This window comes from Corella eumyota, chromosome 1 (genome assembly GCF_963082875.1).
Source record: "Corella eumyota chromosome 1, kaCorEumy4.1, whole genome shotgun sequence".
NCBI lineage: Eukaryota > Metazoa > Chordata > Ascidiacea > Phlebobranchia > Corellidae > Corella > Corella eumyota.
In genome coordinates this window covers 18,519,390-18,656,217 of record NC_137490.1, presented here as the reverse complement: position 1 = coordinate 18,656,217, position 136,828 = coordinate 18,519,390, and the positions used below count along the sequence as shown (strand labels likewise).

The window sequence follows — 136,828 nt, the reverse complement described above, 5'->3', positions numbered from 1 at the left end:
AAAATATATTCTGTAAAATAACGAAAAATTTTTACTTGTAAATAGACTTCACCGTTACGAAGTGAAGAGTTTAAAATTGAAGTGTTTCCCTGAAATTTTGGGACATCGCTGGAGCGTAAACTCTGGTCACATGACTGAATTGTGATACAAATGTTGCCTGACATTCGTTCACCAGCTTTGTTTCCATATTTATCCTAAACAAAAATTAAACTGCTTATTAAGTGAAGGTTTAAAAAAAATTTTTTTCTATCATCTATCTTTTATTATATGATTAAACTTAGTAGACATTCAATATACAAGTATCCAATTTATAAGTCTTAAAAATAAAAAATGGTATTTCTGGTGCGCAGGCACTTACTAGTTAACAAATAAACCTTGTTAAAACAAAAAATACAGCCAAAAAGGAGCCAATTAACTTATATTAAAAACTTAAAAAAAATAAATTTACAAAAAAATTTTTAAAACTTCATCTTACCTGGAGTTGTAGTTTTAATCCTCTTACAATAATTCTGTTATAAGTAACTCTTGAATTCGAAACAGTCGGAGTTCCTGGACTAGTAGTGGAGTTAAGTATTACAGGTGGTCCTAATAAAACATTTACATGTTTTTACTTAAACCAAAACAACCAAAAAGTCAAAGCTAAAAATAAATTAAAAAATTTAGAAAATATTTTATTTTTTTAAATCCTACCAGGTTTAGTTTCCAGTGTGTAAGGTTCACTTGCAATCAGAAAAGTTTTTGAACTTTTACTTCCAACAACTCCAAATAAAACTGTAAACTTTGTCGCTGTTGTAGAAGCCTTTAAATGTTCAAATTTCTGCTGACCGTTTTCTACATTATGTCTGTGCCATTCAGCCTAAAAAAAGTATTTTTTTATTAAAACATATAAATATTGTCTAAAATAAAGTCAATTTAAAATTTTTTTTTTATTAGTTAATTAGATTTTAGGTGTAGAGTTAAATAGTTGTAAAAAATTTTTGTCAAAAAAAAACTGACAATAAAACTTACAGAAGGAGAAACTGAAGCCCTATCCTTACAAGGACCTCCCTTCCATATAGCCATACATATATTTGAACTTGCTGTTATGTTACTACCTTCTTCTGACAATATATTTACTTCAAATCCTGGTAAAAAAATAAAAATTAAAAAATAATAAAAAATTGAATTAAAAAAAAAATAAAATTCACTATAAAATTTAAAATTTGCATTTTATAATATGTTTTAATAAAAAAAAATTTTCCAGTATTTACCTGGCCAAGTTGTACCAACTTCTACAGAGCTAACATCGCTCAATTTGTTGACCTGTACTGCCACTGGTGTCTCAGTATTTGGTAAAACACTGATGTTTAACTTGGGTCCTTCTATCGTGGTTCTATTGTAAACTGCCCGAGGTTGTAATGTATATTCACCACTAAAAAAAAATTTAGTTAATTAAAAACATATTTCCATAAATATCTGATTATAAAGAATTGTTAAGTAAAGATTTGTAAAATAAAAATTACGATTTAAATTTAAATGAAAAAAATTAACTTTAAAAAATCTAAACTCACCATTTTCCAGATATAGAAAAGTCAGGGAAACTAGCAGACCCCTTTTTATCAGTTTTTAGGAGGCCGGGGTTAGGGGTGAGTTTAACCCCTGTGTCCTTTGCCAACAGGACCTTTAACCCGCTTTCACATGAGGGATTTCCCCAACCATCTAAAAGTTGAACCTTAATTTTGTTTTGAAGACGAGTGCCACTTAAGACTGGAACAACCTAAAAGCAACACTTTTGAAATATAAAATTATGTTGGAAGACCAATTTTTAATAAAATATAAAGTTAGAAAGAAGGTTTATTATAACATATAATTCATTAATTATTACTTAATTAAATAAAATAAAATTTTTAACAATATTGAGACGATATAGTACTGTTCTACAACAGCTCTTCAGATGTATAAACATAATAAAACTTCCAATTCAATGTTATTTTTAATATCAATTTATTCTATTATTTAAAATAAAAAAGTGGAATTACAAAATTACCTGCTCCGTATTATCCCAACCAACTACCTCCATCATAACAGGAGATCCAGCAGTCAACTGTAAGACGGCGTACTCTATTATTTCATCTTTGTATTCTATCTTCACTTCTTTACTACCTATTTTGCCCACATTAAACTGGATCCCATTTAAGACTATTTTGTTGTCCTGTAAAAATAAACATTAGAAAATATTATAACTTTAAATTCATCACTACATCAAAAAATGTTTTTTTTCTGACAAATATCAATAAAGTATAATTAATTTATAAAATATTTTAGAAAAATCTAATAAATATTACTTACGTCAATAGATTTAGTTAGCATAGAGGTATCAAGACCCTCAGAACTAATCTTTAAAAAATCTAATTGTTCAGGTTTAATGTGAAGATGGTTTCCAAAACTGTCCAATAAAATTACTGATATTGGATCTGGTTTAATTTGACCAAGTTTTGCTGCACGATTCTCATGAATGGTTACTTTTAAACCAGCTGGATCACCAGCAACTGGTCTGAAATAGTAATTTTTGATAACAATTAAAAAAATGCTTATTTTTAAACCAGCTGGATCGTCAGCAACCAAAATGGTAATTTTGGTAAATTTAAAAAAATGGTAACTTTTCCAACAAATGGTAATTTCTGGTAATAATTAAAAAATGGTAACTGTTTAAACAAATGATAATTTTTAGTAATTATTAAAAAAATTGTAATATTTTCAACTTAAAAAAAAACAAATCCAAAAATAAAAAACAATTTTTGATTTAATTTAACTTACTTGACTTTAAACGAAAACTCGATAGTCTTTTCCCCATTATAAACTATCTGACAAAATTTAGTGTCAGACACATTTGTTGGCACGGTAACATCAGGTAACTCAGAGTTTTCTAGATTTGATCTAATATCTGTCCAATTTACCTTTAAAAATAAAAATATTTATAAAATTAAATGTTTTGGAAAAGTTAGAGCGCTTTTGTTTCTAAAAAAATTTTACTAGATTGACCTATTTATATTTTACCTTAATTTTAGAAATTAACTTTGGAGTTAACTCAACAACTCTCTTTCCTTCATCAAGTAAAATAAAACTCAACTTTCCGATTTTTTCACCTGCTTCCCAGAATATATCTTGTCCTAAAATTATCAACAATTAATATTAAAGAAAAGGAATCAATATTAAAGAAAAGGTAATAAATACAAGAATATTTTCCAAAAAGTCCTGTTTACCTTTTTCTATATTTAACTAGACACTAAACAAAATGTTTATTTGGTTAAAAACTAAAATTTGAAATATTTATAAAACCTTGTTCGAGCTTGGTAGGTTCATCATCTTCCGATAAAGTAGGATCTTCATGGAAAACCTCAATTGTCCGGATCCTCCTCGATGGTTTTACTCTTAAAATCACATCCAATGGCTGAATCTAAAAGCAAGAAAAAATAAGAAATAAAAAATTTTACCAACCTTTAAATCACATAAACAAAGATCAGAAATCCACCATTTTTATATCTTACATTTTTATTTCCAACTACTTCAATCCTGGCTTTAAGAATCGGTTCTTTTCTTGCTTTTTTTATTTTTAATTTCCCAGATAAATTCCCACATCCAGTTTTTGAACAATTACAACTTAGTGTTGGTAATCCTGGTGCACCAACAAACTAAAAACAAAAATTTTTTTACCAATCAATCTGACCTATGACCGGGATTTTATTTGTTAGTTAATGGGAGTTTTTTTTTATTTTGTAAGCCCATATAAATTTAAAATACATTTATATATATATATATATATCGTTCACTATGCTCCATTATACATAGATTAAACAAGTTTTTTAAGTTTACATTTCTATTACTTAAAGCAAAACATTGTTAATCAATTTCTACAAATTAGAACCTTTTCAAAATGTGTTAGTTAGAGAAACATTTTTTTAAAACTGAAAACAAATCTAAGTTAAATATTGAGCATTATTTACCTTGCATTGAACATTAAGTTTAGGTTGTAGAGTGATGTTTCCAGCAATGTCAACAATTTCAATTCCCAGCGTCACATCACTTCCATTTTCAAACTTAAAACTATTAACTTCATTTGAATCTTTAAAAATAAGAACATTTTCAGTTAAAAAAAAATTGGGCTAATAAAAACATTATTTTTTGTCGTTTTATATATTTTTAACTGCACAATTTAAATTTTAAATGTCATAAATACTACATTATAATATTTTTTTTTTAACATTTTTTTAGAATTATTTTTATCAACTGAAAAAATTAACCTTCATCAATTAAAACTTCTTCATCCCCATCATTAAATGAAGTGAGTCTGATTGATGTTGGTTTCCCTGGTAACAACCGGATCTTTAATGTTTGAGATTCTCTTTCTAATCCTGGCACTATAACCGTCATTTGAAAATTCTAAAAAATATTTTTTAATGAATGTTGCTTACACTAAATGCTACATCTAAAAATAAAACTTTAACTTCCAATGGATAATTTATTTAACAACTATTTAGTCTATGTAAAAATTTAATTAGTATCTTAAAGTGATTAAACTACGAGGTATAAAAGTTTAAAGAAATAAAATATTAACATACTTTTCCTTGTTGAGACATGACATTTCCAACTGCCACAACATCTTTTATAATAAGTGAATTACCCGCCACTCTACATGTAGAATATTCAAGTTCCAAACCACTTCAAAAATAAATAAAAATAAACAACAATAGTTACATACACATTTAAAAAAAAACAAACAAAATTATTTTGAAAAAAAACAAACAAAAAAAAACAATTTTAAAAACATACAAACTAAAATATTTTTAAATTTCCCTTTTAATACTTAAAATTTATTTTTTACTTTGATTCAAGAATAGGTTGTTCGTCAAATGAGGCTCTTGTAGAATGACCGAATTTATCTTGCATATCTAAAGGCATGTTAAAGGGTTCACCAACTCTAAGTGGGGACTCCAATATACCAACCATGAACCTGTAAGCACAAGTATGTAAAAATTAAACTCTTAATTTTTTTAATTAAAAAATATTTTTTTTTTTTTCTAATTTTTTTAATTAAAAAATAAATATAAATTGTTGTATACTTGTAAGCTGGTGCTTCTTTTATTCTGAACTTGATAGTAATATAAGGTAATCTTCTTCCATCAGCGTAAGAATAAGCTCCACTTTCTGTTAATGCTGTTTGAATGATGATCGAGTATTCACCAACTGATGTTAAATTTTCTGTCAAAAAAACAAGCAATTTTTTACAAAAAATGTGACTAAAAAGTTTAAAGTTCAAATGAAAAATAAAACTTTATTAATAAAATAATGCAAAATTAAAATTCTTAACTTTTACTTAAAAAATATCACATTTAATTTAAGTAAAATATATCCTCCTTATTTAAATTATAAAACAACAAAAAAGTCTCTACCGATTTTTTTGAACCAGTAAGGATATGTTTTTCCATGCGCAGTCACATGACTTGATAATTCGACCTCATCTTGACCTTCGACATCCGAGGCAAACACTAATCTCTGTTCCACAAGAAGTTTACGATTTCCATTGTTGGAAATGAGCTTCTGCATAGGTTCACCATTTTGGTTCAAAATTTCAATTTTCATGGCACCTTAAATACCCAAGTTAACTTTTTAAATTATTTTATCAAATTCAGGTAAAACAAAATAAAGTGATAATTAAATCATACCAAAAATAAAAAATATATTTTTTTTAAAAAGTACTCCTCTGTTTAAAAAAGGTACTAAAAAATTTTAGTAGTTTCTGACCTATAGTAAACCCTCCCTGGACCCTTTGACCTGGAGTAACCTTGTTACCTTCAGGCCAAGTAAGGTTTAGAGTTGCCGGTAATTTAGCTTCTTCCTCCATTACAAATTCTTGCACAAGTTTAGGGGGAACACCGCGATCTAACTTGGATAAAGGAAAGGAGCGAATTTCACCGTACAGAGATTGTGGTTCCTAAAAGAAGAAATATTTAAGAATATTTGTTGAAATTTTGAAACTAAATTACATTACTAATTTACATTACTAATTTACATAGATCTATTTTTTTAAACCTGTATAATTTCAACTTCCCCCCCGACAGCATAAACATCTCCGTCATAATCGCCGTACAACAAAAACCTTCGGATTGTTCCACAAATTATTGGCACTGTTCTCTGTGTTCTCATCTAAGTAAAAAATTAAATTGTCATAAACAAATGATTTAAAAGTGAAGGTGATTAAGAAATTTGTCTAGATAAGCCGTATATAAATGTTTTAGAACCAATTTTTATGCTAGAAGGCTAAGTAATGAAAAATAGTGGTTTGGATTTTTAAATTTTTTAAAACCAAAAATATTTGTGTTTTAAAGCTCACCAGTTGTCCCTTGCTGAATCTTTTTCCATCCCACTCAATAGATTTATAAACTGTCCATGGGGCTTGACTTTTACGAGATCCTGGTTCGCTTCGAAGGACTGAGCTTGAAAACTTCAAAAACTTAATCTGAAAAAAATAAAAACAGTAAAGTAAACACAAAGTTACCAATACTATGTATCTAGCAAACAAAATTTATTTAAAATACATTAAAAAAATACACATACAAAAGCAAAAAACATTACAAAAAAATAAAATTTATATAAATAAATTAAAAACCAAAAACTCTAAAAAGTTATATAACTCCATTTAAATGTTTAAACATAAAAATAGCCTTTTAATTTAAAAATCAAAAGTTTACCTGTTTATCATATTTTTCATGACATTCTCTTAACCAATCAACAAACTGACGTTGTATTGGAGGTCTTTGTTCTTCTCCTAAAATCATTCTCGTAAATTTCATATTCCGATCTTTCAACTTTGTGTCAAGGTCAATGAAAGTCAACTTGTTTGTACTAACCTAGATTTAAATTAAGATAAAATGTTAGTTTTAACAATCATTTAAATGGTATTTGTGTTCTATTTCCAAAAAATAAAGTAAAAACTTACCTGAAATGTATCATTACTAAATAAACATCCTGATATTCTGTAAAAACAATCTTGTGAAATGTTGTTGAATTTCTTTGTCAATCTGCACCAATCAAAACTAAACAAAAAATTTTTGAATTAAAATCATAATTTTCGATGCCATAACAATTTGAAATGTCCAGGGCACAGACAATATTTAAAAAATTGAAATATGCTAACTACTTTATTGTAACTTACTCTTCAATAAAACTGTAAGGAATAAGTCTTCCATTCCAGTAACATTCAAATATTGGTCTTCTTCCTCTTGCTGGAGGTTCAACACTTTGTTCATTATCTTCTTCTTCATCTAAAAATAAATCAACATAAATTAATTTAAAGTTTAAATAAAATAAAAAAACTTAACTATTAAATTTACATATTTTTCAATGGACTACAATTTATTTTTTTAATGAAATTTTAAAAATATTTGATCAAAAAACATATCATAAAAATCAAAACATATTTTGTAATACTATATTTTTTTTTATCAAATAAGTCGATTTTATAAAAAAATGAAACAAAAATTAACAAATTTAAAAAAAGTTTTCACCATCATGAGTAGGGAAAGTTTCTTTATCGTATAAGAAGGGATGATATCGGATGACCCCTTCAATTAATCCTCCTGGTTCACTCGGAGATCGAACCTCAAACTCAAAAGAGTCGGAGGAAGTCCGGATGTACTTGGATTCGAGGTCATCTTCAACATCCCTAAGATCAACTGTGAATAATTCTTCTTCTTCATCATAAAGCGACACCTAATAAAAAAAACATTTAAATAAAAAAAACATTTTATTTTTGCCATATATATCTGTTGAATTAATACAAATCTTAATCAAAAATTAAAAAAAAAATGTATATATCTAGATCCTAATATTATTTGTTTTTATAATTAAATAAGTTTACCTTAATATTAACATCTAGGGCTCCAATATTTTTCCTTGTTTTTGACATTGTGGTATTTCCTTCAGGCCCATGTATGTAATAATGATATATGTGCCTGACAAATTAAAAAAAAAACACAAATATTAAGAAAAACACTATTTTACCTAGGGTAATTTACACAAAGTTTTTAAACAAATATCAATTATTTAATAGGTTTTTAGATTTGGCAATATTTTAATGTTTTTTAAAGTTTTTTTATTTTAAAACTTACGCTAACTGTCGGGTCCAAACATCGAACCCATTCCTCATAAAAGAAATATGTTTGTCCCCAATCCCCCCCACTATCACCCGGGTGAACCCCTCTTCTGTCTCCATATCAATCATTTGTTTTGTTACAAAATCATCTTTATCAACATGTGAGCTATCACCTGGCTATGAAAAAAATAAAAAAATTAAAGATTTATTAAATAACAATAAAATAAACCAAAATTGACTTTTTAATCCTGCGTTTTTTAAAAAAAAAAACATTACAAAAACACAGAATAAAATGTTAAAAAAATTCAATTTGGTATATACTTTTCTATTTTTGATATAACCGGCAAAGATAGCTTCTCTTTTCATTTCTCTTCTTCTAAATTCATCCTTAGACATCGTAAACTCATGAACGTCACATGACCCACGAGGTTTTGAGATTATCTAAACATTTAAAAAAGTTAAAGTAACTATTTTAACTTGAATACAAAAATAAATTGATAATAATCTATGCCTTAAAATGATATCGCTATGGGCATATAAAACATTAAAATATTTAGAAAATTAATAAAAAAAGATTAAAAAAATTTAAGTGTGTTTTATTTCCTTAAAAGTTTACCCTTGTTGAGTTTCCAATAAAGAAGATTGCTTGTTTTCCACCAACACCAAACCACGAGATGTCGCTGTTGAGAGATTTCGGAATATTTACTTCCTGGTTTGCCTGGTTTAAAGCTGGAGATATCCCACCCAGACTATCACCTTGATTAAAAACTTTACTAAAAACATAAGAAAGAAAAAGAGGTTAAATTTGTAGGTGAAATTTTAAATATTTTTTAGATTATAAATGTCTGTAGTTGGTTTTAATGAAAACAGTTCTAAAACATGTCGGCTTATGTAGATTAACTTCGAGTAAATGTTTTTAATGACATGAAACTGCTGGCAAAAATGCAAAAAAAGTTTAAAGTTGTTGTTTACTTTCTTTTGTGTCTTTCAGTTCTGTTAAACTTGGAGAGTCGGTAAATTGCCCAGTTGTTGAGTTGTCTCGATGACATTCCCTCCCCATTATCATAAACACATAAAACATGGTTTCCTGTAGATTCACTGATGTGCTAAATAAAAAAATATAAATAAAGTTTAAAAAAAATTAATATATATATATATATACATATAATAAAACATGTTTTTAACATTTGTTTTCAATGAATAAGTCAATTTAAATATTTCAATTGGTGAAACCTCAGTAAACACATGTATCAATTAATTGAATAGCTTTAAGGGTGGGTAAAGTTAAAGAAAATCACTGATTAAATATATATATATATGAATATACCAAGCTTAATTCAATATTCCTTGGACCATCATTTTTTACTGTTGCTGCCAGAGCATTGTCAATAAGTTCAGCAAATGCAAAAGCTATGCAAAAACAAAAAGAGATAATTTAAATTACAAAAAGTACAAATTGAAAAATAATCTATAGCCTATCATAAATAAACAAGATTTAAAAAAATATATATATCAAAAGGGCTCTATACAAACTCACAAAAAAAATATTAAACAAAAATAAAAAAGTGAACTTACGGAGTGGATTAATGTGACCTTCACTGGCATAATATTCATAAATTCCACTTTTAATTAAAGTATCATAATGAGGTTGAAACTCGATTCTTTCTGATACTGGAGCATCAAGAGGTTGGTCGATGTATTGGAGCAGATATAACGTGTCTCCACTTTCAATCAAATTTTCTAAAATTGAAAAAGTCTACCATAAAAACTAATCTTGGTAACCATTTAACAGCTAATTTATTTCAAATTGTAAACTTAAAAAAATTGGTTTAAAAAATAGGGCAAGTTCACACATTTTTAAGTTTAAATATTGAATTTTTAGGCAGAATAAATGCCTAACATAATAAACTAAACTACAACCAAAATAAAAAAAAAACATACCAAAAGTATCGTCATCATTTATTAAACTTCTTCCAGTAGTGGTCACCAAAAATTTTTCTTTTTCTTTTAATTTAAATGCCTGAAAAATTTATTAATTAAAGTTTATTGATATGTGAAAATTGTATCATAACTAAAGCCGTTTATCCATTAAAACTAAAAGCTTACAAATTTAATAGCCCATAAACCTACGTAATCTGTAATAAAGAAATTGACATAAAAATAAAATATGTACCTTATAAATTTTCTCAAGAAAAAGATCAAATGAGAAAACACCTCCAATGTGAATTTTCTTTTTTTGGTCTTTTTTCGAATCCCTTCGATCGAAGACGTAAACAAAAGCATCTTCTTCCTCATCCTCCATTTTAGTTTACGTGGTAATTTAGAAAAACACTGAAAAGTTACTCTGAAAAAATTTAAAGAGTTACTTTTAAATTTATTAGTTTACCCTCAACAAGAGGTGCATTATAAATCTTTTTTGCAAGAAGCTATACAATCGCTCAGTTTATTTTGCTTTTATATATATATATAGACTATGCTATAATATTAATTACTTTCCCATAACAATAAATAACAAACTTTTTAATGTTTTATATACAGTTTGTTGGCAAAGCTAAAAACAGTTTTACTTTTTATATTTGCAAATTAAAATGCAGCAATACTTTGCAAAAGTTACAACTAAAAACAAAAATAAAAATTTGTAAAAATATAAGCACATGTTTTTGCATAACATTATTAAACATAAAACTAATTAAGTAATCAACTGACACGTGCCTAATTATATAATAAACAAAAGCATAACAATAACAAACACTAAAAAATATTAATGCACATGTAAAAATTTGCGGTGTTGTCAAATTTTTTTTAAAAACCTATTAATAAAATATCTACATATATTAGTGCAATATATAATTCTTACACTCTTTTAATTTTTTAAATATTTTGTATTTAATTTTGTCAAATATTAAACTTATATAATATTAGTGTACCTACATGGTCTATTGCGTTTAGATTTTATTGTTATGTCACCATCACGTGATCTCTATTTCAATCAACAAACAACAATAACAGCGTAATTTCCAACTTTTATTTGGTCTTATTTAAAAATGTCTGTTAAGCTATATGCATACTATAGAAGCTCGTGTAGTTGGCGAGCAAGAATAGCTTTAGCTTATAAGGGTATCGACTACAAAGTAGTTCCTATTCATTTAGTAAAAAACGAACAAAAAGAAGACGAATATCGCGAATTTAATCCAATTGGCCAAGTGCCAACTTTAGTAGACGATGGTCATGTGATTACGCAATCAATGGCCATTATGGAATATTTGGAGGAAAAGTATCCAGATAGTGGGGTTGCTCTTTTGCCGAAGGATATTTATAAGCGAGCGCAAGCCCGAGAAATTTGCGAGGTTATCAACGCTGGGATTCAACCAATACAGAACCTAAGCGTTCTTAGGAAAATCGGCGATGGTAGCCAAGAATGGGGTCATTATTGGGTTGACACCGGTTTTAAAGCTCTAGAGAAGTTACTGGAGAAATCAGCAGGGAAATATTGTGTTGGAGACACGCCCTCTATTGCTGATTGTTGTTTAGTTCCACAAGTTTTTAACGCAAATCGTTTCAAAGTGGATTTAACACAATTTCCAATTATAGCACGACTTAATGAGGATTTAAGCAAACTTGATCAGTTTATTGCCTCTCACCCAAGTAACCAAGTTGACTGTCCTGCAGAGAACAAATAGAACTGTATAGTATACACTTTTATGCATGTTATCAAGGGTCATTCTGTTACTTTATTTAGTTTTAGTTTTGATTTAGAATCATGTTTTTATGCATATTAAAAGTTCCTTCAATTAATTTTAATTTTTAGGTTCGTATTAATGAAGTTTAAATTTTTATTTGTAAGTGGTTTTAATGCAGCAAACTTCCTATGTGTTGAACTTCCTATCTTGTTTTATACATTTAAAAATTAATATTGTAGTTGTATTTATAATAAAATGAACTCTTTTCTACTGTGGTTAAGTTTTAAAATGTACAAAAATTTAGTTTTAATTGTGTCCCCAAATTTCAAAACATTGCAACTTTTAACGATACATTAAATTTATTTCACTTTTTAGATTTTTGCCACGAAAAAGTTTAAAAAAAAATGAATTTCGTTTTTTGTGTAAGTGTGGTTTGTTTAGTTCTCCATGTTTCAGTTGGAGCTGGAATGGTTGGAGGCTGGACTCAGGTTGACAAAAGTGATTTACTAGATTTACAAAAGTCAGTTGAAGAAAGTTTGGTTCAAAACTTAAAGGCATCTCCTCCGATGTTGATCCGAGATGTTAACGGAATTTACTCGATCAGAAGAATCCAGTGTGCCACTAAACAGGTTATTACTGTTCTAATATTTTTTATTTTCAAAAAAAAATCAAACAATTTTGTGTTTTAAAATTAAAAAAATTAACCATCTACAACTGTGTTTTTAGGTGGTAGCAGGTATGAAATATTCAGTCCATTACTTGGCTTCTGTTGGTGAAAATGATAACACAGTAAGTAGCTGATCATATATTTTTTATTAACAACATAAAATTTAAAACATGTTCTACTTAAGATCAATTGTTATCATTTATTTAAATGGTGTAAGAATTAACACTCTATTTTTTAAAGGATATCTATTGTACTGCAATAATATTTCAACAAGTGTGGGCAGATTTAACTGAAGTTAGTAAAGTAGAATGCAACAATACTGTATCAAATGGTGGGTGTACAATTCTCTTCTACTTTAAAAAAATGAGCTAGAATCTAACTAATACCTGAAAAATAAAACAATCATTAATTTACATAGAATGGCTTAATTGTGTCTCCGATTCTCATCGTTACAAGAAACCTAAAAGGGAGTTAACCAATGATTTTGAGAGTCCATTTTTGATAATGGGAGCACCCATGCTTAAAAAGTTGCCCAAAGTAAACATTAAATCAACAGTCGATTCTAATGACCCAATTAAACCAATATTTGATTTGTTTTTGGAAAAATACCAAAAGGAATACAGGTATGGTACACATAAAATTAAAACAAATATTAATTCTTCAAATTTAAATTAAAAAATTTTGTACCAAACTATAAGTTATTTTAGTTAATTAACTAATTGTTTTTTTCAAGTGAATTTAAAAATGTTGAAACCTACAACCAACGTTTTGACATTTTCAAAACAAATTTGAAAGTAATTGAGAAACTCAACAATGTTAGTACGGGAATTGAAACTGACTCTGCCATTTATGGAATAACGAAGTTTATGGACATTTCACGTAAGTGTTAAAACCTGTTAACAACTTGGGAGTAAGTATGTAAGAATTTTATTACATGTTTTAAACCAGTTAATAGGTTCCTGTTTTTTAAGTATGTTAGTGTAATTAAAATATTCTAAGCAAATTTATTGCTCTTGGTATACTAAAAATTAAAAAACTTATATATTTTTTGAAAATATAATTTTTTTAATTGTAAAAATGATTAAATAAAAACTTGACTTTTTGCAGAGGATGAATTTAAGGAATACATGGGTTTTAACCCTAACTTAAAGAAGTATGATTTAAAACAAGCAGATGTATCTGATCTTAACGCAAATCCCATACCCGATTCTGTAGATTGGAGAGCAATGGGTGCAGTTACTGAAGTTAAAAATCAAGTAATGAAAATAACAATTAAAACAAATTGATAAAATATATTCTGTGTTATTACTAATTTCCAAAAATAATCCCAATAAAATTAAAACTTTCTTTTAATTTCATTTAAAATTTTCACTATTTTTTTAAACAATAAAAGATATAAAATATACTTTTTGAACTTACAGGGCCAATGTGGTTCTTGCTGGGCATTTTCCACCACTGGAAATGTTGAAGGACAATGGTTCCTTAAATACAAGAAATTGGTTTCACTTTCAGAACAAGAATTGGTGGATTGTGATAAAGTGGATCAAGGTTGCGGTGGTGGTTTGCCTTCCAATGCCTACAAGAGCATTGAAAAACTTGGTAATTTATTTTTGTTGTAAAACTGTTCAGTCATAATTTAGATGCTGTTTTGTGGGTGGTAAAATTTTACCACCATTAGTAAACATGTTTACAAAACTAAATATAATTTTATTGCTGTTTATAAAACATTTGAATTTAAAAATTTATGATAGATTAAAGCATAAATAGCCAATGCATTGTGCTTATTTTACTTGTACCTTGATCTACTTTTAGGTGGGCTTGAGGGTGAAAAAGATTACCCATATGAAGCAGAAAATGAAAAATGTAATTTCCAAGCTAAAAAGGTCAAGGTTTTTATCAACGACTCTGTAAGTCTGCCACAAGATGAAACTCAACTTGCTTCATGGTTGGCCAAGAATGGACCAATCTCTATTGGAATCAATGCCAACATGATGCAGGTATAAAACTACAATGTAATTTGCAAAATTAATATATTATTAAGGCTACATTTTTTGGCACCTTAATTCAAGGCCAAAAACGATTTGTTAAATTGATAACTTCATCCTTTTTTGAAACAAAGAATTTTGTTTAGTTTTATTGGGGAGGGATTGCTCACCCATGGAAGATATTCTGTAACCCGAAGAGTTTAGATCATGGGGTGCTGATTGTAGGGTACGGGACAGGTAAGATTTTTACCCAAGAAAAGTTTTTAATTTTTGTTTTGAAATTTCCTTTTTATTTTTTGTTGCACCAGACCCTGGAATGATACAAATATATGTCCATGTGTTACACAGAAGTTACTAACAATGTTAAGCTTTATTTTTTCCTGAATAATGTGTATTTTTACAGAGAAGGGAACTCCATTCTGGATAATTAAAAACAGTTGGGGACCAGACTGGGGGGAAAAGGTATACATTTAAAAAAAAATTTTGTTTTTTAAAATAACAATTGGCTACCTACTCTGTAATTTGTGCTGATTTTGTTAATGCGTTGTTTTTTAAGTAGATCCAAAGTACACCTTTTAACTAGGTCAGCTATTGTATTTTTCTTGAATAAGATAAGCAATTTTTTGTAAACAACAAAATGTTGAATTGTTAAGCCCTTTGCTGCTTAGGTGGTAAAAATAAAATAAACAATTTAAAAATGCATGATACTTAAAGATTGAACAATTTTAACCTTTTCTTCCAGGGTTATTATCGTATATACAGAGGTGATGGGAGTTGTGGTTTAAACATGATGGCTACATCTTCTGTTGTAGACTAAAGTTTGAAGCCTAAGAATTTTAACATAAACAGGATGGATTTGTATATAAGCTTAATTTTAAATCAAATATTTTTAAATAATTACAAATTAGCAATATTTTAACGACCTTTTAAGTAAAACTGCTTTTATTGCTCTTTATATATCTTATACTTGTTTAACTTTTTTTAAGTTGACACAACTTTCTTAAAAATTTTCTGCACTTTCATATTTTAAAAAATTTAATTTTTAAACATTAAAATTGTTTTAATTTGATTTAAAACTTTAATTTTAGCAATGGTACCTATTAAACAAGCATTTAACTTTTCTTATACACACTTTTCTGCCTTTTTTATCCATATGTCATCATAAAAAATTAATAAATGTGTAGCCTATAATGTACAGTGTTCTCTATACATTTTCTTTATCCAAATTTAACTTTTAAAATTAAATTAAAAAGATCTCAAATTTTTAAAAATACCATTGTTGCTGTTCACATTTCAAATTGGATTGTAAAAATAAAGTCTTATTTAGCAGGTTTGTGTATTAACATAAAACTATCAAGAAAGAGAAGAACAGTTGAATAAAGTTTAACATATTTAATAATCTGGTAATTCATTTAATTACAGCCAAAGTGTTAATTGATTTAAATTAAGACAGCAGTAAAAAAATAACAAATATTTTTTTTAAGCAAACACTTTACCTAACTTTATAGTTTAATTAAACCCGAAAACTATTTAATGAAAATGTTTTTCGCTAGTGTAAATTAGCTTTTTGTCATAACATGACATATATTATTGACTATTACAAAATAAAACATGTTTTAAATACATGCAAAATAAGCCAGGCATTATAAATAATGTGTGAAATATTGTAAAGAATATATATATATATTTAAAGGATGTTCTACTTCAATATCCCAACATAACCTTAATATATTGTTAAGCAGGTAGTTAAAAACATTTTTTAAATAAATCACAGTTTAAATTTACTCTGTCAAAATATAAAAAAGTGTTTTTTTTTATATAACATATTATACACTGGAACATATACAACACATATTGTGCTAAAAATAAATACTATATGAATTTGATAGTTTAAGAAAAATAATGCATAGGAAAAATACAAATTTTAATTAAAATGATCTTATACAACTCGAAGCATTTCCTATATAAATTTAAAACGTGTTTTTTCTTTGTAGTCAGGTCTATTAGCAGCTGCAAATGAACATTTTGTAATGTGATTTGACATTGCTGGAACATCATTAAAAACCCATTTATTTATTCTTGTAAATGAATTAGTAAACAACCATTTTTCGTCCAAAACTTGCCACGATTTTGAACCATCTTCATATTCTCTTTTCTCCCATTCCAGCGTTACAATTCCTCGATTTTGAAGTTGGGAAAATAAACTAACTTCTCGCAAGTATTGACATGTTTCTGTAGTTTGCCCCAAGCTATAACTGTCTAAATAACTTAAAATGTGGCTTAATACCTCCCAAGGCAAATCTAATAATCCTGGAGAATTGGTATTTTTAGATGAATCTTTATTTAAACTTGATTGAGATAAAGTTATACAACTTCTAATATTGTCATATTTAATTTGTCCGTTACAGTGATTCGGACACAGCCTTTGTTGTGTAAAATCACAGCCATATTCTACGTATGGACACAGTTCTTCTAGCCAGCCATTTAAAGTGCAATAAACTTCACAGTGAACATTTTGAAAGTGATTTTGGTATTCGTCTCGTCGAAACAGTTGGTTACATATAAACGAATACAATGAGTTTTGTTTTGTCTGATACTGTGGCAGACATTCCATAATGGGATTTAAACAAAGGGTCTTATAAAGTTGTGGGTTTCTAGAATTCGCATAAAACATTAACTGATCGTTTTTATCTTTTGCGTACATTTCTTGCAGTGCACGCCCAGCTTTTTCGATTTTAGCTTCGACTAAAAATATAGGTTGTGTTTGTGTACCAATATGTGTTCTGTAAAATTCAACTTGTTTTAAAGCCGAGATGCTCTCACCAATTTGGGTTTTATATGTTCCAAGCATGGAAAATATTTGAGACACACAATCTCCTTTTACTTCTTGGACACTTGGTCTGAGTAGCTCCATACTTGACAAATGTGTATTAAATCCTTCACAGCTTGTCCCTGTCGATCGATATTTCTTAACTGAACTAAATTTTTGTTTTAAAGCTGCAATGCCAAAAAGCAGCTCAGGTTGGCGGAATACATGGTCAAAGGGAAGGGATAGTGCTTCAATTGGACTAGAAATATCACAGTTAGCATCAGAATCATTATTATCCACATTGATAATTTCTTTTGATGAATTAGAAGTATTGGTGGCCTCCAAATGGCCAGTAGATTTTTCATTTTTGTTAATATCAAGATTACCATTTTGCAACTTATCATCATTTATATTAGATTTTGTTGCTAGTTCTAAGATATTATTAGGTACAATTTCTTCAAGCAACACAGCTTGGTCTCTTAGAGCTAGCGCAGTACCGAAGTTTTTCACAGTTAATTCCTCAGCGTTAAAATTAAGATTGGAATCAACAACTTTGGGTTTTGAAATCCATCTATTCCATTCCATGGTGCACACCATAACACTAGCAGGACAATATTGTAAATGTTTTAAAATTTCATTTTGTCTTAATTTGATCGGACAACCGTATATAGCATTTATACAAAGCCGGACAGATTGAGGACATATGGTAACATGATCGTCCAGTTTGCAGCTATGGAAAAGGGCCCCGCACTCATTGGGACATTTGATCAAGTTACATAACTGGAAAAAATGATCTGAACATTGTCGCGAAAAACATTTGTTGCAATGATTTAAATGAACATTTTTATCCTCCATTGAAAATATGAATTCAACTTGAGACGTCTGAAAATTAATTATATATAAAATATTTTAATAAAATAAGTTAGATTCATAAAAATAAAAAATCTAGAAATTAATACGTATTTACCTTTTTGATTTTTAGTTGACTAAATTTCGGCTCAGTTAAAAAACAAAGAAGATATGACAAGACTTGTAATTAAACTAGTAAATTGTAGTAAATTTTTTTATTTACCCTGTACTGTATACGTAAGTATGATGAAATTAACAAAATAACGTCTGTACAATGCAAGAGATTTGACGTAACTTGTCAATCACATATGTCTGTATGTTCATTGTAAATAAATAAACGATTGCTAGGATAACTGATTTGCGAAAACACTAGAATTTTTTATAAAAATTTTAGTTATTTTAACGTTTTTATAAAAAACATGGTTTATTTTTTGCTGAATTATAAGACATTCTAAACCTAAGCTTTAAATACATAAAAAATCTCTATTTTACAATTCAAAAGTCCTTAAAAATTTCGCTGTATCTATTTAACTCGCAAATCGTTAACAACTCCTGTTCTTATCAGCTGTTTATTTGTTTATTTTTTTTGCTGCAAAGTTTCTTTAACTTTGTCGTTTTTGTTTTAACTAATTAACTATGGAACCGACCGAAAATGAAAATGTTTTTCCATGGGACAAGTTTTCTGAATGGCTGCATTGTGTCAGCGTCGTCACTTTTGATTTAGAACTTGGTCAAGCTATGGAGGTAAAAGTTACTTTTATTTATAATAATTCCATATATTTATCACTACAACTTGTTTAATGTATATTATATTTGTACTTGTGGTTTATAAAGACTGTTGTAATGCTTATGCATTGCATGTTTAATTATTTTTAGCTTTAAATTCACATGTTCAAGTAAAAAAAAGCAAAACTGATAATTAATTTTGTTTAAATATTAAAAAAATTCTTTGTTTTTTGCTAAACATTTTTACTTTCATTTTAGTTTATTTACCCAACTCACATTGAGTTAAGTGAAACAGAAAAAACAAATATTTGTTATCTCGCATTTCCTGATTCAAACTCAGGGTGTATGGGGGATACTGAATATTGTTTTCGTATCAGGAGAAGTCAATTAAAGAAAAAGAAATTAAACAACTCGGAATTTGATTGTAATAAGGACTGTCCAGTTACATTATTGGTAAACTTAAATTTCAATACATGTTGTTCTGTAAACATTTAAAAAATATAAAAACGTGTTTTTTAATCATTTTAAACTTTTTTTTCATAGTATACTGAATATTGTTTTCTGTTTTTCTTTCGTTAATTTAACCTAAATAACCCTAAATATTGCAAAAAATATCAAACAAGATCTATTTACAGAGCGACGACACACATTTCTACGGTTACGTATTCTTCCGCCAAGTTCGTGACAAAACTTTAAAGCGAGGTTATTTTCAGAAGTCGGTCGTTTTTTTGAGTTCACTTCCTTACTTTAACTTTTTCAAAGAAATTGCTGATATCATTGCACCAGAATATTTTGACAACGGAGAGCCCTGTTTAGAAGCAGGTAAAAATTAAATTTTTATTAAAAATAAAATTAAGTTTTTAAAAGAATATTATTCCATTTTTGTTGTAATAATAAATTATCTATTTAAACCTTCATTATTTTCATTAAAATTTGCAAAGTATTACCCATTATTATTTGCTAACATTTTTTGACATTTTTTGCATTTCGTTTATATATTTATTTTTTGGTTTTTAGCATGCCATGATATTGATCAGTGGCCGTGTCCGATCCCTGGTAAAACTTTAAGCCTGCCTTTAATGGGGATGGTTTTACATATAAGAATCCCTACTAAACAAGATAAACCTGGGACCAATTTGCACAAAGAGCTGGAAAATGTAAATAGATTAATCTTATTTGTATACCAACCCAGTTTTGATTACTTAACTTTGTGCAAACATAAAATTTTGACAAACATACTTAAATAATTTGCCTTTATATGTGTTTGTATGTAAATAGACTACTGTATACTGAATATGTTATAATATATTAAGTTGTGATATTAAGTTTTAGGTTTATTGATATATTTTAGTCAACATTTATATTAAAGATATATAAACTTTAATGTAATTTAGTTACTCAATAAATGCATTTAAAATTGACTACTCTTATTTTTTTAAGATTCCAATACCATCGCCCTATACATTATCGTCTATTCACGAAGTCAACTTACTAGAAAGTTTACAAGTTGTTTTACCTCATATTCACTTATTATGGGAGTTAGTTTTATTGGGAGAACCACTTGTTGTCATGGCTCCTTCGCCAACTAATTGTGCGTCCACTGTTTTGGCTTTAGTGTCAAGTATTAACCCACTGAGGTTAGTATAAATTAATAGTTTAAAATATGATTTTAAATTTCTTTTTTATGCTTGTTTTGTAATTTGGCTTACTTAAAATTTTATCTTTTTTTGTTTTTAGATATGCCTGTGATTATCGTCCTTACTTTACAATACACGACAGTGAATTTCGTGAATATACCACAAAAACCCAAGCACCGTAAGTTTTCTTATTATAATCTGTTCAATTAAACGGTATTGGTAATCAATGCTTAGCCTACAAATTTGTTATTTAACTGTACTAAACCAATATTTTAATTTAAGGCTATATTTTTTTTTGCAGACCAAATGTGATACTTGGAGTAACAAATCCTTTTTTTGCAAAATTATTTCAAAATTGGCCCCATATTGTTAGAGTAGGAGGCCCACCTGCCCCTACTAACCCTTCCATATTTAATAATGACTCTAAATTAAAGAAAACTTCAAAATTAAAAACATTGGACCCTAAAAATGGACTCTATACAAAATATAAACCATATTTAAAGAAAGATAAAAACTTTTTAAAGGGTTTTAGCAAGGTAAGTTTGGAATATTTTGTCGATAGTTTTAAAAAATACAATTAAAATCTATTTTATTTGGTTTTTAAATTGGGTAGGCGAATTCTACATCAATCCTTTTTGTGACATATTTGCAATTGAAAAGTTGACTCACTTAGTATATAGTTAAATCACCATTTACAGTATAGTGCTACATTAAAAGTGTGCTTGTGATCTATGTACCCTATGACAACTTACTTGTCATATCCTTTTAAAAATATTTTTTGTTTATTGAATTTTTTGACAATTTTATTTTTAGGATTTAATCGAGAAAAGAACTGGTAACACTCAATCGGGTTTATTAAGACGGCACTTTTTAGAATTAACCCAAAGTTTTATTATACCGTTGGAACGATATCTCGCTAGTTTAATGCCATTGCAAAAATGTATTTCACCTTTGAAGGTAAGTAACAAATATTATTGCAAGTATAAGCTATGCTACCTACAAGTTTATCTTATTAAAAAAGATTATTTAAATATTTGAAGACAGCTAAGTTATTCTAAAACCGATAACTTTTTAAAAATTAATAAAATCTTGAATTAAAACAAATATTAATTTTTAGGCACCTCCGTCACTGAAGCCATTCCGTCCTGAAGATTTTATTCAAACAGTTGAGAACAACGGCCCCCAGTTAACCTCGGGTACTCGCGGTGATTGGATTGGTTTGTATAAAAGGTTCATGAAAAGTTTAAACTTTGAAAGTTGGTTGTCACGGCGACGAGGCGAGATGGAATGCAAAGTTTTGTCTATTCATCTGGTGGCCCTCAGCGAAACAGTTAGTTCAATTTTTATGTTTAATGTTTATAATATCTAAATGTAAAAAATTGAATTTTTAAAAAAGGGTTTGAAATTTTTAATTTAATGTTGATGTATATTATCATATAAACCAAAAATGTGTTAGATGCTTCTGCATTTATAAATACCAAAAATTAACCGTTTTTTGTTTAAAAGCACGAAAAAATTTTACCCAATTAGCTGATTCAATCGTTTTTTGTTTTAAAGCACAAATAATTTTTGTTTAAAAGGACGAAAAAGGGCATCCGAAATATTTTAAACTTAGCAAATAAATTTAAATTATTTATAGGATTTAGCAGCTTGGTGCCACGACAAAAGTGAGGTAGAAGTTGTTGACATGGTTCTGAGATTACGAGAGAAAATGTCATTGGTCAAACAAAACAAACTCGATGTATCTGATATTACTGTGGATCTTATCAATAAACAACTGTCTAAAATTACTGAAACTCTGCCCTCTGATCTACAGGCTATCTTAATCAAAAATTAGCTGTATTCAATTGATGTTAGTTCCGACTAATTTTACCTTAAGTTACTTAAGTTTTTTTTATCTAAACTGTTCAATAAAAATACAAAAAATAAATGTAATTTAAACTGCCTGGTTAGATATTATTGGTGCCATTTGCTGTTTTTATTGAGCAAATTTTTAATTTTAAATCTTATAGTTTGCATCTGATATACTGAATATAATGTTGCTACTGTTTTAGATAGCACTTTCCTGTAAATGTATAAAACCTTATTGTAACAGCATGTTTTACTTTTGAACTTCGTGTCACCTTTGACCAATAATGTTTAAATCACTTTAGAACAATTTTTGTTTTTACTTTGATGTTGCACATTTATTGAAAAAAATTTTTTTTTTAAATTTTTTGTAAATATTTTTCTTATTTAAAATAATGGCATTTTTTTAATAGAAAAGTGTTTGTTTTCATATCATGGTGCCATGTTTTAAATTTCTTCAAATTTTGTATTTAAAAAAATGCTGGAAAAATAAGTAATTTTCGTAATACTTTAAAATTTATATGTTCTTCTGTATTTAGTTCCTAAAATTCATTCATCTTCAAATAAAAACTCGCTTTTCAGTACAGATATTTTAAACTAAATTACCTTTCCTGTATTTTAATGTTGTTTGTAAAGTTGCAATAAAATAGTTGCTTAAAACCAGCTTTTAATAATATTCAAGACCAAAATAAAAGAACTACTGGGCTAGTTAAAACTTACTATAAACTACCGGTCTTAATTAAACGTAATTTTACATAACATTTAAAAGCTTATTAAGTAAACTAGTCCTTTAACTTTATTCATGGTAAGCTTCTAACAGCTTTAACTGGCAGTAAATACAATTAACAAAGTTGCAAAATAAAAGTGAGAAATTTAAGCTAGAGTTACCCGGCGTTGGAATTTCTACAAGCACCTAATTATAAAATTCCACGCTTGCAACGTCTGAATGTAAACAAAAACACACTTTGGAATTTTTAATTTTCACGAAGCCTAAAACGGCATTAACAAATGGAAAGACTGTTTAAATGTTTTTAAATATGAATTTCAATGACTATTATATTAACCCCTCAGAAAAAATAACCCAATGTTATCTGATGTAAGTATGTATCTATTTGATTTAGTATATAACAAATATTTACGTTTTGAATAACGCATGGTTTATTATAAATTGCACGAAAACAGTGAAAAAGAAGAAAAACAAAATACACAAAAATATGCAAAGTTTGATACATAATTATGTAGGCATGGACCGCAAGTCATGTGAAACGATGTTCAAATTTACAGATTACTAAACAACATTTTTGAAATGTTCAATTTAAAATATGAATTTTTTCGCTCAATAAAAATATTAACACTAACTATAGCTAATAGCATAATCATGAATAATCTAAGGATGGTAACTGCATAAAAGAAAAAAAAGGCAAAAATTAGAATTAAAATTTAATAAGGTGAAGATAATATTAACATGCTAAATAGAAAATTAAAATCATTTTTAATGATATACAATACATTTAGATTAGTACAGGTAGCCAAAGCATGGCATATTAGGTATTTGTTAGTAAGATAAAATATAATCCTTTTACCCTTTTACTAAAGCATGTTAAGTGTAATTTGTCTGATTTGGTTTAGGGCAAAATTTGACATTATTATAGATAAAATAATAAGAATAACAACATAGGTTTTTTACAAGAAAGAAAAACAAGATATAATTTTAACAAACTTTCAATTTAAGAATATTTTGAATATTAAAAATATTACATAAAATATAATAAATTGGGTAATTTTTTGGCATTCCATATTGTTTTTTAAGCAAACTTTTTTAACAAAAATTCAAAACATGTCAAATAATTTGTGGTTTACCAATCTTCAGTCGAAATAAATTTCATAAGCAAAGTCTGTCGGCGTTTTTCACAAATATCCATTTGATTTTCGATCTCACCTCTCTGATAATTTTCTGTTCTCTCCAATTTCCAAGCAAGACCTTCAATTTCAACTTCAAGTTGGGCTTGTTGGTATTCAAATAAGGTTTTATCTGAGCCTTGTTCAGCATAATACACGAGAGGGTAGGTGTACTGAAGTGTATAACGACACTATAAAAAAATTAAAATCAAAAAGTTAAAATATCGAAAAAAGAAAAAAATGGCCACACACCAAAATGTAAATTATAATAACTATAATAACTTGTTTCTTTAAGAAATGGGTTGTATTTAACAAGGAATGCTAGAATGTACTTAAAGATGTATAAACAATATTTTATTTCCAAAGATAGCATTTAGAATTAAGTTTGAAATGTTAAAATTAGTTTACTTATATATATCATAAAACAAATCTCAAAACCCCGCAAATTTTTGTTAAAATTTGCACGAAAATATGACCTCACCTGAGCAAGCAACTCTCCAGCTCTTAACAAATATTGCCAATCAATCCACGTTCCATCACTTTTATTTACTTTATCCTCAATTTGTTTCTGAATTCGATCTCTCGCTTGGGCTTCCAAGTGTAGACTTTGATTATGATTTTCCCACTGAAATTAAATAAAATAATGTAAATCACACAAAAAAAAATTAAAATTTTAATAAATTATTTAAAAAAGAAGCAAAAAATAGTGGCCTTTTTATTTAGAATAATTAATAAACTAAAATTGAGTAAACAAAATAAGTGAATTTAAAATGCACTGAAAAACACATTTTAAACTATTACTTTTAACTTTATTTAGCCTATTCGAAAAATGATTAATAATATCCCAAACTTTAACTATATATACCTTTAAACTTACCCTTTGAAAATAGAAAAGATATTTCTTTAAAGCCTCTCTGGCATGGGTTTGTTTATTCTTTACAGCAATCTTTGGATCTTCTTTATATTTGCTACACTCATAATATGAATTTCCGTGATTTTTCCAACTACCCAAACACATCCAACAAAAATCTAACAAACATTTAAATTTTATCAAAAAATTTGGAATCAAGAAATCTATATTTTAAAGTTTAAAAATGATATTTATGTTTTATGTTATAAATGAAAGATATATTTAAATTTAAACATAATACAAATAAAATGTCTTGAATTTAAAATTCACTTACTATGACTGCATTTGGAACATTTCTAAAAATAAAACAAAAAATGAAAATTAGTAAATTATATTAAAAGCTTAAAAAATATTTATAACTATTACCAACGATTTAAGGATTATTTAACTAATAGCATGATCATGTGATTACTAAGTGTTTTAAAGCTATTAGGGAAGGAGAACAATTTTGTAAGTTCCTGTGTATGACTTATTGACATGTAACTGACAGTTAACAATTTGGTATTAAAGTAAAACATTGATTATATTCAGTAAACTAAGGTACTACAATGGGCTATACCATTATCCAATATAGCCAATTTTTTAAAGATTAATATAAAGGTAAAATAATTTTTTATACTTACTATGTGATTACAACCTCCATTTTTTTCAATACAAATATGACATTTCGGGCACTGAAAAACAAAAATTATTTTTGTGTTGGGTAATAGTTAATATTTGGTATTTTTTAATTGTGTTATTTTTTCCACCAATTGGAATTTTGACGCACCTCGACATTCTATTAAACCACAAAAATGTTACTTAATTGACTCAATTTTTTGGTAAATTCAAAAACAATATATAAAAATTTTTTTATATCATGATACCATATTATATGAAATATCATATTTTTTACGTTACAGAATACATTAATGGCATCATACAAAAACTTTATTATAATATAATTATTACATTAAAGTTAATCAAAAAGCTTGTATTTTAAGACTTACATCCTTAGTGTTTGCGCTTATGTAGTTTGCCGTCTCCGAATCATCAGCACATTTGTTCAACCATTTCTTTATTGATGAACAATCAGTAGGCATATGATAAGGGTTCCCACATTCAAAACTAGAAAGTAAATTTATTTTATTAAGCATGTTACTCAGAACTTTGTATATATATAATAAAAGCATATCAAAAAGACTAACATTAACAATAGTAAACAAACTTAAAATCCAAACTTAATTAATGAATTACAAACGAATTTAACAATTCTTATTGACCAATTTTTGTAAATTGTTCGATACCAACTTTGTACTAGATTTAAAAATCTCCAATGCCGCTGTTTAGTAACTGTTTATCAATAATTGATATATATATAACAGCATTAGTTAAATGCCTGAGAGCCAATAAAATATCACAACAACCTCACAATCCATCATAACAATTCCATCATTCACCATGTAATAATAACATGAGAAATGATTGATTGTAACTCCAAGTTGCATATACACATAATAATAACAATCCTTTAAAAAAGGCCCACACAACACAATATAGTGTTGACAATAACTACAGTTATGGCTGAATAAGCATTGATATATAAAATATTTACCAGTGAGATATTTGGCTATTTTTAAAATAAGGTAATCGTAACTTATTTTTATACATACACATATATTTTTTTGGTAAATTAACAACTGTTTTTTTATAAATAAATGTTTGGCAACCGAAAATTTGGTTATTTACTTAAATCCCGAGATAAATATTAAAAAATATAAATAATCCCCTTACCATGATACGGTAGCACATTGTGTACATTTAACCTTCCTCGGTTTTGGCAATTCAGCGAAAATAACAACTTCACAGTCAACACCAGGACAAAATCTCAACTGAAAATGAGTCTGAACATTGAACCGAAATAAATGAGATTGAAATGTTGAAAATATATTGGAATCACTGTTGCGATCGAGCGTGAAAAACTGACGAATGAAATCTTCTGGGCAAATTAAAGTGCAACTATTTTCCATACAACTAATACCTTTGCCTACAAACACAAAATTTTATTAATTTTTTTTTGTAAACATTTAAATAACTTATTTTTTTTCGTAAACATTTAAAAAATTAAAATAAATTTGTTTATAAATGGCAATATATACATCTTTTCTTTTTAAAAAATAGGAAGTAATGAAAAAAACATGTATACATTGCTGGTATGAAATGTACTTTTAGAATGACGACTAACACAAAAAAGCCTTACCTAAAAATAAACAATGTTTACCTGACTGCATTCCATCCTGTATAGCAAACTCGATATGCATTTTCCAACAACCATGACAAAAAAGGTGTTTACAAGCCAGGGAAACCAAGTTGCTGGCTTTAAATGTATCAAAACAAACATTGCAAGTCAGTTTTGAGCGTGGGGACAAATTTAATGACAATGAAGATTTCCTGGGTGCGGTAGCAGGGGGTAAAATGACCCCACTTTCTTGTAGGATTTTGGTACGCTCAGATGGAACACTTGCCCTAAAAAAATTGTGAATTTTAAACGCAAAATAAATTTTTTTTTAAAATGAATAAAAAAGTGTTTGTTTTCTCACCTTGTAGAGATAGCAACTGTTTTCCATTTGTTTGCTTGTAAAACCAATTGTGCGAGAGGGGAAGATAATCCTAAAGCCCGACTTGTCGTCTCACAATCTTTACTCAACTTTTCCTCAACTTTTAATTTGGTGAAACATTGAAAATCAAAATGTTCAAGTTCTTGAATTTTCTTTCGACTGAAAACAAATTAACTAATATAATAAATGATTTTAATTAATGAAATATATTTCAGTTTAATTATTTATTTAACATCATATTCTATTTACCAAGGATTAAATACAATTCTAAATTTTAACTATTAATATAGACTTAATACCAACAAAAAAGTCTTTTAGAGACTGGGTTAAGGTAACAAATATTAGTTAATATTAAAGATAAATAAATAAACAAAAAAGGAAAAAAATGACAATTTTATATTACTTGTTGGTGCACAATTTAACAAATAATTTCACAAACTTGATATTGTTGTTAGTTGGATTTCCGAGTTGATCAAAATTATCTGAGTTCCCATCTTCATCAGAATCAATAAAATCCTCATTGTTGTTGTAATAATCATTTATATCTTCATCCTCATCATAATCTTCATCCGAGTAATCATCCTCGCTTCCTTCTTCCGGAGGCGGAGTCGGAGGTTGTGATTCACTCATTTTTAATTTTTTAATAATTATATCTGTTTATTTAAGATTAAACAAAATTAGAAAAAAAAAATTGTAAGGTTTGCAATTAATCAAAACGAATTAATTAAAATGCTTGCCATTAAAAAACATAGAGCTTAACATTCTCAATTTAGTTAATTATCTTAAGTTAAGACAAATTCATAAAACGAACTATTTAACGCAATTTAGCTTTTTAAATTCTACACAAAATCTGTAATCAAGTCAATCATGTCTGCTTGTTTTATTAAATTTAAAATATACACTTGCTAAAAAATGTATTTGAAAATAATATATCTAACCTGTTTACATGCTAAGACAACCACGACGTACTTGTCCAACGCTGAGAAAACATAAAACTCAAGTTAGCTTGTTAGTTGTTTACCGAGCAGAAGTGTTTACAGTCTTCAATGACGATTGACACATTGTTACGCATGGTTGCTTTACGTCATTTCACAACAATTTTTTTTTACTAGTAAGAGTATTTTTTTTAATTTAATGTAATATTTGTAAATAAGCAATAGACTCTTATTTTTATTTAATTACACTGATCTTTTACAAATGTTCATCTATGAAGCGTTTCTAGTTGTAAATACCCATTGTAAGTGTTTTTGCGGGCGATATCAGCCTAAAATCTACATTGTCACAGATTTATAAATATTATTATAAATGACGTATTTAAAAACATTTTAGATTTTGACATGTTAAACAATTAATGACTTTAAACAGCACAGTATTTAGGCCATATGTTTCCAGGAAACAAAATATACTCTGGGGTATTTCGTACTTGACAGATATAGCAATATAGAATTTCTCTACTGCATTGTGTGGTTAAATTTTTTTAAGCACATTAATGGCCTATTCAAAGCTTTACAGTAAATTTAGAACATACTTAAGTATAGCGAAAGTTTTACGTAGCCTACACATAGATATGGTTCGTTTAACAAAAGGGTGATTTAGTTACAGCAGAGATTCGTTAAGGGAGTCATTTATGCTACTATCTAATTGGAATGTGGCCTAGTTAATGCAGCCGTAGCCTACAGGCAAATGTTTTGTACCAGAATAAGTAACCATCAAAATATAATTGCGGTTTAACATGTATTTTAGTGGTGATAGATCATATTTAAACGCATGAACAAACTTAAAATTTAAACTAATTTTTAACGTAAGGAATAGATTTAGAGCCAGAAAAGCGAACTTTTACATTCATTTTGTTATTCAGAATTTACTACAAAACAGGCACAATTTTATACTGTTAAGATAGAGTCGCAGAAATTAAAAATTTTGACAACTTTTTAAGACTATTGGTAAAAATGTCAAATGCCCATGTTCGTTACTAAAATAATTTGATTCAACTTAATATAAAAAGGAAAACGTCAGACAGCTGTTCGCTTATTTTGTCGTACAACTAGAGAATAATTTATGTGGTGTTCGTCTTTAAGAATTGTGGCTTGCAAAACATAGAAATCAAGGAAGTACTACGAAATTGGATATAGACGTTTTTGTATCAAATAAAAATTGTATGGTTGTTAAAGTGAGAAGGAAATATTATAAAAAATAATGGACATAGTGGTGTAAGACTAGGTCAAAACAAAAACATTTATACTCGTCTCAGAAAATTTGTCGTTTTATGATAATGAATATCTATAAATGTATACTGTTATTAAACTTTTACTTGGATAGAATAGGTAAATCAATTAGTGCCAAAAAGCGTTAAGAAAAATAAGTTAAAATGGCTACCGCAGCAGAAAACGATCTGTTAGATAATGAAAAAGAAGCCGAGGATCTGAGCGCTTCAACTAAGCCTTTAGTTAAGAAAACTTTATCCTCTCATTCTCAACATCACAAGAAAAAGAAACCGCAAGAGCTCATTATTCAGGTAAAAAAAATTAAAATCCAAGGTGTAACTACAAACAGGTTTAAAATAATTAACTTTTTATTTTTAGGTACTACCGCCATCACCCGAAGATTTTTGTACATGTTGTGACCCTTGCTGTCTGGATGTTTTTAAGTTATCAGTTATGACAACAATTGTGTGCTGGCTACTACTTGGTATCGCCCCAGTCATTATTGGATTGATAGGCATTTTCTACGCGTCAAAGGTAAAGTTTTGAGTACTGTTGATATTTTAAGGGTAACTAAAACATATTGTTTGAGTTGCACAAGCTAAATATACACATGAATTACCTTTTTTTTATTTTGCTAAAATTAAACAAAAAGGAAAAATTAAAGTTATATTATTTTACATTAGGCGAAAACGGCTGAAAACGAAAGATTGCGTACTATTTATACAAATCGGTCATTAACCATTTCTTGGATTGGAATGCTTCTGTTTACAACTATACTTACATGTGTTGTGATTATACTTGCTACAAGTGGAATGTTGTAGATGATAAGTTAATGAAAGACATTTTTGTATATTTTAACAATCGTGTTTTGTTTAGTTTTTATTTCAAAGTACAGCATTTTTGTAATAAAACGGTATTTTTTTTTTAATTTTTGGATTTTAAGCAAGCCCTGTCATTTCTTCGCTTAATTGATATAATTTTGAGCAAGCACTTTTGGACTTTACCATCGAATGCACCCTTTGTTCCACTTCAAAATTACCAAAGTATTTCCCGGTTACACCGTCCAGAGATGGCGACAAAGCGCAGTGTAAGATAGGCTGGCAACCGTCGAGTGGACTCTAAAAAAGAATTTACCAAATATTAGTTTTACACTTATAGAACTGTGTTAAATTAATTTTTTTTTAAAGAAAAGCGTTCAATACCCTGGCAATGATTTCCAAAAACATTCGAACTAGATATCCAAACAAACTTTTTTGTCTTATCATGCTTGTTCGAACTACTCCTGGGTGAACGCAGTTAACTGTCACTCCACTATTTTCCAGACTAAAAAAGAAATAGGAAAAGTTTATGTTTATGCAGGGTCATTATATTTAAGTAGTATATGTAAAAAACTTGGTTGTTTTTACAAATGTTTTACCGTCTAGCTATCTCAACAGTTGACATCAACAACATAAGTTTAGAATTCCAATAAAGCACATTTTCGGGCCTGCGTTTAATAAAACTTTGCTGCATATTGTCGATAAAAAATGTGGCCTTTTTAGGTTTAAGGAAATCTAAATTCAGGTCGGCTGCTGTATGGGCAATCGATCCAACATTTATTATTTTAGAACCGGGTCCAGAATCTTTTAAAATATCTGAAATAAAATGTATTATAAATACGATAACATAAAAGGCATTATAACAAACTTATTGGCGAAAAATTAATATATGTACACTGACATAACAAAATATTTAGCAAGTAGTCGGCTGTGTACTTACCCAGAAGTAGTTGTGTTAGTAAAAATGGCCCAAAATAATTGGTAGCATAAGTCAACACTAAACCATCTTGAGTGGATATCACTTTTTGGCCAGTTACGCCAGCATTGTTTATTAAAATGTCAAGCCTGCATAAAATAGGTAATCACGCCACTTGTAGTAAAAAAATAAATTTTAAATTAGTACCTTTAATTAGATTAACAACAAAATAAGATATCTTAAGAATAAAAATTAATACCGAAAAAAAAGTAATACTAAAAATAGCATAACTATCATATTTATACCGAATCCAAATAAAAAAAACGTAAATTTAATTTTCAACTTATTTTTTCGATTTTTTTATTTTGTTATGATATGGTGTTTAATAAGACGTGTGTACTATTCTAAAGACAACCCTAATCAAGTAATTCAATCTTAATCTTTTTGTGGCCGCATTGTCTGGGTGGCTCTCTACGCGCCTTTTTTTAAAAAGACAAATATCTTAACCAACTTTGTTTCACATTTAAGAAATTCCTTTGCGAAAGAGCGAACAGAATCCAGACTGCTTAGGTCCAATGACATAAGCAGAAGTTCGTAATTTGTTGCTGTACATTTTGATCGTATTTCTCTTAAAGCAAATAAACCTTTTTCCTTAGATCTACATGCCATAATTACCCTGGCATTTCTGTTAACCAATTCCAGGGCGATTTCTTTTCCTATGCCTTATAAAACACGTAAAATAAATTCAACAAAAACATGCAGCAAACAAACTTTAATTATCAAAACTTAAACAAATAAAGTTATTCAAACCTGCGTTTGCCCCTGTTACAATTACAGTTTTTCCCTTCAAATCAACATTTTCAGCAAATTTCTTGTAGGTACCGTTTACATATAACTTTATTGCATAAACGATAACTATTAGGCTTATAACTATACTAATTAAAAGCATTATATTGGCTATATTAGCTCTAACCTCGTCTTAGCCTGGAAAATTAACTGTGTACTAACATGACAAGGTATATGCTTAACAACACTTGTGTAACCCAACTATGTTAGGTAAACAAAACATAAAGCAAGTGAAGCAGGAAGTAAGCTAAGCATTTCAAGTAATTTCGTGTTTTAAAGCATGCCTAAGCTAAAGCATTGGCATGAAAGTTGCCGAGGGCAACACAAAACTATGTAATTAAGAATTAAATTGTTTTGTATTTTTAAACGAAAAGCATTCACAGCCAAAAAATCGCCAACTTTTTTTTATTAATATATATTGATTTTTTGAATAAATTAAAATATAGAAAATATCATATTAGCGTTATTTTTTATATGTTTTCACACGCCCTACAAAAAGCCATTCGATACTCTTTAAGACTTTAACGGGCTTACGAGTGTGCCCCAATAAAGGTGAAAATAGGTCGAGTTAACACCATAGCGCTAAGTTACAAAACAGTCGTATGCATAATTTAAGCAGGAAACAAAAAATTCCAAAACCACAAGTGTTGGCGGATTTATTGTTTCGATTTAAACGCAATTTAAAACAAGTTTGTTCACATTTTTAATCTGTCTAACAGCAAATAGTTTAAGACCTGTGAATTGTTCGATATCCTTGGTATAATCTAGAAGTAATTAAAGATAAAAATTCGTATTGATTTTCGTTACACGTTTCGTGCTTTTAGTCATATGGTAAACTACAGCGACATATGTATTCGTATTGGATATAAGAAAGAAATGTTATTATTGCTGCAATTTTTAGTAAGTTTATTTAATAGTTATACGTAAATATTAAAAAAGATTAAGGTTTTATTATAGCTTTTAACGTTATGCCAATGTTAATATATTTTTCTTATCGCGCTTATAGTTTTTTTGTAACTAATAAGAACGTAGAAATTAAAACTCTTGACTTTGATATTCACTTAACATAGTTATTTAAAATGCTAAGTAAGATTAATAAGCTTTAATAGATCATTTTGCTGTTGCAGAGTATTCTACATTTGCTTTCATGCAAAATCGTCAAAGGAGAAAATATGACCAGAAGAAGTCATAACATAGAAATCAAAAACAACAAACAAATTGACAGAAGTTTGCCTGCGAATTATTTATTCCTACAACATGACAATTATAACGACAAAAATATTATCGACGATTTTAATATTACTGCAACGAAAAACAGCACTAAAAACTTGGTACCATCTATGGGCAACCACGTGACAAAGCTTCACGTGTTAGACTTTTTAGCGGGAATGCTGCTGTTAACAATGTCGTATGTAGCGTTTATATTAGTTATGCAGGATTGCCATTGCAGTCGGATTTTACATTTTCAAAGTGAAGAATGGGTTTAGCATAGGATAAAAACTTTAAATATTTTACAACTTTGTATTTTAATTTATGCCAGTAAAATGCACGTTTAGTGTAAATAAATGTATTTCAATTTGATTATTTATATAATGCAATCTAGTACTTCGTGCAATAAACTTTTTTTTAAATAAAACAAAAACCCCAAATTTTAGCAAGTACTACTTAACTGTACTTTGTTTTATGACCAAATATTTGCAGAGTACATCTACTTTGAAAGCAGTAACATTACAATCTGATTACGTCACTGAATAGGTTTTAACGTCATTAAAAAAGGCATATGAATTTTGTCAAAGAAATTTATTAAAAACGATTAATAATACAAAATAAATGCAAATAACACAAAAACCATAAGTAAAAACGACAACAAAAAATAATGCAAAAACGTTATTAAGAATTACGGCAAAAAATGCAAAAACAATACGAAAAAACAAGGCTTAAATCATAAAAATGATCAGCAACAAAAAAGAATGCAAAAAGGCTAAAAAAACAATGCTAAAAATATAAATAAGATTGGGATTAAAAAGAATACGAAACAATGCAAAAAAAGGCTAAAAAATAAATTAGGGCGCCAAAAATAATGAAAAAAACAAGGCTAAAACATAAATATGATCGAGAACTAAAAAGAATACGAAACAATGCAAAAAAAGGCTAAAAAATAAATAAGAGCGACGAAAAAAAATGAAAAAAACAAGGCTAAAACATAAATATGATCGGGAACTAAAAAGAATACGAAACAATGCAAAAAAGGGCTAAAAAATAAATAAGAGCGACGAAAAAAAAAGAAAAAAACAAGGCTAAAACATATATATAAGATCGAGAACTAAAAAGAATACGAAACAATGCAAAAAAAAACTAAAAAATAAATAAAAGCGACAAAAAATAATGAAAAAACAAAGCTTCCTAAAACATATATAAAATCAAAACTAAAAAGAATACGAAAAAATGCAAAAAAAGGATTAAAAATAAATAAAAGAAAAAAAAAATAATGAAAAAAACAAGGCTAAAATATATATATGGTCGAGAACTAAAAAGAATACGAAACAATGCAAAAAAAGGCTAAAAAATAAATAAGAGCGACAAAAAAAATGAAAAAAACAAGGCTAAAACATATATATGATCGAGAACTAAAAAGAATACGAAACAATGCAAAAAAAGGCTAAAAAATAAATAAGAGCGACAAAAAATAATGAAAAAAACAAGGCTAAAACATATATATGATCGAAAACAAAAAGAATACGAAACAATGCGAAAAAATAAGGCTAAAACATAAATAAGATCAACAACAAAAAATAATGAAAAATCACAAAGCTAAAAAAAACATAAATAAATACGACAACAAAAAATATGCAAAAACAATGCAAAAACTATGCTAAAATACATAAATAAGATTAACAGCAAAAATAACGTAAAAAAATGCAAAAAATTATGCTAAAAACATAAATAGGAGCGACAACAAAAAAGAATATTAAACAATGCAAAAAAAAACAATAAAATATACTAAACAACCTTCTGTTTAGTAGGCGGTCATATATATATAATTGTAAAAAATTAAATACAAATTTAAAAATAATAATATTGGGTTTGTCACATTAAAACATCAAAACTCAATAGTAAGTGATAAAATAGGAGGGGGGGTAGCAACATCATTTGAAAGTGGTAGCAGCATCATTTGAAAGTAATAGCGACATCATTGGAAGGCATTGGCAACATCATTAGAAAGTGGTAGCGGTATCATTGTAGAGTGGTAGCAATATCGTCAAAAATAGGTGGCAACACTATCGGAAATTGGTGGCAACAACTTTGCCGAAAAGTGTAAGTAACATCATTGGAAAGTGGTAGCGGTATCATCGCAAAGTAGTAGCAACATTATCGGAAATTGGTGGCAACAACTTTGTCGAAAAGTGGAAGTAACATCATTGGAAAGTGGTAGCGGTATCATCGTAAAGTAGTAGCAACATTGTCGGAAATTGGTGGCAACAACTTTGTCGAAAAGTGGAAGTAACATCAACGTAAAGTGATAACGGTATCATCATAAAGTGGTAGCAACATCAACACCGTAGGTAAGTGGCAGCAACATTGTCGGTAAGTGGCAGCAACATTGTCGGTAAGTGGTAGCAACATGGTCGGTAAGTGGCAGCAACATCGCCGGAAATTGGTAGCGGCATCATTAGAGAGCAAAAGCATCAATATTGGAAAATATAATCATCAGAAGGCAGTAGCAACATCATTAGAAAGTGGTAGCAGTATCATCGTAAAGTGGCAGCATCGACATCAGTAAGTGGCAGCAACATTGTTGGTAGGTGGTAGTAACATCATCAGCAAGTGGCAGCAACATTATCGGAAATTGGTGGTAACATCATCGTCGGTTAGTGAAAGTGGTAGCAACGTCATCAGAAAGTGGTAGTAACATTATCAGTAGGTTGTAGCAACATTATCGGTAGGTGGAAGTAACATCTTCAAAAAGTGGTGGCAACATCATTGGAAAGCGTTAGCGTTATCATTGTAAGGTGAAAGTGGTAGTCGTATCAGAAGAAAGTGGTAGCAACATTGTCGGTAGGTGGTAGCAACATCGTCAGTAAGTGGCAGCAACATGATTAGAAATTGCTAGCAACATCATCGTCGGAAAGTGGTAACGGAAATTGGTGGCAACATTATAGTTGGAAATTAGTAACAACATTATTGGAAAGTGTTAGCGGTATCATCGGAGAGTGGTAGCGGTATCATCAGAAAGTGGGAGCAACATTGTCGGTAGGTGGTAGCAACATCGTCGGTAGGTGGTAGCAACATCGTCGGTAGGTGGTAGCAACATCGTCGGTAGGTGGTAGCAACATCGTCGGTAGGCGGTAGCAACATCGTCGATAGGTGGTAGCAACATCATCGGTAAGTGGCAGCAACATGATCAGAAATTGGGTGCAGCCTCATCGTCAGAAAGTGGTAGCGGAAATTGGTAGCGGTATCATCAGAAAGTGGTAGCGGTAGCAAAAATTGGTGGCAACATCATAGTTGGAAGTTGGTAGCAACATCATTGGAAAGTGTTGGCGGTATCATCGTAAAGCAGTATCGGTATCATTGTAAAGTGGCAGCAACATCGTCGGTAAGTGGTAGCAACATCGTCGGTAGGTGGTAGCAACATCGTCGGTAGGTGGTAGCAACATCGTCGGTAGGTGGTAGCAACATCGTCGGTAAGTGGTAGCAACATCGTTGGTAGGTGGTAGCAACATCATCAGTAAGTGGCAGCAATGTAAAGTGGTAGTGGTATCATCGTAAAGTGGCTGGAACATCGTCAATAAGTGGCAGCAACATCGTCTGAAAGTGAAAGTGGTGGCAACATCATTGGAGTGTGTTAGCAGTATCATCGTAAAGTGGCAGCAACATGGTCGGTAAGTGGTAGCAACATGGTCGGTAGGTGGTAGCAACATCATCGGCAGGTGGTAGCAACATCATCGGTAAGTGACAGCAACATGATCAGAAATTGGTTGCAACATCATCGTCAGAAAGTGGTAGCGGTAATTGGTAGCGGAAATTGGTGGCAACATCATAATTGAAAATTGGTAGCAACATCATTGGAAAGTGTTTGCGGTATCATCAGAAAGTGGTAGCAGTATCATCAAAAAGTGGTAGCAGTATCATCAGAAAGTGGTAGCAACATCATCGGTAAGTGGAAGCAACATGATCAAAAATTGGAGGCAACATCATCGGAAAGTTGCAGCAACATCATCGGAAAGTGGCAGCAACATCATCGGAAAGTGGCAGCAACATCATCAAAAAGTGGTAGCGGTATCATCAGAAAGTGGTAGCAACATCAACGGTAGGAGGTAGCAACATCGCAGTAAGTGGCAGCAACATCATCAGAAATTGGTGGCAACATCATCGTTGGAAAGTGGTAGTAACATCATTGAAAAGAGGTAGCGGTATCATCATAAAGTGGCAGCAACAACATCAGTAAGTGGCAGCAACATCGTCAGTAAGTGGCAGCAACATTGTCAATAAGTGGCAGCAACATTGTCAATAAGTGGCAGCAACATTGTTAATAAGTGGCAGCAACATTGTTAATAAGTGGCAGCAACATTGTCAATAAGTGGTAGCGGTATCATCAGAAAGTGGTAGCAACATCAACGGTAGGTGGTAGCAACATCAACGGTAGGTGGTAGCAACATCATCACTAAGTGGCAGCAACATGATCAGAAATTGGTGGCAACATCATCGTTGGAAAGTGGAAGTAACATCATTGAAAAGAGGTAGCGGTGTCAAGTGGTAGCGGTATTATCATAAGTGGCAGCAACATTATCAGTAAGTGGTTGCAACATCGTCAATAAGTGGCAGCAACATCGTCGGTAGATGGCAGCAACATGATCAAAAATTGAAGGCAACATCATCGTCGAAAAGTGGTGGCAACATCATTGGAAACTGTTAGCGGTATCATCGTAAAGCGGAGCGGTATCATCGTAATGTGGTAGTGGTATCATCATTAAGTGGCAGCAACATTATCGTCGGTAAAGTGGTGGCAACATCATTGGAAAGTGTTAGCGGTATCATCGTAAAGTGGTAGCGGTATCATCGGAAATTGTAGCGGTATCATCAGAAAGAGGCAGCAAAATGATTAGAAATTGGTGGCAACATTATCGGAAAGTGGTAGTGGTATCATCGTAAAGTGGTAGCGGTATCTTCAGAAAGTGGTAGCAATATCATAAAGTGGAAGCAACATCGTCGGTAAGTGGCAGCAACATTATCGTTGGTAAAGTGGTGGCAACATCATTGGAAAGTGTTAGCGGTATCATCGTAAAGTGAAAGTGGTAGCGGTATCATCGGAAATTGTAGCGGTATCATCAGAAAGAGGCAGCAAAATGATTAGAAATTGGTGGCAACATTATCGGAAAGTGGTAGTGGAAATTGGTAGTGGTATCATCGTAAAGTGGTAGCGGTATCTTCAGAAAGTGGTAGCAACATCATTGATAGGTGGTAGCAACATCATCAGTAAGTGGCAGCAACATCATCGGAAAGTGGCAGCAACATCATCGGAAAGTGGCAGCAACATCATCGGAAAGTGGCAGCAACATCATCGGAAAGTGGCAGCAACATCATCGGAAAGTGGCAGCAACATCATCGGAAAGTGGCAGCAACATCATCGGAAAGTGGTAGCGGTATCATCAAAAAGTGGTAGCGGTATCATCAGAAAGTGGTAGCGGTATCATCAGAAAGTGGTAGCAACATCATCGGTAGTTGGTAGCAACATCATCTGTAGGTGGTAGCAACATCGTCGGTAAGTGGTAGCAACATCGTCGGTAAGTGGTAGCAACATCGTCGGTAAGTGGTAGCAACATCGTCGGTAAGTGGTAGCAACATCGTCAATAAGTAGTAGCAACATCGTCAATAAGTGGCAGCAACATCGTTAATAAGTGGCAGCAACATCGTCGGTAAATGGCAGAAACATCATCGTCGGAAAGTGGTGGCAACATCATTGAAAAGTGGTAGCGGTAGCGGTATTATCGTAAAGTGGTTGCAGTATTATCGTAAAGTGGTAGTGATATCATCAGAAATTGGTAGCAACATCGTCGGTAGGTGTGGCAGCAACATCGTCGATAAGTGGCAGCAACATCATCTGAAAGTGGTAGCGGTATCATCAGAAATTAAATTGGTAACAACAATGGAAAATGTAGGCATTACCAAAAAGTGGCATTATCGTAAGGTGGTAGAAACATTGTTGAGGGTAGCAAAATCATAGGGGGGGAGGACGATTTTAAAGAGAGTGTTGTAGTTCCGATGGTAGTTTAACGTAACTACCAAATGTATGGGTATTGTTAAGGATAAAAAAAACAAACGTTCATATAGGCAATAAAATTGGGTTTGCCACGTTGAGACATCATAAGTCAGTAGTATGTGACATTATCGTGGGTCAACGACATTATCGCGAAGGGGGGGGGGGGTAACATTTTTGCAGGGGGTTAACATTAGGGCTTGGGGGTAACGAAATCATCAGAAATGTTTTAATTAAGATGGTAGTAGTTTAAAGTTTACCACCAAATGTAATGTTGTTGTTGAGGATAAAACAACAAACATTCATTTGTACAACAATATTGGATTTGCTATATTAAAACATCAAGTCAATGGTAAGCGATATTATCAAATAGTGACACTATTAGAGTGTACCATCATCAGAGGGTGACATCATCAAAGTGTAATCTTGTCCGCAACACTGGATTGCATTAAACACAATGTATACAAAATGACCTCGAAAAAATTAAAAAGAATTTAATATGTTATTTGGTACAGTTGTTTAATTTAATTAAAATTATATTAAATTAATTATTTAGTTATACCTATTTCATGAATACGAAACTTTTATTAAAAAGGGAGATTATTAAAACACAGATGAATTAAATTAATTAAATAATAACTAAATATTTAATCAAACAAATTGTAAGGTAATTAAATTAAATTAAAACGCTAACCAAAAAGTTATTAAACAAATACAAAATAAAAATAGTAGCCTACTTATTAATAGTAGGTAACTAATAATTAGTGGTTAAATAATTATTAGCCAACTGACAATTAGCTAACAAACCCACTAGCAAGGGTGTAGATTTGTAAATCCCACCTGATCGCACTCTAGTGCGCCAACTAGCGGTTGACTTTGACGTCTATAGAGCTCCATCTATTCTAGCGGATGGTAATATAGCTACGGTAACTAAAGTGACACAAACTGACGTAACTACTAAAGCGACGCAAACTGGCGTTACAACTGAAGCAAAACAACCTAAACTAAGGTAGACGATCGCCAAAAGCGAAGAACGACGAATGCAAAGAACGACGAATGCGAATAACGACGAATGCGAAGAACGACGAACGGGACGAAAGCGACGGAAACTAAAGCGACGAACGAAGCGATGTGTTGCAACACGCGCACGAATTAAATGCAAGACTTACGACCTGCCTAATCCAACTAGGCTGACAAGCTTGGGCCATTGCCTTTAGGGTTAGGTTGTAGCCCTTTATTAGAGGAAAAGCACATAAAAAAGGTGTACAGTCCAAAAATTATAAACAAATCTATTATCCATTTAATATATATATATTTATTGAAAAACAAATATCCCACCTGTATGTTAAAGGTATTACCTTTTTAATCTTCTTCTCACAGCTTTATAAAACCTCAATTAACAACTACCTGAGAGCACATCCAATTCTTCATTTTCTCCTCAAATCACCGTACAGTCGCCTTATTAATTTCTGTAACAATGACAGTTAAAATTAATAAATCTAGATTAATTTGAAAATAAAATATGGGTCGAATCGCTTGATTGTTGTTAACATGAATTTTAAAAGCTTAATTAACTAAAGCATAAATTTGGCTTGTTTAAAAATTTTAAATAAATTAATAAATAAAAAGTTGCATTTTAATTATTAGACTAAACAGTTGGACATTTACCTCCCTTTTAATTGTAAATTAACAACAATGTTAAAACAAAATAAATTTTTTATATAATATCATTTCTTTAATTTATTAATTAATTAGGAATCTAATTGTAATAAACAAAAAATAATAAAAGTTTAACTTATTTTTATCTTATTGGTATTACATACACATTAGACAAACTTTTAAATTAAATGCTTAAAAATGGTCTGTGATTTTTAATAAATAAACAAGATTTTAAATATAATAAACAAACGAAGAATAATTTTTTAACCCAATTTTGAATTGTTTATATCTAAAAATAAATTATACTAAACTTTTAATGCTTAAAATTATAATTTTTATATTTTATAAATAAACAAGCATTTCAATATAATAAACAAACAAAAATATAAATATTTAAAAAAAAAAAAAATATTTTAACCCATTTTTAAGCAAAGTTAATGATATCATATTATACATTAGACTAAATTTTTAATGCTTTATATTAATTTTTGATTTTTTATAAACAAAAAAGCATTTAAATATTCTAACAAGCAAAAATTAATTTTTAAGCCCGTTTTCAAGTTATTAATATCAAAATTCACAAGCAACCAAAATTTAAAAACTCAATGACGACCGTTGAATTTTATTAAACAAACACCTACCAATAACTACTTACTAATAATTAATTTTTTTTAATAAAAAAATTGAAACACAGTCTAATAATAAACAACATTAAACTTTTAAAACTGTAAATATTAAAAAACAAAGGTTATTTTAACTCCAAATTTAAAACTTATTAAGTACTGAAATAAATTAAAAATTAGAATAATAATAATGACAATAACATTATAGTTAAAAATCCTTGATTATAAATATACGGACAACAAGATTCGAAATCTAAAATTTTGATTCATAAAAATTTCGTTTTATTTTTATAAAAATAATTTAGTTACCTCCATTTCTCCATTACGTATCATTAGATTCTCCACTTCTTGCAACTTAATGCTAAAAGAAATATTTTGTTAGTAGTTGTTCTACTTCACAAACATTAATTTAAAAGTAGTTATTTAAATAAAAATTGTTAACCTTATAATAAAAATCAAAATATAATTAAAATCATAAAAAAATACATTACAAAAATCATAATAAAAATATAATAAAAATCTTTAAAAAAAATCTTTAAAAAAAATTTAAACTGTTCTTCCCTGCTTGTGTTGATTTTAAGATATTTTAACGACTTTGACATCAGTTCCTCAATTTTCCGTGACGTAATTGTTGTTGTTTCTCCATTCCATGCGAGATCACCATCAGAATCACCATCAACATCACCAAGATCGCCATTTGAAACCTTAAAAAGAAAAACAGGGTGCAAATATCTTTGTCTAAAAAAAAAAAACTATTAAAAAGAGTTATCTAAGTCTAATTGGAAAAATATTTAGTTAATATTTTACCTCGTTGATCAGATAGCTATACAATACCATTGCTTCTCCATTCTTCAACAGATCATCATCAGATCATCATCAGATCATCATCAGATTCTCCGGCTTCACGACGTTGACATCTGAAATCTAAAAAGATAGCTTGGGAGCAGTTATCTATGTCTAAATAGAAAAAAAGATATTTAGTTAACATTTTACCTTGTTTTTTGGGAGGGCTATACAATACCTTTTTCTCGTCATTCTTTGTCAGATCATCATCAGATCCTCCACCTTCATGTCGATGTCATCTAAAAAGAAAGCTATGGAGCAGTTATCTATGTCTGATTATGAAAAAAAAAGATACTTTAAGTTAACAATTTACCTTGACTTCTGGAAAACTATATGTTACCTATGTTTTTCCATTCTTCATTTTTCATCAGATTCTCCTGCTCCATGACGTTTTCATCTGAAATCTAAAAAGAAAGCTGAAGAACAGTTAACTATGTCTTATTAGAAAAAAAAATATTTAGTTAATATTTTACCTTGTTGATCGAAAGGCTATACAATACCTTTGCTTCTCCATTTATTATCAGATCATCATCAAATCCTCCGGTTTCACGACGTTGACATCTGAAATCTAAAAAGAAAGCTAGGGAGCAGTTATTTATGTCTAAATAAAAAAAAGATATTTAGTTAATATTTTACCTTGTTGATCGAAAGGCAATACAAAACCTTTGCTTCTCCATTCTTCAACAGAACATCATCAGATCCTACGGCTTCACAACGTTGACATTTAAAATCTAAAAAGAAAGCTAGGGAGCAGTTACCTATGTCTAAATAGAAAAAAAGATATTTAGTTAATATTTTACCTTGTTGATCGAAAGGCAATACAAAATCTTTGCTTCTCCATTCTTCAACAGAACATCATCAGATCCTCCGGCTTCACAACGTTGACATCAGAAATCTAAAAAGAAAGCTGAAGAACAGTTATCTATTTATTATTAGAAAAAAATATATTTAGTTAATATTTTACCTTGTTGATCGAAAGGCTATACAATACCTTTGCATCTCCATTTATCATCAGATCATCATCAAATCCTCCGGATTCACGACGTTGACATCTGAAATCTAAAAGATAGCTAGGGAGCAGTTATTTATGTCTAAATAGAAAAAAATTTATTCAGTTAATGTTTTACCTTGGTCTTTGGGAGGGCTATATAATACCTTTTACTCTTTATTCTTCGTCAGATCATCATCAGTTCCTCTAGCTCTATGACGGTGTCATCTAAAATCTAAAAAAAAAGCTAGGGAGCAGTTACCTATGTCTAAATAGAAAAAAAGATATTTAGATAATATTTTACCTTGTTGATCGAAAGGCAATACAAAACCTTTGCTTCTTCATTCTTCAACAGAACATCATCAGATCCTCCGGCTTTTCGACGTTGACATCTAAAATCTAAAAGATAGCTATGGAGCAGTTATCAATGTCTAAATAAAAAAAAATTATTTAGTTAATGTTTTACCTTGTTGTTTGGGAGGACTATATGTTACCTATGTTTTTCTATTCTTTATTTTTCATCAGATCCTCCTGCTCCATGATGTTTTCATCTGAAATCTAAAAAGAAAACTGAAGAACAGTTATCTATTTTTTATTAGAAAAAAAGATATTTAGTTAATATTTTACCTCGTCGATCAGAAGGCTATACAATACCTTTGCTTCTCCATTTATTATTAAATCCTCCAACTTCACAACGTTGACATCTGAAATCTAAAAAGATAGCTTGGGAGCAGTTATCTATGTCTAAATAAAAAAATATATATATTTAGTTAACATTTTACCTTGACGTCTGGACAACTATATGTTACCCCTATGTTTTTCCATTCTTCATTTTTCATCAGATCCTCCTGCTCCATTATGTTTTCATCTGAAATCTAAAAAGAAAGCTGGAGAACAGTTATTTCTGTCTAATTACAAAAAAAGATATTTAGTTAATATTTTACCTTGTTGATCAGAAGGCTATACAATACCTTTGCTTCTCCATTTCTCAACAGATCATCATCAGATCCTCCGGCTCTACAATGTTGACATCTAAAATCTAAAAAGATAGCTTGGGAGCAGTTATCTATGCCTAAATAGAAAAAATATATTTAGTTAACATTTAACCTTGTTCTTTGGCAGAGCTAAACAATACCTGTTTCTCTTCATTCTTCGTCAGATCATCATCACATTCAACAGCTCCATGACGGTGTCATCTAAAATCTAAAAAAAAAGCTTGGGAGCAGTTATCAATGTCTAAATAAAAAAAAATTATTTAGTTAACATTTTACCTTGACGTCTGGAAGACTATATGTTACCTATGTTTTTCCATTTTTCATATTTCATCAGATCCTCCTGCTCCATGTCGTTTTTATCTAAAATCTAAAAAGGAAGCTGGAGAACAGTTATTAATGTCTAACTACAAAAAAAGATAATTAGTTAATATTTTACCTTGTTGGTCTGAAGGCTATACAATACCTTTGATTCTCCATTCCCCAACAGATCATCATCAGATTCTCCGGCTTCACAACATTGACATCTGAAATCTAAAAAGATAGCTTGGGAGCAGTTATATATGTCTTAATAGAAAAAAAAATATTTAGTAAACGTTTTACCTTGTTCTTTGTGAGGGCTAAACAATACCTTTTTCTTTTCATTCTTCGTCAGATCATCACCAGATCCATCAGCTCCATGACAGTGTCATCTGAAATCTAAAAAGAAAGCTATAGAGCAGTTATTTATGTCTAATTAGAAAAAAAGATATTTAGTTAACATTTTACCTTGTTCTTTGAGAGGGCTAAACAATACCTTTTTCTCTTTATTCTTCGTCAGATCATTATCAGATTATCATCATCAGATCCACCGGCTTCTCGACGTTGACATCTAAAATCTAAAAGATAGCTAGGGAGCAGTTAGCTATGTCTAAATAGAAAAAGGGATATTTAGTAAACCTTTTTACCTTGTTCTCTGGGATGGTTATACAATACCTTTTTCTCTTCATTCTTCGTCAGATCATCATCAGATCCTTCAGCTCCATGACGGTGTCATCTAAAATCTAAAAAGAAAGCTAGGGAGCAGTTATCTATGTCTGATTAGAAAAAAATATTTTTAGTTAACAATTTACCTTGACGTCTGGAAGACTATATGTTACCTATGTTTTTCCATTCTTCATTTTTCATCAGATTCTCCTGCTCCATGACGTTTTCATCTAAAATCTAAAAAGAAAGCTAGGGAGCAGTTATCCATTTATTATTAGAAAAAAATATATTTAGTTAATATTTTACCTTGTTGATCAAAAGGCTATACAATACCTTTGCTTCTCCATTCATCATCAGATCATTATCAGATCCTCCGGCTTCACAACATTGACATCTGAAATCTAAAAAGATAGCTTGGGAGCAGTTATATATGTCTTAATAGAAAAAAATATATTTAGGTAACGTTTTACCTTGTTCTTTGGGAGGGCTAAACAATACCTTTTTCTCTTCATTCTTTGTCAGATCATCACCAGATCCATCAGCTCCATGACGGTGTCATCTGAAATCTAAAAAGAAAGCTATAGAGCAGTTACTTATGTCTAATTAGAAAAAAAAAGATATTTAGTTAACATTTTACCTTGTTCTTTGAGAGGGCTAAACAATACCCTTTTCCCTTCATTCTTCGTCAGATCATTATCAGATCATCATCAGATCCACCGGCTTCTGGGCGTTGACATCTAAAATTTAAAAGATAGCTAGGGAACAGTTAGCTATGTCTAAATAAAAAAAGGGATATTTAGTAAACGTTTAACCTTGTTTTTTGGGATGGCTATACAATACCTTTTTCTCTTCATTCTTCGTCAGATCATCATCAGATCCTTCAGCTCCATGACGGTGTCATCTAAAATCTAAAAAGAAAGCTAGGGAGCAGTTATCAATGTCTAAATAAAAAAAAAATTATTTAGTTAACAATTTACCTTGTTGTTTGGGAGGGCTATATGTTACCTATGTTTTTTAATTCTTTATTTTTCATCAGATCCTCCTGCTCCATAATGTTTTCATCTGAAATCTAAAAAGAAAGCTGAAGAACAGTTATCTATTTATTATTACAAAAAAAGATATTTAGTTTATATTTTACCTTGTTAATCAGAAGGCTATACAATACCTTTGCTTCTCCATTCATCATCAGATCTTCATCAAATCCTCCAGGTTCACGACGTTGACATCTGAAATCTAAAAGATAGCTAGGGAGCAGTTATTTATGTCTAAATAGAAAAAAAAATATTTAGTTAACGTTTTACCTTGTTCTTTGGGAGGGCTAAACAATACCTGTTTCTCTTCATTCTTCTTCAGATCATCATCAGATTCTTCAGCTCCATGACGGTGTCATCTAAAATCTAAAAAAAAAGCTTAGGAGCAGTTATCTATATCTGATTAGAAAAAAAATATTTTTAGTTAACAATTTACCCTTGACGTCTGGACGACTATATGTTACCTATGTTTTTCCATTCTTCATTTTTCATCAGATCCTTTTGCTCCATGATGTTTTTATCTAAAATCTAAAAAGAAAGCTGGAGAACAGTTATTTATGTCTAACTACAAAAAAGATAATTAGTTAATATTTTACCTTGTTGGTCTGAAGGCTATACAATACCTTTGCTTCTCCATTCCTCAACAGATCATCATCAGATTCTCCGGCTTCACAACGTTGACATCTGAAATCTAAAAAGATAGCTTGGGAGCAGTTATCTATGTCTGAATAGAAAAAAATATATATTTAGTTAACGTTTTACCTTGTTCTTTGGGAGGGCTAAACAATACCTTTTTCTTTCATTCTTCGTCAGATCATCATCAGATCCATCAGCTCCATGACAGTGTCATCTGAAATCTAAAAAGAAAGCTATAGAGCAGTTATTTATGTCTAATTAGAAAAAAAAAGATATTTAGTTAACATTTTACCTTGTTCTTTGAGAGGGCTAAACAATACCTTTTTCTCTTCATTCTTTGTCAGATCATTATCAGATCATCATCAGATCCACCGGCTTCTTGACGTTGACATCTAAAATCTAAAAGATAGCTAGTGAGCAGTTAGCTATGTCTAAATGGAAAAAAGGATATTTAGTAAACGTTTTACCTTGTTCTCTGAGAGGGATATACAATACCTTTTTCTCTTCATTCTTCGTCAGATCATCATCAGATCCTTCAGCTCCATGATGGTGTCATCTAAAATCTAAAAAGAAAGCTAGGGAGCAGTTATCAATGTCTAAATAAAAAAAAATATTTAGTTAACGTTTTACCTTGTTGTTTGGAAGGGCTATATGTTACCTATTGTTTTTCCATTCTTTATTTTTCATCAGATCCTCCTGCTCCATGATGTTTTCATCTGAAATCTAAAAAGAAAGCTGAAGAACAGTTAATATTTATTATTAGATAAAAAGAAATTTAGTTAATATTTTACCTTGTTGATCAGAAGGCTATACAATACCTTTGCTTCTCCATTCATCATCAGATCATCATCAAATCCACCAGGTTCACGACATTAACATCTGAAATCTAAAAGATAGCTAGGGAGCAGTTATTTATGTCTAAATAGAAAAAAAATATTTAGTTAACGTTTTACCTTGTTCTTTGGGAGGGCTAAACAATACCTGTTTCTCTTCATTCTTCTTCAGATCATCATCAGATTCTTCAGCTCCATGACGGTGTCATCTAAAATCTAAAAAAAAAGCTTGGGAGCAGTTATCTATGTCTGATTAGAAAAAAAATATTTTTAGTTAACAATTTATCTTGACGTCTGGACGACTATATGTTACCTATGTTTTTCCATTCTTCATTTTTCATCAGATCCTTCTGCTCCATGACGTTTTTATCTAAAATCTAAAAAGAAAGCTGGAGAACAGTTATTTATAGAGCTCAATCTAGCGGATGGCAATATAGCTACGGTAACTAAAGCGACACAAACTGACGTAACTACTTAAGCGACGTAAACTGACGTTACAACTGAAGCAAACCGACCCAAACTAAAGTGGACGATCGACGAACGACGAATGCGAAGAACAACGAGTGCGAAGAACGACGAATGCGACGAAAGCGACGGAAACTAAAGCGACGAACGAAGCGATGTGTTGCAACACGCGCACGAATTAAATGCAAGACTGACGACCTGCCTAATCCAACTAGGCTGACAAGCTTGGGCCATTGCCTTTCGGGTTAGGATATAGGCATTTTATTAGGGTAAAAGCACATAAAAAAGATGTACACTCAAAAATTATAAATCAATTTATTATCCATTTAATATATATATATACATTTATCGAAAAACAAATGTATGTTAATTAACCTTTTACCTTGTTCATTGAGAGGGCTATACAATAACTTTTTCTTTTCATTCTTCGTCAGATCATCACCAGATCCATCAGCTCCATGACAGTGTCATCTGAAATCTAAAAAGAAAGCCATAAAGCAATTATTTATGTCTAATTAGAAAAAAAAAGATATTTAGTTAACATTTTACCTTGTTTTTTGAGAGGGCTAAACAATACCTTTTTCTCTTCATTCTTCGTCAGATCATTATCAGATCATCATCAGATCCACCGGCTTCTCGACGTTGACATCTAAAATCTAAAAGATAGCTAGGGAGCAGTTAGCTATGTCTAAATAGAAAAAAGGATATTTAGTAAACGTTTTACCTTGTTCTCTGGGATGGCTATACAATACCTTTTTCTCTTCATTTTTCGTCAGATCATCATCAGATCCTTCAGCTCCATGACGGTGTCATCTAAAATCTAAAAAGAAAGCTAGGGAGCAGTTATCAATGTCTAAATAAAAAAAAATTATTTAGTTAACGTTTTCATCTTGTTGTTTGGGAGGGCTATATGTTTACCTATGTTTTTTCATTCTTTATTTTTCATCAGATCCTCCTGCTCCATGATGTTTTCATCTGAAATCTAAAAAGAAAGCTAAAGAACAGTTATCTATTTATTATTAGAAAAAAATATATTTAGTTAATATTTTACCTTGTTGATGGAAAGGCTATACAATACCTTTGCTTCTCCATTCATCATCAGATCTTCATCAAATCCTCCGACTTCACAACGATGACATTTGAAATCTAAAAAGATAGCTTGGGAGCAGTTATCTATGTCTAAATAGAAAAAATATATTTAGTTAACATTTTACCTTGTTCTTTGGCAGGGCTAAACAATACCTGTTTCTCTTCATTCTTCTTCAGATCATCATCAGATTCTTCAGCTCCATGACGGTGTCATCTAAAATCTAAAAAGAAAGCTTGGAAGCAGTTATCAATGTCTGATTACAAAAAAAATATTTTTAGTTAACAATTTACCTTGACGTCTGGAAGACTATATGTTACCTATGTTTTTCCATTCTTCATTTTTCATCAGATCCTTTTGCTCCATGACGTTTTTATCTTAAATCTAAAAAGAAAGCTGGAAAACAGTTATTTATGTCTAACTACAAAAAAGATAATTAGTTAATATTTTACCTTGTTGGTCTGAAGGCTATACAATACCTTTGGTTCTCCATTCCTCAACAGATCATCATCAGATTCTCCGGCTTTACAACGTTAACATCTGAAATCTAAAAAGATAGCTTGGGAGCAGTTATCTATGTCTGAATAGAAAAAAATATATATTTAGTTAACGTTTTACCTTGTTCTTTGGGAGGGCTAAACAATACCTTTTTCTTTTCATTCTTCGTCAGATCATCATCAGATCCATCAGCTCCATGACAGTGTCATCTGAAATCTAAAAAGAAAGCTATAGAGCAGTTATTTATGTCTAATTAGAAAAAAAAAGATATTTAGTTAACATTTTACCTTGTTTTGTGAGAGGGCTAAACAATACCTTTTTCTCTTCATTCTTCGTCAGATCATTATCAGATCATCATCAGATCCACCGGCTTCTCGACGTTGACATCTAAAATCTGAAAGATAGCTAGGGAGCAGTTAGCTATGTCTAAATAGAAAAAAGGATATTTAGTAATCGTTTTACCTTGTTCTCTGGGATGGCTATACAATACCTTTTTCTCTTCATTTTTCGTCAGATCATCATCAGATCCTTCAGCTCCATGACGGTGTCATCTAAAATCTAAAAAGAAAGCTAGGGAGCAGTTATCAATGTCTAAATAAAAAAAATTTATTTAGTTAACGTTTTCATCTTGTTGTTTGGGAGGGCTATATGTTACCTATGTTTTTCCATTCTTTATTTTTCATCAGATCCTCCTGCTCCATGATGTTTTCATCTGAAATCTAAAAAGAAAGCTAAAGAACAGTTATCTATTTATTATTACAAAAAAATATATTTAGTTAATATTTTACCTTGTTGATCGAAAGGCTATACAATACCTTTGCTTCTCCATTCATCATCAGATCTTCATCAAATCCTCCGACTTCACAACGATGACATTTGAAATCTAAAAAGATAGCTTGGGAGCAGTTATCTATGTCTAAATAGAAAAAATATATTTAGTTAACATTTTACCTTGTTCTTTTGCAGGGCTAAACAACACCTGTTTCTCTTCATTCTTCTTCAGATCATCATCAGATTCTTCAGCTCCATGTCGGTGTCATCTAAAATCTAAAAAGAAAGCTTGGGAGCAGTTATCTATATCTGATTAGAAAAAAAATATTTTTAGTTAACAATTTACCCTTGACGTCTGGACGACTATATGTTACCTATGTTTTTCCATTCTTCATTTTTCATCAGATCCTTTTGCTCCATGACGTTTTTATCTAAAATCTAAAAAGAAAGCTGGAGAACAGTTATTTATGTCTAACTACAAAAAAGATAATTAGTTAATATTTTACCTTGTTGGTCTGAAGGCTATACAATACCTTTGCTTCTCCATTCCTCAACAGATCATCATCAGATTCTCCGGCTTCACAACGTTGACATCTGAAATCTAAAAAGATAGCTTGGGAGCAGTTATCTATGTCTGAATAGAAAAAAATATATATTTAGTTAACGTTTTACCTTGTTCTTTGGGAGGGCTAAACAATACCTTTTTCTTTCATTCTTCGTCAGATCATCATCAGATCCATCAGCTCCATGACAGTGTCATCTGAAATCTAAAAAGAAAGCTATAGAGCAGTTATTTATGTCTAATTAGAAAAAAAAAGATATTTAGTTAACATTTTACCTTGTTCTTTGAGAGGGCTAAACACTACCTTTTTCTCTTCATTCTTTGTCAGATCATTATCAGATCATCATCAGATCCACCGGCTTCTTGACGTTGACATCTAAAATCTAAAAGATAGCTAGGGAGCAGTTAGGTATGTCTAAATGGAAAAAAGGATATTTAGAAAACGTTTTACCTTGTTCTCTGAGAGGGATATACAATACCTTTTTCTCTTCATTCTTCGTCAGATCATCATCAGATCCTTCAGCTCCATGACGGTGTCATCTAAAATCTAAAAAGAAAGCTAGGGAGCAGTTATCAATGTCTAAATAAAAAAAAATATTTAGTTAACGTTTTACCTTGTTGTTTGGAAGGGCTATATGTTACCTATTGTTTTTCCATTCTTTATTTTTCATCAGATCCTCCTGCTCCATGATGTTTTCATCTGAAATCTAAAAAGAAAGATGAAGAACAGTTAATATTTATTATTAGAAAAAAAGATATTTAGTTAATATTTTACCTTGTTGATCGAAAGGCTATACAATACCTTTGCTTCTCCATTCATCATCAGATCATCATCAAATCCACCAGGTTCACGACATTAACATCTGAAATCTAAAAGATAGCTAGGGAGCAGTTATTTATGTCTAAATAGAAAAAAAAATATTTAGTTAACGTTTTACCTTGTTCTTTGGGAGGGCTAAACAATACCTGTTTCTCTTCATTCTTCTTCAGATCATCATCAGATTCTTCAGCTCCATGACGGTGTCATCTAAAATCTAAAACGAAAGCTTGGGAGCAGTTATCAATGTCTGATTAGAAAAAAATATTTTTAATTAACAATTTACCTTGACGTCTGGACGACTATATGTTACCCCTATGTTTTTCCATTCTTCATTTTTCATCAGATCCTTCTGCTCCATGAAGTTTTTTTCTAAAATCTAAAAAGAAAGCTGGAGAACAGTTATTTATGTCTAACTACAAAAAAGATAATTAGTTAATATTTTACCTTGTTGGTCTGAAAGCTATACAATACCTTTGCTTCTCCATTCCTCAACAGATCATCTTCAGATTCTGCGGCTTCACAACATTGACATCTGAAATCTAAAAAGATAGCTAGGAAGCAGTTATCTATGTCTGAATAGAAAAAAACATATTTAGTTAACGCTTTACCTTGTTCTTTGGGAGAGCTAAATAATAACTTTTTCTTTTCATTCTTCGTCAGATCATCATCAGATCCATTAGCTCCATGACAGTGTCATCTGAAATCTAAAAAAAAAGCTATAGAGTAGTTATTTATGTCTAATTAGAAAAAAAAAGATATTTAGTTAACATTTTACCTTGTTCTTTGAGAGGGCTAAACAATATCTTTTTCTCTTCATTCTTTGTCAGATCATTATCAGATCATCATCAGATCCACCGGCTTCTTGACGTTGACATCTAAAATCTAAAAGATAGCTAGTGAGCAGTTAGCTATGTCTAAATGAAAAAAAGGATATTTAGTAAACGTTTTACCTTGTTCTTTGAGATGGCTATACAATACCTTTTTCTCTTCATTCTTTGTCAGATCATCATCAGATCCTTCAGCTCCATGACGGTGTCATCTAAAATCTAAAAAGAAAGCTAGGGAGCAGTTATCAATGTTTAAATAAAAAAAAAATTATTTAGTTAACAATTTACCTTGACGTCTGGACGACTATATGTTACCTATGTTTTTCCATTCTTCATTTTTCATCAGATCCTTCTGCTCCATGACGTTTTTATCTAAAATCTAAAAAGAAAGCTGGAGAACAGTTATTTATAGAGCTCAATCTAGCGGATGGCAATATAGCTACGGTAACTAAAGCGACACAAACTGACGTAACTACTTAAGCGACGTAAACTGACGTTACAACTGAAGCAAACCGACCCAAACTAAAGTGGACGATCGACGAACGACGAATGCGAAGAACAACGAGTGCGAAGAACGACGAATGCGACGAAAGCGACGGAAACTAAAGCGACGAACGAAGCGATGTGTTGCAACACGCGCACGAATTAAATGCAAGACTGACGACCTGCCTAATCCAACTAGGCTGACAAGCTTGGGCCATTGCCTTTCGGGTTAGGATATAGGCATTTTATTAGGGTAAAAGCACATAAAAAAGATGTACACTCAAAAATTATAAATCAATTTATTATCCATTTAATATATATATATACATTTATCGAAAAACAAATGTATGTTAATTAACCTTTTACCTTGTTCATTGAGAGGGCTATACAATAACTTTTTCTTTTCATTCTTCGTCAGATCATCACCAGATCCATCAGCTCCATGACAGTGTCATCTGAAATCTAAAAAGAAAGCCATAAAGCAATTATTTATGTCTAATTAGAAAAAAAAAGATATTTAGTTAACATTTTACCTTGTTTTTTGGGAGGGCTAAACAATACCTTTTTCTCTTCATTCTTCGTCAGATCATTATCAGATCATCATCAGATCCACCGGCTTCTCGACGTTGACATCTAAAAGATAGCTAGGGAGCAGTTAGCTATGTCTAAATAGAAAAAAGGATATTTAGTAAACGTTTTACCTTGTTCTCTGGGATGGCTATACAATACCTTTTTCTCTTCATTCTTCGTCAGATCATCATCAGATCCTTCAGCTCCATGACGGTGTCATCTAAAATCTAAAGAGAAAGCTAGGGAGCAGTTATCAATGTCTAAATAAAAAAAAATTATTTAGTTAACGTTTTCATCTTGTTGTTTGGGAGGGCTATATGTTTACCTATGTTTTTTCATTCTTTATTTTTCATCAGATCCTCCTGCTCCATGATGTTTTCATCTGAAATCTAAAAAGAAAGCTAAAGAACAGTTATCTATTTATTATTAGAAAAAAATATATTTAGTTAATATTTTACCTTGTTGATGGAAAGGCTATACAATACCTTTGCTTCTCCATTCATCATCAGATCTTCATCAAATCCTCCGACTTCACAACGATGACATTTGAAATCTAAAAAGATAGCTTGGGAGCAGTTATCTATGTCTAAATAGAAAAAATATATTTAGTTAACATTTTACCTTGTTCTTTGGCAGGGCTAAACAATACCTGTTTCTCTTCATTCTTCTTCAGATCATCATCAGATTCTTCAGCTCCATGACGGTGTCATCTAAAATCTAAAAAGAAAGCTTGGAAGCAGTTATCAATGTCTGATTACAAAAAAAATATTTTTAGTTAACAATTTACCTTGACGTCTGGAAGACTATATGTTACCTATGTTTTTCCATTCTACATTTTTCATCAGATCCTTTTGCTCCATGACGTTTTTATCTTAAATCTAAAAAGAAAGCTGGAAAACAGTTATTTATGTCTAACTACAAAAAAGATAATTAGTTAATATTTTACCTTGTTGGTCTGAAGGCTATACAATACCTTTGGTTCTCCATTCCTCAACAGATCATCATCAGATTCTCCGGCTTCACAACGTTGACATCTGAAATCTAAAAAGATAGCTTGGGAGCAGTTATCTATGTCTGAATAGAAAAAAATATATATTTAGTTAACGTTTTACCTTGTTCTTTGGGAGGGCTAAACAATACCTTTTTCTTTTCATTCTTCGTCAGATCATCATCAGATCCATCAGCTCTATGACAGTGTCATCTGAAATCTAAAAAGAAAGCTATAGAGCAGTTATTTATGTCTAATTAGAAAAAAAAAGATATTTAGTTAACATTTTACCTTGTTTTGTGAGAGGGCTAAACAATACCTTTTTCTCTTCATTCTTCGTCAGATCATTATCAGATCATCATCAGATCCACCGGCTTCTCGACGTTGACATCTAAAATCTGAAAGCTAGCTAGGGAGCAGTTAGCTATGTCTAAATAGAAAAAAGGATATTTAGTAAACGTTTTACCTTGTTCTCTGGGATGGCTATACAATACCTTTTTCTCTTCATTTTTTGTCAGATCATCATCAGATCCTTCAGCTCCATGACGGTGTCATCTAAAATCTAAAAAGAAAGCTAGGGAGCAGTTATCAATGTCTAAATAAAAAAAATTTATTTAGTTAACGTTTTCATCTTGTTGTTTGGGAGGGCTATATGTTACCTATGTTTTTCCATTCTCTATTTTTCATCAGATCCTCCTGCTCCATGATGTTTTCATCTGAAATCTAAAAAGAAAGCTAAAGAACAGTTATCTATTTATTATTACAAAAAAATATATTTAGTTAATATTTTACCTTGTTGATCGAAAGGCTATACAATACCTTTGCTTCTCCATTCATCATCAGATCTTCATCAAATCCTCCGACTTCACAACGATGACATTTGAAATCTAAAAAGATAGCTTGGGAGCAGTTATCTATGTCTAAATAGAAAAAATATATTTAGTTAACATTTTACCTTGTTCTTTGGGAGGGCTAAACAATACCTTTTTCTCTTCATTCTTCTTCAGATCATCATCAGATTCTTCAGCTCCATGACGGTGTCATCTAAAATCTAAAAAGAAAGCTTGGAAGCAGTTATCAATGTCTGATTACAAAAAAAATATTTTTAGTTAACAATTTACCTTGACGTCTGGACGACTATATGTTACCTATGTTTTTCCATTCTTCATTTTTCATCAGATCTTTTTGCTCCATGACGTTTTTATCTAAAATCTAAAAAGAAAGCTGGAGAACAGTTATTTATGTCTAACTACAAAAAAGATAATTAGTTAATATTTTACCTTGTTGGTCTGAAGGCTATACAATACCTTTGGTTCTCCATTCCTCAACAGATCATCGTCAGATTCTCCGGCTTCACAACGTTGACATCTGAAATCTAAAAAGATAGCTTGGGAGCAGTTATCTATGTCTGAATAGAAAAAAATATATATTTAGTTAACGTTTTACCTTGTTCTTTGGGAGGGCTAAACAATACCTTTTTCTTTTCATTTTTCGTCAGATCATATCAGATCCATCAGCTCCATGACAGTGTCATCTGAAATCTAAAAAGAAAGCTATAGAGCAGTTATTTATGTCTAATTAGAAAAAAAAGATATTTAGTTAACATTTTACCTTGTTTTGTGAGAGGGCTAAACAATACCTTTTTTTCTTCATTCTTTGTCAGATCATTATCAGATCATCATCAGATCCACCGGCTTCTCGACGTTGACATCTAAAATCTGAAAGATAGCTAGGGAGCAGTTAGCTATGTCTAAATAGAAAAAAGGATATTTAGTAAACGTTTTACCTTGTTCTCTGGAATGGCTATACAATACCTTTTTCTCTTCATTTTTCGTCAGATCATCATCAGATCCTTCAGCTCCATGACGGTGTCATCTAAAATCTAAAAAGAAAGCTAGGGAGCAGTTATCAATGTCTAAATAAAAAAAATTTATTTAGTTAACGTTTTCATCTTGTTGTTTGGGAGGGCTATATGTTACCTATGTTTTTCCATTCTTTATTTTTCATCAGATCCTCCTGCTCCATGATGTTTTCATCTGAAATCTAAAAAGAAAGCTAAAGAACAGTTATCTATTTATTATTACAAAAAAATATATTTAGTTAATATTTTACCTTGTTGATCGAAAGGCTATACAATATTTGCTTCTCCATTCATCATCAGATCTTCATCAAATCCTCCGACTTCACAACGATGACATTTGAAATCTAAAAAGATAGCTTGGGAGCAGTTATCTATGTCTAAATAGAAAAAATATATTTAGTTAACATTTTACCTTGTTCTTTGGCAGGGCTAAACAATACCTGTTTCTCTTCATTCTTTTTCAGATCATCATCAGATTCTTCAGCTCCATGACGGTGTCATCTAAAATCTAAAAAGAAAGTTTGGGAGCAGTTATCAATGTCTGATTACAAAAAAAATATTTTTAGTTAACAATTTACCTTGACGTCTGGACGACTATATGTTACCTATGTTTTTCCATTCTTCATTTTTCATCAGATCCTTTTGCTCCATGACGTTTTTATCTTAAATCTAAAAAGAAAGCTGGAGAACAGTTATTTATGTCTAACTACAAAAAAGATAGTTAGTTAATATTTTACCTTGTTGGTCTGAAGGCTATACAATACCTTTGCTTCTCCATTCCTCAACAGATCATCGTCAGATTCTCCGGCTTCACAACGTTGACATCTGAAATCTAAAAAGATAGCTTGGGAGCAGTTATCTATGTCTGAATAGAAAAAAATATATATTTAGTTAACGTTTTACCTTGTTCTTTGGGAGGGCTAAACAACACTTTTTTCTTTTCATTCTTCGTCAGATCATATCAGATCCATCAGCTCCATGACAGTGTCATCTGAAATCTAAAAAGAAAGCTATAGAGCAGTTATTTATGTCTAATTAGAAAAAAAAAGATATTTAGTTAACATTTTACCTTGTTCTTTGAGAGGGCTAAACAATACCTTTTTCTCTTCATTCTTTGTCAGATCATTATCAGATCATCATCAGATCCACCGGCTTCTTGACGTTGACATCTAAAATCTAAAAGATAGCTTGGGAGCAGTTAGCTATGTCTAAATGAAAAAAAGATATTTAGTAAACGTTTTACCTTGTTCTCTGGGAGGGCTATACAATACCTTTTTTTCTTCATTCTTCGTCAGATCATCATCAGATCCTTCAGCTCCATGACGGTGTCATCTAAAATCTAAAAAGAAAGCTAGGGAGCAGTTATCAATGATGTCTAAATAAAAAAAAAATATTTAGTTAACGTTTTACCTTGTTGTTTGGAAGGGCTATATGTTACCTATGTTTTTCCATTCTTTATTTTTCATCAGATCCTCCTGCTCCATAATGTTTTCATCTGAAATCTAAAAAGAAAGCTGAAGAACAGTTAATATTTATTATTAGAAAAAAAGATATTTAGTTAATATTTTACCTTGTTGATCGAAAGGCTATACAATACCTTTGCTTCTCCATTCCTCAACAGATCATCATCAGATTCTCCGGCTTCACAACGTTGACATCTGAAATCTAAAAAGATAGCTTGGGAGCAGTTATCTATGTCTGAATAGAAAAAAATATATATTTAGTTAACGTTTTACCTTGTTCTTTGGGAGGGCTAAACAATACCTTTTTCTTTTCATTCTTCGTCAGATCATTATCAGATCATCATCAGATCCACCGGCTTCTTGACGTTGACATCTAAAATCTAAAAGATAGCTAGGGAGCAGTTAGCTATGTCTAAATGAAAAAAAGATATTTAGTAAACGTTTTACCTTGTTCTCTGGGGGGGTTATACAATACCTTTTTTTCTTCATTCTTCGTCAGATCATCATCAGATCCTTCAGCTCCATGACGGTGTCATCTAAAATTTAAAAAGAAAGCTAGGGAGCAGTTATCAATGATGTCTAAATAAAAAAAAAATATTTAAAAAAAAAATATATTTAGTTAACGTTTTTCCTTGTTCTTTGGGAGAGCTAAGCAATACCTTTTTCTTTTCATTCTTCGTCAGATCATCATCAGATCCATCAGCTCCATGACAGTTTCATCTGAAATCTAAAAAGAAAGCTATAGAGCAGTTATTAATGTCTAATTAGAAAAAAAAAGATATTTAGTTAATATTTTACCTTGTTCTTTGAGAGGGCTAAACAATACCTTTTTCTCTTCATTCTTTGTCAGATCATTATCAGATCATCATCAGATCCACCGGCTTCTTGACGTTGACATCTAAAATCTAAAAGATAGCTAGGGAGCAGTTAGCTATGTCTAAATGAAAAAAAGGATATTTAGTAAACGTTTTACCTTGTTCTCTGGGGGGGCTATACAATACCTTTTTCTCTTCATTTTTCGTCAGATCATCATCAGATCCTTCAGCTCCATGACGGTGTCATCTAAAATTTAAAAAGAAAGCTAGGGAGCAGTTATCAATGTCTAAATAAAAAAATATATATTTAGTTAACGTTTTACCTTGTTGTTTGGAAGGGCTATATGTTACCTATGTTTTTCCATTCTTTATTTTTCATCAGATCCTCCTGCTCCATGATGTTTTCATCTGAAATCTAAAAAGAAAGCTGAAGAACAGTTAATATTTATTATTAGAAAAAAAGATATTTAGTTAATATTTTACCTTGTTGATCGAAAGGCTATACAATACCTTTGCTTCTCCATTCCTCAACAGATCATCATCAGATTCTCCGGCTTCACAACATTGACATCTGAAATCTAAAAAGATAGCTTGGAAGCAGTTATCTATGTCTGAATAGAAAAAAAATATATTTAGTTAACGTTTTACCTTGTTCTTTGGGAGAGCTAAGCAATACCTGTTTCTCTTCATTCTTCATCAGATCATCATCAGATTCATCAGCTCCATGACAGTGTCATCTGAAATCTAAAAAGAAAGCTATAGAGCAGTTATTTATGTCTAATTAGAAAAAAAAGATATTTAGTTAACATTTTACCTTGTTCTTTGAGAGGGCTAAACAATACCTTTTTCTCTTCATTCTTTGTCAGATCATTATCAGATCATCATCAGATCCACCGGCTTCTTGACATTGACATCTAAAATCTAAAAGATAGCTAGGGAGCTGTTAGCTATGTCTAAATAAAAAAAAAAATTATTTAGTTAACAATTTACCTTGTTGTTTGGAAGGACTATATGTTACCTATGTTTTTCCATTCTTCATTTTTCATCAGATCCTTCTGCTCCATGATGTTTTCATCTGAAATCTAAAAAGAAAGCTGAAGAATGGTTATCTATTTATTATTACAAAAAAATATATATTTAGTTAATATTTTACCTTGTTGAATTGAAGGCTATACAATACCTTTGCTTCTCCATTCATCATCAGATCATCATCAAATCCTCCAGGTTCACCACGTTGACATCTGAAATCTTAAAGATAGCTAGGGAGCAGTTATTTATGTTTAAATAGAAAAAAAAATATTTAGTTAACGTTTACCTTGTTCTTTGGGAAGGCTAAACAATACCTGTTTCTCTTCATTCTTCTTCAGATCATCATCAGATTCTTCAGCTTCATGACGGTGTCATCTAACATCTAAAAAGAAAGCTTGGGAGCAGTTATCTATGTCTGAATAGAAAAAAATATATATTTAGTTAACGTTTTACCTTGTTCTTTGGGAGGGCTAAACAACACTTTTTTCTTTTCATTCTTCGTCAGATCATATTAGATCCATCAGCTCCATGACAGTGTCATCTGAAATCTAAAAAGAAAGCTATAGAGCAGTTATTTATGTCTAATTAGAAAAAAAAAGATATTTAGTTAACATTTTACCTTGTTCTTTGAGAGGGCTAAACAATACCTTTTTCTCTTCATTCTTTGTCAGATCATTATCAGATCATCATCAGATCCACCGGCTTCTTGACGTTGACATCTAAAATCTAAAAGATAGCTAGGGAGCAGTTAGCTATGTCTAAATGAAAAAAAGATATTTAGTAAACGTTTTACCTTGTTCTCTGGGAGGGCTATACAATACCTTTTTTTCTTCATTCTTCGTCAGATCATCATCAGATCCTTCAGCTCCATGACGGTGTCATCTAAAATCTAAAAAGAAAGCTAGGGAGCAGTTATCAATGATGTCTAAATAAAAAAAAAATATTTAAAAAAAAAATATATTTAGTTAACGTTTTTCCTTGTTCTTTGGGAGAGCTAAGCAATACCTTTTTCTTTTCATTCTTTGTCAGATCATCATCAGATCCATCAGCTCCATGACAGTGTCATCTGAAATCTAAAAAGAAAGCTATAGAGCAGTTATTAATGTCTAATTAGAAAAAAAAAGATATTTAGTTAATATTTTACCTTGTTCTTTGAGAGGGCTAAACAATACCTTTTTCTCTTCATTCTTTGTCAGATCATTATCAGATCATCATCAGATCCACCGGCTTCTTGACGTTGACATCTAAAATCTAAAAGATAGCTAGGGAGCAGTTAGCTATGTCTAAATGAAAAAAAGGATATTTAGTAAACGTTTTACCTTGTTCTCTGGGAGGGCTATACAATACCTTTTTCTCTTCATTCTTCGTCAGATCATCATCAGATCCTTCAGCTCCATGACGGTGTCATCTAAAATCTAAAAAGAAAGCTAGGGAGCAGTTATCAATGTCTAAATAAAAAAAAATATATTTAGTTAACGTTTTACCTTGTTGTTTGGAAGGGCTATATGTTACCTATGTTTTTCCATTCTTTATTTTTCATCAGATCCTCCTGCTCCATAATGTTTTCATCTGAAATCTAAAAAGAAAGCTGAAGAACAGTTAATATTTATTATTAGAAAAAAAGATATTTAGTTAATATTTTACCTTGTTGATCGAAAGGCTATACAATACCTTTGCTTCTCCATTCCTCAACAGATCATCATCAGATTCTCCGGCTTCACAACGTTGACATCTGAAATCTAAAAAGATAGCTTGGGAGCAGTTATCTATGTCTGAATAGAAAAAAATATATATTTAGTTAACGTTTTACCTTGTTCTTTGGGAGGGCTAAACAATACCTTTTTCTTTTCATTCTTCGTCAGATCATATCAGATCCATCAGCTCCATGACAGTGTCATCTGAAATCTAAAAAGAAAGCTATAGAGCAGTTATTTATGTCTAATTAGAAAAAAAAAGATATTTAGTTAACATTTTACCTTGTTCTTTGAGAGGGCTAAACAATACCTTTTTCTCTTCATTCTTTGTCAGATCATTATCAGATCATCATCAGATCCACCGGCTTCTTGACGTTGACATCTAAAATCTAAAAGATAGCTAGGGAGCAGTTAGCTATGTCTAAATGAAAAAAAGATATTTAGTAAACGTTTTACCTTGTTCTCTGGGAGGGCTATACAATACCTTTTTTTCTTCATTCTTTGTCAGATCATCATCAGATCCTTCAGCTCCATGACGGTGTCATCTAAAATCTAAAAAGAAAGCTAGGGAGCAGTTATCAATGATGTCTAAATAAAAAAAAAATATTTAAAAAAAAAATATATTTAGTTAACGTTTTTCCTTGTTCTTTGGGAGAGCTAAGCAATACCTTTTTCTTTTCATTCTTCGTCAGATCATCATCAGATCCATCAGCTCCATGACAGTGTCATCTGAAATCTAAAAAGAAAGCTATAGAGCAGTTATTAATGTCTAATTAGAAAAAAAAAGATATTTAGTTAATATTTTACCTTGTTCTTTGAGAGGGCTAAACAATACCTTTTTCTCTTCATTCTTTGTCAGATCATTATCAGATCATCATCAGATCCACCGGCTTCTTGACGTTGACATCTAAAATCTAAAAGATAGCTAGGGAGCAGTTAGCTATGTCTAAATGAAAAAAAGGATATTTAGTAAACGTTTTACCTTGTTCTCTGGGAGGGCTATACAATACCTTTTTCTCTTCATTCTTCGTCAGATCATCATCAGATCCTTCAGCTCCATGACGGTGTCATCTAAAATCTAAAAAGAAAGCTAGGGAGCAGTTATCAATGTCTAAATAAAAAAAAATATATTTAGTTAACGTTTTACCTTGTTGTTTGGAAGGGCTATATGTTACCTATGTTTTTCCATTCTTTATTTTTCATCAGATCCTCCTGCTCCATAATGTTTTCATCTGAAATCTAAAAAGAAAGCTGAAGAACAGTTAATATTTATTATTAGAAAAAAAGATATTTAGTTAATATTTTACCTTGTTGATCGAAAGGCTATACAATACCTTTGCTTCTCCATTCCTCAACAGATCATCATCAGATTCTCCGGCTTCACAACGTTGACATCTGAAATCTAAAAAGATAGCTTGGGAGCAGTTATCTATGTCTGAATAGAAAAAAATATATATTTAGTTAACGTTTTACCTTGTTCTTTGGGAGGGCTAAACAATACCTTTTTCTTTTCATTCTTCGTCAGATCATATCAGATCCATCAGCTCCATGACAGTGTCATCTGAAATCTAAAAAGAAAGCTATAGAGCAGTTATTTATGTCTAATTAGAAAAAAAAAGATATTTAGTTAACATTTTACCTTGTTCTTTGAGAGGGCTAAACAATACCTTTTTCTCTTCATTCTTTGTCAGATCATTATCAGATCATCATCAGATCCACCGGCTTCTTGACGTTGACATCTAAAATCTAAAAGATAGCTAGGGAGCAGTTAGCTATGTCTAAATGAAAAAAAGATATTTAGTAAACGTTTTACCTTGTTCTCTGGGAGGGCTATACAATACCTTTTTTTCTTCATTCTTCGTCAGATCATCATCAGATCCTTCAGCTCCATGACGGTGTCATCTAAAATCTAAAAAGAAAGCTAGGGAGCAGTTATCAATGATGTCTAAATAAAAAAAAAATATTTAAAAAAAATATATATTTAGTTAACGTTTTTCCTTGTTCTTTGGGAGAGCTAAGCAATACCTTTTTCTTTTCATTCTTCGTCAGATCATCATCAGATCCATCAGCTCCATGACAGTGTCATCTGAAATCTAAAAAGAAAGCTATAGAGCAGTTATTAATGTCTAATTAGAAAAAAAAAGATATTTAGTTAATATTTTACCTTGTTCTTTGAGAGGGCTAAACAATACCTTTTTCTCTTCATTCTTTGTCAGATCATTATCAGATCATCATCAGATCCACCGGCTTCTTGACGTTGACATCTAAAATCTAAAAGATAGCTAGGGAGCAGTTAGCTATGTCTAAATGAAAAAAAGGATATTTAGTAAACGTTTTACCTTGTTCTCTGGGAGGGCTATACAATACCTTTTTCTCTTCATTCTTCGTCAGATCATCATCAGATCCTTCAGCTCCATGACGGTGTCATCTAAAATCTAAAAAGAAAGCTAGGGAGCAGTTATCAATGTCTAAATAAAAAAAAAATATATTTAGTTAACGTTTTACCTTGTTGTTTGGAAGGGCTATATGTTACCTATGTTTTTCCATTCTTTATTTTTCATCAGATCCTCCTGCTCCATAATGTTTTCATCTGAAATCTAAAAAGAAAGCTGAAGAACAGTTAATATTTATTATTAGAAAAAAAGATATTTAGTTAATATTTTACCTTGTTGATCGAAAGGCTATACAATACCTTTGCTTCTCCATTCCTCAACAGATCATCATCAGATTCTCCGGCTTCACAACGTTGACATCTGAAATCTAAAAAGATAGCTTGGGAGCAGTTATCTATGTCTGAATAGAAAAAAATATATATTTAGTTAACGTTTTACCTTGTTCTTTGGGAGGGCTAAACAATACCTTTTTCTTTTCATTCTTCGTCAGATCATATCAGATCCATCAGCTCCATGACAGTGTCATCTGAAATCTAAAAAGAAAGCTATAGAGCAGTTATTTATGTCTAATTAGAAAAAAAAAGATATTTAGTTAACATTTTACCTTGTTCTTTGAGAGGGCTAAACAATACCTTTTTCTCTTCATTCTTTGTCAGATCATTATCAGATCATCATCAGATCCACCGGCTTCTTGACGTTGACATCTAAAATCTAAAAGATAGCTAGGGAGCAGTTAGCTATGTCTAAATGAAAAAAAGATATTTAGTAAACGTTTTACCTTGTTCTCTGGGAGGGCTATACAATACCTTTTTTTCTTCATTCTTCGTCAGATCATCATCAGATCCTTCAGCTCCATGACGGTGTCATCTAAAATCTAAAAAGAAAGCTAGGGAGCAGTTATCAATGATGTCTAAATAAAAAAAAAATATTTAAAAAAAAAATATATTTAGTTAACGTTTTTCCTTGTTCTTTGGGAGAGCTAAGCAATACCTTTTTCTTTTCATTCTTCGTCAGATCATCATCAGATCCATCAGCTCCATGACAGTGTCATCTGAAATCTAAAAAGAAAGCTATAGAGCAGTTATTAATGTCTAATTAGAAAAAAAAAGATATTTAGTTAATATTTTACCTTGTTCTTTGAGAGGGCTAAACAATACCTTTTTCTCTTCATTCTTTGTCAGATCATTATCAGATCATCATCAGATCCACCGGCTTCTTGACGTTGACATCTAAAATCTAAAAGATAGCTAGGGAGCAGTTAGCTATGTCTAAATGAAAAAAAGGATATTTAGTAAACGTTTTACCTTGTTTTCTGGGAGGGCTATACAATACCTTTTTCTCTTCATTCTTCGTCAGATCATCATCAGATCCTTCAGCTCCATGACGGTGTCATCTAAAATCTAAAAAGAAAGCTAGGGAGCAGTTATCAATGTCTAAATAAAAAAAAATATATTTAGTTAACGTTTTACCTTGTTGTTTGGAAGGGCTATATGTTACCTATGTTTTTCCATTCTTTATTTTTCATCAGATCCTCCTGCTCCATGATGTTTTCATCTGAAATCTAAAAAGAAAGCTGAAGAACAGTTAATATTTATTATTAGAAAAAAAGATATTTAGTTAATATTTTACCTTGTTGATCGAAAGGCTATACAATACCTTTGCTTCTCCATTCCTCAACAGATCATCATCAGATTCTCCGGCTTCACAACATTGACATCTGAAATCTAAAAAGATAGCTTGGAAGCAGTTATCTATGTCTGAATAGAAAAAAAATATATTTAGTTAACGTTTTACCTTGTTCTTTGGGAGAGCTAAGCAATACCTGTTTCTCTTCATTCTTCATCAGATCATCATCAGATTCATCAGCTCCATGACAGTGTCATCTGAAATCTAAAAAGAAAGCTATAGAGCAGTTATTTATGTCTAATTAGAAAAAAAAAGATATTTAGTTAACATTTTACCTTGTTCTTTGAGAGGGCTAAACAATACCTTTTTCTCTTTATTCTTTGTCAGATCATTATCAGATCATCATCAGATCCACCGGCTTCTTGACATTGACATCTAAAATCTAAAAGATAGCTAGGGAGCTGTTAGCTATGTCTAAATAAAAAAAAAAAATTATTTAGTTAACAATTTACCTTGTTGTTTGGAAGGACTATATGTTACCTATGTTTTTCCATTCTTCATTTTTCATCAGATCCTTCTGCTCCATGATGTTTTCATCTGAAATCTAAAAAGAAAGCTGAAGAATGGTTATCTATTTATTATTACAAAAAAATATATTTAGTTAATATTTTACCTTGTTGAATTGAAGGCTATACAATACCTTTGCTTCTCCATTCATCATCAGATCATCATCAAATCCTCCAGGTTCACCACGTTGACATCTGAAATCTTAAAGATAGCTAGGGAGCAGTTATTTATGTTTAAATAGAAAAAAAAATATTTAGTTAACGTTTACCTTGTTCTTTGGGAAGGCTAAACAATACCTGTTTCTCTTCATTCTTCTTCAGATCATCATCAGATTCTTCAGCTTCATGACGGTGTCATCTAACATCTAAAAAGAAAGCTTGGGAGCAGTTATCTATGTCTGATTAGAAAAAAAAGATATTTAGTTAACAATTTACCTTGACGTCTGGACGACTATATGTTACCTATGTTTTTCCATTCTTCATTTTTCATCAGATCCTTCTGCTCCATGACGTTTTTATCTAAAATCTAAAAAAAAAGCTGGAGAACAGTTATTTATGTCTAACTACAAAAAAGATAGTTAGTTAATATTTTATCTTGTTGGTCTGAAGGCTATACAATACTTTTGCTTCTCTATTCCTCAACAGATCATCATCAGATTCTCCGGCTTCACAACGTTGACATCTGAAATCTAAAAAGATAGCTTGGGAGCAGTTATCTATGTCTAAATAGAAAAAATATATTTAGTTAACATTTTACCTTGTTCTTTGGCAGGGCTAAACAATACCTTTTTCTCTTCATTCTTCGTCAGATCATCATCAGATCCTTCAGCTCCATGACGGTGTCATCTAAAATCTAAAAAGAAAGCTAGGGAGCAGTTATCAATGTCTAAATTAAAAAAAAAAATATTTAGTTAACGTTTTACCTTGTTGTTTGGGAGGGTTAAACAATATCTTTTTCTCTTTATTCTTTGTCAGATCATCATCAGATCCTCCGGCTTCACGACGTTGACATCTGAAATCTAAAAGATAGCTAGGGAGCAGTTATCTATGTCTAAATAGAAAAAAAGATATTTAGTTAACACTTTACCTTGTTCTTTGGGAGGGCTATACAATACCTTTCTCTCTTCATTCTTCGTCGGATCATAGTCAGTTCTTCCAGCTTCATGACGTTTTCATCTGAAATCTAAAAAGAAAGCTGGAGAGCAGTTATTTATGTCTAATTAGAAAAACAAATTTAGTTAACATTTTACCTTGCTGTTTGTGGAACTATACAATACCTTTGCCTTTCCATTTATCATCAGATTCTTCGGCCCCACAAGGTAGTCAAATATAACCTTAAAAAGAAACATCCAAAGCGACGCAAACTGTCAACGTTACAACTAAAGCGACGCAAACTGACGCACGCAAAAGCAACCGATAAAATCGACACAAACTAACATAACAACTAAAGCGACCGACGAAAACGACGCAAAATAAAGCGACGAAAACAAGAGCGACGAAAACGAAACCGACGAACAACGAAAGCGACGCAAACTAAACCGACGAACGGAGTGATGTGTTGCAACACGCGCACGAATTCAATCTAACGCAAGACTGACGACCAGCCTAATTGAACTAGGCTAATTCTAACATGTTAAAGTTGTACAATTATAAATAAATTCATTATCTATTCAATACATACTTTTATTAAAAAACAAATATCTCACCGATACGATAAAGAAATCACCTTTTTGATATTTTCCTTACAGCTCATTAAAGCCTAAATTTACAACTACTTGAGACCCACATCCAAACCTTCAATTTCTCTTTAAATCACCGTAGAATCGCCTAATTAGTACCTATTCCTCGTCAGATCATCATCGACACTTCTTTCCTGCGAGATCGTCATCTAAAACTGCAAATAAAAGCTGGGGGCAGTTAATATGTCAAGTTAGGTATTATTTATTTATATGCTTTAAAATAGTGTTGTTTACTAAATACGCGGACTGTTAAACGCAATTCGCCAGACTTTAAAACAACGAATGTATCGATACGCGCACGATCCTACCCCTAACGCATTGCATAATCAGTTCAACAACACTATATATACACTATAAAAAATTTAAATAACAATAAAATAATATACTTAACTCGATTCGTTAAAGATAAAGATGGCTTCGTCCTAAAGACGCTTTGGCTTAAACTCTCCACTTAGCTAAAACTTAAACTTAATGGCGGACAAGCCGATCCAAGACGGGTCAAGTTGTGACGTCAGTTGTATTCATCCGCCACGCATAATTCTGAAGGCGTATAAAAATAGTTCCTTAACTGCTAAAGTTTATAAAACACTAACAGTGTCATTATCTTACAAAACAGTTTAAACAAAACATTTTATTAATTTTTAACATCTGAACTTAATGCCGCCTTTATAAAACTTGCTACGTTATAATACTAAAACTAAAGCGTTTCTCTTAATTCCTTCTCCGTTTTGCTCTTAAGTAAGAGCAAAAAAAAAAGTAAGAGCAAAAACTGGTTGCCTGAAACAAATTACGCCTTGCTCTTTAGTAAGAATTTAAACTTCCACTGCCAGAACTTTTGTATTTAAGAATAATTTTTTTTGAAATATGATTTACTATTTATTTTCATGATTTTTATTTCACGTAATTGAATTGATGAACAATAATCGTTGTTGGCAGTGACATCATATATTGCTTTGTTTCATGACGTCATTATTTCTCTATGCGCCATGTTTTTACATTAAACGTTAATCAATAAGTTTGTAATTTATTTTAGAACGGAATAATTGCAAAGTATATATTTCTTAAAAGCTTTAACGTTACAACCCGGTTACGTCACTTAATAGGTTTTGACGTCATTAAAGTACAGAATTTAAGCTTTGGTTAAACAAGGTTTATTAAAAATGTTCAATAATATAAAAAAGAATCAAAATAATAGTAAATAATTAATAAAAAACAAGATATATTTAACCTAAATTTAAAAGCAAAATATCGATCTTGATTTTTAAATAATCAAACGAATATCAAAGTATAATTAACAAACAAAAAGTAAATTTTTTACCCATTTTTAGAGTTTTCATGTTACTTATGATCAGTGGCGGCTCGTGGGGCAAATAAAAGAGGGGGCTAATTTAATAAAATCACAGCACCACTAGGGGGATCCAAAATTTTTTTGATATTGATGGCCGTAAATCGGCTATTTTAGATACAAAACGGTCTTTTTTATATTACCTAAGATTAAAAAAGGAATGCTGGAACTAATCCAAAATTTCTGCGCGACTTAAGCGTGCCCTTATTGACAATTACGCGCCGACCTTTTTAACTAGAATTTTCTAGAAGATTCAACTGATTATAATTTTTATTCGTTATATTTATAATATTTTTAAGCCTTATTACCTTTCTAAAATATAATAAAATACCTAACTTGAGTTTTATTTATTTTATTAATATTTAAGTTACAGTTTAAATTTAAATATACACTAAGATTCAAATTGCCAAAATATTTGAGAACTCTGTGGTAGTTTTAGCCCCACTTTTCGCCTAAAGTTCTCAACCTTTTTTCAAAATTTCAAATTCTGACGGCAACAATGCCTTTAGTTTTTTTTTAATTTGACAACCCGTGGCGCTAATCTGAGATTAGCCTCACATGTTTACGCTAAATTTTTCAAAAATTTTTGGAAATTTTGGCACATTTTGTTGTCAAAATAGACACTATTTTTTTATATTTTTTTTAATTTTAGCGAAAAAAAATTGCCAAAAATCAAAAACTTTGTAAAAAATTTATTATTTACCAAAAAAAAATATTTATATTAAATATTAAATTTAATTTTAAGAAAGTGTGTTAAAAAGTTGGTGGTTTTAGCCCCATTAGCCCCATAGACGAGCCGCCAATGCTTATGATATGCAAATAAGCAAAATGTGAAAGCATAAATTAATATTTAATTTTTAATAAATTAACAAGTGCTCAAATGTAATTATTAACAACTAAAAATTATTTCTTTTTACTTTACCAATATTATTAACTTTAACACGGACAGCGAACAAAACCATATTAAATGTTATTAATTTATACAAGCGTAAGAAAGCGTTAAATTATTTTTTCGACCCATTTAAAGTTATTAATATCATTAATAATACTGACAATAACAATGTGTTTCGAAACCATAAAATTCGAGTTATAATTACTCTTTAAAAATGAAAGATTTTTAAAAAACTAATGTTTGCCAAAACTTTATTGACGTAGTATATTTCCAATACAACAATGCATGCGCTATGTATTAAATTTATAAATACCATTTATGCCATAATCATCAGCCATTAAGTCTAGGGTTAGTGTGCGAACTTATGATCTTTAAACTTCAAGGTAAAATGGCTATGAAGTCATATATGCTTTAATATGTAACCATACCGCAAAGACAATGCAAATAGACTTAACATTGAGTAGTAAAAATTTTGTAGAAAAATCGTTAAACCTCAACTAAAAATTGGAAAGGGTTAAATAAATGACAATTTAGGTCAAGCTAGGTTAACATCTTTTAAAATGTTTATAGCACCTTTTTTTAATAAACAACTTTACTTTTTATGTATAATTTACGTATTAAACCGGGGTAGTTATATTTTATTATCCGCTCAACCCAAAAATTACTGACTTTGGTTTAAGCGAAAAACTATTTAAAGTTTTGCTTGGGTGCGTTTGTTAGGCTATGCTGTGGTTATCGTCCCTTTTTCAGGTTAATTTTATTTTTAAGGCATATAAGTAAAAACTAGTTAAAGGTCATCTACATAAAACGAGGAATAAAAAGGATATTTGTTCTATTATAAAATGTTGCGCCGATGAAAGTTCTAGGGATACAATAACTTACCCAATAAGTTCTAACTCTTTTTTAATTTATAAGTACAGTATTAGTTACTTGTCTTTTAATTGGTTTTAGGTTTCATAAATTCATTGCCAAAAATTGGGAAATATCGTTATTTAGGGTAAATAGCGTCTTTCAATAAAGGAAGTGCAGATAATGTAATCTATTATTAAAAAAAACGCATCTACTTGTTTTGCGTAATTCCGCCACGCGACTATATGTCATAACATATTTTAAGTCGACGCGACTATAACCTCGTGCTGTTATTTTAGCTTGGTCATTAGTAATAAGGAAATTGTAGAGTAAGCATATGCATTAAAATTGAACCGGATTTATTGCAGAAGTATACAGTTATGTCGTGCCCGTATTTTGCAAATAACACAGAAGGGTAAGTTTATGTTGTTTACGTAATTAGATTTTTTTGCAGCAAGTTAGATTCGATATTTTAATTCATAAAAATTAGAAAATAAATACGCTCTACTAAAAAATATCAGGAATTTATATTCCTATGCGTGCAAAAATTGTTTGGTGATTTGATTAGGAAAAGCCTACATGCTATTAATTAAAATTTAAATTATTAAAAACAAATATAGTAAATTGCTTCATTTAATTATTTAGTAATGACGTCACAAACAATGGCTCAAAACCGGAAGAAGAGATGACGTATACTAGTTATCTAAAAGTGAGTAATTACTATTTTTTTTTAAATAACAAAAACACTCGCAAAATCTAATTAAAAAAATAACAATGAAATTTTGCTTCTTATTCAATAAATGAAATACAAAAATATTTTAAATCTTAACTATTTCTACAGAACTTTTATTCATTTTTTGTAAGATACAATATTTGTTTAAGTACTTAATTTTCACCGAATCAAGCCCCGTTGCAATTTTATTTTGCGAAAACGGTTCAACAAATTTTAATATAACCCAATTTAACATTTTAGTTGGATCGTATTTTAAATTCACACGAACCAGAAAGCTATAAAAATGGAAACACACCAGTTCATGATGAGCATTTATTTATAACTGTACATCAATGTAGGTTTTTAAACAATACTTTCAGTTACATAACACAATATTGCCGTTTTTGCATTAAAACTGTTATAATTACGTTACTCTTATGTTTTTTTTGTTTTCTCACATGTAACGTGTGGTTTTTAAAACGTAAGCACCAATTTTCTAATGTTTTAGCTTTTGAGATTTGGTTTCAACAAATCCTGCGTGAGATAGATTCTGTTCGAAAGTTATTCAGCACATCGTATTTGGAAGAACGAAACATGCTTGTTATTATATCAAGACTTAACAGAGTTTACGAAATAACAAAGGTAACTGTAATTCAAAATACAAACATAATATTTTACTTAAATTTTATAGTATTGTAGAAAGTGATATACAAAAATTAAATAAAATTAACTGGAAAAATTTGTTGATCTCAGCTTTTCGCTCAACATTTTACTATAATTGAAACAATGACACCCCAGTGCTTCTTAGATTTCAGGTAAATGTTTGTTTAAAAAGTTACACCAAAAAAAAATTCGCAAAATACGATGTTTTTATTTTTAGAGACCATCTTCAAACTTCTTCTGGATTTCAAAGCTTTCAATTCAGGATGATAGAAATAAGATTGGGGGTACAAGAGGTAAATAATAAGTAATAATAAGTATAAATCATAGGAAACGAAATCACGAGACAATAATTGCTGGTAAAGCAAAATTAAGTTTTAACATCACGCTTACTTAAATGTCACTTAAATCTATCTTGTGATTGGTTGAAATTTAGAGGGCGTAGTCGGTCGTAAAATTTTAAAAGAGTAGCCAGCGTGACGACAATATTTGGCGGTAAATCTACTTATGCCTTTAAACATTTTGTTTGCTCTTTTTGTTCTTTGTTGTAATAAAATTGTTTTATTTTGTAATATTAGGGTAGTTCTACTGACAACGTGGTTTTTGATTCATTTATTACACATATTGGTTTATTTATTACTTCCTAGGCGCACTTTTATGATTTTAAATTGTTGGTATAACAATTGCAGCATGTTTATTTTAAGTTGCAGTTAAAGTACTTAACTAAAACTACATCATAAAGCGTTTTACCATGCAAATATTCAGACGCCATTATGTTTATATAACTACCCCAATATATTCAGATATATGCCAATTAACTCAATATGTCACAATAGAAAATAGTAACTAATTATCATTTTATTTTTTAAGGATTTAAGAATTAGTTACAACAAAGAAAACTACAAAAAAGCTTTAAATGAAGAGCAACGTGATCTCGTAAGCCAAGCAATTGCAGAAAAGTCTTTATTCGAACTTGTCAACGATTGGCTGGAAAGAACACCTGGTTTGGAAAAAGATGGTTTCGATTTTTTTACCAAGTTTAAACATAGTGTTGATGCTTGGCTACAAGAAATGCTAGCTGAACGAGATGTGAGTAAATAAAATAATTTTTTTTGTTAATCCTTGGGCTCTAGTTATAATGTTTACAATAAGTCTTAAACGAAATATGACATTTTAAATCTTTTAAAACATGGCCCGTTTTTTTAAAATAACCTACCAAAAGGTGGGTAAAGCTTTTAAAGTTTTGTTTAAAAAAATAAATTTGTACAATATATCAGTTATTCTGATGTTTGTTTAAGGAAATTGAAGACGAAAAAACAAAGGAATTTTTTGATGTGCAATACAACAAAACTTCAGATACATTCAAGAGTTTGTTTACTGAAGAAGAGCACATTGAACTTATGAAAAGCGGGGAAAGAAGATTTTCGCATAAAGCACTACAGGTAAAACAACCAACAAAAAGCACTATCGAAAAATATTTGCATTCCTATTTCTTTTTAAAAGTTTATATATTTATTTTGCTTTTTATTTCAGGGAGCGTTAATGATATTTATGTATCACGACGAGCCTAGATTTCACCTTCCCTTTCAGCTATTGCACCAACTTATGGACCTTGATGGGCAGATGACTAAATGGAGATGTAAGTCATAAGAATTTAAATATAATAAGCCTCATGTAAGTGTTTAAATTTTTCACCATCTTGGATATTTTGTAAAAATGGTTCTTGTTAAATTGCAAATAAAAGAAAATTTTTTTTAAACAGATAACCACGCATGTATGGTACAACGAATGGTTGGTTCTAAACTTGGAACTGGTAGATCATCTGGGTATCGATATTTAAGGTCTACTTGCAGGTAATTCAATTAAGGTTTAAATGTAAATTGTTACCTCCATATTATGAATACTCGACGACATTAAAACATAAGTAATTTTTTCAAAACCACGAATGGTTATAGGTTTATATAGACTTAAATTTACAAAGGGTTTTATTAGCAAAAACTTTGTCAAACAATGGTATAATATTAATAAATACAGTAACAATAGGATTTTATTATTTTATGTGTACGTAGTGATCGATATAAAGTGTTTCTGGATTTGTTGAATCTTGCTTCTTTTCTTGTACCGAACGACCGAATTCCACCGCTAAACAGTCCAATGAAAAAATCACTCTCCATTCACGATTGGAGCATAGCTGATGAGTTAAGTAGTAAAATGAGCATTAAGGAAGATTGGGAAAAAGATTCTGGAACAGTTAGCGAAAGATCAAGCAGTTGTGTATAGGTTTTAAATATATGGTTGCTGTAATAAACTACATTGTAAATAACTTATATGTTTAGCTAGTTGTTTTCGTACCGGGTATAGAAGTTAGTTTTTTTCTAGGTTGTGTTGTGGTATTTTACAAGCTTCACTGATATTTAATTGCTTTAATTGACATATGCAAACAATTACATAATTTACTAACTCGCTTTGCCTATCTTTAGCGCCTGATAAAAATTGATTTTGTTACGTCATTTTCTAATAACTGCGGTATTACAAGTTTATGCAAATTATTTTTTACATTTCATTTAAAATTTGTAATTGCATCATTTATAAGTTCAATTTTTTATACATAACGTTTTTTGGGACATTTGCATTGTGTAAGTTTAATTTTTGGGGGGTGAAATAGCTTGTTTCAAATTAAAGGATTATTTTTTTTGACCTTTCCATTATTCTGATAAATAATTTTTTTTCAAACATGGTTATTTTTTAAAAGATTTTAATTTAAATTCAAAACAAATATAAATAAGAAATAAGCAAAACTTAAGGACTGGCTTGTGATAATTGTTGAATCGTTGAAATAATTTCATCGGGTGAACTATTTGTCATATCAACACTTCGTTCAATTCCTCTACCTGTACACAATAATAAAATTAACATCATATTTCTTTTTGTTTTTTATAATTTTAGGTATTTTTTTAAGTAAAATTAATTTAATTATTTTTTTAAAGGCTTTTAAATGGCAAAAAAGATTTGGTAAAGATCACACTACAATCAAATCAATATTTTTTCTCATATAAATCTATAGGTTTATATTAAATATAATCCATTTAAGTATAATTTTTTTTTACCATATCTGGCATAAATAGTTGGTTCTACTTGACTACATTCTCGTATAAGGATAGGAAAAGTTGGGTTGGCTTGCTTCACCGTTACGTAATGATTTTCAATAAAATCTCTAAAAATAAATAAATAAATTTTATGTTAAAAAGCACAATATAAGTTTAAATTCATTTGTTAACTATCTTACCTCATGCCTTTACTTGCTGCAGAAGTTTGACACAAATGAAGTCTTAATTCCCTTAAATTTTTAGACAAATTAATTAAATGTTTTGCAGCCATTTTGCCTGGTTATCTAAACAAAGAAATAATGGGTTATGCACATGATATTTTACAACAGAAAATAATATTTCGCAATGCTCAGAAAAGGCAGTTTGTAAAAATTTGTAAAAAAAAATCGTAATTTGATATTCAAGAACTTAAACGTCAAATAAAAAAAAAAAGATTGCAAAAAACTTAAGTAAAACTAGTAAACATTCGTTACAATTCCAGCAACTCGTTAAGCTATCAACAAAACAATGTTTTTGGTTTACGAAAAATTTTAAGGATTTTCTACTGTTGTAAATTAATTTTTTTAAATGGTGGGGAGGGACATCCCACATCAATCAGTTCTGAAGCAGATTCAGATTTTACATTTGAACCATCACTGTCACTTATTTGTTGTTTTTTAATGTCCATAATCGAGGTAAAAATGCCTTGATCTTCGACAGGAGGTAATTTTCCTGGAGCAAGTGCATCCCAGCGGTAACGCAAAGTTTGTAATTCCATTTCATAATTTGCATAAGCAACTTTAAGATCGTATAAATACACCATGTCGCTTCGAAGGCGGTTAAAATTTTGCACAACCGCCTCAGTTGGCATTGGTTCTGGGTCCATTTTTAGCTCGCTGAGTAAAAATTCTAGAGATTTGATCTTTTTCTGACCAACTGAGGCAGGGAGCTTCATCATTTGTGATCGCAGCATAACGCCAGCAGATTTATAGTCAGGAAACTTGATTCCGTAAGTAGTTTCGGAGATTTTCTCATCGACACCTTTGCTTCCTGTAATCGTGGATTTCTTTTTTGTTTTTCGCTCTGTTCTTCTTGTACCATCTGCTGCGTCGAACATGATTAATTTCTGTAAATCTTGGGATTTCCTTTCTCGTTCTTTCTTTCTTGCTTCGATTCTCTTTAATTCTTGGATTAACATCTGTTCTTCCTCTACCTGCTCCTCAGTGCGTGCAAAGAGCCTGGACAGTTGCTGTCTTCGTCTTCTTTCGTGATCTGCATCAAACACAAATTCATCAAAATCTTCACCAGATTGCTTTCGTGCTTTACCTAAAGAGTTACAAATCGAGTAATATCGCTCCTTGATGTCTTCTAACGTTCTTGGCTCTTCTCTCGGAAACCTTTCATGATCAAATCTATCAAAAATAACATGCCAGCGTAGGTTGAACCTCTGACAAAGATCAGTGAGATGACTTGTTTCATCCTGTGACCAGTCATCATGTGATAAAAACTGATGGTACTCCTGTTCAGAATAAACTGGGACATCAACTTTTTTGTTAAATTTTCCAAATGTGTAATCTTTGCCTTCATCCTCCTGACGCCTCCAGTGGTAAAAAGTTACGCCGTCAGAACGAGCAGGATTAGTAAATGGCATCCACCTCCAAGGCCTTACAGTTTTACAACCCAATTTTGCTTTTGTTGTTTGATAAGAAGGTATTGTATCAGTAGGTAATAGTGGAGGCTTATCCATGTTATCATGATACAATAACGCGTATAGTTCTCTGTGCATTCCTGTCGGCCTTTTAAATACATTTTTCTGTGGTATTGGTTTTTTCTTTTGACCAGCGTTAATAATACTTGCTTTCGTGATAGTCTTTGTCTCGTCACCTTTAAGATCTAGAATGTCGCAAACATCTGCAGATGCCATGTTTAATTATTAATATTTACAAATCTATAACAACTTACAAACTGGAATCTACGAAAAAAATAAACAACTCAACGTTATTTTTGTCTTTCCAGCAAAAGGTAATAGCAACAACAGTTGTTATTAAACGTGGTATGGCAGTACACGTCATGGCGAAGATCCTGTTCTAGAGGTTTTCTCTCATATATAATACGAGAGAGACAGAAATCCTTGAAACAAAAAAGGTAGCCAAAAAAGATTAAAAACATGGCGCGCGTTATAAATTTAATACGATTTTGTATTTCAGCAGCAACGTGTTCTATTAGAAAATATTAAAAAGATAAATTGATGTAGCGTATGGTTTTAAATTACATTTTTGACCAAATCTGGTTTGGTATATTTTGTATATTTTTACATATTTTGTATATTTTATCATCGGTAACGTGGTGTAGTGGTCAGAACAATTGGCGTCACTACACAGCTACATGCAGTTGCAGACGTAAGGTCCTGGGTTTGATACTGATTTTATGCCGTAACCTCCTTGGGTAACGCGGGTCAGGGTAACTAATGTTACTTTGTGTTAAGGCTGTAAAGTTGACCTTCCCGCATCACAAATGAATAAATAAATTAAAAAAATAGGTTTAAAATCAAAACTTGAAGAATAAATTAAAGTGTGATTGTAAATTGTAAAATAAATCATAATTAAAATGTTTTATTAGACAAATATGACAGAAATTCCAGAAAACATCAGCAGCCTTAATAACGAGGAATTAAAAAAGAAACTAAATGAAGCTGGAATATCTTCCGGACCTTTGACTCCCACGACCAAAAAACTTTATCAAAGAAGACTTGCACAACAATTGGGAACCATTATTGTTGTTAAAAATTTTGCTGACAAATTAAAAGAAGCCGCTGTAAGTTTAAACATTTCAAAATAATGTCAGCCTTTATTGACAAGTTAAATATTGCCATTAGGTTTATATTTCAAGATTATTGATTTTTGCAGAAAGATTCAAAGAATGAAAATAAATCTACATCACCGAACAAGTTAACCAATGAAGAAGGTAAACAACTTTTTTCTAGGTATTAAACTGACTTTAAATTTTCTAATATTTTTTTTTAGCAATTTCTCCAAAGAAAAATGATGGATTTTATGGGATCCTTCTTCCAGCTGATCAAGCAACTTCTACTGGTAAATAAATTAATTTTTAGATATGTTATGCTATGTTTCCTTTTTTACACAATTTCAATAAATAATTAAAACAATTTTTTAAAATATTATTATCCAAATTTAGAGACAAATGTTTTTACTACGAGAGAAGATGCTTTAAAGTTTTTGACCAAAAACAAAGGTGGAAGACTGAAACATTTTTCCACTCGATCTGAAGCAGAACAATTCTGTCGAACCAAAACACCAGAGTAAAAAAAATAAAATTTTAATAATCTACATAGAATAAAGTGCTACCTAATTTTTTTTACAATTAATGCAGAAATTTGTCATCTTTTAAATTTGTAATTTAATTATTTATATAGAACCTCGAGATCTTCTACAACAACAGAGTACGAAAATTTAGAGAAAGTAAATGAGTTTAAAACTCCTAAACAGTATGAGTTAAGTCAACTTATGTTAGCCATTGAACAAAATGATTTTGAAACTTTTCGTAAACTGGTTTGGAGCAATCCTAGGTTTCTAATTAACTCTGGTGACGGCCCAGTTCAACTTAAACCAAGTGCAAGGTAAATATTATTCTGCAGTTAATGTAATTTTGGTGTTTAAACCACTGCACAAAGTGTGGGCACCAATTAAAAATTTGTACATAAAAATTCAATAAAATTCTGCTAAATTTTGTTGTTAATACCACTAGAACTACTATGGTTTATTGTTTAGAAGTGGAGGCTAACATAAGAAAATAAAGTTCTGCTACACTTTTAAAATTGTGCTACACAATTACTATCAAATAACTTTTTTTTTGTAATTTATTTAGATACAATGCATTACATATTGCAGCAAGATCCAATCGTCCTGAAATGGTTCAAGAAATAATATCAACTCTTGAAAATCCAGATTTTCTATCGTTAATGTATCCAAACACAACTCATAAAAACAATGAACGTTTATCTCATATACTTGATCTTTATTTTAATACTCCTGAAAAGGGGGTATATGAAACCCCTCTCCATTTTGCAAGTAAATTGGGCTTTATAGGTAAGTTTTGTTGCTTGATTAAAAAAATTTTAGCTTCACCCATAATTAAATTAATATGGATTTGAAAAATTCAAAATTATGTAACCGATTAGAGCCATAGGATTTAACCTAAAATTATAAAAAAATTAAAAACATGTATGTATACTTCCTTTATTGGTTACAATTGTTTTAGACGTTGTGTTGGAGTTGGTATCTCATGAAAAGTGCAGCATTTCAATGAAAAACAAATATGATCAAACACCTTTCGATGTTTGCTGTTCTAGGATGAAAAATATTTCTCCTGAAACTAAGTAAGCAAAAAAATATGTTTAATTAAAATCTAAAAAAATGGTGATGTCTGGTTTAAATCTCATAAAAACAAAATTTTGTTTTAAGAATCCTAATTCAGTCTTTACTGAACGACCAATTCTACGTTCCACTCTTGCGTTGTCATGACAACTCTCAATTACCAGTAATTGGTGCACCACAGACCACCCCGAACACCATACCATCAAAAGCAAACCAACCACACCCAATGGACCCAGTAATAGTAGTAAGTGCCTTGGCAGGACCCATGACATCAAGAGAGGCAAGTAAAATAAGACAATCTTGGATGACACCAGATAAAAGGGGAATGGAAGGTATGTTTAGTTTTTTTTTTTTATTCTACATTTATTTATCCTCGATGTGGGAAGGTCGAATGTGCGACCTAAACATAGAGTAACATAAGTTACTCCGACCCAGTCTCGAGTTGCCTATGGCAGTTTGGGATATTATAGAGATTATAAGTGCCTGGTAATTATGTTATGCTGCTGATTAGGTGCTGGCTCAGCAGGAGTTCATACTGTTTATAGCCCCTTACTCAAGGGCGCTACAGCATGAGAGCAGTGGGGATTGAACCCACGACCTCATAGTGGTGAAGCAAGTGTTCTTACCACTACACCACGCTGCTGGTTAGTTAAAAATAAGTTTTTAGTTTTTGTTTTAAAAATTTTTTAAAAAAAATATTGTTATGAGGATTAAAGAAGTGGATAATTTTTGTTAATTATTTGGAATGGCACTTGATTATTAGTTGATGTTAAGATGAGATTCATCTTGAGATAAGGTATTTTAAAATGGAAACATAATTTTTTGTAAAATTCTTGATTTTGTTATTTAAGGTAAGAGAATGCTTCATATTAGGAGGTCAGACGTGGACAGAGGAGACGAAAGAATTGGAAGAGAACTTGCGAAAAAGGCAGAAGTTCCTTGGATGGAATACTGGGATTTTTTACAAAATTATGCTGATTTTTCGACATTTGCTGGCCTTGAACTACTCAATAATTTTCTCAAATCAAGGTAGTGTAGTATATTTGTCTTTTAGGTTCTGTGTATTGTAACTAAGTTCCATAAGCATTGATATAAACTACTTGGGTGCGTAATGTAAATAAATGTAATAAAAATAATTCAAAATGTTTAGGTTTAAATTAGGTTACTCATACTTTAACTTTAAATTTATTACTTATTTTATAAAAAAAATTACAAATTTTGTATTTATTAGATACAATCAAGATTATGTGTCAGCTATTCCTACTCCAACAGAGAGCAAATCAGTTCTTGATATTTGTTCACAACTAAGTGAACTTAAAGTTGACGATTCCGCTTTTGTGAGCTCTCCTAAACCGAACATAGCTGAAAGTTACAACATTGAAGCATCCACCCCTGCTCACAACAGCATTGGTAACCCATACTTTGGATCACCTCCGAATATAATTGATTCAAATATATTAGAAGTGCCTAAAACTCCACGGGAAAAACGATTGGACTCTGTTCGTGGAAGTTTGTTACGTACCAGAGAAAGACAATTAAGTCGAGTTTCAGAAATAACTAATAATTCGATGTTAGATAATTCACATACTACTGCATTTGGTAGTCCTGTTTTACAATCAAAATCGAGGACATTTAGCAGAATTCAAAGCTCTCTTAAAGATGGGAATAATGTAGGTGAGTTATCCGATACATTAAACAATGTAAGTTTGGATGCTAATGACTCCATATTCGAAAGTCCGATGGAAATTGGTTCAACAACAAGTTGCATACTGCAAAGTTTTTTAACAGGGTAAGTTTGTGTGTAAAAAAAAACATTTATGTATAATGAGGTACTATATTATATATGAATATTCAAAGCCTTAAATGCTCTGCCTTAAAGATGGTATTTTTTAGTTTACAGCCAACTAAGTTGGATCGGGATGTTATTCTAGCTATTGGAAATACTGGAGTTAATCAAACTAAATATCCTTACATATGGAAGTGGATGAAAGCCGTTCTCTCTTATTCTGAAGATGATAGATCTCAGTAAGTATAAGTTACAACATTGCTTTAATATATTACTCGTGTTTTTGTCTACAAATACACAATATAATACTTTTTCAAAATGGCAAAAAAATGCCCCCATATTCTTATGTTAATGTTATGTATAAAAATTTTTTATGTTATCTATGTGGGTTTATTGTTAATTTTAAATTTTGTTTATTCAACCAGATGGTGCACACCCAAGAAATCTATATCACAATCAAGTAGTTTGTTTAACAACATTAGAAAACAACCTCTTCCCTTTGTATGGCCTGCCAGTCCTATGGCAAAAACACAAAACATGTCACATATTGACATGACAAACGAACCCAGAATATCTGTAAATGATCCTAATACAACTAAATAGTGATTCCATAAGATTCAATGTATTATGGAAAATAATTTGCCCGTTTAAAGTGTTGGTGAATAAATATGTTTTTTTTTAATTAATAGGGTTATTTTTGTAATTTAAATTGCCATTTTCATATTAACATTGCTTTAAAAAAGGTGGGGAGCTTATACTTTTTATTTCAAATTACTGCTATGATCATATAAGTGTTAAGTAAGCCATATAGTTCTTTCTTATTCTTTATTTTCTAAAATAAAAACAAGAAAATTGCACCTAGAACTGTTAACTTGTACGACACAAATTTGCAAGTGGTTTTGTAAAAATAAAACTCAGTAATTCATCAATTAACATTAAAAAAATCATTCGATCTGTGAATAAAATTTGTCATTTGTGCAAACACGGCACAATTCACCCATAAATAAAAATAAAATTTACAAAAAAATCATGTCAACAATGTCCAACTCTATCTCTTGGAATTAATCTCAGTTCCGATCCATGTTTAAGAAAAACACTTCCAGCTTGTTGTTGGGGATTAATACCAACTCCATCTAAAAATTAAGTTTAAACTAACTTTTATAACATGTCGGTTTATCAAGATAAACATTGTGTTAAGATACTTATAAAAAATTTTACACACTAATTTAAGTTACAATATAAGAGACACAATAATTAACAAAATGGCAGTTTATTGATAAAAAAACTAAAACAAGTATTTTATAGTTTAACACACATCAAAAAAAACTTTCTGTTATATAAATACCAGCTTACCATTAGTTATAATAGCGCTTGTTGCTGCAGGGACCTTAAACTGTTCCGCAGCAAATTTTAAGACAGCTGTGAATGGTGTCGTTTCAGGAACATTAAGTCTGTATATATTTTTTTAATTAGAATACTTTAAAATATACACAGTTATATAGTCACAGTTAAGCTTTTAATAAAAAGAAACTAAAAATATTTACTATAGAAACAAATAACTAACACTTTGTAAGGAAGTTTTGGGTCCGATGTTAACGTAATCTTGAACGATACCTTCGGTTGTTTTGTAGCCCTAAAACGTAATTATTATTTTTTCTTTTTGTAATATTTTACCCAACTTTAATACAAGCAAATATGTAATTTATTATTAAAGTTCTAGGTAGATTACACTACGACAAAATTAAGTCAACAACTTAACAAAATTACTTACATTATTGTTTAAGTCAAGCAAAATCTATAACAAAAATTAAAAAGTAAACAAAACGTTTGTACTTCGCTGTTTTTATTTCAACACATTTTCAGAATGACGTCATCAAGGAGCCCTCATGCGTAACTGCTATGTTAATTTCAAGCTTAATTTTTTCTAATTTGATTAAATTTTTGTTAATGGCCAGTAAATCTTGTAATACAAGACTAATTTATGGATAAGTTTTTTTTATGTGAAACTGGAAAATTTGTTTGTTAACCTTACCAGTAGCAAATACACATTTGTAAAATGTAAAAAAAAATCTAGCACAAAAAATTAAGAAATGCAAAAATTATTAGAAAAGGCTAAGCAAATATTATCTTTTGCAAAGTAGGTACCAAAATTACACTATTTTAGAATCGAATCTGACTTAATCTACCTGACGAAAATATATATTTGACGGATCAACGGATCGAACGGATTAATGGATCAAGTTTTATTAACTGAATCGAATATATATTAAATAGATATTACATAATTCAAATGCATATTTGACGGATATTTAATTAAACAAAAAGTTTTCATAAATTAAACCCTTACCCTAACCCTCACCTATTCAGATTACCCATTAACACATCCGACCCATTCGATCCTTCTATCCATGTAATAGTCAATCAATCCATACGATCCGAAAATATATTCTCGTCAGGTGGATTAAGTTACAATCTTTAGAATCACTATCAGCCTTAAAATAGCGCCATTGGTGTTGATCGCGCTGGAAACAGAGGACGCTTTTAAGTAGCTTGCCTGTGGGAAGAAAATACAAAACGCCTTTCTTCCCCTGTCAAGATTTCTTGCCAGGTCTTTATCTTATATACAATATGTCGACACTGTGATAACGCACATGACTAAATAACAAAGCCAAGAATAGGTAGTGAGTAGGTAATATTAAAAAGGTAAGTTGTTATATTTTTTGTTTGTCCTCACATGGGGTGAGACTGTAGAAAGTAAAAATCTATGTAAGTTTTTTAATAATAATATTTTATGATTGTAGGCAATTAATTTTAAAATTTTTAGTAAATAAATTCTAAAAAGTTAAATTTTGTTTATCGAAAATAGTTTAAAGCATAATTTTTTTTTAGAAAAAAATGATTCGGGCTACAACAGGTCATCCGGCTCCTGGATTAAGATCCAAAGACATGCCGGTCATCAGACCTTCTTCAGCACATGCTAAAATGGAGTCTGGGGCATACAGAAATATTTTACTCGATAACAGACCCCAGACTTCATCAGTAATCAGGACTAGCTCTGTTTATCCGGGTCAAAAAGTACAAATTAGTGAAAACATCCCAAAACCAAATCTAGGTAATTAAAAATGATTTCTGTTTATTTTTGCAACTAATTAAATATTAATTTTTTATAATAAAATGCTGTTGATGTTAACTTAACTCATCATAATTATTATCAAGGAAATTTGTATAACAAATACCTATTCATTAATTTGTAAAAATTATATATTTTTATAAGTTTACAATCTAAATGATTTAGATCGAAGGTTAACTCTTTGTTTGGTTGATGGAATTGGTGAAAATGCAAAAGTTCTAACCAGATTAAATACACCTGCTAGTTCTAAGAAAAAAATCAAGGTGAATTATAATTTGCAATTAGGTTTAGTTTCTTTGTAACTAAAAATCTATTTCAATTTCTAAATTATTCCAATTTAAATTATATACAATTTAGATTGAAGAAAGAATTACACTTGAACAACTACATAAGATTAAAACTGCCTTTCAGGTTTGTAAATTTGAAATAATTGTTAGATAACACAACAAACTAACTAATCAAAACCATATATTCTTTACTACACTAAAAGTTACAATAATAATTAAAACCCGGATATATTTAAAATAATATTATAAGTGGCATCATTTCAAGTGTTTTTGAAGTATTTTAAACAAGTGTTAAATAAATTAAAGGGACAAGCTATCTATTAGTACGGTAAAATCAATAGATATTTTTAATTTTGAAAGTTAAACAATATTTCAAAATCAAGTTTTTATTTTTAAGTATTATTTAATTTTTTTGCAATAATGTCACTTTTGGATTATTTTGTTTGTGTGAAGGAAGCAGATACAGATGGGAGCGGGACTCTTGACATAGATGAGTTCAAAACTGTTGTCAAAACATGTCTTGGAGTTCGTGGCAGGGTAAGAAAATAAAACTGTTTTTTTAAAGAATCTTTTATTTGAAATATCTAATTCTATGTTTCCATTAAAAACTGAACAGACTTGGCTATTCTTTTTTATAAAATTAGAAAGTTTTTTAAGTATATTCTTTTGTTTTACCTAAGAATGAAGAACAAATTGTTGCATTATTTATGAAAATTGACTCTTCTTCAGATGGGGAAATTGACTGGGTAATTTTACTTTTTTATTAGTGGATTTAAACTTTTTAGTAGTAGAACCTTAACTTGTGTATATTTAAAAATATTTAATCCAAAAAAAATTTCAAGGATGAATTTTGTACGTACATGCAACTTGAGTATGCTGAAAAAGAAGAAGCATCACTAAGGTCAAAAAGATTAAGATTTTTACTCCCAGCACTTACAACATCAACTCCTCATCATAAAGCTCCAATATTAAGAGTTCATTGTATAGGTGATTCATCTTACATGTGTGCTGGACAGGTATTTTGTTTAAAATATTTTTAAGGGAAATATTTAAGTTTTAGTAGTAAAAAATTAATTTAAAAAATATGCGATAAATAATAATTTTTTGTTTATTAACTTCAAAAATTTTTGTTCTTTTTTAATTTAATAAAATTGATCATTTATAACAAAATTTTTTTAATTAATTTTTTAGTGTTTTCATAGTCCAGTAAATGTTGATTCTAGTGGGTTAGCTTTAAATTTTAAATAATTAAACCTCGCGGGGGTTAATTGTGTTTTTGTTGTTAAATTTGATCCCTTTGTATTATCTGAATAAAAGGGTTTTGTTTAACATAAAAGATTCTTTTCACTTAGAATGTATTTTTGTTGTGTATTGGTAACCTTATATATTTTGGTTTTTAGTTTATAAATATTTGAAATTGTAGCTTCGTTGTATCTGTTTTTTGTGTATCGATTTTTGTAATTATTTATAGTTTAATTATAAACAATGCTTTGGTAGTTTAATATCCATAACTTTTACTGCATTTTGCAAAAAAATTACAACTTGACACAAATATTTATCACATACTACTTGTTGTAAATTGAAATTGCATGATTTATTATTTTAAAAATATTTTATTAAACATACTTATTTTTTAGGATGGTTTACTTTCTTTTTGGTCAACTGATTTAAAATTACGAAAAACAAGATCTATTATTGATAGTCAAGCTGCTGATAGACAAAGCTATGTCACTAAACATTCAATGGTAAACTAAAAATAAAATAAAAAATATCAACACACTTCTACTGTTGTGTCATTTTTTAAATGCTTTTGCTTTTTATACTTGTACCCGAAAATTTTGTTAATTTTCTGGTTTCTACCAACCCAGAGTTTAAATGCGAGTGTTTAGAACAACTAAAATTAATTTTGTTTTATATTTTAGTGGGTAGCAGACGTTGCCATATTATCAAACCATGGCAAGTTAGTTGTTGGTACTGGGGAGAGGGAACTTCAATTTTACGAACTTCTTACTTTTGAGTTTTATTGTCAAATTATTGGACTTGATGCTGTTCCTCTAAGAATGGATTTGTGTCAAATTGATGAAGATAAATGTTTGATTGTTTATGGAGATGACCAGGTATAATATATCGGGGAATGTGCCATTTACTTTTAAAGTAATATATAGTAAAAGGTTAAAAAATTGGGCCACGTATGTTGTCCGGTTCTAGACAAAACATAATTACACTACGGTCCTCCTAAATTCTTTACTACGGTATACAATTCTCCTAAATTCTTTTCTACAGTATACGGTCCTTCTAAATTCTCTCATACGGTAAACGAAACGTTGTTTTGTTTAGAGCCAGACAACATATGTAATCCAAAAAAGTTACCAAAAAGTTATAAGAAGCATTTTATTTTCTTTTTATTTGGATTTTTTTATTGTCTTTTTATTTAAAGTTTATATTTATTGAAGGAATTTTGACTTAAAGTTAGCAAAACTTGTACCTAAAGTTATTAAAAATCATTGAAACACAAATTTAAAACAAGAACCATTTAACTTGAAATACACAGGGTTGTGTGAGTATAATCAAGTTTGAAACTGTCGGAGAAACGCTTCGTATGTGGAAGAAGGTGGCGAAGGTTAATGGGGTTCCTACGGTAACCATGCACGATGTTGCTAATGGTAACGCTACCTCATTTGTGAAGTGGAAAGTTCATGAAGATTGGGTTACCGAGGTCAAAAATTTAAAATATTGCGAATTCATTTTTAATCCTATATTATGTTTTACTACTATGCAATACTATGAATTATGTTTAACTTCAAAATGTTATAGAATTACTAATTTTTTTGGTCAAAATTATATTTATTTTTTTTACAGCTTCGATATTTCCATGAGTTAAGATCAGTAATTTCAACTTCAAACCATGCTGCAACTGCATTAGTAAGAGGTAGCATTTTCCAAAATAAAATAACAAAATTATCAATTGTCTATGTTAAACTTAAACACTGATAAAAATATAATTTCACTTAGTTAGTGTTATATTTAAATTTTTTGGTTAAGGTTGTACTACTGCCAGCACCATTCTTGAAAATTTAAATAGTGTCACTCCAGCTAATATATCAGTTACACCATCCCAATCTCAGGCTAGTGTAACAACACAACAACCTCAGAAGAATGAGAAAGTAAGACGAAGTCAAACTTTTGCTGCACAAAGGAGACAGAAGAGTGACCAGTCTGTGTTTTATGTTTACAAAGGAGTTAAGACTTTTGATTTCAGTAAAGAAAATAACATTTTAGCAACTGGAGGTAAATAAAATTACATTTTTTGTTAGATTTTTTTAAATTAAATATTATTTAAAACATAATTTTTTATGTATGTTTATAGTTCGACATTTAACTTAATTTTGTTGTGCACAAAAAATTGCATTGCAAAATTTATGTATCAAATATTGAGTAAAATGTATTTTAAATTTAACATTTCTAATTTAGGAATGGACAGGATAGTGAGATTATGGAATCCATATGTACCACAAAAACCAACAGGTTTACTAAAAGGTCACAATTCCCCAATTCTCTCAATTTCTATTGCTGGCGAAGATGGAAGATTGTTTAGTATTTCTGCTGATAAATGTGTCAGGGTAAATTTTTTTTGATTTTTTTATATTTAAAATTCTTGCTCTATTGAGTATACTAAGGTTGAAATGCTAGTTTTGTAATTTAAATTTTGCTGTTAATATTTATTGAAGCCTTTTAATTTTTTTCCCTTTCTAGGTTTGGGATTTAGTTGATCAAAACTGTCTAGTCACAGTTAACCCAAAACTTCATAAAATAAAAGGGGAAATTATGACATGTTGTTACACTCAACAACTCCGTACCATCGCCATAGCATCGGATCATCTCTCACTACTAAGAATACACCAAAAGTAAGAACTAGTTTATTTTTTTAATAGCTATAAAAAAAAATTTGTATCAACAATTTTTTTAGTTATATTTTTTGAACAACATTTTTAACTTTAAAAAATAGGTAAAAAAATGTTTATTTTTTTATTCAAAGTTAATTATTTTAATTGTTATTTATTATAAATTAAACATCATTATAGTGCATCTGGTCCAATGAATTTAAGATCAAGAGTAAGGCAGTAAGTTGAGAAGTGATAGTGTTTGTTGGTTTTGAGATTGTTGGTTTTTAGTTGCAGTTTAAATTAAAAATGGCTTTTTTAAAGTTTATTTTTTTGATATTTAAGGCTTGTTTTTTTGTGTATTTTGTATCTGGAATTTATAGCTTCTTTTAAACAAGATCATATGCACTTTATTAAAGAGTTGTCTTATTTTTTGTTAATTTTAATGTTTTTTAAAATATAAGATTCTCAAATTGACATTTTTTGTTGAATTTAATTTAGACCCAAGATAGCAGAAGGTGTCACTCACACGGAAGGAGTTACTTGTTGCACTTTTAATCCACATTTTGGTCACATTATAACTTGTTCAGAAGGATCTGTAAGTTTAAATAAAAAATCATTTTAGTCAAAATTTCTTTTTAAAATTGTTTTGTTTTGTATTTTTTGGTAGATTAAAAAAAAAGTTTTTATTATATGTTAATATAAACAATTATTTTAAATAATATATAAATTTTAAATTAATTAAGTTTAACTTAGTAAATCTTTATTTTGATTAGTTATTTAACACTCACCGGCAGCATGGTGTAGTGGTTAGAACACTTGCTACACCATGAGGTCATGGGTTCAATCCCCACTGCTCTCATGCTGTAGCGCACTTAAGTAAGGCGCTATAAACGGTATAACCTCCTGCTGAGCCAGCACTTAATCAGCAGCATAATAACCCGACAAATATATTTCTATAATATCCCAAACTGCCAAAGACTCCCAACTCGAGACCGGTTGGGAGTAACTAATGTTACTCTATGTTTAGGTTGTGCATTTGACCTTCCCACATCGAGGATAAAAGTATATACAAAAAAAACACAATATAATTTTTTTTGTAAATGTTTTTAATATTGCAGGCTGTAAAATTGTGGGATTTTGAAAGTGGAACATTCATGTTTGAGTTTAACAAGGCTCATGGCAAAAGTGCGATCACTTGTGCCACGTTTGACTCCAGCGGTCGTCGATTAATCACAGCAGGAAGAGATGGAGCAGTCAGATTGTGGAATTATAATAATGGACATTGTTTAAGATCACTTGAAAGAAGTAAGAAATTTCTGTTGATTTTAATTATTTAAATCAAGTCTATTTTTTAGTTTCTTTTTTAAATTTTGACTCAGATAATAAAATTTTACATTAATTACTCTACACCAGTTGATAGTACACTCTACAGGCTGCATTTTAATCCTTACAATATGGTTGGGCTGCTTTTATTTTTTTGTAATAACTTACAACTAAAAATGTTATAGCATTTACTTCTGCATTATACATAGTATAGGCATATAAATTATACACACACATATATATATATATATATATATATATATATATATATATAAATATACATTCTCACTAAGCCTAATTATATATGGATTACCAATAAGTCTAAATAAAAATTATAAGTTTGCCCATTTGGGTAATTTCAATTTTTCTCACTATCCTTTACAAAACCATCACTAGCAAAAGTTAACCAAAAAATAAATAATAAAATCATTAATTTATTGCAGTTGATTCGAATAAAGAAGTAGCTGATTGTGTTTATGTTGAGATCAATAAGAATAGTTACATCATAGCAGTTGGATGGGATCAGAGGGTGAATATATTCTCTGATGAAACCGACAACTTTCATCAGATTCAAAGACCTTATCCCTACTGGCCTGATGATGTAGTAAGTATAAAATATTAATAATGCGCAACTTTTTAAATATATGTTTGGGATAACCAGAAATTTTTTGTAGTAAATAGTTTTTTTTGAACTGTTTTGTACTAAACTTTGTATATTTAGTTATGCTATAGTTATGGGGTTGTTATTGACATACTATTACATTAAAAACAAAGTAGTTTGCTTGTAATAATTGTAATTTACAATGCTGAGTATATTTTATTTACAAATCTCAGCTTTTTATGATAATCCAGTAACAAAATCATTTTTAAATAATCTCTTGATACAGAAAAGAGGTCATAGTGAAGATATAGTTTCTGTTGCATTTGGTCGACCGAATATGTTGGCTACGGTGGCGTATGATGGTCTTATTATAGTTTGGAATATTGTGTCTGGTCACAGTATTGCTAGAATTCCCTTTCCTGAAGAATGGTGAGTATTTATTTTAAATAAATTGGCTAAAGTAGAAAGTATAAAAAAACTCTCTAAAAATTTTAAATACTTTGTTTTTAGTTTACCAGAAGATTCAACTTCATCTTCGGACGAGGAATCAACTAATGATAAAATTCCAGGTTAATATTTGTTGTTATAATACATGCAGTAGTTACACTATAAAAACATGTTATTACTATGATAATTTCACTCATTTTTGTACCAGTTTATGTGTATCAGTAAATGTTTTTACATATAACAAGATCAACTCTTTACCATTTTCTTTTCTTAACTTCTCGGATTTAGTTATTTTAAACCTTTATATTTTTTTCTTGGTTATTTTTACTTACACATATAAAAATCCCATCCAACTTAACCTAACTTAAACTTTTTTACTTTATATTTTAGATACTCACGAAGGTCACCGGGCTGTGAACCGACTGAGTTTTCTTTCTGATCGTTTACTTGACAAAACAAATGCTTGTCTTGTAGCAGGTTGTTCAGATGGTCACATAATAATGTGGAATATAAACACTAAAAAGGCTCATGCAAGATGGAGTGTAACTAGTAGAAAATCAGACCTGAGTGCAATGAAAGTTAGCGAGGATGGGGGAGAATTATTTGTGGGTGATGCAATAGGTAAACATTTGAGTGTTAAAATATTTATATTTTTTGTATAGTTTTTCAAAAAAATAGTTATTTATTTTTTTTGCTTAAAAAGTTTATATAGCCAAGTTTTTTTTTTTATGTATATTTATTCTTGATTTGGCAGTTGGGGATTTTATAGATTATAAATGCCCAATAACTAAGCTGCTAATTAATTGTTGGCTCAGCAGAGATTAAAACCATTATAGCGCCTTGCTTTAGGGCCCTTCAGCATAATAGCGATCGAGATTGAACCCAAGACCTCATGTTATGTAGCATGTGTTCCGAACACTACCTCACTGCCAGTTTCTTTACTATTAAACCCAGTTTCTTAACCTTTTTAAATAAGAATGGTAAAAGCTTTTGAATTTAATATTGATGCAAAAAATGTTTGTATCTAAACTCCTATTAATACATCTTGTTCAGGGCATGTTAGTATTTGGGATATAGAGGATTATGCTATGACCCCTTTGCATGACAACCATGACATCGTGTGTCCAATCAAGAGCCCTGCTCCTCACCGATTGGCCAATTGGAGATGTCATGTTCAGCCAATCACCTGGCTGGAAATTATTGAATCACATGATGTGGTTTTGACTGCATCCACGGATTTTACTGTGAGGGTTTGGTCAATGAACGGGCATTATGTTGGTCAGTTGTTGTATAAATTTAATATTTTTGATATATAATTTGTCGTTTTATTATTTAAAATCTAATTATCTTAAAACTTATGCTATGTTGTATAGAATTTGTTTAATTCTGGGATTTGTTTTTAATTTGTTTTTTTTTTAAATATTTAATGTTTTAATATTTTTAATTTTTTATGTTTTCTAACATTTAAGTTTTATAATTTTTAACTGTTAGGGACTTTTGGTCAGTCTTCCCCCTGGGACATTCATGACCCATCGACATGGCAACACCCGATGGTCCCCCCAGAAGTTTTATTGGACCCTGACAGTATGCCAGATCACCCCATCATGAAAAACCCCAACATAGTACTTGATGTAAACAAAATTCTTTGCCAATAGTTTTACACTTTAAAAACAAACTAAAATTTTTAAAAATTGTAAGTCGGTCTTATAAATGTAAATTTCTGATTTTTTTTTGAAGAGCTCGGATGAATCAGATTTGGAGTCAGGAGAGGAGGAGGAAAATAAAGATAAATTTGATCCTGGAAGAAGACTAAGTTCACATTCATTCAGGAAGAGTTCAGGGGCTTCAGTAAGTTTTAGCTTTTTCTTGACAATTAAACTTATTACAGAATTCAATTATTGATGAAACTATTATTTATGTCCTTTTATGTTGAGGATAAATAATAATATTTATTATCTACCACTAGTGGATGGGAGGTAGTGGGAGTGAGTCTTGGAAGAGGAAATTGTCTCGGAGGCTCTCCAGATCAAGCATGGAGTCGATGGGAACAATGATCGGAGATGAAGAAAGAAAAATGTTGGAGGATGTAAGAAGAAGCATGTGCAAGAGTGCAGGAAAGAGGTAAGAGGACCCAAAGTTTTTTTTTTTGTATCTTCTTAAGGTTATAAGTTTTTGTATTTTTAATGGGAAAAGGTGAGCTGTTGTGACCTGCTTTTAAGAAATTCAAAATTGCCTGGCTCAAAGGCAGATAGTGTTGCATTAGTGCAAATCGAACCATAAATCGTTTGGCTCATTGTCCATTTCCACTACCAGTATATTACACTACAACCCTTTTAATTTTGCTATTTATTTTTTTAATGCTCCTTTACAATCGCTGCACAATACTTTGCTGTAACATTATTTGTAACTATGTTTATTTGTGTTAAGTAACTAAAGTTACCTAAAGCACTATACTTTTACCAAAAAATATAAACGTGGCCTAACTCCGGCTAAATTAAAAAAATTAGAGAAGCCTAACTCTAACTAAAATATGCACTAGACTAAAAATAAATGTCGTACAACTTATAGATTACGTCACGAGAAACTAGTCGCTCAACAGCGCCTTTTGCGGGCATCAAGCGACACATGTTCGCACGCTTTCCAGAGCCTGGAATGTTACAATTTAGTCGAACCCCCGGTCGAAATGGATCGACCTGACCCCAAAAAACATTTGGATGACGTTTTTATCATTAAGGAAGAAAACGAAGAAATTGACGCGTGACGTCATTGCATATGACGTCACGTTTAGGGCTGTTTTAGTTACCTTGTCACCAATGTTTGTGTTTTAAAATGTTAAAGTGTTTTTTGCAAGTGTAAATGCACTATTTTTTTTATTTTACTTGTGTTTAAACTTTTTCAATCTATTTCTGTAGTGGTCTCTCGTTGTAACTGTTTACACTAAAACCTAATTACGCATTTCGAGCCATTTATGTCTATGTCTTTTTAAAACCTTTTTTGTATTGCACCAAGATGTAAATATTTCTGTTTTTTAAATTTCTTTTTAGTATATTTAATTTTGCTAAAGAACAAATTTTTTAAAGTTTATTGTATAAATAACGAAACCTTTTTGCCATTAGAAAACAAGCACATATTTATGTTTTATCTTACTTAGGTATTTACCTTTTTATATTTATATATATGTATCACTGTGATTGTATTAAACTGTGCGTGTTACTAAGTGTAAGCACATTAATTTACCGAAAGCTGTATTAAATTTTATGGTTTTTGTTTTCATGTATACCTCCTTAACTTTTACCTTATTCAACGAATTTCTAGTTGCCATAATTCTATTATGAAATAAAGTCTATTTTTATATTATGATACTGTTTTGTATAAGTCATACAGCACAAGAAATATATTTACAGTTCAAGAATTTTTTTTTTTTTGCAGATTTTTGTGTTTTAATTTTCTTTTTCCATATTTTGTAATTTAACTTTAAGGCCTTGTTGTTCAAGAATAGCAGTAAATTTTTCTTGCAGGATTTCTTCGCAGTTAGGTTCGTCTTTTTTACAGTCCACTGTCAATTGAAATCTATTGACACCACCTAAGATTTATAAAAGTAGGTTTTAACATTTAACCTTACTTTCTAGACTTAAATTTGTAAACTGGAAGTTACTTACTTTCTGCAAGGATTAGAGACAGCGAAGCCAACATACATAAGATAAACAACTTCATATTTGTTTGTTTTTTATTTCTTTTATTGCGTTTCCTTAGGTTACGTTTTTCTAAGTAAAAACTTATTAAAATAGCTTAACTATACTCAGTAATGATAACTTTTTTATGCGCTTTTTATTGAAATGTACATAATAATTAGCTTATTATAAAAGAAAAGGAAATTGAAAGTTCCAATTTTTACAACATTTTCGATACAGAGAAATGCTTTATTCACAATTGTATGACGTACACTAGTACCTAATTATTTTGGGTTAATATCAGTTATGATTTTTTTTATAAAACTAGGCAGGCTTTAATATACCCATTGAACGTATAAAATTATTAACAAAGCCATATTTAAAAAAAATTTCTATCGTTAAAAAAGTTAACTGTATTACTTAACAACAATGTATTTTTAAAATAGATTATTACGCAAAATTATTGGGCAAAACATTGAATAAGTGCGATGCATAAATCATTTTAAATATATACAAATATGATATAAGCTTGGTAAAATAAAATTTTAAAGGTCATCATGTATTAGTGGCTTTTCTTTATCAAGTTTTTCCAACTGCATTTTAACGCCATGTTGTTCAGAAACTGCTGCCAATTTTTCATGTAAAATTTTTTCACAGTGAGCTTCGTTGTCTTTACAGTCTACATTTAATTCGAATCTCTTTACATCGTCTTAAAAATCAAAAAGATTATTTGTTTAATTTGAATGCTTTAACATACCTGTATAGGCGTTATGGGGGACATTTTGAATTTACTTACCTTCAGCAAAAAAAAGCGGTAGGGAAACTAACAAACATAAAATTAACAGCTTCATATTTTGTAATTTAGGAACCACGCTTATAACTTCAAAATAAACAACCTATTACATAGAATTCTGTGTAGAACAAGAAATATTACGTTAAAAAAAGACTACTGTTTTTCTTATGTTTATCCTAATTATATAACACTTCTATATTCTTGTATCTACAAAATTCGAATGTCATAATGAGTTTTATATTGGTATCGTATGCCTATATATACCTAAACCTAACGTTACGTTTAGTTGCTCGACAAACATGAATAAATACGAAATAAGATTTTGTTTTTGAGTGTTTAAATAACTTGGCTACGAATGAATGATTTTAAATAGACGACGAAAAGTCTGGAGAAATGCATGGTCTAGTTGGTGATAGTTTTGTACGTTAATGTTAATAAAATTATCACAACTAAAGTTATATGGACGGCATTTTTGATTAATTTATTAGAAAATTTAAATTTAAAGTTTGTTTTTGGCCTGGTAGTTGTGCTCAAAAAGTAAAAAAATATGCCGGGTTTTAATGTTTGCGTCGCAAATTAGTGACACTCACTATCGTGCGTTAGCAATTCACGTTTTGTATATTTTTAAGAAGTTGTTGATGTATTTTTGTTAATTAGTTTATTTATACATTTTCGTTAGTGTATTTAGTGTTGTTTGCATATTTGCGGTATTTTATGTCAGTGACAACTATGGCTAATAAGGTTATCAAAATACAAGGAGCAGTACAGAAATATCAATGGGGCAAAATTGGCCAAGAAAGCAAAGTTGCTACACTTTGTGCAAACGCGAATTGTAATTTTGAGCTAAAGCCAAACGAACCCTACGCTGAGTTATGGATGGGGGCGCACACTAAAGCACCAAGCATGATTGGGAATAAAACACTTCTGGAATTTATAAAAGAAAATCCAAGTGTTTTGGGATCAAAAGTTACCGAAAAGTTTGGAGAGTTGCCCTATCTTTTTAAGGTTCTCAGTGTTGCCAAATCACTTTCCATTCAAGCTCATCCAAATAAGAAGCTAGCCGAAAAGTTGTTTGCAGAAAGACCTGATGTTTACAAGGATCCAAACCACAAACCAGAAATGGCGATTGCTCTTACAGAATTTGAAGCTTTATGTGGTTTTCGACCCTTAAACGAAATGATTGAATTTCTTGATAGAGTTCCCGAGCTAGAGGCTGTTATTGGAAAAGATTCTGCTGACAAGCTAAGAGCAAAACAAGAAGGTTCACTAAAAGAATGTTTTAGTAATGTTATTTTATGTGATAAAGTCAAACTTGAAGAAAATCTCAACAACTTGGTTTCAAAATTAGAAAAAATGGTAAAAAATAATGAAGACATCTCACCAATGCATGGTGAACTTCTTCTGAGATTACATTCACAGTTTCCAGGTGACATTGGATGTTTTGTAATCTACTTTTTGAATCATGTGTATCTTTCACCTGGTGAGGCAATATTTTTGGGAGCAAATATTCCTCATGCTTACTTAAGTGGAGATTGTATCGAATGTATGGCTTGTTCGGACAATGTTGTACGTGCAGGGCTTACTCCTAAGCTTGTAGATGCTCCAACTCTGTGCGAAATGTTAAACTATTTACCATCGACTGTTCAAGAGCAAAAGTTTAAGCCAGAAACAAGTGGAGATGCATGTGAGCTGATTTATAACCCACCTGTCGATGATTTTGCAGTGGTTAAAGTTGTTGTTCCTGAAAATCAAAGCTCGTATGAGTTTACCTCTCATGAAAGTGCAAGTATTGTGTTGTTTATTGAAGGAAGTGCAAAAGTAGAGGATATCGAAGTGCAGCCTGGCGTGATTCTATTCATTCCTTCAAATGTGGTGTTAAAGTTAAGTGGAATACAGGGTGGTGTTGTTGCATACAGAGCCACATGTTTTCTTTAAATTAAATACCAAATAAAAAAAAGTAATTTGCGCTTACCTGGTGAAGTATTATATTGCTGTTACATAGCGATTGTATATCTTCAACAAGCTAACTATAGTTATTTTAAAATTTAGCAATATTATTAACTTTTTGTTTGTAGACTTTATAAGATTTCGATGCACTTAACTATATATATATACTTTAATAGTTCATATGTGAATAAATTTCAATATTTAAATTATATAATATATGCAAAAAAACTAACAAAAATGTTACAGTTTTCATCTTATACATATATACACAATTTTTATTTACCCCCAACATTAATCATAGTTTTGTTGAATACTAATTAGTTTCGAATTAACATTGTATATTTTGTTGAAGTTGTAAATATTAATTATTAAACATATATATTAAATAAAACAAATATTTATATGTCAATTTTTGTCTTTTATAGATTAACATAAACTTTGTTACAATATATTATTACTAATACCTTATTTATCTATACAGATTATAGTAATATTATTTTAAAATGTCTGTTATAATTGAGACAACAGTTGGAGATATTACAGTTGATCTTTATATCAAAGAAAGACCAAGAAGTTGCCTAAATTTTCTGAAGTTATGTAAAATCAAATATTATAATTATTGCATATTCCATTCTGTACAAAGAAACTTTGTAGCACAAACTGGAGATCCAACTGGTTAGTAGTTTTATTCAACTTAAGATATTGAGTTGCTCGATTTTTTTGTTTACTAAATTTTGACCACCTTTTTCTAAATTTTTTTTACAAATTATTATTTTAAATTCTTATAGGAACTGGAAGAGGGGGTGAATCAATATTCAGAATATTGTACGGAGATCAAGCGAAGTTTTTTGATGCTGAAAAAATACCTAAAATTAAACACACTAAAGCAGGTATATATATCAAGTTACAACTTTGCAATTTTTTTCCCATTGAAATACAAATTATTTTAAGTCAAGTTTAGGTTATTGGAATAATTTTAAAATGTACAGGTCAAATCTCCATGGTGAATGATGGGAATGGTTTCCATGGATCTCAGTTTCTATTGACATTAAATGAAGGATTGGATTCTCTTGATGGTGTTCATACAGTGTTTGGAGAGGTGGCTGAAGGTAAACTAAACTATATTATATGCTTTTTGTATAATCATAATTTATAATCATAATACATCAATTTAAAACTATATTTTTTTAAGTATGTTTTAATTAAGATATATTTTACTAACTTTTCTTGTCCTAAGCATATTTTAAAGGCATGATATATCACATTTGTTAACACTTTTTGCACAACAGGGCTGGACGTGTTATTAAAGATAAGTGAAGCATTCTGTGACAACTCCTACCGACCCTATCAAGATATCAGAATAACTCACACGATTATATTAGATGACCCTCTGGAAGATCCCCAAGGTTTGACTTAGAAAATAATCACATTTTAAGTTAAAATATTGCCATTTTTATTTTGAATTGTTATTCAATTTAAATATTTTATTGCTTTAAAACCAATTTTTTTAATAAAAAATATTCTTTTAGGATTGGTTATACCAGATCGATCACCAGAGCCGACCAAAGAACAAATTGAAGGATGTTTAAGGATCGGAGCAGATGAATCACTGGAGGATGACGAGGGATTAGAACCGGAGGAGGTTGCTCTTAAAGAGGAGAAAAAAGATGCAAGTCATCGAGCTCAGGTAAATTAAGTTCGATGATGATATTTTATCTTTAAAATTATAAAAACTAACAAATAAAGTTAAATGTATTTAGGTGTTAGAAATTATAGGTGACTTGCCAGATAAAGATGTGAAACCACCTGACAATGTTTTATTTGTTTGTAAACTAAACTCAATCACAACTGATGAAGATTTAGAAATCATCTTCTCCAGGTAAAAACAACCTTTTAATGTGATCTTGATTATAAATTTTTTTTCAAAAATCTTTTTTAATTTTAATATTAGGTTTGGAACTATAATATCATGTGAGGTCATCCGGGATTTCAAGACGGGGGAATCCCTTCAGTATGCTTTTATTGAATTTGAAGAACCCGAGATGTGTGAAAAAGCCTATAATAAGATGGATAATGTGTTAATTGATGATAGAAGAATTCACGTCGATTTCAGTCAGTCTGTTTCAAAGTTGCAGTTTCCAAAGTTCAGTAATGACAAAGAAAAGGTAAATTTTGTTTTTATTTTAAATTTTTTTATATTTGCAAACTGTATAGCAGTTTGATTTGTAACTGCTTCTTTAATTTTCACTTTAAACTTGATCTAGGATATTGAACGAAAAAACATCCATGATAAATATAACTCCAAACAAGATCATGAAAATCATGAAAAAAGAAGAAATAAACAAGAGGAAAGAAGAAGTGTTGATGATGATAAACATTCCAATAAAAGAAAACAAAAAGAGCGCCCATCTCATGAACGATCACGTGATTATGACTCTCACAAACGATCGCGTGATCACAATTCCCATGGTAGGTATCATGAGCATGAAATTAACAGACGTTCACATGATTCATCCAGTCATAAGAGAGCTCGTGATTATAAAAATTCACGTGAATATGATCATGAATCTCAAAAAAGATCATATAATCACGAGTCACATAAAAGATATCGTGATGAAAATGATCGTGAATCTTATAAAAAATCTCGTGACTCAAATAAGAGATCACGTGATAATCGATCACCTCCTACTTCTCGTGATGAATCACCAAAACGAGCACGTGATGTTAAAAAGAGCAAAAAACACAGAAAGCCAGATAGGTCATTCTCCGGAAGCGAGAACGATAGTTTATCTTCGGAGAAAGAAGTAAGATGCGGGAAACACAAGAAGAGAGATGTCAGCCAACATAAACATCACAAAAGAAACCGAAGTTAAATTTAATTTGTTTTTTAATAAAAATACAAGATCTTTTAATTAACCTACATTTTTATTATATTTTTTTAATGTAATTTGATTTTTCAACATTATGAATTAAACAGAGCGGTGAGCTAGAATTAAATAAAACATTTTATATGAGTATAAAGCAATTTTAAAACGAATTTTGGGTAGTCCTACTGTAATATAAAACTTCTACTATGGCTTAAACAATTATTAAACCCTAATAGAGTACGCTGCAAAGATGAGCATCGATAAGAAGGTCACACTTAATTAAAATACACAAAATAGTCGTGTTAAATCAAACTCGCTAACTTATTACCAAAACCTGCCCAAGGATTCAATCTACCAAATGTAATCTGTACAAGCGGCTTTTAATTACAATTGAAACTACAGGAAATGCAAAATAAATGCGACACAAAAATATGACATGAAACACAAACTACAGAGTATATTATCAACGAATTATGTATAAAAGCAAAGGTTAAATTATATGTTAAACCTTACTTTAACCTTACTTTTTTTTAGTGACCTCTCGCCATTACATCATTTCAAAAATATAATAAAAATCGATAATGGACATAACACCTACACCAAATTTGAAACAAGCTAAAACGAATTAAATTTAGTTAGTAAATCTACAAGAATTCTTCAAGCTACGAGTTTGTAAGTCACCACTAACTCAGGATATATCTGTAAAAATGAAGTAAAAAATTAACGGGAATACTCGGTTGGATGTTATGTTATTAAAAAATGATAAAAGGTTTATTTCTTAAAAAGTTGATGTTTTATAAATATCCATTCAATATAAAAAATTTTACTACCCAAACCCTAATAGTTTGGGAAATTTATGCTGTAAACATTAGCATCAAATACAGTTAAAATGTAAACATACTTGTTTGGAGTTGTAGACCACATATTCTGGATACCTCAGTCCACCTTCAATGTCAGATGGAACTCCTTTAACTGAGTGAAAACCCCGTGGTAATTTAGTAAATTTCTCACTGTGGTGATGAGTTTTCATATTTCCTGTAAGATATTAATTATTACCATTAAATATAAATGTTTGCCAGCGTAATTCGTTGACAATTACAACTCCCAATATAGCATGCGAAAATTTATTTGAAGGGTTGTGATTGAAAGTTTACGTCATACAAAAAGGTTATTATCTAACCCAACAATACTCTGCAAATTAGCATTTCTCTTTCTCCGTCATCTTGTTCAACAACATACTGGTTCGCTTTTGATGAGATGTCAGCAAAATAAAATCCTCCACCAAACATTCTTTGTGGATTTGTTTCATTTTTGTCAAAACCTGTTTAAGTATAATATCGAACATTTACTCCTAAATTCACTAAAGGTTTCTAATTTTTGTTTAGACCTTTTTTTTAAAGCATACCACGACTGATTATTTTTTTAACAACGTCATGTCTTGTTCCATGAAAAAGTAGACGTTCTTTTGGCCGTTGTTTTGCTGCACCAAGGCGAATAGTTGTCGAAGCATGTTTGTGTTTGTCCATGTCTGTAAAATTGTTTTTATTTTTTATTTGTACATCTCTGTAAAATCAATATTAAACGTTAAACTTTCAAGATGAATAAAAGTCGTGTTTTTTTCTGTTTATATCAATAAAATATACCCCTTCTGACTATTCTTTCGAATACACCTGGGCTTGTTCCATGCGGTTGTTGTTCTGCACCAAGGCGAATAGTTGTCATAACATGTCTGTATTTGTCCAACAAACTTCGATTTAATATACGCTCAACCTATTAAACGTAAATGTATATGTTTACTTTTGCAACTTTTTCAATCTGGTACTTTAACAGTATAATTTGGATATAAAAATATTTAAACAAGCAAATATCCCTTTTTTGATTTAAAAAAATAATGTTAGGTTATATATTTCAAATTGTCCAGTACCTTGATTATGTTGTAACGCGAAAATACTCCACTTTTATTACCGCAGTGTTTTTTGATGGTTTGATTCATCATGTTAGAAATTAATCTAAATTCAACCGAATCGCTGGAAAACTGATAGGCATTGTAGTTTCTAACATAAAATCAAGTGCTATAAAAAGGTAACAAAACTGTTTTTTACTATACAATGAACAATCAAACTACGCTTGATATGACGTTTATTTTAACATTTTATAGCTATTAAAGTTATTTTTTGTACCCTTTTCCCGGTGGGTATTTTAGTTTTTGTCTTTTCCGATAGTCTAGATGTTGAAGTAAATCGCTTGATAACTGTTCTGCCATGATTTCTATTAAATGCTTGCAACTAAGCAAAAATAAAAAACATTCTTTAAACTTGTTTAACAGCCGAAGTAAAAAATTGTTTAGGCAAGCCTTCACTAAAGTCACCTGTTTATAAGGTCTTTGTTTTTTATTGCGTTACGTCAAGAGGTTTTACCATCTGGATTATAATGTTTCGCTTAGTTTAAATACAACCAACCAGGTGTAACTTACTAAGCATTTGTGTTTTAATTTTTTATATTCACTTACACCTGACTGCTAATGAATAACATCTCTTTTTTGTTAAACTTTTATTTTGTACTAGGCTGCATTCTTCGAAAAACGAATTTTTTTATTCAACACACATAAACATTGTCATCACTTTGAATATTAGTGTGTTATAGAAATTAACATAAAATACTAGTAATATTTTGCAAAAAGTTAGGTCCGTATGTTTAAATTATAAAATATATGGTTGATTGGATAACCTTATTACAGGTTGCACTAAATCGTATTTAATTTTTTTTACGAGCCATTTGTTTAAAAGAGTTATTTATGCTACAAGTTTGTAAGTCACCACCAATTCAGGATAAATCTGCAAATAAATTCAAAAATCAATTAAAGTACTTGATTGCCTTGCTGTACAAATAAATATTTAGAGAATAATTTCACATCAGGTAAAATCCCAATGTTAAAACCACCTATAAGTCAAGTAATATTACTAATTAAATGATGTCAACTTTACAACGTTTAGGTGTAGTATTTACTATACACAATATTGTGCTGTGACGTTATGTCAAAGTTTTTTATCACATCACATCAGATAACACCAAGCCTGCGCGTATGAACAATATACTTTAAAAACATTGACGTACCTGTTTAGATTCATAAACCACATATTCCGGATAATTCAACCCTTTCTCGGTATCAGATGGAACTCCTTTAACTGAATGAAAACCCGGTGGTAATTGAGTAAATCTCTCGCTGTGGTGATGTGTTTTCATATTTCCTGTATAATGTATATTAAACTTCATGTTTGTGAATAACAAATATTTGCAAAACACGTTTTGTCGACTATTAATGTTTGAATTTCGCAAAAAGAAAGCAATTAACTTGTTTTACAATACTAAAGGGGATACAGCCTACGTGTTAACAATTCTTTACAATTAAACTGTGACACACAATGAAGTACTTCTTACCTAGCAATACTCTGCATATTAACATCTTTCGTTTGTTACTGTTGTTTTGAACAGTAACATACTGGTTTGCTTTTGATGAAATGTCGGCAAAATAAAATCCACCACCAAACATTCCGTTTGGACTTGTTTCATTTTTGTCAAATCCTGTCGCAAACCATAACAGTTTTATTTATTTTTATTAAAAATATTCTAATTAAATAATAAAACAAAAAAGATTGGGGTTTTAAGTATGTATAACCATATTCGTTTTAAAACTGTATTATAAAGCAAATACACTGTTGTATATTTGACGGCTTACTTTATGTAGGCTACTGTTTATATTATTTTACCTGTGCTTAAAATTTTGTCAAGAACATTTGGGCTAGTTCCATGATAAAGTAGACGATCTTTTGCTGGTTGTTGGCCAACGCCTAAACGAACAGTTTTCGAAAAACTTTCGTATTTGTCCAACAAACTTTGATTCCATATTCGCTCAACCTTTTATAAAAATATTTTTAACATTTAGGTCTACAAACACAAAGATTAGTGTACGAATTTAAACTATTATTTACCTTGACTAGGTTGTAACATGAGAATATTCCACCCCTATTACCGCGATGTTTTTTAATAGTTTGATTCATCATTTTGGAAACCAAATTAAATTCAATTGAATCTCTTGTAAATTCCTCAGTGTTAAAGTTTCTGTAGCAAAAATTAAACATTATTCAAAAATTGCGTAACTAATTTACGAATAGGAATTTATCAAAGGCTTAACTTGTATAGAAAAATTATTTGTATTAATAACGTACTTTAAATCAAAACTTAGAATGAATTATATTATGCAACTTGTGTTTTATACAGCAAATTGTAGAGCACATTTTGGCGCAATCAGTTATTTTTAAACATTATTAAATCGTTTTACCCTCTTCCCTGTGGACATTTTGATCGTTGTTCCTTTAAAGAGCCTAGTTGTCTGAGTAGTTCTTTTGACGTTTGTTCAGCCATATTTTAATTTTATTTAATCACTATATTATCTTTATAAATTACAACAATGCGCTATTTTTTTACAGTCAGAGCTTACTTATATTATTGCTACAGTCAGTAGTTATAGTTATATTCTATTAGTTTTTGAGCGGAATTTCCTAGGTGTTTTAACGTTAGGGAAGTTACCTTAGGCAAAATTATTTTTTCGCTGCTGTTACACAGTTGACTGTTCGTGACTAGACTTCATTGCGCTGTTCTATTTCTTTTTATTGAAACAAAGACATTCTCATATTTCATTTCAATGCTTAAGTTTATTTTCAAACCACCACTACAAACAATATATTATAACTACAAGCAAGAATAGGCCATATTTACAATTCTTTATCCACAATAGGTGCTTATGCCACAAGTTTGTAAGTCACCACTAACTCTGGATATATCTGTAAAAAAAGTAAAAAATTAACCTAAATATTCGATTGATTGCTGTAGACCTACTGTGTAAATAAGTTTTCACTTTAGCTCAAAAACTTTTTCACTTAAGGTAAAGTCCCAATTTACAAATATTTTAGATCAATAACTACAACACACTGATCTTTTATTGTGTTCGGGGGGTGTTAAAAAATAAAGATAAGGTAAGTCTAGAAAAGCCATAAAATAATGTTTCTAAAAAACAATTTTACTTTCGCTCAGCAACTGAACATTTAAACCACTTTTTGTTGCGAGATGTACGTTTACCTGATCGGGATAATAGACCACATATTCTGGATACGTCAGAAAACCTGCATATGTATCTCCCATAATTGAATCATAACCTGGTGGTGGTTCATCATATCCTTTTCTTGGGCGTTGGAGTACTTTCATGTTACCTGTGAATAAATAAATTTAGCGTCTAGAAAGAATAACAATTATTGCTGAACTTTTTTTCAATATATCTTTAGCCGTGGTAATCGACCCAAGTCCCATGCAGTGTAGGAAGTGTTCTGACCACTACACCATGCTAACTTTGATGTTGTTAACAATAAATATTAAAACTTTGTGCTAAAATAAAACCAAAGATTTATTTGAAAGGTATAACGCTTCAGATATACCTTTAAAACTTATTAACATATCGTTTGTGAAAAAATATACTATTACAAATCGTTAACAAATTATTATTTGACCTAGCATCACTCTGCATATCAATATCTTTCGTTTTACGTTGTTGTTTCGGACATCAACATACTGGTTTGCTTTTGATGAGAGATCAGCAAAATAAAATCCACCACCAAACATTGCGTTTGGATTTGTTTCATTTTCGTCAAATCCTGTTGAAATAATAAAAAAATTGGAAGTAAAAATTTCTGGGCTACAATTTTAAGTCAAAATGTACCATTCTCGATTATATCTTCTACATTGTTTGCATGTGTTCCATGGTATAGAAGACGGGTATTTCTTCGACCTAAAGTGTCAGCAAAACGTTCGTATCTGTTCAACAAACATCTATTCAAAACTCGTTCAACCTATTCAAACATATATTAATAAAAACAGTTAAAACCCATTTTCTGTGATTTTAAAAAAATGTCTACGTTCAAAGTTAATCACACATATTTATTGACCGATGGCACAAAAATTAAGAACCAGGTTTTTATTAACGATGAACACTTATTATCTACATGTTAACAATTTTTTTTTTAATGGCATAGTAACTTGGAATTGTTGAAATGATATACCTTTATTATGTGGTAACTTGAGAATACTCCGCCTCTATTGCCATCATGTTCTCTAATAGTTAAGTCCATAATTGTAGATACTAAATCAAACTCTATAGAGTTTTTTGAAAATGGCTTCATATCGTAATCTCTGTACATAATATAAACAAAAAATCTGTTGTTACATTTTTATTTGAAGTATAATTACAACAAGCATGAACTAAAACTTTAACGTCAAACTTATTCTAAATTAGTATAAGTAACAAAAATACTGTTTTGGTAAATTTAGATATTTGTATATTGACAAATTAAAATCAATAGTTTTTTTCATACTCTTTTCTACGTGGACATTCTGATTTTAAATCTGAAAGGGGCCCAAGCTCTTGAAGTAATTCACGTAATAGTTCTTTTGCCATTTTAAACTTATTGTAAATGTTTCGCTAAAAAAAATCGTTTTTGATATTTTGAAAATTGGATTTTTAGTTTATAAACTGGAATTACAGACAACAGGTTAATCTGTTAAAATCTTATTTTGGTTGAAATTTATTCAATATAAAAATCTTATAATTTTTTTTAAAATTATTGAGGTTAACCTATATCGCCAGCCTTCCTCTTTTAATTTTTAATATATCTAGTTATGCTAAACCACATAGTTTTTTGGTTAAGCACGTTTTTTAAGGTAACAATTGACATTAAACTGTAACTAGGCCACTGAAACAACACTCTGCCGCTTGGGAACAGGAGGTGAAAAGAAAACGCATGGTTGCCAAACCATGACTTGTGTGAAGGGTGGTAAACCATGTCCCTTTGCTGTATTGACTTTGTAGGGTTTGTCTAACTATACCCCACGTGACCAACAATAGGTTGATCGGAGAATAAAATACGCCCCTTGATCACAGATTGATCTCAGTTAATATAAAAATAATACCGATAATGGGCCCAGAATTGCAACTGTCTAACTCGACTGATACAACAATTGAAATACTCTACAATGTATTCAATATTCAGTACACAAGAAAAACAATTAACAAAAACAATACTGGCTTAACACTTACAAATCAATATTACTTTTAACAAAAACTAACTAAAGACCATTTATGAATTGTTAGAACAGGGCGAATCGTATTCTAAATATATGACGTACTAAAAGTAGAGTTCCAAAATTATTCCAAGTTACGATACAAATAAAGACAAAAAAGGCGAAACACAAATCACGTGACTAAGAACGCTGAAAAAAAGGGAAAAACTTGAAATGACCAGGCGATAAGGCGATCCAAAAAGAAGCGCACAATAGCGGCTAATGGTGTCCAACCGAGTGTGAAATTGTATTTAAAATTATTGAGAAAATATAAATCAGTTTCACATAAATGGACTTAACATTCCGGCCCCAAATGACCGAGTACACAACAAAATATACGAAGTCATTTCACAATAAACAAAGTACATTATATCAAAAACAAAAACAGTATGACGTGAGATAATCGTCAAAAAAGAAAACATTACATTATAACAATATACGATAATCGTACACATCAAAGGGTAAGAAAATACGAAAGTTCACACGAGTGACATGAGGTGAAATGATAACGATACATGCAATAATGAATGAAAGAAAAACGCGTTATAAGTCATTGCTGCGCTTCGAGAAGGCACAGCTTTCTAATATCCCGCCAAAGGACCGTTGTGGCGGTTTTTACACGCACGCGTCGTACAAGTCCGTTACAGTCACTTTCACATTGTTCTATAATTCCCTTCGGCCAGTATCCTCTTTTAATTGTGTCATCCACAATCAACACTACGTCACCAACAGCAAAATTTCTCACGGGCCGAAGCCATTTTTGTCGCAATTGCAAAAGCGGCAAATATTCTTTTAGCCATCGCGTCCAGAATTGATCGACGACTAGTTGGGTCAGGCGCCATGACTTTTTATAACCATCCGCTTTTATAAATTCTCCAGGGGGCAATGACATATCGATTGCTCCTTTTAAAACCATACTTGGAGAAAGCGTTTCCAAGTCTCGCGGATCATCACTAATAGGGGTTAAAGGTCGGTTATTCAAGACCCTTTCAACTTCAGTGAGCAACGTCATGAGACCGTAGTCGTCAAGAACTCGTTCACCGGTGATTGAACGTATAATTTTTCGAACTGTTCTTATTATACGCTCCCATACTCCGCCTTGATGGCTTGCAGCAGGGGGATTAAATCTCCAATCTATTTCATTCTGCAACATAGCATCATGCATTTGTTTTTTATTCCATTTCCTTATACCCATACGCAATTCACGTTCGGCACCGACGAAATTAGTGCCGTTGTCACTAAAAATTTGTTTCGGTGTTGGCCTTCTTGAAATGAACCTTCTGTATGCATCTATAAAGGCACTTGTTTCAAGCGACTGTGCAACCTCAATATGGACTGCTCTGGTGGCCATACAGGTAAAAACACAAGCATATCGCTTAACTTGGCTCCGTCCCAGCTTGACAGGTATGGGGCCCATATAATCGACACCAACACAGGTGAATGGTGGCCTGTTGGCAGTAACCCTTGATGAGGGTAATGCGGCCATCATTTGTTCACCGATTTTCGCGTTCCATCGTCTACATTGTCTGCAGTTTCGTAGTACCTTTCGAACAGCTGCCTGGCCACGCAAAATCCAAAAACTTTCCCGGATAGAGGCTACCACATGCAAGGTTCCGGAATGACCTTGACGTATGTGATGAGACGAAATAATGAGGGCAGTGACAGGGTGGTTTGAAGGCAAGATCATTTGATGCTTTGCATTCCTATCAACCAAAGACTTTTGTAATCTTCCTCCAACATAGATTACATTATTGACCAAAATGGGTGACAACTTTTGCAACGAGCTGAGAACTTTTGAATTGCGAAGTTCTCCTTTACTCATTACTACAGGCGACTGAAAGTTCTCATGGTTAGAAAGCAACTTAATAACCTCGGGAAAAACGTCGTGCTGAACAGCATGTACGATAGCGGTAGTGGCAGCATCTATCTCCTGACGACTAAGAAAATTGGTGTTAAACGAAGTTGAACTTGCTGCTAAATTTCGAGTTTCAGCCTTCCACCTCAGGTATTGCTTATAACGAAGAAGCCATGCCACGCAGCGTTGTAATCGGAAAAAAGATGAATAGCGAGAAAAAAGGCGCTCAATGCCAGTGCTGCTAATTTCTTTTGTGAAATTGCACTTTGCTGGTTCTTGTTTCAACTCAGGATCGTCGTTGGCAAGCGGTGGCAAAACTTGTGGGCGAGCGGGCCATTCATTAACAACTTGACCCAAAAACTGCGGGCCATTAAACCAAATTCCGGCCTTATCTACTTTGTCTGGCATAAGACCTCGAGATGCTATGTCAGCCGGGTTACGTTTGGTGTCAACGTGTCTCCATTGACACGGCTTAGAAAGACCGTGAATAAATTCCAATCTATTGGCAACGAAAGTGTGGAATCGTGTTGATGTATTAAGAATGTATTGAAGCAACGAATTTAAACTATTATTTACCTTGACTAGGTTGTAACATGAGAATATTCCACCCCTATTACCGCGATGTTTTTTAATAGTTTGATTCATCATTTTGGAAACCAAATTAAATTCAATTGAATCTCTTGTAAATTCCTCAATGTTAAAGTTTCTGGAGCAAAGATTAAACATTATTTAAAAATTGCGTAACTAATTTACGAATAGGAATTTATCAAAGGCTTAACTTGTATAGAAAAATTATTTGTATTAATAACGTACTTTAAATCAAAACTTAGAATGAATTATATTATGCAAGTTGTGTTTTATACAGCAAATTGTAGAGCACATTTTGGCCCAATCAGTTATTTTTAAACATTATTAAATCGTTTTACCCTCTTCCCTGTGGACATTTTGATCGTTGTTCCTTTAAAGAGCCTAGTTGTCTGAGTAGTTCTTTTGACGTTTGTTCAGCCATATTTTAAATTTATTTAATCACTATATTATCTTTATAAATTACAACAATGCGCTATTTTTTTACAGTCAGAGCTTACTTATATTATTGCTACAGTCAGTAGTTATAGTTATATTCTATTAGTTTTTGAGCGGAATTTCCTAGGTGTTTTAACGTTAGGGAAGTTACCTTAGGCAAAATTATTTTTTCGCTGCTGTTACACAGTTGACTGTTCGTGACTAGACTTCATTGCGCTGTTCTATTTCTTTTTATTGAAACAAAGACATTCTCATATTTCATTTCAATGCTTAAGTTTATTTTCAAACCACCACTACAAACAATATATTATAACTACAAGCAAGAATAGGCCATATTTACAATTCTTTATCCACAATAGGTGCTTATGCCACAAGTTTGTAAGTCACCACTAACTCTGGATATATCTGTAAAAAAAGTAAAAAATTAACCTAAATATTCGATTGATTGCTGTAGACCTACTGTGTAAATAAGTTTTCACTTTAGCTCAAAAACTTTTTCACTTAAGGTAAAGTCCCAATTTACAAATATTTTAGATCAATAACTACAACACACTGATCTTTTATTGTGTTCGGGGGGTGTTAAAAAATAAAGATAAGGTAAGTCTAGAAAAGCCATAAAATAATGTTTCTAAAAAACAATTTTACTTTCGCTCAGCAACTGAACATTTAAACCACTTTTTGTTGCGAGATGTACGTTTACCTGATCGGGATAATAGACCACATATTCTGGATACGTCAGAAAACCTGCATATGTATCTCCCATAATTGAATCATAACCTGGTGGTGGTTCATCATATCCTTTTCTTGGGCGTTGGAGTACTTTCATGTTACCTGTGAATAAATAAATTTAGCGTCTAGAAAGAATAACAATTATTGCTGAACTTTTTTTCAATATATCTTTAGCCGTGGTAATCGACCCAAGTCCCATGCAGTGTAGGAAGTGTTCTGACCACTACACCATGCTAACTTTGATGTTGTTAACAATAAATATTAAAACTTTGTGCTAAAATAAAACCAAAGATTTATTTGAAAGGTATAACGCTTCAGATATACCTTTAAAACTTATTAACATATCGTTTGTGAAAAAATATACTATTACAAATCGTTAACAAATTATTATTTGACCTAGCATCACTCTGCATATCAATATCTTTCGTTTTACGTTGTTGTTTCGGACATCAACATACTGGTTTGATTTTGATGAGAGATCAGCAAAATAAAATCCACCACCAAACATTGCGTTTGGATTTGTTTCATTTTCGTCAAATCCTGTTGAAATAATAAAAAAATTGGAAGTAAAAATTTCTGGGCTACAATTTTAAGTCAAAATGTACCATTCTCGATTATATCTTCTACATTGTTTGCATGTGTTCCATGGTATAGAAGACGGGTATTTCTTCGACCTAAAGTGTCAGCAAAACGTTCGTATCTGTTCAACAAACATCTATTCAAAACTCGTTCAACCTATTCAAACATATATTAATAAAAACAGTTAAAACCCATTTTCTGTGATTTTAAAAAAATGTCTACGTTCAAAGTTAATCACACATATTTATTGACCGATGGCACAAAAATTAAGAACCAGGTTTTTATTAACGATGAACACTTATTATCTACATGTTAACAATTTTTTTTTTAATGACATAGTAACTTGGAATTGTTGAAATGATATACCTTTATTATGTGGTAACTTGAGAATACTCCGCCTCTATTGCCATCATGTTCTCTAATAGTTAAGTCCATAATTGTAGATACTAAATCAAACTCTATAGAGTTTTTTGAAAATGGCTTCATATCGTAATCTCTGTACATAATATAAACAAAAAATCTGTTGTTACATTTTTATTTGAAGTATAATTACAACAAGCATGAATCAAAACTTTAACGTCAAACTTATTCTAAATTAGTATAAGTAACAAAAATACTGTTTTGGTAAATTTAGATATTTGTATATTGACAAATTAAAATCAATAGTTTTTTTCATACTCTTTTCTACGTGGACATTCTGATTTTAAATCTGAAAGGGGCCCAAGCTCTTGAAGTAATTCACGTAATAGTTCTTTTGCCATTTTAAACTTATTGTAAATGTTTCGCTAAAAAAAATCGTTTTTGATATTTTGAAAATTGGATTTTTAGTTTATAAACTGGAATTACAGACAACAGGTTAATCTGTTAAAATCTTATTTTGGTTGAAATTTATTCAATATAAAAATCTTATAATTTTTTTTAAAATTATTGAGGTTAACCTATATCGCCAGCCTTCCTCTTTTAATTTTTAATATATCTAGTTATGCTAAACCACATAGTTTTTTGGTTAAGCACGTTTTTTAAGGTAACAATTGACATTAAACTGTAACTAGGCCACTGAAACAACACTCTGCCGCTTGGGAACAGGAGGTGAAAAGAAAACGCATGGTTGCCAAACCATGACTTGTGTGAAGGGTGGTAAACCATGTCCCTTTGCTGTATTGACTTTGTAGGGTTTGTCTAACTATACCCCACGTGACCAACAATAGGTTGATCGGAGAATAAAATACGCCCCTTGATCACAGATTGATCTCAGTTAATATAAAAATAATACCGATAATGGGCCCAGAATTGCAACTGTCTAACTCGACTGATACAACAATTGAAATACTCTACAATGTATTCAATATTCAGTACACAAGAAAAACAATTAACAAAAACAATACTGGCTTAACACTTACAAATCAATATTACTTTTAACAAAAACTAACTAAAGACCATTTATGAATTGTTAGAACAGGGCGAATCGTATTCTAAATATATGACGTACTAAAAGTAGAGTTCCAAAATTATTCCAAGTTACGATACAAATAAAGACAAAAAAGGCGAAACACAAATCACGTGACTAAGAACGCTGAAAAAAAGGGAAAAACTTGAAATGACCAGGCGATAAGGCGATCCAAAAAGAAGCGCACAATAGCGGCTAATGGTGTCCAACCGAGTGTGAAATTGTATTTAAAATTATTGAGAAAATATAAATCAGTTTCACATAAATGGACTTAACATTCCGGCCCCAAATGACCGAGTACACAACAAAATATACGAAGTCATTTCACAATAAACAAAGTACATTATATCAAAAACAAAAACAGTATGACGTGAGATAATCGTCAAAAAAGAAAACATTACATTATAACAATATACGATAATCGTACACATCAAAGGGTAAGAAAATACGAAAGTTCACACGAGTGACATGAGGTGAAATGATAACGATACATGCAATAATGAATGAAAGAAAAACGCGTTATAAGTCATTGCTGCGCTTCGAGAAGGCACAGCTTTCTAATATCCCGCCAAAGGACCGTTGTGGCGGTTTTTACACGCACGCGTCGTACAAGTCCGTTACAGTCACTTTCACATTGTTCTATAATTCCCTTCGGCCAGTATCCTCTTTTAATTGTGTCATCCACAATCAACACTACGTCACCAACAGCAAAATTTCTCACGGGCCGAAGCCATTTTTGTCGCAATTGCAAAAGCGGCAAATATTCTTTTAGCCATCGCGTCCAGAATTGATCGACGACTAGTTGGGTCAGGCGCCATGACTTTTTATAACCATCCGCTTTTATAAATTCTCCAGGGGGCAATGACATATCGATTGCTCCTTTTAAAACCATACTTGGAGAAAGCGTTTCCAAGTCTCGCGGATCATCACTAATAGGGGTTAAAGGTCGGTTATTCAAGATCCTTTCAACTTCAGTGAGCAACGTCATGAGACCGTAGTCGTCAAGAACTCGTTCACCGGTGATTGAACGTATAATTTTTCGAACTGTTCTTATTTTACGCTCCCATACTCCGCCTTGATGGCTTGCAGCAGGGGGATTAAATCTCCAATCTATTTCATTCTGCAACATAGCATCATGCATTTGTTTTTTATTCCATTTCCTTATACCCATACGCAATTCACGTTCGGCACCGACGAAATTAGTGCCGTTGTCACTAAAAATTTGTTTCGGTGTTGGCCTTCTTGAAATGAACCTTCTGTATGCATCTATAAAGGCACTTGTTTCAAGCGACTGTGCAACCTCAATATGGACTGCTCTGGTGGCCATACAGGTAAAAACACAAGCATATCGCTTAACTTGGCTCCGTCCCAGCTTGACAGGTATGGGGCCCATATAATCGACACCAACACAGGTGAATGGTGGCCTGTTGGCAGTAACCCTTGATGAGGGTAATGCGGCCATCATTTGTTCACCGATTTTCGCGTTCCATCGTCTACATTGTCTGCAGTTTCGTAGTACCTTTCGAACAGCTGCCTGGCCACGCAAAATCCAAAAACTTTCCCGGATAGAGGCTACCACATGCAAGGTTCCGGAATGACCTTGACGTATGTGATGAGACGAAATAATGAGGGCAGTGACAGGGTGGTTTGAAGGCAAGATCATTTGATGCTTTGCATTCCTATCAACCAAAGACTTTTGTAATCTTCCTCCAACATAGATTACATTATTGACCAAAATGGGTGACAACTTTTGCAACGAGCTGAGAACTTTTGAATTGCGAAGTTCTCCTTTACTCATTACTACAGGCGACTGAAAGTTCTCATGGTTAGAAAGCAACTTAATAACCTCGGGAAAAACGTCGTGCTGAACAGCATGTACGATAGCGGTAGTGGCAGCATCTATCTCCTGACGACTAAGAAAATTGGTGTTAAACGAAGTTGAACTTGCTGCTAAATTTCGAGTTTCAGCCTTCCACCTCAGGTATTGCTTATAACGAAGAAGCCATGCCACGCAGCGTTGTAATCGGAAAAAAGATGAATAGCGAGAAAAAAGGCGCTCAATGCCAGTGCTGCTAATTTCTTTTGTGAAATTGCACTTTGCTGGTTCTTGTTTCAACTCAGGATCGTCGTTGGCAAGCGGTGGCAAAACTTGTGGGCGAGCGGGCCATTCATTAACAACTTGACCCAAAAACTGCGGGCCATTAAACCAAATTTCGGCCTTATCTACTTTGTCTGGCATAAGACCTCGAGATGCTATGTCAGCCGGGTTACGTTTGGTGTCAACGTGTCTCCATTGACACGGACCGTGAATAAATTCCAATCTATTGGCAACGAAAGTGTGGAATCGTGTTGATGTATTAAGAATGTATTGAAGCACCGTCGTCGAATCCGTCCAGTAGAAAATGTCGCCCAGCTTATACTCAAGCTCTTGCTAAATTAGCGTGCTTAGTTTTACGGCAATAACAGCTGCCGTAAGCTCAAGTCTCGGCGTGCTTACAGGTTTCAAAGGTGAAACGCGAGACTTGCCCATAACAAAAGAACATAAAATCACATCATGCAAATCAACAACACGAAGATAACTAACGGCTCCATAGCCAATACTGCTTGCATCACAAAACGTGTGCAGCTGAATACTTTTTAACATGCTTAAAGAAGACTTAAGGCATCTGGGAACGCTTATACGCTCCAAAAGGGTTAGATTACGTAACCATGCATTCCATTTAGTGATATGACTGTTGGGTAACAGATCGTCCCAACCTACTTGTGAATTGCATGCTTCCTGCAGTAATTTACGTGCAGGTAAAATGAATGGTTGGGCAAAGCCCAATGGGTCATAGACCTGACTTACCATAGAAAGAATACCACGTCTAGTGGAAGGTTTTAATTGAACGTTTACCTTCACCTTAAAACAATCAAGGGCGGTGTCCCAATAAACACCTAACGCACGTTCAGTTGGCAACTCATGTAAATCAAGATTTAACGTTGACGATGCCAACTCTGCAGAAGGAACAGAAGCAAGTATAGTTTTGTCATTACTAATAAACTTAGTTAAATGGAAGCCGCCGCTTTTAAGAAGCGGTTGAATATCACGTAACAAATGCAAGGCTTCATTTACACTACTACACGATTTTAACATATCATCAACATAAAAATTTTGCCTTACAGTACTCAGGGTTTGTTCGTTCGCACCAGTCAGGTTGTCGTCAGCTGTCTTACGTAATGCAAATGCAGCGCAACTCGGCGATGACGTCGCGCCAAAAATATGAACGTTCATGCGGTAATCAACCGGAGTTCGCGACAGGTCGTTTTCTGGCCACCACAAGAACCTAAAGGCATCCCGATCATTGGGAGCAACGAACACCTGGTGAAACATGCCCTTTATATCTGCAACTAAAGCGATTTTTTCCTGGCGAAAGCGCAAAAGCACGCCAACCAGATTATTAGTTAAATCAGGCCCCTGTAACAAATAGTCATTAAGAGATAGGCCTAAATGTTTAGCAGCACAATCAAAAACAATACGAAATTTAGGCCCTGTAAAATGGTGAGGTATATAATATTTAAAGTTACTTAAATTCCTAATTTCACCATCTAAAATCATTGTGGCATGGCCACTATTTACATATTCAGTAACCTTATCCCTATACCTGGAAAAAAGTTCAGGGTTAGCTTGCAATTTCTTCTTTAAGTACTGAAGCCTTCGTTCAGCCATTTTCCGATTATTCGACGGTCTTGCAAGATCGTCCTTCTACGGTAATCCAATTTGGTAATGACCGTCAACCTTTTTAACGGTCGATTTCATTATTCCCAAAGCCCTTTTATCCTCTATTGAGGCCTCATGGCGTTGAACGTCGTTTAAATCCTTAAAGTTTTGATTAAACGAGTTGACCAATATTCTACAAGAAGCATCAATGCCATCTAGGCTATGTAGAAAATTGATTTTTCGTGCATTGTTATCTGACCTATTAGAGTAGTCAGAACCAAATAATGTCCAGCCAAGCGCTGTATGCAGGCCAAATGGTTGACCAGGTTTCCCCACACGTTGCTCCTTTAACCTAAAGGCTTCATGTACATTGTTACCAAGAAGCAATTCAATTTTTGCGTTCTTAAGTCTCGGAAACGTGAGATCATTAAGATGCGCGTAGCGGTTTGCTACATCTTTAGTGGGTATACTTTCACTTACATCAACCAGGTCGTTTAAAACAATAAGCTCGTCTACATTAAATGACTCGATTTCATTAATGCCTTGAATATGCATACCTCCAACAATGGTATCATATTCGGTAAGTGAATTTGCTGTAAATAGCTGTACATGGCGGTCGATTTTGTTAAGCCCCAATTGATTGGCTAACGTTTTAGTACACATACTTGTGTGGGAACCGTCGTCCAAAAATGCATAAGTTTGGACGATTTTGTTTGGGTCGCTGCCCCAAACCTTTACTGGAAGCACCTTGAACCGTTTTACATTTTTACTTTTTTGTGTACCGCAGGCGGTGACAGCTCTTTCTTCGGCGTTCTCATTATTTGTAGGTGCGTTTAAGTTTTCATTCGGTTGTGGTTTGTTGTAATGAAGCAAAGTGTGATGTTTTTTGCTACATGTTTTGCAGGCCATTGTTGTCGGACAATTGTTATTCATGTGGCCTTCTCTTAAGCAATTGAAACACAACCTTTTATTTTTCACGAAATTATATCGATCGATCGACGTTTTCTTTTTAAAGATTTCGCAACGCCACAGCTGGTGTCCATTCCTACACAAAGGACAGCATACAAATGATAATGGCGCCAAACTTTTCTCCTTCACGTTAAAGCTCTTGCTGGCAGGCCGATTCGATTTCGATTGAAATCGCCTCCCTTTCATGTCGGAAAATTTTTTATCGCATTGCTCAAAATGAATGCGCTGGTAGTAGTGCCTTGATGATCGGGCCAACTCCCTTACGAACTGTAACAAATCATCGAAGGTTGTTTTCCTACCGGTTCTTTCTCTATCTTTTGAAATTTTTATAAAATCACGCCGCACTTGTTCGGGCAATCGTCGATAGATTTTGCTTATTGTCTCACGGCTGTTTAATTCGGACTCATAGCCTCCCGCATTTAAGGTACAGCTGCAGTAGTACATGCTGTCTGCCAATTTATTCCAAGCATCGGAATCTGACTCAGAAATGGGAGGCCCAATAAGTATGGTTTCCATTGCCGCCTCCATGATAAGATCACTGGCACGAAACTTTTCATCAAGTCGTGATCTCGCTTCTCTGTAAGCCTCTGTTCGGTTACGAATAACTTTGCAACCTTTAATTGCCTCAAACGCCTCGCCAGTGCAATACTTTAACAAAAACTGCAATTTGGCGCCGTCATCCGATATTTTACAATCTATAAATTCATCAAACTGCATGATGAAAGAATCATATTCTAAAATGTCGCCATTAAAATTGTCAATCGTAATTCTTGGCAAGGTGGCGTCTTGCGCTAAGTAGCTTGGCAAATATTGGCTACGGGGCACACTTTGCTGGGTTTCTTTGACAATAGGCGTGGAATCATACACCGGCCCCGTTTGGGTACCTAGGAAGGGGGTCGGGTCACTCCGTTTGGGTGATAAGCTGTTAATGGCTTGATCAATCCCCAAAGCAGCTGGTGAAGCGAATTGTCGAAGCGAAATTGATGGCCTTTCTACGAACCCGTCAGACCCAAAAACGCTACCCTCTAACTCGGCTTCGGCTTCAAGAACTTTGGATTGAGCCCTGGTTACTTCCTTTTCAAGCTCAATTTGTGCGCCCATGCTTTTAAGGGCCGCAGTGCGCTTTTTCCGACGAGCCCTAGCTTCGGCCTCACGAGCCTTGGCTTCAGCTTCGCGGACTTCTTCTTCTGCTTCTTCTTCTTGTTGCTTTTGAATTTCAAGCTGCCGAAGACTTAATTCAGCTTCCTTTTGAACTTGTTCGGCTTGAACTTTAAGCGCCTCGACGCTACCTCTGCTTCTTTGCGAGCTAACAGATCCAGAATGGCGGGACCCAATTACTGAGGGAGCTCCATGTGTTGGTGAAGCAGAGGTTACACACAAAGATAGAAAACTTTGATACCTTTCGTTCATTGTCGCATATCGGCTTTTAACTTCATCAATGTTGGCCTGTGCCTTTGGCTTTTCAACTTCAGCTTGAACAGCCAAAAACTCGTTGCACGCCGATAAACATTTATCGTAGGCGGTGTCGAAAACTGCTTTGCATCCAGTGACCAGCTTTGCCTCCTTTTGAGCATTGATTTCTTTAAGGAGCTGGTTTTCAATTCGAGTAAAATTTGCCAAAGCACTTTTTCGGGCAGACTTCGGATCGACACTCGGTTCTTCGACGGGCTTCGATGTCGAAGCTTGACCGCTGGTACTTGGTTCCAAATTCATTCTTATATGTAAATCCAAAAAATCCTTTCCAAATTATATATCCCAATTTATAAATCCAAACTTGATCTTAAGTCAAACAATCTACAAATCTAACTAACTATACTAACTCAACGATATGACCAAATGTCATACAGTTCATAAATAAATGTAGGGTTTGTCTAACTATACCCCACGTGACCAACAATAGGTTGATCGGAGAATAAAATACGCCCCTTGATCACAGATTGATCTCAGTTAATATAAAAATAATACCGATAATGGGCCCAGAATTGCAACTGTCTAACTCGACTGATACAACAATTGAAATACTCTACAATGTATTCAATATTCAGTACACAAGAAAAACAATTAACAAAAACAATACTGGCTTAACACTTACAAATCAATATTACTTTTAACAAAAACTAACTAAAGACCATTTATGAATTGTTAGAACAGGGCGAATCGTATTCTAAATATATGACGTACTAAAAGTAGAGTTCCAAAATTATTCCAAGTTACGATACAAATAAAGACAAAAAAGGCGAAACACAAATCACGTGACTAAGAACGCTGAAAAAAAGGGAAAAACTTGAAATGACCAGGCGATAAGGCGATCCAAAAAGAAGCGCACAATAGCGGCTAATGGTGTCCAACCGAGTGTGAAATTGTATTTAAAATTATTGAGAAAATATAAATCAGTTTCATATAAATGGACTTAACAGACTTTGACTTGTGTATTGACTTCATAATTTTGATTTACTCAAGGGCGCTACAGCATGAGAGCATTTGGGATCGAACCAAGGTGCTTATGTAGTATAGTAAGGTTCTGACCACTACGCCACGCTGCTGGTTCATTTAGAGTATAAAGAAAGCAGTGGACAAATTAAACTACAATTATTTTAGACAAAATAATAAAACTAGTTTGATCAAGTAACTATGCGTTTTTTTGATTGAATAATAAGCGCGTTACAAACAATGTATTATAAATAATAACATACGCCCATTGCCATTAACTTTACAACTTACAGTTAAAAAAGGCGGGTCGACGATATTAATTATGTACAAAGCATTATCATTATAAGAGAAGAAGTTAAAATGTTTTGTTTTTGCATCGCCAACTACTTCTTTAGAATATAAATTTGAATATAAACACAAGTTTTTGAAGAATTTAAATTTGTACTACAAATATTCTTTAGTTTAAAACATTTTAGCTTTTAAAATATATATAAAAAAATTAATTATAGGTTATAGATAATTTAATTTAAAAGCAAGAAAGAACAAGTCAAATTTACAATCCGCTATTCACAATAGGTGTTTATGCTATAAGTTTGTAAGTCACCACTAACTCTGGATATATCTGTTTAAAATAAAGTTAAACATTAAACCAGATAATAGATTGGTTACTATAGGCCATCAATGTAAGTATGAGATGTGGAAAAATTGTACTATATGTGAATTCCAAATTTTGACAGCTCTTTGTAATGTTAGACTACACAGCATTCTGTTACAAGGTTATGTAAGTATGTTAAGGTAAAGGGGCTAAACAAGTCTACAATAACAATGATATTTAATACACAATTTTATTTAAGTGCAAAATTTAAACCCAGGCTTTTTAGTGTAAGGTTAATTTATTCACTTACCTGTTTGGAATGGTAGACCACATATTCTGGATACCTCAGTCCACCTTCAATATCAGATGGTACTCCTTTAACTGAATGAAAATGTGGTGGGAGATCAGTAAATCGCTCACTGCGATGGTGTGTTTTCATATTTCCTATAATTTATTAAAATTTACGGTTAAATGTAAATGTTTGCTATGCCTATTTATTGTTAGCAATAAATATTTAACAATCGTGCCTAAAGTGAAGCAACATTTCATTTAACAGCGTTTAAGACCGAGATAGTTTGAACTAGATTGGTTAAATTAAAAGCACTTTCTTATGGACTCACGCAAGTTTACTACCAAACTATTACAAATTCTAAACACGGATTTAACTATCATTTGACCTAGCAGTACTCTGCATATCAACACTTTTTGGTTTTCCTTTGCGATCTTCTTCGACATGCTGGTTTGCTTTTGATGAGAGATCAGCAAAATAAAATCCTTCACCGAACATTCCATCTGGATCTGTTTCATTTTCGTCAAATCCTGTTTAAAAATAGTAAATTACATTTTGTAACTATTTTTGTTAAGTTAAATTTTACCATTTTCCAATATTTCATCCAGATCCTCTGGATGTGTTCCATGATGTAGTAGACGAACATTTGCTTGTCTTTGTTCGGCACCACCAAAAACAGTATCTGCAAAACTTTTGTATTTGTCCAACAAACTTTGATGCAAGATTCGCTTAACCTATAAAATATAAATATACAATTGTAATTTTTAGCTATAATAGACTGTGTAGTCTATAAATGATTTCAATTTTCAAAAACATTGATCCAAAAATCTAAACCAAGTCTGTTTTTTAAATGACAAATATTTATAAATAATTCGATAGTACCTTTAGTATGTTGTAGCATGAAAATATTCCGCCTCTATTTTCGCGGTGTTTTACAACAGTTTGGTTCATCATCGTAGAAACTAAAATAAATTCTTTGGAACCTTGCGGAAGTAACTTCTTGTAGATATTTCTGCGAATACCATTAAGAATAACATCCATGGAAATTAGTAGGCATAGTCTAAAATTCTAACTTCAAAAATCATTGACCAAAACTAGTAAAAAATGTCTCAATTTGTAAGTTTGGAACTAAGAACCAAGCTACAGGGTTTAGCTATAAATTCATACCCTTTTCCGGGTGGACATTTTGGTCTTATTTCTGATAGTGGTTCGAGCTCTCGAAGTAATTTCCTTGATCGTTGTTCTGCCATAATTAAGCTATTTCTAATTCTAGTATAGCATGTGTGTTTGTTGTGGTTATTATAAAGCCTATACTAGATGATATAGTTAACTAACTTTGTATATTAACCCAAGCGATATTGCCTCCGTTAAAATATAATATCTCTGTTGCTTATTGGATTCTATTTGCTTTATGTAGAGTTATGGCGCAATTAATTATTTACTATAACAACATATTGTTTAAATAAATTCTTGTTCTCTGTTTACTCTACTTAACATTCACTGTTATTAAAATTGTTAGATTGTGTATAAAATTAATATGAGGATTTTGTTGACTAATGTTATTATTACATTATGCTTGTTAATAGCCTAAAGAGTACAACTGCAAAACTACAAAACTCTACAACAGCCTTTCATGCACTTTGTACACATTAATCGTACATTACTACCTTACAGTCTAAAAACGAGAGACCTCCTCAGCTGATGTTCCTTTTTTCGTCATTAACAGTTTGCAAATATCTAAACCTGCTTTTTGCGTACTTGTTTTTAGTTCAGTTTAGTTAAAAGTGTGTGTTATTAGGTATTGTAGTGCTTAGTTGTTAGTTAATAAATTAGTATTTTAGATAATTTAATGATAAACCGTGGTTAGAATTTAGCTTTTTTGTAGTATGCATAGAAAATATTTATTTATTGTAAAAGTTTTGTTTTAAATTTCGCCTTAATGTATTAATTAGATATTTAAATATGTGAAACATTAACAAAATTTTCGAGTAATACAACTTTTTGGGTAATACTATCTATTTATTATAGGTTTTGTTAATTTTTTCATGCAGGCAAAAAATGATCATGTTAGTTTTAATCTATAAACAACTTAAATTAGTTTTTAGGCCAATTGATAGAAAAATATATTTTATCATTTTCTAGTTGTAAAATATGTAGAACGTTAACTTAAAAAATTAATATTATAAAAGGAGATTTACATGTGGGCCTTCTTTGATTTTAATGTACTTTAAATTGTTTAAAGTATTTTATATAACTGTTAGTTAAGTCGGACTGCTCAGTTTTAGTTGAACACGTTTTTCTCTTGCGCGCTTGTTATGTTTTTGGCCTCGAGATTTGTGAAATTTGAATTCCATTGTCACGTGATTCAGTTAAGCAAGGGCATAGTTTAAAACTATAAGATTATTTTTATCGTTATTGTTGTATCTACTTCACTCAAAAAATAATTTATCTTTACTTAATCTAATGTTGTTCAACTTATTAATTAAATACACTGGTGTTTAAAATCAAAACAAAATAAAAACATTTTATTTAAAAAAAAGGCAAATGCGTTGACGAAATTAAAAAAAAAACAATTATGGCTTACCAAAAACTAATATTTAAAACCGGCCCCTTTCTTAAAGTATTACCTTGTTAAATTATATATTAAAATTTTAAGGCCATTGTACTGCATAATCATTATAAAAGCTGTTATGTTTAAAACACTGTGTGCAATATAAAAAAGATGGAATTTGGTATTTTTCACAATGATTAAGTTAAAAGCCGTACATAAATCTCTTAGCATTTATATTATAAAGGTTATTTTAAATATGCCAAAGCAAGGCACAAATGCGCTACACTTAAGATTATCTTTAACTTGTTGTCAGTAGGTTTTTGTGTACCAAAGGTTGAATAAAAATGGCGGTATCAAAAATAAAAATACAGAACTATAAAAACGATCTTTTTTAAGGCACGATAATCCCACTAAATTTGTTTTAAATTTTAAAACTGTAAATCCCTCTTATGTTTAAACGTGGCCACCGCTTAAGTAAAAATCACGTAGGTTGGATGCTATGACGTCACACGCCGGCGCTAAAATGAAGACTAACATCCGACATTACAGCTAAAAAAAAATAAATCAACCTTAAAAGAAAATTATATTTGTAATTTAACTAAAGCAGAGTTTAAACTTAGATAAATATTCTGTTTAATTATAAAGCGTTCAATAAAGAAAAACAGTTAATTTTTTTTAAATACTTCACCTGGTGACGATGGCGCGTCGGTCATTTGTGTTTGGGTGCTCATACTTCGGTCAAAGTTCATGTAAATCGGCGGGGAATACCCGGGGGAGGATAAGGAAGGTTCGCGGCGTAATTTAGGGAGAGCATATTGGACGTGGTTTTTGAACTGAGATTCGTTCATTCCGTCTGTAAACTTTATGTTTCTGCAAGCCTAAATTTTAACAGTTTATTTTTAAATTTTGGTCGAAAAATTGTTTTTACTGTTTAAAATTATTTTAATTTTGTTAATCATTTTTTACTTGAAAAGTTAAAACATTTTGGCGCTAAATTTTTTTAAAAGTTCATTTTGTTAATTTTAGCAGTAAAAACTTAAAGTCATATATTAGCGATATTTTTATACTCAAATTTTAATAAAGTTGGTGTCACTGAACACAAAAATGATTTTAACTTTATATAATTTTACCTACTTTTCAAGTTATACAACTTAAAAAAAAAAATTATTAAAAAAAAGAAAAGGGAAGCCCGGTTGGTGATGACGTAGAAAGTTCTAGTTTGTATACGTTCACTAAGCTACTTGGTACTTTCTACGTCACACAAAAATATGGTAACCTGGTTTTTTATGTTAATCATTTTCCAGTATTTTTAAAAATAAAATTTTAAGTACCACAGACATTTTTTAAAGGTTCTAAAGCCATTTTGTGATTCATTGTCAACCATACTAACATGCTATATAAATCACTTACAAAAATCCAAAACTCTATAACATAACACTTTAAATCATTAACCTTATGAGTAAATAAGATTTAATTGTGTTTTTTTGACTGTAGTGGTTTTAAAAAATTTTGTTTAAATTCTTATATTTTATTTTAAATATTTTTCTTACGTTGACCGCCTGACGAAGTTCTTTGGAAAAGTTTTCAGACGAATGTTGAACTCGGTTTAGCTCCTTTAGCGCCCCTGGTGTTCGCACAAATATTAACTTGGTTTGATTTTTCATCATGTTTATGTGACCCTAGAATTATTAAAAAAAGAAAAAAAAGTTATACATATTTTATAGGCGTTTAATATATTTTTTTGTATTGTTAACTAAAATATTAAAAATTTCTTAGATAAGATATAAAAAACAAGTTATATATTGGGAAAGTATTAAATTTTATTTTATTGAATATTTAAAATTTTTTTACCTGATTGACTTCAAACCTCGCCCATCTTTCCCTTACAAAATCCGAGGTCAACACAATAATCATTCGATGTGATTTCTCTAACTTATTCAGAAAAGTGTCAACACAAACTAAAAATATAAAAACATAAAAATTGATGATGTTTTTTTAAATTTATTTTTTTAAAAGTGATCTAAAAACTTTTATAAACTGGTATTTTAATTTATTAATGGAATGAGTCAAAAATTGGTTTTATGAACTCATTTGTCGGATATGTTTTTGTTTATAATCTTCACGATTTTTGACGTTTACTGCGTCATTTGCTGCGTTAAATGTCACGCAAATTTGAAGTCATGAAGCTTTTAAATTTAAATTAATTTGTCTGGTTTAAAGGTCATTATGGAAATGATAATCGTGTGGTAGTAACGTTATTTTAATGTGATAAGTCCATTTTTGAATTGTTTTTTTTAATTGAAATTTAAATATTTTGTTTAATGTTTTAATTTAAAATTGCTTAGTTTACATTTAGATAAAAAAATTGTGTTACAATCTCGTTTTTAAAATCAGCTAAATGAGGGGTTAAAAATACAGAAAATTACTTACATCCTTCTTCGTAATCTTCGTTTTTATCAAAATATTTGTAATTTAATTTGTCCATTATTTCCTTGATCCAGGTGACAATATTTTTAGTTCTCTCCTTGTTAACTTCACTCATGTTCGATGAATGCACGTAAGATATAATTCCAATGTAGTCTTTATCATCTAAATATTAAGTTATAAGTTTACCTTGATATGTGTGTTTTAATGGCTATTTTATCTAAATGTAACGAATATTCTTAAAGGGGCACTGAACTAAAAACTGTTGGGGTAGCAACACTTTAAACCTAGCAATAAAAAGACATGTGTGTAATAAACTTAGATTCTAAACAAATTTAAATTTTTCAGTTCAGTTCCCCTTTAAAGTTGTTTAAAAAATTGTCCTACCTCTATCGTACGCTCCGAAATGTCTTCGCTTAAACAACAGCAATTGTATTCTATAATACCATATTAACCCCCCGACCAAAACCAGTACAATTAACGTCGATAAACAGGCAATCAAAATTACGTTGTTCATTTTCAGGTCTCGGCTGTTGTCGTAGATTAACTGGATTGTGTGGTTGCTCGTTTCGCCCAAATGATTTATTTGAATGTAGTAAGTACCAGCGTCGCTTTCTTGAAGGTCGCTGTAAAATATTAACTTCATTTTTTTCTCCGTATAACTTAAAGCGATAGTCTTTATATTTTTGGGGAAAAGTGTGCTGTTGTGACGTGTTTTGAGTTAAAAGTTTTAAGTCAAGGGCGAATAAGTTTAGAACTAGTGCGGTTTGAACCCAAAACCCTCCAGTGCGTAGTCTAATACCAACTTTGAAATTTTTAGAAACATAAATTGCTAGATAAGACACTAGGTTAACCACTAGGTTAACCACTAGGTTAACCACTAGGTTACGCCATCGATTAAATTTAAAAATCGATACTAGTTTTGATACTGCTTGGTTAAAGGTGTTAGGTCGCACACCCATCAAATAAAGTTTGTGTTTTTTTAATAATTTTTGTTTTACTTACCTTAACTCTAACTCCACCATAAAATCTCTTAGAGAAGCTTGATCTCCATTTAATTCCTCGCGAGATGGAATATATTTAAAACATTTTCGGTCGTTGTTTTTAAAATTGGTCCTGCACATATATTGTTCATTAAATTAATTACTATAACTGTAACGTTTTTCTTATTGTGTGTTTTTTGTTTTCTTTTTTCGTTTAATAAGTACAATAAAACTTGTTTTTTATGAGTTTAAAATAAATGTAGCCCCTAGCTATTTTTCCAAAGAAGATTAGGTTTAAGTTAACGCCCATATCCTTAGGTGCAAAGTAAATCAATGCAGTTCACATATCAATAATAAGTCTTAAACTTAAAGGTTGCGAAAACCACATTATAATATACAAGTATGTTTTAATAAAATACGAAACCAAACGTAATATTTTTTATTCTTTACTTAAAAAATAATTTTATATTTAAAAAAATAAATAAATAATTTTATATTTTTTAAGGAAAGCGTTTTTTAATTTTTTATGATTATTTAAAGGTGGTGTTGCGTTAAACGTTTAATAATACTTACAGTTTACATTCCACTCTGTGATCTATTGTAGATTGCATTTGTTCTGTTAAATTTAAATTTTCACATAAGGTTACCCCTCCGTTGGAATGTGGTATCTAACAAAAATTGTTTTGTTAAATTGGTATTTGACGTACAAAATTTGGTCTCTATTTTTGGCGGTTAGTTTTAAAATTGTCGAATGGGCAGAAATTAAAAAACTTTTTTTTGCCTTTTTTTAATTTTTAAATCTTTTTTTAAATTTTATTTTACCATTTTTTTCCACGTGGCAGTAAAATCGTTGTTAGAAAGTTGCCCGAAATTTATTCTCGCATCGCAGGAAATTTTTAAAGTTTCATCCTCGAAAAATAAATATTCCTTCGTACAGGTTACCGAAGGTTGAACAAACTGTTGAGTTTTACCTAGTGATTAAAAGTGGTTTAAAAAAATAAATGCGTAAAATTTACAAAAAACATTAGTACATAAAAATGTCATAGCATAAGCTCTATAAAATAACTTAAAAAATACTTTACTTTACATAAATCCAGTCTAAGCTGTAGCTTATAAGCTGTATAATACATTGTATATTATTTAGAAACATAAATAAATAGTTTTATATTTCAAATCAAAGTTGTTAAGTTACTTATACTTACGTTGTACACATACAAAATAGTTTGAAATTGCAAGTATTTGTCCATTGTATTCAACCTGGCAAGTGTAAATACCTGGATCATAAAAATTGACGAATACTTTCTGAAAACAAAAATATTAAAAATTAATGTTATGGTAAAAAATACATTTTTTATAATGGTAACTTTTTATTTTAAGAGTTTGACAGGTTTTTAAGTTGTTTAAAAACAAGTTTAAAATAAAGAACCCGAATTGTAGGGTACTTGAAAACAGGAGAATTTTAATGTTTTTAATATATTCAAGTCGTGGCCAATTTTAAGGATTTTGTTAAAACATTTATTCACCTATTTCTTTAAAATGCTTAGGGCACTAAAAAACACGTGCATATTTTTTTCCTTAATCTATCCTTAAATGTCAACTAGACTGCATAAAATTAACATTTAAAAAATTTCGTGGCATGAAAAGTTAACAAAACAATTAACTGAACAAAAAATTTGAATATAGTTTCTGTAAAATTACAAATTTTAAGTTTCGTTATAAAAAAATATATGATAATGTTCTTCGATTTAAGGGTGAAATTAATTGTTTTAGGAGTCAAATTTAAGTAAAATTTTTAAATAAAAGTAAAATTTTTGGGTGTTATTTTGTATTTAAGGTTAGGTTATTTTGGTAAATTTTTTTGACTTGAAACATTTATAACCGAACTGTTCTTTTTGAATAACATTTTTAATTAGGGGTTAATTTTTTTTATTTTGGGAAAATTTTTTTACTTAAAATATTTCTTATTAAACTAACATTTAACGAAGATGGTTTATTTTGGTGGTGAATTAACGATGCGGTATCCTGGTGAGGATGGTTAACAAAATCTTCACAAGTCGAATCAGGGACTGGATTTAATTGTTCGTCTACTTTTGTTCGCAACCAAGTTGTTGTGTATCGATTCGCGGGAATCCCCTCTGGCGGCAAAATCGAACTGACACCTTAGAAAACAAAAATTATGAGTTTGTTTTAATATCTCAAAAATACGTTTTTTTAAACCCTTTTTACCTTTTGAGGAATTATAATTACCTAATGTGAAGTAAAATAGTATTAAAAATAAAAAACTTAGCTTATGCAACAAAAAACCCTCGTATTAGGTGCCATAATACAGACCAGCGCAAACCTATTTTCTAAAGGCTTACTTGATATGCAATCCAGTGTAAATGGAGTTTTAGTTTCGACCATAACATCCACAATATTCGTGTTAGTTTGTGCTGAGATTACTGCGCTACTGCTGCACGTTCGGTTGGGTAACCTTCTCAATTCGACTTTGACTGTTTTGCTTAAACACCAAGACTCGTTGTAAACCTAAGTTATAAAATTTCTGTTTAAAAACTGTGTGTTAACAAAAATTTAGTTAGTTCAATAAGACTTCTTTGGAATTTCATTTTAAGTCAGTTAAAATTTTATTTTAAATCAGACAAAAAATTGTATTTTAAATTAAATGGTGAAATACTTTAAGATGACTTTGATATTACCTGTGATAATGTATACGTTGTAACTATTGATGTCATCTCGTTCAATATAATTGCTTCATTAGCAGATTTAACTACACCGTCAGGATCGGTAACTGAACACTAAAACAAAAAAATAAAAGCATTACATTAGATTTAGTACATTATTATTTAAACATGTTAAATTAAAGGCATTAACTATAGGTATTCAGTTAGTTCGGGTAGTTTTGTTGGTAGATTGCCCGTGTTTTTATAAATTTTTGAGGTGTTTTTTTACTACGATATTGCATCACAGAAAGTTATTAAAAAATAATAATAACAAAACAGCATATTTATTTATTGTCAACAATAATTTGTTTTTGCAGAGTTGCATTTTGAAATCATTTTTGCAACAAATCAAGAGTGGGTGTTTGGAAATAGTTTGAATTTAGTATGTTGATCATTTCGGATGCAGACTGTTGCAGGGGATTTCCAGCAAGAATTTAGTTATCCTCAATAGGAGGTAAAAATTGGAAATTCCAAAACAGTTTGCCAAAAAGGGGTCAAGCATATTGTCAATAAATGAGGCAGGTTTAAATACTATTGTTGTTATTATTTAGTTGCCTACTAAAACAATTATTTAGCGTATAAACAAAAAAATTAATATTTGGCATTGTGAAATTTTTATGTAAACGTCTTAACGATCTTAACAACAAAGCATAACAAACGATATTCAATTATTTCGGAAAATCCTTTGTTTTATTTCGCCGCACAAAATTGATGACGTATCAGAAAGTTGGTATTTTTGAAATCGTGACAAGTAGTGTTAATACCGACATTTATTTGATGGGTAATCTTATTAGACTGAAAATAAATCGAATTTCGAAAAGTTAGCCCGCGGATAACGATTAAACCATCGATCAGAGATCAAAAAGTTTTATTTGAATTCAAACGTAAATATTTGATTTAATAAAGTTTCCAAAATGAATTTCTTAATCTTGACAATTTGAATATTTATTAAATAATTACAAATAAATATTGGATTATTTCTTATGTGATAAATATATATAAAAACAAGCCATTTAGTGTATATATTTCTTGTACATATGTTTATTTAACAAATTCCAGTCACTTGAGTAATCAAAGCAAATAAATTGTATGTATATTCTCATAACGTTTTAAACACTGTTTAAATATTGAGTTAAGTAACTTAATATACGATGATTTGGTAAAATGTATGCTCAATAACATTATGCGATTAGTAATACAGCAATTTTTCCACCAGTTCCTAGTAATAGAACTACTTTAAATTAAGTCACGTGTATCAGTTGTGTTTTTTCGTTTAACTTTGTAGCGTTCGAAAACAGACAATAATGTGCGTCACTCATTCTTAAAAAACAACGAAAAATAAACGGACAGAGAAAATATTTATTGGCGTCTGAACACGATTGTAAAAATTGTAAAAACCCGGCCTGCGAACGTTTTATTATTAACCAATCAAACGACTAAATGACTAAATTGTCGTGTGGCAAAAATAATAAAATATTTAATATTCACAAATTTTTAAATACACGTCTTAGAAATAACTTAATTTGGTTTACACTCCATGCGAATAAACTTGGAAGCTTTTTAAAATTTAAACTTTGGTTTTAAAATGGACATTTGTTATCGTTCCGCTTTAATAACTTCAACCCAATTCTTGGGATTTAAGGGATAAATTTACCATAAACAATTTGCTATAGCCAAAAATCTTTCGACATGCCAGCAATGAAAATGAACCCAGGACCTCGTGCATTAAAATTATGCGACGTGCACCGCTACAAAACCTTCTATTTTTTAAAATTCAAAATAATCTGGACAAATAAAGTTACCGTTAAATTTGTTGGTTTCTCGCCAATGTTTTTCTGCCATATAGCCGAATTGTCTCCGCAGGTAAGAAGAAACGGCCAATCAATATAGGCTATGACGTCATCAGCCGGGCCACGAGGTATGTTTTCGCATTTGCTTAAAATATTATCTAAGAAAAAAACGTTAATTATAGTTTTAAAATTTAAATAAGCTTTTAAAATAAAGAAAAAAATTTACTCACTTCGTTGTATCGTTTGACTTGATATAGTTGAGGTTAAGAATGTTAAAATAAAAAAACCAATCAAAATACTTAAATTTTTCATATTTATAATAAGTATTAAAAAAATCTAAATTGACATACAATAAATACATTAACACTTCTTGCAAAGTAAAACGGTAACTAGTTTTAGAATTCTGAGTTAGTAGATCTTTTATACCTAACTTCTAAAAATAACCTAATAATTAAAACTAAACTGGAAAAAAACGTCTTTAATTTCCTGACCATAATCTTGATTTAAACGTTTAAAATATAAAACAATTTAATTAAAGGTTTAAAAAAATTCCGACATTCCTAAAATACTAAAACGTTTTAGAGATAAACATATTAACAAATTTAAACTCACTTGACCTTGTAACATAAAGCTTTTAAACATGGTAAAATACACGTAATATTAAATAGAAAAACAATGTTTTCAATTTGTCAATATTAGCAACGTAGCTGCCTGGGAAATTCCTTTATATTGGTAATACATTAATAATTATTCTTGAAGTTTTTAAAAATAATTCTAGAATTAACTTGCTTTTAAAAAAATAAAGTTTAATTTTTGTCAAAAATTTAACAGTTTATAAAATCAATTATATATGGTATTTTAAAAAAAAGATCGGTTATATCAAACATTACACTTTTGACAGTTTTTAAAATAGATTCAATATGCCAAGTCATACTTATGATTTTTCGTTTTTAATATTTAATTGAATAGAAAAAACATTTTTTATGTATTAGGGGGCTTTCCCGCTTATTTCGTATATTAAATTAAAACAACCACAAAAAAGAAAAGTTAAATTAATTAAACATTAAATTACTTTGCTTGGGTTTTAATTTAATTGTAATAATACCAGGCGAACAGCATTGTTTTTAGCTAGATATTGATTGGCTGCATAACAATTGTATTTAAATACAATACCAATAAACCGCAGACGAAACATCTTCCAATTATAGGTGACCGTTAAAAATCTAGTTGTTTAATTAAAAACAATTTGTCACAAAAAAAACAATTTGACAATAACCACGAAAATTTTCTAATTTAAATATAGGGTAAAATTGATTACGTCGTCTACATAACAATGGTTAGTTGTTTCGTACAATAAATGCAAGCCGGAAATGACGTTTATATGACAGCATGATCGAATTTCAAACTAGTAATAATTTTTTTTAGAGCGACCAAGTATCGTGCTTCTGTACTGAGACCTAACAACTGACTTTTACTTTATTGATTTCACTATTTAAACATCGACTAAATAAACAAAACTGCGTAATGAAAAGCGATGCTTATCTTGGGTTATTTATTGTCCAAAATACCTAAGAAACTGGAGTTTTTGCTTAACAATCAAGGTAAAAATAACGCTAAATAGCCTACATTGGCCGCTATATCCTTAGGCTATCAGCATATAAAACTTATAATTTTAAACTTTGCTTGGTTTACTATTTGAACAATGTTGTAAGACTGAAGGGTTATAATTATGGCTAGGTTTAGCCTCTAAAATTCCTTAACGCTGTTTTTAATGCGTTACAGAATGGATTTTCCGTAATAAATATCCTTCCAAAGTGAGAATAAATACGCCTGAAACCTGACCTAGGCTTTGAATTTGACTGGAAATTAACTTGATTAATAGAAAAGTAGAAAACAATTAGTATACACTAGTACAACTAATATAGGTAACTTTGATTTATTTTTCTTTTCGCCTAAGCGATCTCTCGAAGTTTGCGAAAACTTTTTCGCAAATGTTTGCCTTTTTTCGAGAAACTCTTTCATAATATTTTCCAGTAAAAATACTGGGTTTATTTATTCTTCGATAGTTAATAAATTTATAACACGACTATAAAATATTTATAAGATTTAAAATAAATACAAAATGGGGGAAAAAATTTAAGCAATTGTCAAGGCTATTTAATAAAATTAAATTACATCGTAAATTTCGAAAATCAAATAATAAACTTAAAAATAAAATTGTTTACCCCCAAAAATTTAGAATTGACACTGTTTTAAAATTTCTGTTTACCACTATTTTCAAAAATTATGCGTTACAAGAGTTAGGCAGGTCAATATGGTAAACAACCTCATTTTTCTGTCTGCCTACTGACAAGAATATTTTACAAAAACATCAACACAATACTCGTAAAATAACCTTTTTTAAATAAACTAAAAAAAGTTCAATTAATTTTTTAAATGAACTAAAAAAAGTTCAATTCATTTTTTAAAGGTATATGAACTCTCATTTATTTATTTTTTAATACTGGTTAAATCATAACTTAACTTACTTAGTATACTAGCTAACTTTGTGCTTCGACTTTTTTCGGGGCTTTATGAATTATTTTTGCATTAACAATGGGATTTTTCTGTCTTATTTAAATCACGTTTTTGCCCAAAAAACTTAACTGGCACAAAAACACGAATCCGTCATAATTACATATAGCTTACCTTGCTATTTTCTTGTGTAGCGTAATAAATAATGGGCAATAAAATTATTATTGTTTTTTTTTTATAGATTTTTTATTTAATGTTTGCTTACTTTAATTTACCATAGAAAATTTAAATGTTATTTAAAAAAAACGAATTTTACTTATATTACTAATAGCCATTGTTTTTTATATTACAATATCATCATTGTCAAAATAGGTATTACAACACTAACTTAATTATTTTTATATTTAACCTAACACTAAAGAAAACTTGAATATTTTTAATTAATAGTTAAGGTAATTTGATCTGTCTATTGTCGCTCTATTATTAATAAATTTATTTTTGAATCTCCCTAAACCTTAATTCCATATGCATCGATTTTTTTGCTATTTTAAAAATCTAATTTCAAATTCCTGGAAAAACATATAATAAACTATATTTAAATTCAAGCATAGACAGCGGCATTTTGCGACAGTTATCAAAAAAAATTTCAAAATCGATTTACAGCGAACTTCAAACTAAAATATTACAATAAAACCGATTTTGAAATAGCGGCAACAAAGAATAAACTTATTGCCAAATCGACAAATTCGTACGGCTCAAACTGCCCACTCGTTTTTGTATTGCTTCCTGGTATTGTAAATTATTTTGAGTATTTACGGAATAAATCGTAGGCGATTTTATTTTCTCTTGCGAATTGTCTGATTTTTCCCGCTACCTGTCAATCCGATGAAGTATAAAAGAAAACTTTTTTGCTGGGCAATGTAAGGTATAAGATATATCACTTCGGACGGTGAAAAATAATTGAAACAAAAAGAATTGGATTAGTAAATATTGTTTTTTTTTACGCTTTTTATGGATCGTGTGCTCTATAAAGTATTTAGCATTCAGCAATTTGGGAAATTTCAAAGAAAAAAAATGCATTTTTAAAACAACCTTCACAGTAAAAATATAAGCGCAAGACGTATTAGAACCGCACATGCAAGCCTGAATTTTGATGTGTATAATTCTTATCATTAATCTTACGGAGGAAACCACTTAAGTGAATTATAAGTTGGAACTATCATTTTAACCGGTCGTGTATGATCTTAACCTTAGCGCGCCGTGGCCTGCGGGAGTAGCAACATTCAACTATAAACTACACTTCGCAGAAGTGAGTTAGTCATCTAATCTTTCAGCGAACACAAAGATTTTGGATTAAAGAATACACAGGCGTTAGAGATGCGTCTTTATGTGAATTGGCCTACAGTGGAATGCGTTATAGGTTCAGTACTGTAGAAATTAAATAAGTTTTATTCTAAAATTATTAAAGTAATAGCACAAATTAGGCTTGAATAGCTAGGTAAAAAAATAGAAAAAAATAAAGTTTTAGAGCTAGCGTTGTTTTGAATAGCAGCTGGTTTAATGTTTTGTTATTTTAAAGTGATTATATCGTTGACGAATGCGTTTTTAAATTTAATATACCGTGTCCAGGTTCGTAATTTACAGTGTGTTGGATAATGGCTTAAAAGTATTCGCAAGTTCGTGCTGTCCTCAGGCTATTCGTGCTATCCTCCCTTAATTTGATCTGTTTATGCAAGAAGTTAAACCAACAGATTGCTCTCTAACCATACGCGAGTCGTCAA

At 30.8% G+C, this 136,828-nt stretch overlaps 23 protein-coding genes and 1 long non-coding RNA gene across 26 annotated transcripts in view; 9 read left to right on the top strand and 15 right to left on the bottom strand.

Moving 5' to 3' along the window:
* The window catches only part of LOC145764114 (structural maintenance of chromosomes flexible hinge domain-containing protein 1-like), a 13,207-nt gene extending 2,647 nt beyond the window's left edge, over positions 1-10,560 (bottom strand). The window contains exons 1-34 of the mRNA XM_082575704.1: positions 10,305-10,560; positions 10,073-10,151; positions 9,707-9,871; positions 9,459-9,541; positions 9,104-9,237; positions 8,748-8,904; positions 8,453-8,572; positions 8,148-8,308; positions 7,898-7,991; positions 7,545-7,749; positions 7,193-7,301; positions 6,977-7,073; positions 6,729-6,887; positions 6,371-6,496; positions 6,070-6,183; positions 5,782-5,971; positions 5,430-5,624; positions 5,100-5,238; positions 4,862-4,990; positions 4,599-4,698; positions 4,281-4,419; positions 3,984-4,102; positions 3,528-3,671; positions 3,319-3,436; positions 3,037-3,149; positions 2,797-2,936; positions 2,329-2,533; positions 2,027-2,191; positions 1,551-1,756; positions 1,251-1,411; positions 1,009-1,124; positions 691-856; positions 476-585; positions 36-194 (exon numbers count right to left, since the gene is read on the bottom strand). Of these exons, the coding sequence (XP_082431830.1) occupies positions 36-194; positions 476-585; positions 691-856; positions 1,009-1,124; positions 1,251-1,411; positions 1,551-1,756; positions 2,027-2,191; positions 2,329-2,533; positions 2,797-2,936; positions 3,037-3,149; positions 3,319-3,436; positions 3,528-3,671; positions 3,984-4,102; positions 4,281-4,419; positions 4,599-4,698; positions 4,862-4,990; positions 5,100-5,238; positions 5,430-5,624; positions 5,782-5,971; positions 6,070-6,183; positions 6,371-6,496; positions 6,729-6,887; positions 6,977-7,073; positions 7,193-7,301; positions 7,545-7,749; positions 7,898-7,991; positions 8,148-8,308; positions 8,453-8,572; positions 8,748-8,904; positions 9,104-9,237; positions 9,459-9,541; positions 9,707-9,871; positions 10,073-10,151; positions 10,305-10,433 (4,746 nt within the window). The 5' untranslated portion in view covers positions 10,434-10,560. The remainder of the gene's footprint in view (positions 1-35; positions 195-475; positions 586-690; positions 857-1,008; positions 1,125-1,250; positions 1,412-1,550; positions 1,757-2,026; positions 2,192-2,328; positions 2,534-2,796; positions 2,937-3,036; positions 3,150-3,318; positions 3,437-3,527; positions 3,672-3,983; positions 4,103-4,280; positions 4,420-4,598; positions 4,699-4,861; positions 4,991-5,099; positions 5,239-5,429; positions 5,625-5,781; positions 5,972-6,069; positions 6,184-6,370; positions 6,497-6,728; positions 6,888-6,976; positions 7,074-7,192; positions 7,302-7,544; positions 7,750-7,897; positions 7,992-8,147; positions 8,309-8,452; positions 8,573-8,747; positions 8,905-9,103; positions 9,238-9,458; positions 9,542-9,706; positions 9,872-10,072; positions 10,152-10,304) is intronic.
* Positions 10,561-11,119: 559 nt separating this feature from the next.
* On the top strand, positions 11,120-12,187 carry LOC145764128 (putative maleylacetoacetate isomerase 2). The gene has a single exon (XM_082575718.1). The coding sequence runs from the start codon at positions 11,176-11,178 to the stop codon at positions 11,809-11,811; it is 636 nt and encodes a 211-aa protein (XP_082431844.1). The 5' UTR covers positions 11,120-11,175; the 3' UTR covers positions 11,812-12,187.
* On the top strand, positions 12,111-15,792 carry LOC145764127 (cathepsin L-like). Its single transcript, XM_082575717.1, has 11 exons — positions 12,111-12,440; positions 12,538-12,600; positions 12,719-12,809; positions 12,897-13,101; positions 13,212-13,357; positions 13,586-13,734; positions 13,900-14,077; positions 14,291-14,475; positions 14,610-14,700; positions 14,867-14,925; positions 15,206-15,792. Exons 1-11 carry the CDS (start codon positions 12,216-12,218, stop codon positions 15,278-15,280), a joined length of 1,467 nt encoding a protein of 488 aa, XP_082431843.1. The 5' UTR covers positions 12,111-12,215; the 3' UTR covers positions 15,281-15,792.
* Positions 15,793-16,102: 310 nt separating this feature from the next.
* Positions 16,103-18,413, bottom strand: LOC145755694 (F-box only protein 30-like). Its single transcript, XM_082571948.1, has 2 exons — positions 18,240-18,413; positions 16,103-18,154 (listed from the first exon to the last, which is right to left on the bottom strand). The coding sequence occupies exon 2, from the start codon at positions 18,125-18,127 to the stop codon at positions 16,424-16,426; it is 1,704 nt and encodes a 567-aa protein (XP_082428074.1). The 5' UTR covers positions 18,128-18,154; positions 18,240-18,413; the 3' UTR covers positions 16,103-16,423.
* Positions 18,414-18,764: 351 nt separating this feature from the next.
* LOC145749876 (protein DENND6A-like) lies at positions 18,765-22,812 on the top strand. The gene is made up of 10 exons (XM_082565760.1): positions 18,765-18,865; positions 19,106-19,300; positions 19,483-19,669; positions 19,865-20,004; positions 20,288-20,484; positions 20,585-20,662; positions 20,786-21,020; positions 21,298-21,441; positions 21,602-21,814; positions 22,124-22,812. The coding sequence occupies exons 1-10, from the start codon at positions 18,860-18,862 to the stop codon at positions 22,319-22,321; spliced, it is 1,593 nt and encodes a 530-aa protein (XP_082421886.1). The 5' UTR covers positions 18,765-18,859; the 3' UTR covers positions 22,322-22,812.
* A 666-nt stretch (positions 22,813-23,478) lies between these two features.
* Positions 23,479-28,784, bottom strand: LOC145740750 (E3 ubiquitin-protein ligase ARIH2-like). Its single transcript, XM_082558588.1, has 11 exons — positions 28,677-28,784; positions 28,178-28,391; positions 27,721-27,897; positions 27,402-27,646; positions 26,915-27,167; positions 26,131-26,248; positions 25,765-25,815; positions 25,416-25,437; positions 25,109-25,260; positions 24,713-24,856; positions 23,479-24,422 (listed from the first exon to the last, which is right to left on the bottom strand). The coding sequence occupies exons 2-11, from the start codon at positions 28,366-28,368 to the stop codon at positions 24,189-24,191; spliced, it is 1,587 nt and encodes a 528-aa protein (XP_082414714.1). The 5' UTR covers positions 28,369-28,391; positions 28,677-28,784; the 3' UTR covers positions 23,479-24,188.
* Positions 28,785-30,076: 1,292 nt separating this feature from the next.
* On the top strand, positions 30,077-30,870 carry LOC145763624 (uncharacterized). The gene is made up of 3 exons (XM_082575109.1): positions 30,077-30,253; positions 30,321-30,476; positions 30,626-30,870. Exons 1-3 carry the CDS (start codon positions 30,107-30,109, stop codon positions 30,761-30,763), a joined length of 441 nt encoding a protein of 146 aa, XP_082431235.1. The 5' UTR covers positions 30,077-30,106; the 3' UTR covers positions 30,764-30,870.
* A 10-nt stretch (positions 30,871-30,880) lies between these two features.
* On the bottom strand, positions 30,881-36,922 carry LOC145741537 (retinol dehydrogenase 12-like). Its single transcript, XM_082559138.1, has 7 exons — positions 36,767-36,922; positions 32,487-32,571; positions 32,188-32,398; positions 31,701-31,825; positions 31,360-31,576; positions 31,145-31,265; positions 30,881-31,060 (listed from the first exon to the last, which is right to left on the bottom strand). The coding sequence occupies exons 1-7, from the start codon at positions 36,920-36,922 to the stop codon at positions 30,881-30,883; spliced, it is 1,095 nt and encodes a 364-aa protein (XP_082415264.1).
* A 35,043-nt stretch (positions 36,923-71,965) lies between these two features.
* On the top strand, positions 71,966-75,980 carry LOC145751526 (tryptophan 2,3-dioxygenase-like). The gene is made up of 11 exons (XM_082571074.1): positions 71,966-72,109; positions 72,340-72,403; positions 72,668-72,761; positions 72,915-73,048; positions 73,160-73,221; positions 73,287-73,362; positions 73,937-74,155; positions 74,365-74,508; positions 74,600-74,705; positions 74,829-74,919; positions 75,136-75,980. The coding sequence occupies exons 1-11, from the start codon at positions 72,075-72,077 to the stop codon at positions 75,344-75,346; spliced, it is 1,236 nt and encodes a 411-aa protein (XP_082427200.1). The 5' UTR covers positions 71,966-72,074; the 3' UTR covers positions 75,347-75,980.
* On the bottom strand, positions 75,053-76,453 carry LOC145763334 (NADH dehydrogenase [ubiquinone] 1 alpha subcomplex subunit 2-like). The gene is made up of 3 exons (XM_082575138.1): positions 76,353-76,453; positions 76,174-76,280; positions 75,053-75,957 (listed from the first exon to the last, which is right to left on the bottom strand). Exons 1-3 carry the CDS (start codon positions 76,442-76,444, stop codon positions 75,866-75,868), a joined length of 291 nt encoding a protein of 96 aa, XP_082431264.1. The 5' UTR covers positions 76,445-76,453; the 3' UTR covers positions 75,053-75,865.
* On the bottom strand, positions 76,452-78,153 carry LOC145740655 (DNA methyltransferase 1-associated protein 1-like). The gene has a single exon (XM_082562056.1). The coding sequence runs from the start codon at positions 78,074-78,076 to the stop codon at positions 76,715-76,717; it is 1,362 nt and encodes a 453-aa protein (XP_082418182.1). The 5' UTR covers positions 78,077-78,153; the 3' UTR covers positions 76,452-76,714.
* Positions 78,154-78,397: 244 nt separating this feature from the next.
* Positions 78,398-83,189, top strand: LOC145743561 (ankyrin repeat and LEM domain-containing protein 2-like). The gene is made up of 12 exons (XM_082561559.1): positions 78,398-78,966; positions 79,059-79,116; positions 79,176-79,244; positions 79,348-79,471; positions 79,586-79,789; positions 80,038-80,258; positions 80,431-80,548; positions 80,634-80,878; positions 81,398-81,575; positions 81,778-82,335; positions 82,440-82,571; positions 82,758-83,189. The coding sequence occupies exons 1-12, from the start codon at positions 78,778-78,780 to the stop codon at positions 82,933-82,935; spliced, it is 2,274 nt and encodes a 757-aa protein (XP_082417685.1). The 5' UTR covers positions 78,398-78,777; the 3' UTR covers positions 82,936-83,189.
* On the bottom strand, positions 83,125-84,222 carry LOC145743570 (ubiquitin-fold modifier 1). The gene is made up of 4 exons (XM_082561570.1): positions 84,104-84,222; positions 83,897-83,965; positions 83,686-83,783; positions 83,125-83,465 (listed from the first exon to the last, which is right to left on the bottom strand). Coding segments are annotated over exons 1-4 (270 nt in total). The 5' UTR covers positions 84,106-84,222; the 3' UTR covers positions 83,125-83,364.
* Positions 84,223-84,885: 663 nt separating this feature from the next.
* LOC145752132 (cilia- and flagella-associated protein 337-like) lies at positions 84,886-95,317 on the top strand. 2 transcript variants are annotated; one of them, XM_082568349.1, is made up of 26 exons: positions 84,886-85,035; positions 85,222-85,444; positions 85,628-85,725; positions 85,820-85,873; positions 86,203-86,286; positions 86,430-86,495; positions 86,592-86,765; positions 87,387-87,494; positions 87,672-87,866; positions 88,301-88,465; positions 88,609-88,678; positions 88,792-89,037; positions 89,221-89,369; positions 89,503-89,654; positions 89,832-89,870; positions 90,132-90,228; positions 90,752-90,938; positions 91,400-91,560; positions 91,844-91,986; positions 92,068-92,126; positions 92,395-92,625; positions 93,058-93,282; positions 93,496-93,635; positions 93,742-93,852; positions 93,971-94,125; positions 94,573-95,317. In XM_082568349.1, the coding sequence occupies exons 2-26, from the start codon at positions 85,228-85,230 to the stop codon at positions 94,763-94,765; spliced, it is 3,519 nt and encodes a 1,172-aa protein (XP_082424475.1). In that variant the 5' UTR covers positions 84,886-85,035; positions 85,222-85,227; the 3' UTR covers positions 94,766-95,317. The 2 variants fall into 2 exon arrangements, with proteins under 2 accessions (XP_082424475.1, XP_082424483.1); XM_082568357.1 differs by lacking the exon at positions 89,832-89,870.
* A 426-nt stretch (positions 95,318-95,743) lies between these two features.
* On the bottom strand, positions 95,744-96,588 carry LOC145763518 (uncharacterized). Its single transcript, XR_014288429.1, has 2 exons — positions 96,472-96,588; positions 95,744-96,384 (listed from the first exon to the last, which is right to left on the bottom strand). It is a non-coding gene; the product is annotated as an uncharacterized LOC145763518 (long non-coding RNA).
* A 418-nt stretch (positions 96,589-97,006) lies between these two features.
* Positions 97,007-98,697, top strand: LOC145754887 (mannose-6-phosphate isomerase-like). The gene has a single exon (XM_082571050.1). The coding sequence runs from the start codon at positions 97,183-97,185 to the stop codon at positions 98,401-98,403; it is 1,221 nt and encodes a 406-aa protein (XP_082427176.1). The 5' UTR covers positions 97,007-97,182; the 3' UTR covers positions 98,404-98,697.
* A 205-nt stretch (positions 98,698-98,902) lies between these two features.
* Positions 98,903-101,393, top strand: LOC145742780 (peptidyl-prolyl cis-trans isomerase-like 4). Its single transcript, XM_082560581.1, has 8 exons — positions 98,903-99,090; positions 99,204-99,305; positions 99,405-99,524; positions 99,705-99,821; positions 99,945-100,102; positions 100,176-100,294; positions 100,367-100,580; positions 100,680-101,393. The coding sequence occupies exons 1-8, from the start codon at positions 98,919-98,921 to the stop codon at positions 101,286-101,288; spliced, it is 1,611 nt and encodes a 536-aa protein (XP_082416707.1). The 5' UTR covers positions 98,903-98,918; the 3' UTR covers positions 101,289-101,393.
* Positions 101,394-101,649: 256 nt separating this feature from the next.
* On the bottom strand, positions 101,650-103,772 carry LOC145742787 (poly [ADP-ribose] polymerase tankyrase-like). Its single transcript, XM_082560594.1, has 8 exons — positions 103,651-103,772; positions 103,463-103,567; positions 103,207-103,336; positions 102,926-103,052; positions 102,688-102,810; positions 102,463-102,603; positions 102,184-102,317; positions 101,650-101,981 (listed from the first exon to the last, which is right to left on the bottom strand). Exons 2-8 carry the CDS (start codon positions 103,543-103,545, stop codon positions 101,940-101,942), a joined length of 780 nt encoding a protein of 259 aa, XP_082416720.1. The 5' UTR covers positions 103,546-103,567; positions 103,651-103,772; the 3' UTR covers positions 101,650-101,939.
* A 76-nt stretch (positions 103,773-103,848) lies between these two features.
* On the bottom strand, positions 103,849-105,865 carry LOC145742795 (poly [ADP-ribose] polymerase tankyrase-2-like). Its single transcript, XM_082560607.1, has 6 exons — positions 105,622-105,865; positions 105,272-105,401; positions 105,050-105,197; positions 104,721-104,864; positions 104,397-104,530; positions 103,849-104,116 (listed from the first exon to the last, which is right to left on the bottom strand). The coding sequence occupies exons 1-6, from the start codon at positions 105,702-105,704 to the stop codon at positions 104,075-104,077; spliced, it is 681 nt and encodes a 226-aa protein (XP_082416733.1). The 5' UTR covers positions 105,705-105,865; the 3' UTR covers positions 103,849-104,074.
* A 109-nt stretch (positions 105,866-105,974) lies between these two features.
* LOC145742805 (poly [ADP-ribose] polymerase tankyrase-like) lies at positions 105,975-108,025 on the bottom strand. Its single transcript, XM_082560619.1, has 6 exons — positions 107,705-108,025; positions 107,393-107,522; positions 107,053-107,182; positions 106,844-106,987; positions 106,419-106,549; positions 105,975-106,123 (listed from the first exon to the last, which is right to left on the bottom strand). The coding sequence occupies exons 1-6, from the start codon at positions 107,785-107,787 to the stop codon at positions 106,082-106,084; spliced, it is 660 nt and encodes a 219-aa protein (XP_082416745.1). The 5' UTR covers positions 107,788-108,025; the 3' UTR covers positions 105,975-106,081.
* Positions 108,026-108,431: 406 nt separating this feature from the next.
* Positions 108,432-111,474, bottom strand: LOC145742764 (uncharacterized). 2 transcript variants are annotated; one of them, XM_082560561.1, is made up of 2 exons: positions 111,231-111,474; positions 108,432-111,010 (listed from the first exon to the last, which is right to left on the bottom strand). In XM_082560561.1, exons 1-2 carry the CDS (start codon positions 111,311-111,313, stop codon positions 109,000-109,002), a joined length of 2,094 nt encoding a protein of 697 aa, XP_082416687.1. In that variant the 5' UTR covers positions 111,314-111,474; the 3' UTR covers positions 108,432-108,999. The 2 variants fall into 2 exon arrangements, with proteins under 2 accessions (XP_082416687.1, XP_082416695.1); XM_082560569.1 differs by lacking the exon at positions 111,231-111,474 and having other exon boundaries at positions 108,432-110,803; positions 110,881-111,011.
* A 109-nt stretch (positions 111,475-111,583) lies between these two features.
* On the bottom strand, positions 111,584-113,644 carry LOC145742811 (poly [ADP-ribose] polymerase tankyrase-like). Its single transcript, XM_082560632.1, has 6 exons — positions 113,314-113,644; positions 113,002-113,131; positions 112,662-112,791; positions 112,453-112,596; positions 112,028-112,158; positions 111,584-111,732 (listed from the first exon to the last, which is right to left on the bottom strand). Exons 1-6 carry the CDS (start codon positions 113,394-113,396, stop codon positions 111,691-111,693), a joined length of 660 nt encoding a protein of 219 aa, XP_082416758.1. The 5' UTR covers positions 113,397-113,644; the 3' UTR covers positions 111,584-111,690.
* A 964-nt stretch (positions 113,645-114,608) lies between these two features.
* On the bottom strand, positions 114,609-117,791 carry LOC145741526 (uncharacterized). Its single transcript, XM_082559126.1, has 4 exons — positions 117,702-117,791; positions 116,931-117,539; positions 116,667-116,861; positions 114,609-116,513 (listed from the first exon to the last, which is right to left on the bottom strand). Exons 1-4 carry the CDS (start codon positions 117,789-117,791, stop codon positions 114,609-114,611), a joined length of 2,799 nt encoding a protein of 932 aa, XP_082415252.1.
* Positions 117,792-124,568: 6,777 nt separating this feature from the next.
* On the bottom strand, positions 124,569-132,865 carry LOC145763743 (uncharacterized). The gene is made up of 15 exons (XM_082575254.1): positions 132,764-132,865; positions 132,546-132,691; positions 130,720-130,818; positions 130,384-130,549; positions 129,998-130,182; positions 129,226-129,325; positions 128,846-128,994; positions 128,597-128,691; positions 128,046-128,156; positions 127,428-127,666; positions 127,047-127,205; positions 126,468-126,574; positions 126,167-126,295; positions 125,305-125,494; positions 124,569-125,165 (listed from the first exon to the last, which is right to left on the bottom strand). Exons 1-15 carry the CDS (start codon positions 132,843-132,845, stop codon positions 125,122-125,124), a joined length of 2,001 nt encoding a protein of 666 aa, XP_082431380.1. The 5' UTR covers positions 132,846-132,865; the 3' UTR covers positions 124,569-125,121.
* Positions 132,866-136,828: the final 3,963 nt, after the last annotated feature.

Excerpts from the sequence above, each read along its gene's own strand:
- LOC145764128 (XM_082575718.1), top strand. The coding sequence starts at position 11,176 with ATGTCTGTTAAGCTATATGCATACTATAGAAGCTCGTGTAGTTGGCGA.
- LOC145764127 (XM_082575717.1), top strand. The coding sequence starts at position 12,216 with ATGAATTTCGTTTTTTGTGTAAGTGTGGTTTGTTTAGTTCTCCATGTT. Across the intron at positions 13,358-13,585 it reads GAAGTTTATGGACATTTCAC|AGGATGAATTTAAGGAATAC; the intron begins GTAAGTGTTAAA and ends GACTTTTTGCAG. Across the intron at positions 14,078-14,290 it reads CAAGAGCATTGAAAAACTTG|GTGGGCTTGAGGGTGAAAAA; the intron begins GTAATTTATTTT and ends ATCTACTTTTAG.
- LOC145755694 (XM_082571948.1), bottom strand. The coding sequence starts at position 18,127 with ATGGAGGATAAAAATGTTCATTTAAATCATTGCAACAAATGTTTTTCG.
- LOC145749876 (XM_082565760.1), top strand. Across the intron at positions 20,663-20,785 it reads ACCACAAAAACCCAAGCACC|ACCAAATGTGATACTTGGAG; the intron begins GTAAGTTTTCTT and ends TTTTTTTTGCAG. Across the intron at positions 21,021-21,297 it reads TTTTAAAGGGTTTTAGCAAG|GATTTAATCGAGAAAAGAAC; the intron begins GTAAGTTTGGAA and ends TTTTATTTTTAG.
- LOC145740750 (XM_082558588.1), bottom strand. The coding sequence starts at position 28,368 with ATGAGTGAATCACAACCTCCGACTCCGCCTCCGGAAGAAGGAAGCGAG. Across the intron at positions 27,168-27,401 it reads ACAGGATGGAATGCAGTCAG|GCAAAGGTATTAGTTGTATG; the intron begins GTAAACATTGTT and ends TTGTGTTTGTAG. Across the intron at positions 24,423-24,712 it reads CTGGAGAGTTGCTTGCTCAG|TGTCGTTATACACTTCAGTA; the intron begins GTGAGGTCATAT and ends ATTTTTTTATAG.
- LOC145763624 (XM_082575109.1), top strand. The coding sequence starts at position 30,107 with ATGGCTACCGCAGCAGAAAACGATCTGTTAGATAATGAAAAAGAAGCC. Across the intron at positions 30,254-30,320 it reads CGCAAGAGCTCATTATTCAG|GTACTACCGCCATCACCCGA; the intron begins GTAAAAAAAATT and ends TTTTATTTTTAG. Across the intron at positions 30,477-30,625 it reads GCATTTTCTACGCGTCAAAG|GCGAAAACGGCTGAAAACGA; the intron begins GTAAAGTTTTGA and ends ATTTTACATTAG.
- LOC145741537 (XM_082559138.1), bottom strand. The coding sequence starts at position 36,922 with ATGTTGCTGCCACTTACCGATGATGTTGCTACCACCTATCGACGATGT. Across the intron at positions 31,826-32,187 it reads TTTCTTAAATGTGAAACAAA|GCTTGACATTTTAATAAACA; the intron begins GTTGGTTAAGAT and ends TATTTTATGCAG. Across the intron at positions 31,577-31,700 it reads ACTAACACAACTACTTCTGG|ATATTTTAAAAGATTCTGGA; the intron begins GTAAGTACACAG and ends ATTTTATTTCAG.
- LOC145751526 (XM_082571074.1), top strand. The coding sequence starts at position 72,075 with ATGTCGTGCCCGTATTTTGCAAATAACACAGAAGG. Across the intron at positions 73,363-73,936 it reads TAAGATTGGGGGTACAAGAG|GATTTAAGAATTAGTTACAA; the intron begins GTAAATAATAAG and ends TTATTTTTTAAG. Across the intron at positions 74,156-74,364 it reads AAATGCTAGCTGAACGAGAT|GAAATTGAAGACGAAAAAAC; the intron begins GTGAGTAAATAA and ends TGTTTGTTTAAG.
- LOC145763334 (XM_082575138.1), bottom strand. The coding sequence starts at position 76,444 with ATGGCTGCAAAACATTTAATTAATTTGTCTAAAAATTTAAGGGAATTA. Across the intron at positions 76,281-76,352 it reads GCAGCAAGTAAAGGCATGAG|AGATTTTATTGAAAATCATT; the intron begins GTAAGATAGTTA and ends ATTTATTTTTAG. Across the intron at positions 75,958-76,173 it reads AACTATTTATGCCAGATATG|GTAGAGGAATTGAACGAAGT; the intron begins GTAAAAAAAAAT and ends TATTGTGTACAG.
- LOC145740655 (XM_082562056.1), bottom strand. The coding sequence starts at position 78,076 with ATGGCATCTGCAGATGTTTGCGACATTCTAGATCTTAAAGGTGACGAG.
- LOC145743561 (XM_082561559.1), top strand. The coding sequence starts at position 78,778 with ATGACAGAAATTCCAGAAAACATCAGCAGCCTTAATAACGAGGAATTA. Across the intron at positions 80,879-81,397 it reads AGATAAAAGGGGAATGGAAG|GTAAGAGAATGCTTCATATT; the intron begins GTATGTTTAGTT and ends TTGTTATTTAAG. Across the intron at positions 82,336-82,439 it reads CTGCAAAGTTTTTTAACAGG|TTTACAGCCAACTAAGTTGG; the intron begins GTAAGTTTGTGT and ends GGTATTTTTTAG.
- LOC145743570 (XM_082561570.1), bottom strand. Across the intron at positions 83,784-83,896 it reads CCAAAACTTCCTTACAAAGT|ACTTAATGTTCCTGAAACGA; the intron begins GTTAGTTATTTG and ends AAATATATACAG. Across the intron at positions 83,466-83,685 it reads AAGCGCTATTATAACTAATG|ATGGAGTTGGTATTAATCCC; the intron begins GTAAGCTGGTAT and ends CTTAATTTTTAG.
- LOC145752132 (XM_082568349.1), top strand. The coding sequence starts at position 85,228 with ATGATTCGGGCTACAACAGGTCATCCGGCTCCTGGATTAAGATCCAAA. Across the intron at positions 87,495-87,671 it reads ATGTCACTAAACATTCAATG|TGGGTAGCAGACGTTGCCAT; the intron begins GTAAACTAAAAA and ends TTTATATTTTAG. Across the intron at positions 88,679-88,791 it reads TGCAACTGCATTAGTAAGAG|GTTGTACTACTGCCAGCACC; the intron begins GTAGCATTTTCC and ends TTTTTGGTTAAG.
- LOC145754887 (XM_082571050.1), top strand. The coding sequence starts at position 97,183 with ATGTCAGTGACAACTATGGCTAATAAGGTTATCAAAATACAAGGAGCA.
- LOC145742780 (XM_082560581.1), top strand. The coding sequence starts at position 98,919 with ATGTCTGTTATAATTGAGACAACAGTTGGAGATATTACAGTTGATCTT. Across the intron at positions 99,306-99,404 it reads AATTAAACACACTAAAGCAG|GTCAAATCTCCATGGTGAAT; the intron begins GTATATATATCA and ends TAAAATGTACAG. Across the intron at positions 100,295-100,366 it reads TTAGAAATCATCTTCTCCAG|GTTTGGAACTATAATATCAT; the intron begins GTAAAAACAACC and ends TTTTAATATTAG.
- LOC145742787 (XM_082560594.1), bottom strand. The coding sequence starts at position 103,545 with ATGGCAGAACAGTTATCAAGCGATTTACTTCAACATCTAGACTATCGG. Across the intron at positions 102,811-102,925 it reads CGAAAGAATAGTCAGAAGGG|ACATGGACAAACACAAACAT; the intron begins GTATATTTTATT and ends ACAATTTTACAG. Across the intron at positions 102,318-102,462 it reads AATTTGCAGAGTATTGTTGG|GAAATATGAAAACTCATCAC; the intron begins GTTAGATAATAA and ends AATATCTTACAG.
- LOC145742795 (XM_082560607.1), bottom strand. The coding sequence starts at position 105,704 with ATGGCTGAACAAACGTCAAAAGAACTACTCAGACAACTAGGCTCTTTA. Across the intron at positions 104,531-104,720 it reads AATATGCAGAGTATTGCTAG|GAAATATGAAAACACATCAC; the intron begins GTAAGAAGTACT and ends TACATTATACAG. Across the intron at positions 104,117-104,396 it reads TGGTTTATGAATCTAAACAG|ATTTATCCTGAATTGGTGGT; the intron begins GTACGTCAATGT and ends ATTTATTTGCAG.
- LOC145742805 (XM_082560619.1), bottom strand. The coding sequence starts at position 107,787 with ATGGCAAAAGAACTATTACGTGAATTACTTCAAGAGCTTGGGCCCCTT. Across the intron at positions 106,550-106,843 it reads GATATGCAGAGTGATGCTAG|GTAACATGAAAGTACTCCAA; the intron begins GTCAAATAATAA and ends ATTTATTCACAG. Across the intron at positions 106,124-106,418 it reads TGGTCTATTATCCCGATCAG|ATATATCCAGAGTTAGTGGT; the intron begins GTAAACGTACAT and ends CTTTTTTTACAG.
- LOC145742764 (XM_082560561.1), bottom strand. The coding sequence starts at position 111,313 with ATGGCTGAACAAACGTCAAAAGAACTACTCAGACAACTAGGCTCTTTA. Across the intron at positions 111,011-111,230 it reads AAATGTCCACAGGGAAGAGG|AAACTTTAACATTGAGGAAT; the intron begins GTAAAACGATTT and ends TCTTTGCTCCAG.
- LOC145742811 (XM_082560632.1), bottom strand. The coding sequence starts at position 113,396 with ATGGCAAAAGAACTATTACGTGAATTACTTCAAGAGCTTGGGCCCCTT. Across the intron at positions 112,597-112,661 it reads AGAAGATATAATCGAGAATG|GATTTGACGAAAATGAAACA; the intron begins GTACATTTTGAC and ends TTATTTCAACAG. Across the intron at positions 112,159-112,452 it reads GATATGCAGAGTGATGCTAG|GTAACATGAAAGTACTCCAA; the intron begins GTCAAATAATAA and ends ATTTATTCACAG.
- LOC145741526 (XM_082559126.1), bottom strand. The coding sequence starts at position 117,791 with ATGGCTGAACGAAGGCTTCAGTACTTAAAGAAGAAATTGCAAGCTAAC. Across the intron at positions 117,540-117,701 it reads GGGATAAGGTTACTGAATAT|GGGCCTGATTTAACTAATAA; the intron begins GTAAATAGTGGC and ends TATTTGTTACAG. Across the intron at positions 116,862-116,930 it reads GACGTGGTATTCTTTCTATG|GAAGCATGCAATTCACAAGT; the intron begins GTAAGTCAGGTC and ends AAATTACTGCAG.
- LOC145763743 (XM_082575254.1), bottom strand. The coding sequence starts at position 132,845 with ATGAAAAATTTAAGTATTTTGATTGGTTTTTTTATTTTAACATTCTTA. Across the intron at positions 127,667-128,045 it reads ATGGTGGAGTTAGAGTTAAG|CGACCTTCAAGAAAGCGACG; the intron begins GTAAGTAAAACA and ends AATATTTTACAG. Across the intron at positions 125,495-126,166 it reads AACTTCGTCAGGCGGTCAAC|GCTTGCAGAAACATAAAGTT; the intron begins GTAAGAAAAATA and ends GTTAAAATTTAG.